Source organism: Nyctereutes procyonoides, unplaced genomic scaffold (genome assembly GCF_905146905.1).
Source record: "Nyctereutes procyonoides isolate TBG_1078 unplaced genomic scaffold, NYPRO_anot_genome, whole genome shotgun sequence".
In the NCBI taxonomy this organism is placed as follows: Eukaryota; Metazoa; Chordata; class Mammalia; order Carnivora; family Canidae; genus Nyctereutes; species Nyctereutes procyonoides.
The window spans coordinates 55,948,241-56,092,072 of record NW_026575052.1 but is presented as its reverse complement, the minus strand read 5'-3'; the positions used below and the strand labels follow the sequence as shown (position 1 = coordinate 56,092,072).

The 143,832-nt window shown below is 50.1% G+C and overlaps 1 protein-coding gene across 4 annotated transcripts; it reads right to left on the bottom strand.

Moving 5' to 3' along the window:
• Positions 1-55,019: 55,019 nt before the first annotated feature.
• On the bottom strand, positions 55,020-130,178 carry PFKFB3 (6-phosphofructo-2-kinase/fructose-2,6-biphosphatase 3). Of its 4 annotated transcripts, none has more exons than XM_055331481.1 (16): positions 81,906-82,375; positions 74,494-74,619; positions 73,823-73,919; positions 73,043-73,109; positions 72,402-72,476; positions 71,993-72,049; positions 69,496-69,620; positions 68,442-68,649; positions 68,065-68,211; positions 67,782-67,886; positions 66,164-66,293; positions 65,353-65,415; positions 65,153-65,217; positions 63,206-63,379; positions 61,782-61,804; positions 55,020-57,707 (listed from the first exon to the last, which is right to left on the bottom strand). In XM_055331481.1, the coding sequence occupies exons 1-16, from the start codon at positions 81,979-81,981 to the stop codon at positions 57,701-57,703; spliced, it is 1,545 nt and encodes a 514-aa protein (XP_055187456.1). In that variant the 5' UTR covers positions 81,982-82,375; the 3' UTR covers positions 55,020-57,700. The 4 variants fall into 4 exon arrangements, with proteins under 4 accessions (XP_055187456.1, XP_055187455.1, XP_055187458.1 ...); XM_055331483.1 differs by lacking the exons at positions 55,020-57,707; positions 81,906-82,375 and adding exons at positions 57,714-59,196; positions 130,068-130,178; XM_055331479.1 differs by lacking the exon at positions 55,020-57,707 and adding an exon at positions 57,714-59,196.
• Positions 130,179-143,832: the final 13,654 nt, after the last annotated feature.

The window sequence follows — 143,832 nt, the reverse complement described above, 5'->3', positions numbered from 1 at the left end:
AACCAATAGGATGCATTATATACCTGGGAGTTATATAATATAAATATAAAAAGATTTATTGTAAGGAAGTGGCTCATATAATTATGGAGGCTGGCAAGTCCAAAATCTGCAGGGTGGGCAAGCAGGCTGGAGGATCCAGGAGAGGCAATATTCCAGTTTAAGTCTGAAGGTTGTCTGCTGTGGAAACAAGAAGAGTTGATGGTACAGAGGTAGTCTGCTGGAGAATTCCCTCTGGCTTGGGAGAGATCAGGCCTTTTGTTCTATTCAAGATTTCAGCTGATTAGATAAGGCTGCCCACATTATGGACAGCAACCTGATTTCCAACCATTTAAATGTTAACCTCATCTATGAACACCTCACAGAGATACCCAGCATAATATGAGACCAAATATCTGGGCACCTGGGTACCTGGTCGAATTGACACATAAATTTAGCCATCACTCTGAAGAGCTGGGAAAGTTGCCCTGATTAGTGCTTTTATTGCCGTACAGCTTAGTTATCCCACCTCCTACTGGAAAAGCCTCATGGAAGAAACGTGTGTCCTCATCTTTAGCCAGTCCTGAGACTACACTGCTCTGAGGGCCAAGGACAGGGCTTTCCCCATACAATGTCCTGAAAAAATAATGATTCCACTGAACAGAGCCTCTGTGGTAGGACTGAAGGCGTTACCTCCTCCCTCTACTCACTCAATCTCTCAGCTCACCTTTCTGGAGAGTTTATATGCTTATTTCATTGTTTGGGGGAGTATAATATGTAGGCAAAAATGTTACATTTAAGAAAAGCAAACCTGACTTCAGCTACCTGTTGATCTGAGCCAACCCCCACCTCCCTCCCACCACATCACTGTCACTGGGCTGACCCACAAACCCATGGGGAAGCTGCATAAACCGTCCATTTGCAGCAGTCTAGAGGACTGAATACCCCCAAAGAGCCTCACAATGAAAATAGCCAAAAAGCTAGATTCAGCATTGAACAGATGTTTTCAAATGCACATCTGAGAGGTAAGGCAACATGGAAGCCCACTCATATGCTAAGTTTCTGCCTTGGCAGATGCACAGGCCTGAAAACAAGAGATAAAGCTCAGGGCATGATCAAGGTATGCTCTTGACATGGCCTCTCCCCACAACTCCACCCCAAACCCCGACACACACATACCCCCCTCAACCACCCACCAAGGACAGATTACCAGAATAAGAGGAAGGAGAAACTAACCTAATACATACAAAGAAAGGCAACAAAACTTGCTTATCTTGACCTTGGCACAGTGTGGAAAGTGAAAAAAAAAATCTGCCTTTAGAAGTTGTTACCAGAAACCTTAATTAACTGAATTTAAATAAAACTAAATTAAATTTTTTTAAGTTGTTACCAGAAACCAGATTTCAGTCATGTTTTGAGTCTGAACGCAAGTTTGCTGTGTGATCTGAAAAGGCTCATTTTGATATTTTTATTTAAAGTAGTCAAGGTTGATAGCACTCCCAGACAACCGGCAGAAGCAGAAATTCTCTAGAGAGATGCATTTCTACCAAGGCTTCAAAGAAATCCCACAGATAAAGCAACTGAGGAAGATTAGCAACTCTCAATAAGAGGATCTCTAAACACAAAAGAAAGCAAAGCACCATGTGTGAAAGTAAGCAACAACAAGCGGCTGAATCAGGCTTGCCAATATTTCCTACATATTGGGATTATCTGATACAGAATATTTTTTCGACTATGTTTGCTAACCTTAAAGAAATGGGTGGAAACTTGAAAGCAAAAGCAAGGCATGTGAGACAATAAGGAAGGACTGAGCATATTTGAAAAGATAAATATCATAAATGGAAGAATGCATAATTTCCACTAAATTTCTGGGGGATTAGGGAGCAGAGTAGATACAAACAGAATCTAATTGTGGTAGGGTATGAAGAGAATTCGTATCGTGGAACAGAGGCCTGAAGCAATGACGGGGGATACAGCACAGAGGCTGACTACGGTAATCCATTGACCCAAATGCATCACTACTCAAACTCAACACAGGTTGACTTTTATTTAGAACACTGATCAGAGCAAATGAGCTTTGTTCACAACTGCTCCACGAGGTAATTCAGGGACCCAGGATCCTTCCGCCTTGTGTCTCTACCATCCTCTGGACACTCTTTCTCATTTGAATGCAGCCAGCAGGTGAACCCTGAAGCATGGAGATGCACCCATGTCTTCAAAGTCTTGCCTAAAAATGAACAGCTTCTGTCACTGTTCCACTGGCTGTAACTCGCTATCATCACTTATTTCTCATTTTCTCGATTTTTGTCTTTAAATCAAGAGCAAATCAATGCTATTTTAGCATTTATTGAAGTCATGAGCTTTCTGTATTAGACCCGACTTTGCGATATTTACATTTATAAAACTTTTTATGTTAAGACACCAATGCTTTCTTTGACATCAAACCATCATTGTATGGTGTGATATTGCTATATTGTACCACTTACTCATATTTTTATTAGAATTTCTACTTCTCTATAAAGGAAATCAGTCTCTCTTATTTCCTTTCTTCTCCTCTTTCTAGTTCTTTGTATGAGATTTCTTCTACTTTTGTAAATGAATCAATGTGCTGCCTACACAATATATGGCAAATTTATTACTCTTGTAAGATTGTAGTGGTCCATAAATCCTAACGACATCAAGCAGGATTTTTTAAGAGTTAATGCGTAAATAGTTGTTGAAAAACAAAATATTTATGCTTTATAAGACTTTCCAGGGGATCCCTGGGTGGCGCAGCGGTTTGGCGCCTGCCTTTGGCCCAGAGCGCAATCCTGGAGACCCGGGATCGAATCCCACGTCGGGCTCCCGGTGCATGGAGCCTGCTTCTCCCTCTGCCTATGTCTCTACCTCTCTCTCTCTCTCTCTCTCTCTCTGTGTGTGTGTGTGACTATCATAAATAAATAAAAATTTTAAAAAAAGACTTTCCAGATGATTGATTTTATCAGCATGTTGGCACATGCCAGCCATTAGAGGACGGATACTAGTCCCTGCTCTGTTCCACTTTTACCTGGGGCATGTCACAATGCTATGTCACCTAGAGTTTCATTTTTATCCATAAAAAGGGTACTGAATAGATGTGATATCCAAAACTTCTTCCAACAACCCAAGTTTTTTCTGAATTCCACAGATGACTTCTTCAGTTCAGAAGTTAAGGAAGATCACTTTAAAACCAAGACTGTTTTTCTCTTTCTTTGCTTTGTCTTCCTACCTAAAAGGGAGGCAGGTGTGGAAAAAATCACAAATATGTTAGCTTTGTATAAGTAATAAAATCAGCACACTTCTCTGTCCCTGTCCCATGAGGAAGTGGAGAAAGCGAAGTGACACTCTGGTCACTGAACAGTCTCATGAGGAATCTGTCAGGTTGATCAGTCATTAATCATTTACCAGAACAAATAGCACAGCAGGTGGACCTCCACCCAGCTTTCTGCAGGGGGATATTGTGAGCTCTCATTTCCTGGAAATTAGTCATAACAGGGGTGATCTGCAGTGAGCCTCCCTTATCAGGATGGAGTAATGATGATTAATTAGAACCCCACCTCTGCAGTGGTTTGGCCCCATTAGGACAATGCCCACACAAGATCTTTGAGTTAAGCTGCTACTTAAGGCAGACTTCTTGCCCTACTAAGTCAAGCTGTTATTCGCAATTATATCAACTGGTGCTTTTCAAAAGGGGGGGGGGACTTTCTTTAATCTGTTTGTTATCACATTAAGTATCTGAAAATCCAAATTAGCACAGTTCTGTTTAAAAAAGAACTCTTCACTTTAAGAATGGCATGCTTCCCTAGTATATTTAGAACAAGTCAATTTCCAAAAAGAAAACCCTTTTGATCAACACTCAATATTTTTAAAGGATGTATCTCAAACAATCCAAGACTATACATTGACCGTTACCTGCAGGAAGAGTGAAGGGAAATAATCTTTATCAAGTTCCTTAAACATCCAGGAACTACAAGGTGACTTACATAGATTCTAGGAATAAATCTTAGTCCTGCATTCCAGATATGCATGAATCATCACATTACTTTATTTCCTTAAATCAAAATCATCTCCAACTCACTGAGATAGTACAAAGTCCAATTGTGGATGCTTCTTCCCATTCAACACCTTCTCCAAGGTTATAAAGAGGTACAAAGAGCAAAACATTCATCTTCTGTTCATACTCACATAGCCCTTTGGAATCTGGTAGCCTGTGGCTTCCATGCCAAACTTGGGCAAAGGAATCTGCAGCAAGATGGTAGCTTCAGTTGCTAGGGTTCGAATCCACGGTGCACCACATGGCCATTCCCTTCACTATTCTTCCCACCTTTTCAGGTGTTGCCAAAGAGAGAAGAGCAGGATCCCCCTATTCATGGGACCCACAGGTTCCTGACCCCTTCCTAATTTTGAATTTACCCTTCTCTTAAAGGCAATAGCTTGTCTTTACTACCTGTGGCATAATGACCTCAAGAAGTCAAGGCTTCCAGAACTCAAATCTGGAAAGAAATCAATCTCACTGTATACAACTCCTGACTTCCATTCTGCATCACAAGACTGGCTTTGCTGAAATCTGGGCTCCTGGGTGCAGTTAATAAGAAAATAGCATGGGGCGCCTGGGGCACTCACTTGGTTAAGCATCCAACTCTTGATTTCGGCTCAGATCATGATCTCAGTGTCACGAGATCGAGCCTACACTGGGCATGGAGCCTGCTTAAGATTCTCTGTCAGGCCAAGAGAAAACCTAATCTTTTCAGAAGTGAAGACTGACTTGACTCAGACTCTTGAGTTAACTTTACAGGATCTAAACCCCTTTGAGCATTCAGATACTGGACCAAATGGAGCCAGAGAATTGATGATGCTTATTTTGAGCTGGACTCAGTCACCTTAAGATGACTTGCCTCCGTTCCATGCTGTATTCCCCATTGTGCAAGCCCCTTCATGAATACATAAACACCCTTAATTTAAAATGTCTCAATTTTGTTGTTCAGAGAGATCTGCTTTGAGAAATATCCCTGCTGTTCTCTCTTACTTGTTGCATATAAAACTCTTCCTTTTCCTATTCTTTGGCTTGGTGTTGCCTTTTGGCTCAACACCCACCAACAAGGAAACCCAGTTTCAATTTTAAAAAGTGCTGTAATCAAAACATTTTCATGGTTAATGGGAAAGTAAAATGGTACAGCCACTGTGGAAAATAGTATAGACGGCCCCCAGATAATTAAAAATGGAACTACCTTTTGATCCAGTGGTCCCACCTCTAGGTATATATCCAAAAGAATTGGAAGCAGGATCTCGAAGAGATATTTGCACACCCATGTTCATTACAGCATTATTTCTAATAGCCAAGATATAGGAGCCCCCTAAGTGTCTATCAAATAATGAATGGATAAAGGAAACGTGGCATATGGTCTATCCACACAATGGAATATTATTCAGCTTTAAAAAAGAAGGAAATCCTGTCACATGCAACAATATGGACAAACCTTGAGGGCATTATGCTGAGTGAAATAAGCCAGTGACAAGAAAACAAATACTGCATGATCCCACGTATTGAGGTAGGTAGAATAGTCAAATTCACAGAGACAGAGAGGAGAATGGTGGTTTTCAGGGGCCGTGAGAAGTGGGAAGAGTGAGTTGTTGCTGTTTAGTGTATATAGAGTTTCAGTGTCAGAAGATGAAGAAGCCCTGGAGGTCTGTTATACTATAACATGCATTAGGTTACTATTACTCTACACTGAAAATTGTTAGGAGGGTAAATTTGTGTTACACGTTTTTTTAAAAAAAACACACACACACACACACATTTTCAGGCTTTAGCCTTGCTCAGGAATCAGCTTTCAAGAAAAGGGGTGCTGTCTCTGCAAAGCCTCATAGGAAGGGTAGAGATTAGGAGGAGAAACAAGGTTGGGGGAAGAGGTTCTAAGCCAAGGAAATATACAGAGCCCAAACGACGGGACAATTTCTTGGGAAGACAACTTTGAGCAATTCCTGCTTGAGGAGCACAAGTAATAAAATCAGAGAAAAGAGGAAAAGTACTATCCTTTATCTGCCCTAACAGAGGGAACAACAACCTGTGAATGATCAATGCCAGGGAGAGACTGAAGTTCATGTCCAACAGCCCTTGACCTGCTGCACGTGATTTAGCCACTTCATCTCCACAAAACTACATAAGCACCATGAGGTGGCCCCATGCCTTCCAGGGACTCTCTCTCTCTGTCCAGTCTTTGGAAACACCACCCCCTGGGGTCAGCCAATTCACGCCTGCCCATAAATCCTAGTCCGGGAGAAAGGAACAATGTAGACATACGAGTATAAATCCTGTCTGTCTCTGAATAAAGACAAAAAACAAGTATGGCTCATTATAGTGACAACACAGTCATCACTGCAAGCATGTATCATTCCTGAAAAATACAGGCAGAATGTATCCCTGTAGGTTAGCAACTGACGTCTCCCCTCATGGTGTGAGCTGACCTATCTCCCCTAGTGTGAAAGCTAGGCCATCATTTTCAGTCCTACAAAGAAAGCACTGGGAAAAACAGAATTTAAAAGTCATGTAGGTCAAGCAAGGAGTCAACAGCTATAGTTTGGGTTCTTTTGCTTTATCAGGGAAGGAAATGAAATCAGCAGAGGTCAGCACGGGTTTGGGGCTATATGGTAAATACAGAGATGAAAGAGACACATCCTCAAGAAGCTCAGAGTCAGGCAGAGAAAATAAGACATTTTACACATCAGAGAAGTGATTGGTACCACACAATAAGCTCTTTAAATGATCAACATTACTCACAGCCACCAAATGCTGGGCTCTTTTTTAAGACCAACAGATTTGGGAAGGCTGTAGGGAGTATCCACTTGGGGGTATATCCCAGAGATCCATCTGGAAGACCCTAAATCTTTTAAGACCGTTCACAACTCAAATACACCTGAGCAGCTGCCTGGGATTGAGAATGCCTCTGAGGATGAAGGACGCACTGAAAAATGAATAAATGGACTATGGCTTCACTGTTTTCCCACGTCCTTTCTCAATCCAGCTTCTATGGGCATCACCCAAGGACATTCTGTAATGGTTACCCTGGAAGGAGCAGCACCAATCTCATGGAGCTGAAATATAGCTGTGGGCTAGGCTTGATTTGCACCTACATGTCCCTGGGTTGGGTCACAGCATGTGCACCTTTTCTTTTGGCATTTACTCAGACTGATTTGCAAGGTAGGTAGACTGCTAGCCAAGAAGTCTCTTTTCCTCTTCTTATTGCTTTGATAAGTTCTACAACTAAACAGAACATAGTGACTTATGGAACCAGCCCAATTATTAAGAGCCACTTTAGTTTGAAAATGCAATTTATTTTTGTTCATCCACATTCTTAACAGATGAATAGAGTGATGCCCCTAGGAAGTTGTCACAGCAGAGGGAAGAAAGCCTGGTCTTTAGGGACACCTCTGACTCAGCTGTTAAACAAAAATACAGGGACAGGTATTAGAGCCAGAATATCTAGACAGGAAGAAGACCCACCTGTGATATAGTGAGAAGGAAAGGTTTGCCCACTCAAAGGTATTCTCCACTTTGCACAGCCTCTAATACCTCATCATCAAGGGAGCACTGACCCACATAACAAGCCTCTTGCTCAAATGCAAATGACCTCAGACAAGTCCCCACACTCAGAAACAGGTCTTCTTGTACTCCGTCCTCCATGCACCCCTCATGGTGGCATCTTGCCAGAGCTCCTGCAACAGAAAACATTCTTCTTCCTCCCAACGATATCCCTACACCCCACCCAACTGTGCTGCATCCATAAAATCTCTGCAAAGAATAGGATGGACACCTCACTGACAACTCTATTCCAGATTCTGACATTTCACCTTGTCACCTAGGCCCTACAACAGCCCTCCTCCTGTCCTTGACTTGCACAAAAGCAGTATTTTTATCTTTTACCTACTCTCTCCCTGGAGTTCAGACATCATCCCTGTGTCCTACCTTGAGAATAAGTGGTATATTCCATTTTCTCTCCGAAATCTGCACAAAATAATTTCTCCCATGAAAAGCTCTTCTTTCATGCATGTCAACCATTATAAATGCATACTTGGCAGTGGGACACTAGGCCATTATTCTAGCACTCAAACTAACTTTTACTGTCAGATTATGCTCTAGTGGAACACAAAAAGATGTCCTCAGATACCCCCTCCCTCCCACAAAAAAAAAATCTCAATTTGCCCAGGGAAGCCTGATCAGTGATAGATGAGTAATTCATCTCAAGATTGTATTGCCATTTTCCTTACACCTCTATCATGCACAGGTGAGGTCCAGTCCAATCATTCCTCTGCCTTAGGGTTCTATAAACTAGGTATGTGAGCCCCTTTTATGAATTGAGTAGCTTCCAGGGAGTCTCTGACATTAGTTGCAGACATCTATCTATAGCAGGTAATCTCAGGCCTCAAACTAAGATGTACTTTCTGAAAAGCGCTAACTTCTTGTTTCCAGTCCAACAGGTATAGAAGTTAGAAGTCATCACTACCATCCTCACAAACAAGAAAAAAAGTTGAGCAAACTAAATATCAACAAATCTTGTTAGAGCCATCAGAAAATTGAGGTCACAAGGCAAATGGCTGTCCCCAAAACTGGAGAGATAGACAGGCAAATACAAAAAAAAATCACAGCTCACCCAAAGTAGAAGACTGCAGCTGGAGCTGGAGTTCCAGTACTATGTAGAACATAGTAAGCTGTAATTGACTAACTGCTAGAGACTCAGTGTAGACAAGCTTGAGAATGAGAAATTCTAGTGGGACTCAGTCTTAGGACTTTCCTCACACTTGTATAAGTTTTACCTCCAGGGACCCTGCCAAGTTCTTACTGTGAAGATCTGAGAAAAATCTCCTCTTGCTTCCAACAGGAAGAATGGAAAGCTCTATTCTCATTAACAAGGCCTGCCCTCAAGAGGAATTATTTACCAGAGTCTCACCAACTGGGGCTTTACCAAAGCTAGGGTGGGAAGATGGGGGAGGAATATTCAACTGAGGCTCATGGAAAGAATGAGACCTCATCGAAGGACTACATAATCTTTACTACCCCTCACATCTCACCACCACATCAGTAGGGCTCCTGTATATAACAGCTGATTACAGCAGAAAAAAAAACACAATTTTTTTTTAAAAAAGAAAACCACCAACTGTATTTAAGAGGCCTTTAGGAAAATCTAAGACAGCAAAGAACAAGAACATTATGAAAACAAGAACATTAAAGGAAATTTTAGCATCTGAGACCACAGCTACAGTAAAGAGTAAACACAGACTAACTTCTAGCCAATTAGACCTAAAATTCATATCAAAGGCCTACCTACCTTATTTCCTTTCACCTGATATGTCATATCTGACTTCTAACTTCCAAAAATTACAAGGCAGCTAAAAGGCAAAAGGCATAATCTGAAGAGGCAAAGCAAACATCTGAACCAGACTCAGATATGGCAGAAATTGTGGGATTATGAGACTGAGATTTTAAAAGAACTAAGATTCATATTCTAAGGGCTTTAATGGAAAAAGGCAGACAACATGAAAGAACCCATGAATAATGTAAGCAGAGAGATGGAAACATCTACAAAAGACTCAAAAGGAAATGCTTGAAATTGAAACCACTTTAACAGAAATGAAGAATGCCTTTGATGAGTTCATCCATAGACTGGATATAGCCAAAGAATCAGTAAGTTTGAAGAGGTGTCAATAGTAACTTCAAAATGGAAAAGCAAAGAAAAAATAATGAAAAAGGTGGAGCAGAATATCCCAGAACTGTGAACAACTATAAGCAATGTAACATACACATAATGAGACTATCAGAAATAAAAAAAGAGTAAGGAGCAAAAAAAATTTGAGATAATAACAGGTGAGCATTTCCTGAAGAGAAACTCAGAGAACACCAACCAGAATAAATATTTTTAAAAATCTGTATCTAGGTATATCATATTGAAACTGCAGAAAGTCAAAGAAAAAGAAAAAAATCTTAAAAGAAGCCATGGGGGTAAAAAACACTTTACCTATAGATAAACTAGAATAAGAATTACATCAGACTTCTCTTCAGAAACCATGCCAGCAAGAAGAAAGTGAAATGAAATGTTTAAAGTGTTAGAAGAAAAATAATCAAAATAGAACTCTGTATCTAATAAAACTATTATTCAAAAGTGGAGAAGAAATGAAGATGTTTATAGAAAAACAAATAATGAGGAAATTTGTTACCAGTAGAACTGTCTTATAAGAAGTCATTTTTAAAATTCTTCAGAGAGAAGAAAAATGATATAGGTAAAAAAAAATCAAATGTACAAAAGAAAGGAAGAGCATTAGAGAAGTAATAAGTGAAGGTAAAATTTAATCTTCTTAGATGATCAAATAGATAACCGTTTGTTCAAAATAATAACAACAATAATTTGGTTATTATAGCTTACAGAAAAGTGAAATGAATGATGACAACATTATAAAGGACAGGAGAGAAGAATTGGGAGTACTGTGTTATAAGGTTATTTGCACTAACAGTGAAGCAGCACTGTTGTTTGAAATTGGACTTGAATTAGTTATAAATGTAGATTGCACTCTCTAGGACAACCACTGAGAGAAGTAAAAAAAAAAAGTATAATTGACATGCTAAGAGAAGAGAAAAAATAAAATCATACAAAGTGTTCAATTAAAACCAGAGAAGGCATTCAAAAAGATACATGCACACCTATGTTTATTGCAGCATTATTTACAATAACTAAGATACAGAAGCAATCCAAATGTCCATTGATAGATGAATGGATTTAAAAGATGTGAGATACAATAGCCAGACTGTGGAAGGAAACTTGATGTCTACTGACAGATGAATGGATAAAGAAGATGTGGTCTATGTATACAATGGAATATTCCTCAGCCATTAGAAACGACAAATACCCACCATTTGTTTCAACGTGGATGGAACTGGAGGGTATTATACTGAGTGAAGTAAGTCAATCAGAGAAAGACAAACATTATATGGTCTCATTCATTTGGGGAATATAAAAAATAGTGAAAGGGAAAAGGAGAGGAAATGAGTGGGAAATATCAGTGAGGGAGACAGAACATGAGAGACACCTAACTCTGGGAAACGAACAAGGGGTGGTGGAAAGGAAGGTGGGCAGGGGGATGGGGTGACTGAGTGATGGGCACTGAGGGGGGCACTTGATGGGATGAGCACTGGGTAATATGCTATATGTTGGCAAATTGAATTCCAATAAAAAAAAAGATGTGAGATATATATAATGGAATATTACTCAGCCATAAAAAGAATGAAATCTTGCCATCTGTGAGAACATAGATGGACCTAGAAGATATTATGCTAAGTTAAATGAGACAGAGAAAGACAAATATCAATATGATTTTACTCATACATATAATCTAAAAAACAAAATAAATGACCACAAACAAAACAAAACAGAAACTGACCATTAATACAGAGAACAAATTGGCAGTTGCCAAAGTGGACAGGGGAGGATGGTGAAAAAAAGGTGAAAAGGATTAAGAAGTACAAACTTCCAGTTATAAAATATATTAACTGGGGAATATAAAGTACAATATAGGGAATACAATCAATAATCTTGTAATAACATTGTATGGTGACTGATGGTAACTACACTTGTGGTGATAATTTCATACTGTATATAAATGTTGAATCAAAAAATAATAATAAAAAATAAAAAAAAATGTTGAATCACTATTTTGTACACCTTAACTAACATAATATTGTATCTTAACTATACTTCAAAAAATAAAATAAGACAAAAAAAGGGTAGACATGGGGAAAAAAGAAAGAACCAAGGGCAGGGACAGCCTGAGTGGCTCAGCAGTTTGGTGCCTGCTTTCAGCCTGGGGCATGATCCTGGAGACCTGGGATCATGTCCCACATCTGGCTCCCTGCATGGAGCCTGCTTCTCCCTCTGCCTGTGTCTCTGCCTCTCTCTCTGTGTCTCTCATTAATAAATAAATAAAATCTTAAAAAAAAGAACCAAGGGCAATGAGGCAATGAATAGAAAACAGTTACAAACATAGTAAATACTAAACCAATTGTAATAATAATCACAACAATCACTTTAAATGTGAATGGTCTAAATATACCAATTAAAAGACAGAGATTGTCAGAGTAAATTAAAAACACAAAACCCATTCAATTGCATGTTGTCTATAAGAAACCCATTTGAAATATAACAATACAGATAGATTAAAAGTAAATAGGTGGAGAAGAAATTAAAATTCTTGTATACTTCTGGTAGAAATGCAAACTAGAGGCACCTGGGTGGCTCAGTTGGTTGAATATCCAACTCTTGATTTCAGCTCAGGTTATGATGTCAGGGTCATGGGATTGAGCCCCATGTCAGGTTCCACACTCAGTAGGGAGTCTACTGGGTATTTTTCTCTCTCCTACTCCTTTTGCCTTCTCCTTTTGCCCCTCCCCACATTCTCACATTCTCTCTTTCTCTCTCTCTCTCTCTCTCTCTCTCACACACACACACACACACACACACACATAAATTAATATTAAAAGAAAAATAAATGCTAACTAATGCTGCTGCTGTAGGAAACAGTTTGATAGTTCCTAAAAACTTAAGCATAAAATTATCATATGATCCAGCAAGTCCACTTCAAGGTTTCTACCCCAAAGAATTGAAAGTAGAGACCCAAACAAATACATTTTCATAGCAGCATTATTCATAATAGCCAAAAAGTAGAAACAACCCAGATGTTTACTAATGGATAAATGAATGAACAGAATGTGGTATATACATATAATGAAATATTATTCAGCCTTAAAAATGGAATGAAGCTCTGATATGTTACAACATGGATAAAATTTGAAAATATTATAAATTTTAAAAGTCAGAAACAAAAGAACAAACATTGTACAATTCCACTTACACAAGGTACTCACAATAGACAAATTCATATAGGTGGGAAGTAGAATAGAGGCTACCAGCTGTGTGTGTAGGCAGGGGTAGTTATCCTTAAATGGTTAGAGTTTCTGTTTCCAAGTTCTGGAAATGAGTAGCCATGATAGTTGCACAATACTTAATGCCACTGATTTGTACACATAAAAATGGTTAAAATGGTAAATGTTACATTATGTGTTTTACCACAGTAAAAAAAAATTAAGAGAAGGAATAGAGAAAGATATATCATGCTATCATGATCAAAAGAAAACTGGAGTAGCTATATTAATTTCAGACTTGAGAACAAGAAAAATAACCAGGGATAAAGAGGAGAATTACATAATAATAAAAGGGTCAATTCTCCAAGGAGACATAACAGTTCTTAACATGTATGTGCCTAAAACAAAGTATCAAAATTCATGAATTAAAAACTAATGGAACTGCAAAGTGTAACAGAAAAATTCAATAAATACCCCTCTATCAGAAATGGTCAGATCCAACAGGCAGAAAATCAGTAAAGACACAGCTGAGCTGAACAGCACCATCATTCAACTGGATGTGACTGACATTTATAGACCACTTCATCCAACAACAGAGTATACATTCTTCTCAAGCTCACATGGAGCAATCACCAGGAGACCATATTCTGGGGCAAGAAAATGTATCATACAAAATATACTCTCAACCACAGCGGCATGAAACTGGAGATTAATGGTAGAAAGATGGCAGGACCAAAACAACAACAACAACAACAACAACACAAATTAATTAGAGATTAAACAGCACACTCCTAAATAACACGAGTCAAAGAAGATTAAAGAAAAATTTTTTAATGTTTTGAAGAAAATTAAAATACAACCCACCAAAATTGGTAGAAGCAATGCTTGAAGGGAAATTTTTAGCATGGAATGCATATATTAAATATATGTATATTCATAAATATATATAAATATATGTATAATCAATTATCTAAGCTTCTATGTTAGGCAACTAGAAAAGGTAGAGCAAATTAAATCCAAAGTAAGCAGAAGAAAAGAAATAAAAATTAGAGCAGAAATCGGTGAAATTGGAAACAGGAAAACAATAGATAACATCAATCAACCCAAAAGGTACTTCTTTGAAAAGATAAATAAAGTTAGTAAACCCCTAGTCATGCTAACCAAGGAAAAAATAAAGACACAAATTACTAATACATGAAATGAAAGGACATCATCACCAAAAATCCCACAGACATTAAAAAGGTAACAAGGGAATATTATGGATTACTATATAGCCACAAATTTGATAACTTAGATTAAATGAACTAATTCCAAATAAATAAATAAATAAATAAATAAATAAATAAATAAATAAATAAACTAATTCCTTAAAAGACACAGTCTACTAAAACTCACACAAGAAGAAATAGACAATCTGAATGTCTATTTAATCTTTAATCTATTAAAGAAGTTGACTCAATAATTAATAATCTTCCAAAATGGAAAGCACCAGGCTCAGATAGTTTCACTGGTAAATTTTACTAAACATTTAAGGAGCAAATCTCACTCATTATTTACCATCTGTTCTCGAAAATAGGAGAGGGAACACCTCCTAACTATTCTATGAGCATTCCCCTAACACCAAAACCAGACAAAGACACCCCAAGGAAACCACAAACCATTATCTCTCGTCAACATAGATGCAAAAAATCCTCAACAAAATATTAGCAAATTGGATCCAACCATGTACAAAAAGAATAATACTCCACAGACCAGTGGAATTGGTTCCAGTATGCAAAGCTGGCTCAACATTTCAAAATCAATGAACATATTCCATCTCATCAATAGGCTAAAGATATATTTTATTATATATTTATAGTTTTTTTATGACTAATTATATAAATATAATAAAGGGCTGTCACCACAAAGGAAAAAAAATAACCTGACTTCTATCTGGTAGAAGTAAGAAAGGCATCATAGAGGAAGTGACGCTAGAACTAAGTCTTGAGAGATGAGTAGAATTTCTCCAGGGAAGGGTGGTTTAGGGAGAAGAGGCACCTGAGTGAAGATACCATGGCAGGAAGGTAACTAGTCAGGTGTGGCTAATGTGTGATGTTGACAGTATAGAAAGCTCCGGAATCCTTTGTCTGTCATATCTGGCTATTTCACCCACCTGCAAATCCCAGATTCCTCCAAGAGGCATTTCTTAACAACCTTTCTTACACACACTGCATCCTGCCAGGGTCAAGCACAATGACAAAGTAATCTTTATAAACCCAACGTTGCCTCGCACACCTCCCTCACAGAAGGGCCTTGACATGTCAAAGCCAGTTGACTCTAGCTCCATTTATGTAATGGTAAATATCACTGGTCTTTATTTGTCAAATAGCTGGAAATTTTACTCACCTCCTCCTGCCCCTGCAGCTAGTTAATGGTTAGTTTCTAATTGCTGCCTCATGTTGTCTGGCGGGAGATTCTGTATGACTCAGGGTTTTATTGAGTATGACATTCCAGGAGGTCACTGGAGAGACACTCCTCCTGAACGTGACCCCAGGCACACAGGCTGTGAGCACAAGTGGACAAGAGGAGATACTCTCCCTTCTCTAAGTGTTCAGATAGCAGTGAAATTTCTGAAAAAGAAAAGACAAAAAAGAACCAAGACACTTGCTGCAGATAGTAAGAAGGAAAGGGAAAAATAAAATCTGTTCACCCACTTTTATAAGACCAGATGCCATTTTCCAAGGTTGATAGAAACCACTGAGCAGCTGCACAGAAAAGAACATTTCCATCCTTCCAAATGCCTAAAGATATGGCCATATGCATGTTAGATGTTTGACTATGAATGTTCATGGCACCATAATTTACAATGTTAAGCAAGAGCTGTCATTTCAAAAAAGGAGACACAAGGCATTTTAAATGTTCGTGTGCACATAAATGCAATTTAAATTTGCATAAATGTCACGAATATAATGGTGCATCTTCAATCAAATGATTAAGCATTTCTGAAGAAAAGCAGTTAAGAGTTACAGTGACTGCATCATGATGATCTTAGGTAGAACCATGATCTGCTTCGGGATAGTTAGTACCAACAACCAAAATTGATTATGCACTTACAAAAAAACCAGACTATGCTCAGAGCTTCATGGGTCTTCACAATAATGCCCCTACGACAGCTGGCCTGGAATCATCCCATTTTACAGATGAGGAACAGAGGTCTGCATTAGATCGGCCAGGCCCCAAATTCTAGCCTGGATCTAAATCTTTTATTTTAACCAGCCCCCTACTGTCTCCTTGAAATGGCTGCTTGGCATCTATCCTGTCACTAACCAAGCATTTATTGAGCATGTGAACAGTAACCTAAGAATAGGGAATAATGTGTATAAAATGCAATCTGCCCTCAGCAAACTGTTGATCTAGTAGGCACTTTTTTTTTTTACCTTTAAGATTACTATGCAGAAAGCAGCTTTATTCATAAGAGAGAAAAAAAAAACAGGAAAAACATTTCCTGGAGAAATGTTCAAATAAAACCATGGTACACCCATATCATGGACTATTATTTCAGCGATAAAAAGGAACGAATTACTCATACATGCAACATCTTGGATGGATCTCAAAGGAATTATGCCAAGTGAAAAAAAGTCAACCAAAAGGTTAAGCGCCGTATGATTCCATTGATGTAACATTCTTGAAATAACACAATTATAGAGATGGAAAACAGGTTACTAGTTGCCTGGGGTTAGGGATGGGAGATGGGTGTAGCTTGAGGAAGACTTATGTTGATGGAACCGGTTGACTTTGGCGAGTTAAAGGAATCTACACATGAGCTAATACTGCATAGTAGTCACACACACACACACAAACACACACACACACGAATGCATATAAAACACTGGGAATCTGGATAAACTCTGTGGACCGATGTCAACACCCTGGTGGTAATATTGTCCTATAGTCACGTGGCGTGTTACCATTGAGGGAAGCTAGGCGAAGAGCACGAGGACCTCCCAGTGCCTTTCGTTTTGCAACTCCCTTAAATCTACAAGGATTTCAAAATTTTTTTCAAAAAATTTAACTGCTATGCAAGTAATTCTCCTTTTTTAGACACTGTTGAACTCCACTGGGAGCTGTAACTCCTCTGCCATTGCCCCGAGGCCATTGCCCTGAGAAAGCAAAGATTTTGTTGGTCCTTGGCAGAAATTGAGGTTATTATAGTCAATAGTTTAGTAAATCAGCCATTAACACGCAACTAACCAGCATGTTAAAATGACAGTCTTGTATACAGAGATTTTTGTTTTTCCTTTTGTTTAATAGATCCACAAACACACATTTTGTACTTTTATACATTTTTAAAAATTTTTTTATTTATTCATGAGAGACACAGAGAGGCAGAGACACAGGCAGAGGGAGAAGCAGGCTCTCTGCGGGGAGGCCGATGTGGGACTCGATCTCAGGACCCCTGGATCATGCCCTGAGCCAAGGGCAGATGCTCAACCTCTGAGCCACGCAGGTGCCACTATACATTTTTTAAAGTATGATCTAAAACACGTTATGACCCATACATAAAAATAAATAAGTCTTTCTATTCCTATGTCATGCTTTTTAAAGAATTATCCTGCTTGTAATCTATACATAAAATATGCTGCCCATGAACTTGATTCATGGCCAAAAATCCCACAAAATTAAGGAAGCATTTGGCTATCTACTCTAAGTAACCAAAGTTTCCTCTTGGGTGGGCAGATGTGTTGGTCTTCTTTTCCATCAAAATCTTCTACTTCTCTAACGGGCTTTCTTCTTATGCCCCCTTTTGACGCCATTTTGTCAAATACAAGATGCCTGGAATTATAAGAAACATCCTGACTTCAGAGATATTCAAGCATGAAAGAAGCGTGTCTTAGAATCAGTAGAACACTGGGGTTCAGTTAGCTCAGTTGGTTAAGTGTCTGACTCTTGACCTCAGGGTCGTGAGATTGAGCCCCATGTTGGGCTCCATGTGGGGCATGGAGACTGCTGAAGGTTCTCTCTTTCCAAACTCTCCCTCTGTCCCTCTGTTCATGCTCATGCACACTCCCTCTCTCACTCTCAAATCTAGTCAATCAATCATAGAATCAGTGGGACACTATAATATTCCATCCAAATACCTCCAAAATTCCATCCAAATACATCCAAAGATAACCCCTGTGTTTATTTGAACCAGGATCCTCCCTGATGCCATAAAGAAAATGTTTCTACTTATGGTGATGCAATCCCTCCATTCAAACTACAATGTCCCAACAGAGGTTTCCTTTTTGTGTGATAAGAACCTATATGAGGAAGGGGAGAGTGTGTGGTTATTTGCAATAATGAGATGAGTTCATGTGAAACTTCCCAGAGAGACCAGAGCCTGGGATACGCCATGTGTATCGCTCAGTGGAGACCAGCTGACTGGAGGCCCATGATTCATCGACCACTAGCTCCATTACAAGAGCAAGGATGCAGTTTCTGGGATAGATAATCAGCTACTTCCTGCCTGTGTGGGACCCCAGGAAGGCTTAGCTGAGTCACACAGCAATGATTGGGGTGGCTCTGCTGAGTCACAGGCCAGCTATGCAGAGAAGTCTTCCCGAATAAGCACTGTGCTGCTTATGCTTGAGAAGGGGGTCACTTCCAGAAACCAAACAGGCCCTGCCACCATGACAACAGAAAGGAGGGTATGGCATGACCACAAGCTCCTGGCACCAAGTCACCAAGGCCCAGCTGGAGGGTTAGCGGGACCAGGCAAAAAAGCCACAGACTTTAGCCTCCAAGAGGAATTAATCCAGAGTCTCCTAATCACAGATCTCAAAAGGCCTTAGACATCATCCAGTCCAGGAATAGGTACACTTGGGTGAAAAAAATAGAAAAATATTTGCTCCGCTAACCAACAATGGAGATTTAGCATTTTTTAAAAAAAGATTTTATTTATTTATTTGAGAGAGAGAGAGCACAAGCAGGGGGAGGAGCAGAGGGAGAAGCAGGCTCCTTGCTGAGCAGGGACCCCAATGTGGGGCTCCATCCCAGGATCCTGAGATCATGAACTGAGCTGAAGACAGATGCCCAACTGACTGAGCCACCCGGGCTCCCAGATATTTAGTATTCTAACTATGAATGTAGTTCATCAGCCTCATCTGTGCCTGCAATCAATAAAAATCATAATATGTTAACGTCACATTATGGTTGTTGCAAATATCTTGAAATATCATTCGCCCTTCATCCCTCCTTAGAACTAATGGTTGTTTTAGACTTGCCACGATATCTTGCCATTTAATCCGTTATTAAAGTAGCACCTACGTTCCTCTTCACAAATGTTTGGGTTTTTCAAGAACTGTATTTCAACAGACATTCTTAGTCATTTGATGTAACGTTTTTCACATGGAGGCATATTCTGAGAAAGGGATCCAGGGTCAACCTTAGATCACCAAAGGGAAAGAGCATAAAAGCATCATACTAGTTGGCCAGGGTTGCCATACTAAAATACCACAGACGAGTGGCTTAAGCAACAGAAATTTGCCTCACATTTCTGGAGGTTAGAAGCCCAAGATCGAGGGGTCGGCAGGGTTGGTTGCTTCTGAGGCCTCTCTCCTTGGCTTGTAGACAATGGGCCTTCCTTGTGTCTGTTCACATTGTCCCTGTGGGTCCCTGTGTCCAAACTGTTTCTCAGGACCCCAGTCACGTTGAGTGAGAGCCCACCCTAATGACCTCATTTTAACCTCGTTAACTCTGCAAAGACCCTATCTCCAAGTAAGGTCACATTCTGGGGTACTGGAGGTGAGGACTCCAACATATGGTATTTTTTGGAGGGGGTGGGGGGTACAATTCAACTCACAACAGACACATACTGCCGTCCAATCTCCCTGCTTTATGGTGTGGAGCCTCAGCCCCAGAGCAGAGTAACTGACAAAATTACTAGTAGAACACAGGCTTCCCAACGCCTCGTTCAGGACTTAAAGGGCTTTGCAGACTGTAAAGGGCTGCACAGTCATAGGTAAATGGCAATCTACCCCCTGCAGACTCTCTCAGTTGCCCGAAAGTCCCAATCTGAATGCTAAACCTTTCACCTACCGGGCAGCCAGTTCTTTGGTCCCAGAAGAGGAGGAATGGGAATCACCTCTGATACAATTTCTTTATTTTCTGTTGGAAGCTGCTTGCTATCCCATCTTTACATTTTGCAACAGTTATGATCACCTGCATACAAGGTAGCGAGTGATGGGGCACGGGGAGTCCACTTGCGGTCCCCAAGAAAATGCCTGCAACCCTGACTGCACTTACTGCACCAAAGACGTTTGAACACTTCAGGAAAATGAGAATATTTTCTCACGCTTTATTTTCTCTCTGAGACTCTCCCTCTCTGATAAATCTTGACCTCAGGCCTATTAACCCACTGAAATCCTGTCTCTCCCGTCTGATTCTGTTCTCTGGAGAACTGAAATGGACGCTTTCCGCGGAGCTGTTGGCATGCACAAACCCAAGATGCAGAACAAGTCTGATGGAAAGCAGCCCAAGCGGAGAACTGCTGGGATCCAGATAGACTGATTTCAATATACTGACCAGGATCCATATACCTGATTGTCATTCAGGGTTTAGTTAAGAAACCAGCACCCCCATGTCTTCCTGGGGCAATCAGAATGGTCACCTCCTCTAGCTGGAAGGTGGAAGTCAAGGCAAGGAACAGGAGAGACTATTGCCTGCAAGTCCTAAAGCGACACCTGGGACACTTGTCATCTCTGAGCTGTGCCCTCCTCGGCCCTTCACCAAAGCATACAGACTGCTTACAGCCTGCACGTGGCGTGAACCCAGGGCGCTTTGCACTTCTTCCCACATACTAACTACACACACGACGGTGATTAAACACCTAATTGCTGCATCCCTGTCTTCCCCGCTAGATCCTAAGTAATACGAGGGCAGGGGCCACCGTGTCTCCTCCCCACCACCGTGCTCTCAGTGCTAAGCACAGATTCCCACACATGGCCCACACCCATCAATATTTGCTCAGCAAATAAACGAATGCCTCTCCCACTCGAACACCCACCTCCCTGAGAGCCTATGCCCTGTTGCAGCCCTCTCTGCCCTTCAAAGTGACCCAAGTTCATTTAAATTTAGCTTTAAAAATATGCTCTAAAAAAGGTGGAGCAAAAACCCCTGCTGCAACCTGCCTTACGGACCCGCCTCCCAACGAGGCCCTGCGGCTGTCGGGTAATAGTACCCCAGCTGCCTTTATACTTGCTATCAAGTGTCCTATGGACACTGTCTCATTTCTTCTCCACAATGGCTTCATTTTAGAGACTCACAGGCTCAGGGTTGGACCTCTTATGCAAGGTCACACAGCTAAGAGGGCATAGTGGGAAATATGTTTGGTCTGTGTACCCTATTCCTGGGGCAGCGCTCCTAAAACCCTTGGAATTTCCTGAGTAATAGGAGTATCTTTTGCTCACTTTTTGATCACACCTGAGTTTATACTAATGAGGTGACACAGGTGGGGCCCCCAGATAGCCTCAGGATGGGGCTTTCTGGGGTGGGGGAAACTTCAGCCCTACTCACGGACCCCTCAATAGGGCAGTGGGGACTGCAGATGGAGCCCCATAAAACCTTTTGAACCAAGAGATGCACTTCCTGGTTGGTGATCGTGGAGAGGTGCTGGGAGGGTGCTATGGCAGAGAGAGCACGCGAGCCCCCCCCAAAAAAAGACCTAGGCATGTCTTCCCCCTGGGGGGGGCCTGAGGGGGTGGTGCATCCCCCCCCACCCCTGGGGGGGGTGCATCCTTGGTGATAAACCAGTAACAGCTAATCAACTGTTTTCCCTGAGTTCTGTGAACCGTTTTAGCAGATCATCAGAGGCGCCTGACCTGCCTTGGGCCCAGAGCGTGACCCTGGGGGCCTGGGATCGAGTCCCTCGGGGGCCTGCTTCTCCCTCTGCCTGGGTCTCTGTCTCTGTGTGTCTCTTGTAAAGAAACTAAAGTCTTAGCAGATCCTCAAACCCACGTTGGAGGCAGTCCTCCGGGAGTGCAGGTGACCGCTGGTGCCCGCAACTGGTTCCACTGAGGCTGAGCCCTCCCCCCGTGGGCCAGGATGTGCCTGCCCCCCGACAGCCCGTCAAGGAGGGGGTGCGGGTCCTCGGGGAGAAGCCCCCGCGGGGAGTCAGGGCTGCTCTGCTCCATCGGGACGAACCAGGCCCGGACACTATGCGTGTAAACGCCTGGCTGTGGCTTTGCCACCTGCAAAGTCCTCCTGGCTTAGGTCTCTAAGCACCACGCCCGTGCTTCTTGGCCTGGGACTAGAGGCCTTCCCAGGCTGTCAGCCAGGAGACCACACTTCTTTGCCAGCTCTCAGCCCTGTCCTACCTGAGGAACCTCAGCACCAGGGCAGCAGCAATCACCACCAGTCCCTGCTGCCCCGGCTGATGAGCAAAGGGAAGAGGTCTTCCCACTTCCTGGAAACACCAACGCCCCTCCCCTGACCCTGTAGGTCCTCACTACTACAAAGCCTGCAGCTAAAAAAAAAGAGGCGGAGAACCTATAAGGGACAGAGATTTTTCACCCACACAGCCTCCTTGGATGTATCTTCGCAATTGCGTTGCACAAGTGTTTCCAGGAGAATCTGTTTAAATTCTAAACACATTTTCCCTTGGCACTTGAAGCCAGGTTCCAGACGAGGGAAGCAGCTGAATACTAATTACTTGTAGCCAAGGACATTTAAAGACCAATCTTTCACTTCTTTTCACAACTTGAATCATCTGTTCCTAATGCAATTTGCCCAACCCCCTTTTCAGAAAACAAGTTAATAAACCAGCAAAATACACAGTGAGGATGAATTAAATGAAATTAACAAGCTTGCTTTCCTTCCTTCATTTATTTGACAAATATTTACTGAATGCTTCCCATCCCCAGGCAGTGGGCTAAACTCTGGGGAGAGAGCGATGAGCAAACACTGGCAGGGTGCCTCCCCCCAGGTGCTGAAGTCTAGTAAGAGAGGAGGCATGAAGGAAATAATCACACCAACGAACATAAAACTGCAATTCTGGGGGCCCAACGGGAGAGAGGCTAGGCCTGCGATCTAATGAGTGCATTTCACAGGGACCTGAGCTAGTCTCCAGTCTGGGAAGACTGCCCTGAGGACAAGACCCTAGATGCATCAGGAGCTAAGTGGGCCAGGGGGCCAAGGGGACACTTTCTAGCCAGATGCACTTTCCAAGGGAAGGGAACATGGCCAGGTCAAGGGAGCTTCAGAAAGTCAGTAGGACTGGAGGAGTAAATGGTCTAAGATGAGGCCAGGGACCTGGGCAGGGGCCAGGCCACCAGGTACGGGGTGAGCTGTGCTGGGCGAGTTTGTCACTAAGCCCAAGAGCATGGGGAGACACTGAAGGTCTTTGATCACCCGCGTGCCACAATGAAACTGTTGCCTCCAAAACAGTGCTCTCATGGTAGCAGAATGAGTAATATGGGTCATGCTGTACTTTTCATCTGAAATAGGAAAGATTAAAAAAAATGAAATAGGAAAGAGTATGAATTATTATCTCTTCTAGAGATGACAGTAATGAAATGTTGAGAAGGAAAGTGACTTGTCCACTCGTAGCACACTAGAAGCTAAAATATGGAACTCTTGTCCCATGTTCCCAAGTCTCTAAACACCCAGTTTTTAAAAAGTAGATTGAAAAATCTGTCAGTTGGGACGCCTGGGTGGCTCAGTGGTTGAGCATCGGCATTCGGCTCAGGGTATGATCCTGGAACTCCAGGATTGAGTCCCACATCAGGCTCCCCACAGGGAGCCTTCCTCTCCCTTGGCCTGTGTCTCTGCCTCTCTGTGTCTCATGAATAAATAAAATATTTTTAAAAAAGAAAAGAAAATCTGTCAATTATATTAGATATGACCTCTCAACTTATGCATTTGACATGCTAACTTGTGACATCCTGTGGCTATAAAGGACTCAGCCAGAGGCCAGAAATATAAGCTGCCTGTCATCCACTCCCAGGAGTGGTTAAGTCTTACTCCCTCTTCTCTCCACACACTGGACCTATTTCTCCTCCCTTTCTCTGCTCTAAGTCACCCGAACTTCTTCACTGCTGTGTTACTCCCTAACACAAGTCTAAATCGTCCTAGACCACTGAGTGATAAACAGTGGGAAAAAAAGACCCAGGGGCCCCAATGAACTAGCACAGACTGGCAAATGTTTCATATGCCAAGGAGATAACATACAAAACTAAAACTTTTAGCAGAGGAATGGAAATTATTTCTTTGAAGAAGAGCCAATGGAAGCTCTAGAACTGAAAATACAATGCCCAAAATTAAGAAGATTCTATGGATAGGCTTAAGAGAAAGTTAGGAAATCAAAAAATACAGGGGGAAAAAAAGCAAAGCATAATAAGAAGGCACAGAGCAACAAGAACATGGAAAGCACAACAGAGTAGGTGACTCAGAGGATACACTGAGAATGTCTGGTATATGTACATACAAAATTCGAGGAGAGGCGAGAATGCGGGAAATGTGATATTTAAGAAATAATGGCTAAGAAATTTCCAAAAATGGTGAAGATCAAATTTCAAAGTCAGAAAACCCCGAGAATTCCAGCAGGATAAACAAACAACAACAAAAAAAGAAACCCTTCCCTAGGCACACCATAATGAAACAGATGAAAGTCAAAACAAAAGGAGTGTCTTGAATACAGCAAGAGGAAAAAAAAGGCATATTATCTTAAAAAGACCTAAAATAAAATGTCAACTGACTTCTCTCTGGGGAACAATAGAGTAGTATCTTTAAAGTGTTTAGAAACAGGGATGCCTGGGTGGCTCAACAGTTGAGCATCTGCCTTTGGCTCGGGGCATCATCCCAGGGTCCCAGGATTCCTGGGGTCCCAGGATCAAGTCCCACATCAGGCTCCCTGCAGGGAGCCTGCTTCTCCCTCTATGTCTCTGCCTCTCTCTCTCTCTCTCTCTCTCTCTGTCTCTCTCTCTCTGTCTCTCATGAATAAATAAATAAAAATAAATGAAATCTTTTTTTAAAAAGTGCTTAGAAACAGCACACATATACTAAGTCAGGAATAAAAAAGCAGCAGCACTCCAAGTCCCACACATATTAAAAATATACTATGAAGGTACTAGAAACAACCCTGTGAAAGGCTGGATGGATGGTCAAATTATCAGAGGAATAAAACTTACCCAAATTGACACAATAAAGTAGAAAATACAGTCATGTTACTATTAAAGTAATTGAATCCATAATTTAAACTCCCTCAAAAAGAAAATCCTGGTCAAGATGAATTCACTGATATTTCCAAGCACTTGGAAAAGAAATAACAACTTTTACACAAACTCCAAGGGGGGGGGGGGAAGGCAATCACAAACTTGTTTTTTTGACCATAATCTAAAACCTCTTAAGAATATTACAAGAATGGAAAATTTCAAAACATTCTTACTCATGAACACACAGAACCTTAAAGCCAATTGAACAGTATATATAAAGAAATTAACACATTATAGCCAAGGTAGGCTCCTTCCAGGAACGCTGGGTTTGTGTAACCTTCAAAAACCAGCGAGTCATAATCACATGACATCTCAACAGATGCAGAAAAGACATAAAATTCAACATACATTCATCATTATAAAAACAAGCCCATAGAAGACTAGGAATAGAAGCTAACTCTGTTTTTATATTTAAAAAGCATCTACTAGGGATCCCTGGGTGACGCAGTGGTTTGGCGCCTGCCTTTGGCCCGGGGCGCGATCCTGGAGACCCGGGATCAAATCCCACTTCGGGCTCCCAGTGCATGGAGCCTGCTTCTCCCTCTGCCTACGTCTCTGCCTCTCTCTCTCTCTGTGTGTGTGACTATCATAAATAAATAAAAAATTTAAAAAAAGCATCTACTAAAAACATTGTTGGTAACAAAATTACACACTTTCCTTCTGAGATCAGGAATGAGTGCCCACCATCACCACACTCCTATTCAATGCCCTGCCAGAGGGCCTAACAGCAGTAAATCAAGAAAAATGGAGAAAGGATAGAATTGGAAAGAAAGAAATAAAACTGTCATCATTCTCCCTGACTACATGATTGATTTGTGTAAAATGTCCCCAAAAAATTACAGCTGAACTATTAAGAGCTAGTCTGTGAACTTAACAAGGTCTGGAACTACAAGGATGCTTTTTTTTTTTTAAAGTTATTTCTATGTAACTGTAGTAAATAATTAGAAAATGAAAATTTTAATATACCTTTAACTTCTTTATGCTTGGGATCCCTGGGTGGCGCAGGGGTTTGGCGCCTGCCTTTGGCCCAGAGCGTGATCCTGGAGACCCGGGATCGAATCCCACGTTAGGCTTCCTGCATGGAGCCTGCCTCTCCCTCTCTCTCTCTCTCTCTCTCTCTCTCTCTCTCTCTCTGTGACTATCATGAATAAATAAATAAAATCTTTAAAAAAAAAACTTCTTTATGCTTGATCTTTGTGAATGTATTATCCAGTCCACACCCCCACCCCGAAAAAAGTTTTTGATTAAACAGTCTTTTGTTGTGGAAAAAGATAAATTTTAACAATAGCATCAAACACACTTACACACACATACACATCCTAATCTGTAGGAAAACAGCAGCCACTTGAGCTTAAAACTCTGCACACAACCTCCCCCAAACCGCCTAAGATCAAGGAGTAAAAATAAACCACACATGCCTTCAGCATTACCAGAATTGAGAGGAACTTCAAGTTATGCAGAGAAATATGCACCAAATGGCAACAGACTGGGTGACGGGCACTGAGGGGGGCACTTGATGGGATGAGCACTGGGTGTTATGCTATATGTTGGTAAATTGAACTCCAATAAAAAAATAAAACAAATAAAATAAATAATAAAACAAAATAAAAAGAAATAAAATAAAATAAAATAAAATAAAATAAAATAAAATAAAATAAAATAAAATAAAATAAAATAAAATGGCAACAGAGCGAGTTGTGGCTGGAGTTCTGCTCAGGCTTTAAGACTTTGGGAGTAAAGAGTGGGGAGGGGAGTCTTAAGAAGATGCCTGAAAAATAGGAATCCTACACACCGTGCAGTCACACAGGGCTCTGTGCTCAGAAGGATGCACTTGGCCTAAAGTTCTGTGGTCACTATCCTGAAATTCTTCACAGGTTTATCTTTGAAGGGACACCATCAGCGTGGAATTCAGGGAGGCTCGAAGTGAGTGCAAAGAAAGTGCGTAATGTCCACAACTGGGTAGGTGAGACGAGAGCCCCAGGAGACCACGCTTCCTTGAGTCAGAACTTGCTGTGACTGCGCACAGAAGGCGGCGTGTCCGTCGTAGGGCAGGCTCACGGCCAAGGAGTCCAGGGCCACCTTCCTCACCCCATCCACCAACCACATAGGCCGAAAACTATGACATACGGGGAAGGGGAGAGACAGATGACCAGGGTGCCTTTTCTTCCCAGTCCTTCCTCACTTATCAGTAACCCCAAGAAGGGTTACTAGAACGGTTGGTCGAATGTAAGCACATTCAGAAGTGAAGCAGAAAAAGTTAGTTTTGTACAACCATCCCGTTTTCTTCCTAAGAATAAAATACACACACGTACAAGCTAGGAAATAGTCACATCATGTGATTTGGGGGATTTCATTCAAGAGTTTCTTGATTTTTTTTTTAAGATTTTATTTATTTGACAGAGAGAGAAAGAGCACAAGCAGGAGAGGCAGAGGGAGAGGGAGAAGCGGGCTCCCCATTGAGCAGAGAGCCCCATGTGGGACTTGATCCCAGGACCCCAGGATCATGGCCTGAGCCAGAGGCAGATGCTGACCCTCACAGGCGCCTCTTCACTTAGGATTTAAATGCTCTTATATTTGCATTTAAAATGGCCATTGTAAAAAAATAAAAATTAAAAAATTAAAGATTAAAAAAATAAAAAGACCATTGTGCAATATAAAGATGAACAGTAGAATTCATGCAAATAATTCAAATTTAATTTTTATTTGGGACGAGATTAAATAGCAAATAAAAAACACCATGGCAAAATGAGGAGATGGCAAAATCAATTCCAGGAGGATGGAAAGTAAATACAAAAGACGAAATAATAAAACTTCCAGAAGATTTCTGTGCCAGGTATGAGGCTCTTGTCTCTCAGCTCTGGATCCACTCTGCTTTGTGATTCGGGGGCTGGGACCCTACATTTCTCCTCTGTTAGTTGGTTTCCTGTTAGATTCCCTGTCAGGTGCTGCATGGGGGAGACTGGGAGACGGGAGAAGCCTAGAAGAGCCTTGTTGTGCTGTTGTGCACGCGTCTCCCCAGCTGCAGCCTCCCAGGCCCCGAGCACCTGCTTCCAGGTCCGGCTCAGGGTATCCCCCCCAGCCCCACCCCCACCCCAGGACCTAGCAGCAGCTGGAGCGCACCTGCACCTGCCTCCCCAGCCGGGCTGCCAGGATCCCTTCTCTTGAGTTCAGGTTCTGGTAACACCACCTCTTCTCTTTGCTCCCCTCCTCTTAGGGGCACCCCTGTTTTCTGAAGCCGTTATCTCCGTGCTGCTGTGAGCTTCCTTGTATGTCTTCGGGCTCTGATATCCGTGCAACCATTTCTCCTTGTGAGATCCTCTCTGTTGTACGTGGTGTCCGTTTCCTGGCTCCGCCACCACTGATACAATAACATGCAAGAAGATTTCTTTTATGACCTCAGGGGAAGGAAAGGTTTCCTTTTTTTTTTTTTAAGATTTTATTTATTCATTCATGATAGTCACACAGACAGAGAGGCAGAGACACAGGCAGAGGGAGAAGCAGGCTCCATGCACCGGGAGCCCGATGTGGGATTCGATCCCGGGTCTCCAGGATCACGCCCCGGGCCAAAGGCAGGTGCCAAACCGCTGGGCCACCCAGGAATCCGGAAGGAAAGGTTTCTTAAGCAGGACACAAAGAGTGCTAACCGCAAAGGAAAATGCTATCGAAAAATAGCATTTAAAGGATTAAAAGGCAATTATACCTCAATAAAGCTGATCAAAGGGGTGAAGACTTCAAAATGTACTTCACAAATGTGAAGACAAATGTCCCAAAAATATACAAAAAGGCTTTCAACCTAATTTGTCATGAGTGGGATGCAGATTAAACCCAAGAGGAGATATTACTACAAACCATCCAAAAAAGCCAGAGTTGAAAAGACTGGATTCAGTGCCACAAACATACTGGTACACTTCGGGTGGGAGGGTAAATTAGTACCACCAGTTTGGAAAACCGTTTCGCATTACCTACCAAAATTCAACGCATGCCTATCACCAAGCAAGCTCACTCCTATTTGAAAACCCAAGTAAAATTCAGGCTCTTTTCACTGAAAGTCATGCACAGAAATGTTCATAGCAGCATTTTCGGTAATTGCCAAAAATTGGAAAACCACAAATGCCCAAAAAAATAGTAGACTGGAAAACAAATGGTGCTATATTCATATAAGAAAATACTATACAGGAAAGAGAACTAGATACAACTAATGCAACAACATGAACCTTAAAAATTTAATGTTGTGGGGGGAGAAAACAAAATCACTAAAGAAAACATACAACATTATTTATGTTTAACAAAACAAGCAGGACCAAACTATAGTGTTTAGCGACACATGCTTACACACTAAAACTTTTTTTTTTGAAAAAGTAGAGATCCTTATTATACACATATATATATCTATATATAAAATCTAAGGATGGTGGTGATGTCTAGAAGGTAAGGAGTGGGTGGCACTGAAGGAGGGGCACACAGAGGGCTTTTGGGTGCTGGCAATGTTCTATTTTGTTCTATTTTGTGTGTGTGTATATATATATATATACAACTTTTTTATATATATACAACTTTGCTTTTCAATAAATTATAGAGTCATACTTTATTTTGGGGTTGCATTTCTTTATATGTGTTGTATCTCACAATTAAGAGGATGAAAATGTAGATAATACACACATCTTAAGATCCCTGTAAGGATTTTTTTCTTTTTTTGGATCCCTGTAAGGATTAAATGAGATAAGGTGTACAGAGAACTTTTGCAAAATACCTGACAGGTAATGAGCATTCAGTACCTGGTAGTTGTTATCCGGTGTGGTAGTACTGAGAGACAGAAGGAGCTACGAACCCAAGGAGAAAACAAACCCCAATGAGAAGTAGTCAGAGGACCTGACATGGTTTCTAATATATGCTAAAGACTGTAGGTAAAAGCTGAAGGTGAGTTTTAAGTGTGTTTGCAGATAAATGCAAAAAGACCAGGAATGCTTAACGCATTCCCTGGCTCATGAGAGTCTCTCAAAAATTATTAGAAATATGGATGGATGGATGGATGGATGGATGGATGGATGGATGGATGGGGAAATGAGCAGGTGGGTGAATGGGTGCATAGATCAATGGAAAGACAGGTGGGTGGCTAGATGAAGAGTGAGTGGATTGGTGGGTGAGCAGATGGTTGGGTGGATGAGTGAATGGACTGGAGGATGGGTCGATAAATTGAAACAAAAGTTGGTCTGATGCAAATCTTGCAGCTCCAAAGTGAGGAGACGTTCTTCAAGCCCTTCTCTTTGCCCACAGCTTAACACCATACACAAAGCTTTTATTTCAGGCTTTGTGATTACAGGGATGTTGGTACCACTCTTGCAGACCTTTTCATGGTTCTTTTTGGTTGTTTACTGGCCAGAGGAAGGGATTATATCAACCCTAGAATACCTAGATCTAGAATACCTACCATCAAGGAGGAGGAGAGCTGATTTCACCTACAAATTAAGCGTCTGGCAGGGCTACCAATTCAGGCTGAAGGCAGAGTATTAGAATAGTTTTTATACTCAGACAGACCCCCCAGGGGGAGGGGAGGCTAAACCAATGAACATCCAAGGGATAGGGACTCAAGCATGAAGAGGAGGCACCAGGCTAAAAACATGTTTTCCTAAGACAGTCAAAAATGACAAACAGGCATCTGGAGTGGAGACCACTGAAGCCACAATTTCCAGTCCAGTCTTGTACGTAATTGTAGACTTCAAAGTTTTGTCCACCGCGGGGAAACAGCACCATATGCACCAAGCGATCACTATGGGACTCGGTCCGTAAGCCTGTCTGGTTCTCAGAACTGCACACAGAGATGCCCATGGGCCACAGAGGCACACGCTCTTGTCACATGACAGAGGTCTTGTACAATGCTTTATTTTTTTCCTATTATAAAGCATAACAACACGCTTGCTCAGAAATCTGAACATCTCCGCCTACCACCCCACCCCAGCCTTCCCCAGTCCCTCATGTGGTAGCACAATTAACATTTCTATCTGTTTCTTTCCAGACTCTTTTCTTTACATGCACACAGATGCACATTTCTTTTTATTAAAAAAAAGTTATCAAAATATCTCTGTATGGTATAAGAAGCAATCTCTTTGGTCTTTGTCCCCAGTCCCTGGAACAGAGCTCCTAAAATCCTTGGAATTTCCTGAGTGATTGGAGTGCCTTTTTATGCATAAGGGACCCATTTGGATCACACCTGAATTTATGTCAAGGAGGTGACACAAGTAGGGCCCCTAAATAGCTTCAGGATGGGGCTGCTCCCAGGCAATTACAGAATCAGAACTTCCAGCTCCTTCCACCAACCTTGGGAAAGAGGGGAGAGGGGGCTGGAGATTAAGCTCTATAAAAGCTCTTGCATGAGGTTTGATGAGCTTCCAGGTCAGTGAACACGTGGTGGTGCTGGCGGGGAGCTGCACCCAGAGAGGGAACTGGAGACTCTGTGCCCCTTCCTACATCCCTCGTCCTAGGCATCTCCTCCACTGGCCTTTTCCTGAGCTGTACCCTTTATAATAAAATGGTAACGATGGGTAAAAGTGTTTTCCTGAGCCCTGTGAGCCATCGTAACAAATTGTCAAACTTGAGGAGGGGGTCCTGAGAGCCCCAACAAGTAGCCAGTTGGCCAGAAGGACAGCTGACCCCCTGGGACTGCAGTGGGGGCTCCTGTGGGACTTAAGGAAACCGAAACTCACTCCAGAATGGAACTGAATCCCTGGAGACCCAGCTGGTTGGTGCCAGGAAACACCCTACGATATGTTACTTCTGAACCTGCTTTTTCGTTCAGAGTTTACCATAAAATATTTTTTTCAATGGAAGGACTTGGCACTTCCTTCTTTTCAATAGTTGGATAGTAAAGCCAACACTAACCAAACCCTCCCTCCAATCCCTTCACCATTTCAGTGTGTGTCCCTCTAGCCACAGGCACCTGCAACTCCTTTCTTGGAAAACTTTCTGCCCTGGAGCTTCTGGAGCCATTCTACCTGTTAACACGGAGAGCTAGGAGGGGCTGTGGGACTGTGGGACCCTAGTTCCTTGCATCCAGTTGGTTCAATCTGTGCTCCAGAGCTACCCCCCACCCACCCACCCCCACCCCAGGGATCAATTAGTAAGTGCTGGGATTTGTCTGAAGTCACTCCCTGACTTAATTTCTTTCCCTTTCCCACTCCTGCCTCCCTCCTCCTAGGGGCCTAGGAAGGCTTAATGTAATAAATCATTAACAAATCATATGCAGACGAGTCCTCACTGCAGGCTGTTTCTGGAAAGATGATGCACCATATTCCATGGTATACAATGTGCCCTCATCGGCCCAAGTGATCTGTTAACGGACTTTCAGGTTATTTCTGAATTTGCCTATCCCAGACTGTGCCACACACATTCGTGCACACTACTCCTACAGCAGAGGTCCCGCGGGGCACCCACCCCCCACCTGGCTATGCTTACCAGTTGCTCAGGTGGTCAAGTCAGTTGTCTGGCCTCCCAACGTCAGACTTTAAAAATAAGAAGGTAAACGCCCCTGCAAGCAGCCCACTACCTTTATTAGCAACCCTGATGATAAATGACTCAGTGTGCCTGTTTATTTTTCCTGGAGTTAAGTTAGGATCAAAGAGCTCAGCCCACACTGCTTCCCGAAACACCCTACTCTCAGATTCCTAAGTAATCAATGGTTATTATCACACACCCTCCCTGGAGGCTGGTGTAGACGTTTATTCAGATCAATGACTCAGAAAGAGTCCTTTGTCTGAGAAATTACGGGGTCTTACGTCTCTCTCCTGTGTAACCTTCAACCAACTCCTTGGATGGTCCCAAATAAAAAAGATGAGCTCCTGGTGCCGGAGAACTTCATTTACTGACACTACTGTGAAATTTTCTGGGAATTCCGGAAAGGAAAGGGCTCCAAGAGGGCTGGATATTTCTTTTTGAAACCATCGGCGAGGACGTATGGAAATCTGCTTGCAACTCTTGTTTAGGAAACCTTGAAAAATGAGCTCAACTGTCTTACTCTCCAGGGAATCCCCAGAATAGAGATTTCCTCCATATCCTTCTCTTTTGGCACAGAACCTCAGGCAGCAGTAATCTGGTTCCTTCCTTTTTCTCTCCTCGTGGGTGAAATGATCTACCAACATCTGAAAGGCCCCCCTTTCACCTCCGACTATGGATTTTCACTCACTGAATAAGTTCCGCATGAAGTTTCAGGATGACAAATCCTCATCACCTCGAACATGCCTGGTAGTGAGCCCCACCTCGTTCTTGCGGTTTCCCAGGGCGATCAAAGAAGTCGGTCCACTTACAACACAGCCATCGTGTGAAAAAAGAAGTGTGGTGGCTGCATCTCCCCAGTTCCATGGCAGCTTGGCCTCAGTGGGGAGTAGGAGAGAGCGCTGCACACATCTTCCCAACACCCAGCCCTGGGACCAGCTGGGTACAGACACAGCCATCTCCCCTGGGTGCTAGCATTCACATCCTAGCAAGGACACTATCTTTCTTGTTTTTTTGTTTTTGTTTTTTTCCATCAGGGATGACAACCTTAAAACAGGTTGACTCACCTGTACTTCTCAGTCTCCTACTGACCCACCCCTTCCTGTCCTGAAAAAAAAAAATATTCTTCAATTAGTCTCAGGCAATTCAATTCCTCTGGTTGGCTGGATGCTGGGCCAAACCATCCAAGAAGGGGAGAATGAAATGTTCAGAAAGTCATCTCATTCTGATGCTGAGCCAAAGACAAAGTAAATGCTGAGGGCGCAGGCCCTAGAATCTCAGTGTAGAAGGGAACCCGGTGATCAGACTGTGAGGGTGTGGGGTGTGGAATACAAGTTTTCAGAGCCTCAGTGGTTTACCCCAAAGCAGGCCATTAGCAGCAAGTCAGAGATTGCAGCCTGCTTTCCCAGCTCCTGGCCTGGGGCTCTTTCCACTAGAATACATTGCTAATGTCATTAGAAGCCCAAGGAACACAAGAGAGAATAGTCGGTAAATGTCAAGGCCCCTCTGATCACCTGCCAACATTCTCTTTTTATTATTATTACTATTATTGGTATTATTATTATTATTATTATTATTATTATAGAATGCCGTTGTCACTTTTATTTTCACACTTAGCTAAACTAATGGCCCTGAGGGGGAAGCAGCAGTGCTTCCTTTCCCTGACTGTAGGGTCAGGCCCGCCCAAGCCACCCCCTGGACCAAGAACCCAGAGCATTGCCAGTGGGCTGATGTTCAAAACGCAGGGCCTTCACCCCATGAAATCCACGCATCCAGACTGGGCAAAGCCTGCCCATCGAACAAACCCCACTGTTTGCCTGACCTGGCGGAGTTCTGCACGCTAACCGAACAACACAAAAAAATTACTCTTTATTGCTCTCAAGTTTTCATCTTCACAAGGGGAAGACGCCTGTTGAAAGCATCTTACCTGGACAAAACATATTTTGCATTTATGTATTAAAATTGATTGATTTTTTTAAAAAAGAGGTTGATTCAATTTTATTTCATTCACATCGGGGTTAGACATAAAAAGAGATGTAAATACTTCTCATGATGCTCTAAATGGGGCCCAAGAGAACTAATGGCACAAAAAAAAAAAAAAAAAAAAAAAAGGCCAGGCGAAGGGATGTCTAGGTGGCTCAGCTGTTGAGTATCTGCCTTGGGCCCAGGGCGTGATCCTGGAGTCCCAGGATCAAGTCACAGGTCGGGCTCCCCACATGAAGCCTGTTTCTCCTTTGGCCTGTGTTTCTACAACTTCTATTTTACACAACTTACCCTGACCTGAGAAAGTGCCAAATGGCCACAGAACCATGAATCCTTGTCTCTGAGGCTCATCTTGGTCTCAGGTTAATGTGGTTACTGTCAGCCAGGTATCAGCTGCTTTCAAGAGGACCAGAGAAGGGGATCCCCGGGTGGCGCAGCGGTTTAGCGCCTGCCTTTGGCCCAGGGCGTGATCCTGGAGACCCGGGATCGAATCCCACGTCGGGCTCCCGGTGCACGGAGCCTGCTTCTCCCTCTGCCTGTGTCTCTGCCTCTCTCTCTCTCTCTCTCTCTCTCTCTCTCTCTCTGACTATCATAAATAAATAAAAATTAAAAAAAAAAAGAGAGAACCAGAGAAGTGCAGGAGCAGTAAAAGACCAGTCTGGGCCCCAGGCTGCTGGGTTGAGAGCCAGCTCCACACCTGGATCCCCTGGATGCCCTGTCTACCTATGCCCACCAGCTTCGACTCCTAAATAGGAAGGAGCACACCATGGGCTGACTGGCTTGAGTGGATCATCAGAAGTGGATAAAGAGGAAAGTACATGAGTTAAAAGACTATTTCTGGTCCCAAGTGAAACATGCTGCTTTTTTCTAAAGGCTGCCTAGCGACGGTGCTCTTTCCCTTGTCTTGATGGAGCACCAGCTGCCCTCCCTGCAGCTACCCCACCACCAGGCTACAGCCATGCACTTTAGCTTTCTCTTCTCTATGCCAGCAACCCAGGGAGCAGATTGTGGGAACGAAGGACGGGGGTGTTCACCCCGAGGTAACAACACGTGTCACAGAACACACCCTGCCACTGGCTGTGGGGTGACGACACCCTGTCACCCTCACGTGGAGCAAATCTGTCTGCTTTAGACCACATCCTGCCACCCACAGACATCCACTTCAACACACCTGTTTGCAACTTTGCCAAGTAGCCCATTCACTTCAACCCATTTTCCCAATTTGTTTAATTCTATGAAACCACTTTAGATCTCTAGAAGGTATTTTATTTTGTCTTACAATAAGTAGCCAAGCTTCAAAAGAAGGTACATAGGAAGAAACTAAAGGTCAAGGCGTTTTAAGATTTTACTATTTTTAATTATATATGTAGTGGATATAATTGTTCTCCTTGGAAGCGATCCAAATATAGATGTTTACAGAATAAAACATAAAGGTCCTGCTTTATCATCTCCACCCATTTCACCTCCAAAACTAATTTATCTCCATTAACAGTTTGATACGCATCTTTCTATATGCATAAGATTTTTTTCTCTGTATTAGCACATAACATATATAAATAGCATATACAGGACATAAATGACTCCATAATGTCAATAATATGTATTAGAGATCTTTTCAAATCTGCACATGTATATTTATCTTATTATTGTTAATTATTGCTTTCCATTGTATGACTATATCATAGTTTTTTAGCCACTTCATATTGATAGCCATTTAGTTGTTGCTAACCCTGTTATAATCATATTTAAATGATTTTACGCATATGTGTGTGTATATATATATGTCATTCCTTAATGTAAGACTTTTCAATAATTTCCAAATTTATCCTTATTATATATGACTTTCTGTATAAATCTTTGTCTGCCTTTATATCTTGGGACAGATTTCTAGAAGCTGAATCACTGAATTGGAAGAGACAAACTTTTTAAAACAAAAGTCTTACATCCTTACTTACCTGGTTACCAATCAGAAAGCATACACCACTGTTAATCACAAACAACACCAAAAAAGTCACAAGGGACACTTTTATAGACAACGGTCTGGGTATCTGTTACCAATTATACCATGAGTTTTGGCATAAGTTTTCTGAACTACGTCATTCATTCTCAGATCAAACAAAGTTCAGTGTAGGAGTCCCAAGAGCCAAAAGTATATTCTACAAATACACCAGAATAACAGCTTAAGCCAAACAGTATTATTTCTATATTAGCCATTCGGCAGGGGCAGTAGCTTCCTGTGGCCAATTACACAAAGGATACAGATTAAAAAGTTCAGGCATTGGAGTCAGACACCAATTTAAATCTTTCCCTACCTACAACTGAAGCTTTTTCTCTCATAATACCTCTCTCATTCATCAACTTCCGTTCCATTCTTACAACATCCTCCCTCCTGCCCATATCCTGGCTCTCCTAAATTTAACTCATCCTGCCTTTGCCCCCAGATGAATCTTCCCATACAGCAATTTGCATGCTTCCCTTTCCAGGGCCTCCCAGTACCTAAAAGAATTCCACTTCCTACAAGAATGTAGAAAAGACCATCACACCCACCCACCACAACACCTGGAAACGGGGAAGCAGAAAAAGAAAACTAGATAAACCAACAAACATGTATTTGTTAAAAAGCTATTAGGAAGTATGGATTCAAGGCAGTCTGCAAATTAAATTGTAGAAGGAGCAAGGGTCTCCTCCCTGTGAATGTAGAAGGCACTTCATTCCAAAGGCAATGGGGGTTGGTGGATGGGTGGATGGATCTGCCGTAGACTGAGGGAAGACGATGAATAATCCCTACAACGATTCACTGAGATAAAATATTTAGTTTGGGGTTTCATCCAAGGTTTCCTCACATCAATTAGACTTACATAATCTGAGAGTTGGAAAAGATACCTTGGGTTATTGTAGTTCAGTGGTTCTCAACCTTGGCTGCACATTAGAATCACCTAGGAAACTTGAAAGAACAGCCATGGAGGGGGAGGAGGTGCAGGGGCAAGTGTGCATCCAGACCAATTAAAACAAAACCTCTGTGGGTAAGGACCAGACCTCAGCACTCAGTAAAGTTCACAAGGTGATTCTGGTGTGCGGCCAAAGTTAAGAGGCACTGGCTTAGTTCAACATGCTCATATGATCCCTTATGGCTTAGGTTAGATTTTTATGTGTTATGCTATTTTATCTCCTTCCCAATTTTGAGGGCTCAGGCAATATATAGGCCATCTTTATATCTTTCATAGCATTCAACATAGACTTTACCCAAAGCCAGTAGAAGAAGGAAATAATAAAAATAAGAGCAGAAATAAATGAAATAGAGACTTAAAAAATAATAGAACAGATCAATAAAACCAGGCACTGGTTCTTTGATAAACCTTCAACCAGACTCATTATAAAAAGAAGAGAGAAGACTCAAATAAATAAAACCAGAAATGAAGGAGAAATAAGTACCAACAGCACAGGAATACAAAGGATTATAAGAGAATATTATAGAAAATTATATGCCAACAAATTGGACAATCTAGAAGAAAAGGATAAATTCCTAGAAACATATAACCTTCTAAAAGTAAATCAGAAAGAAATTGAAAAATTTGAACAGACCTATTACTAGCAATGAATTTGGATCAGTAATCAAAAAAACTCTCAACAAACAAAAGTCTGGGACCAGACAGCTTCAGAAGTGAGTTCTATCAAACATTTAAAGAAGGGTTAACATGTATTTTTTTCAAACTATTCCAATATTAGAAGAGGAAGGAAAGCTTCCAAATTCATTCCAGAGGTGAGCATTATCCTGATATGAAAACCAGATAAAGACACTACAGAAAAAAATAAAACTACAGACCAATATCTCTGATGAACATAGATGCAAAAATCCTCAACAATATACTAGCAAAATGATTCTAGCAACACATTTAAAAAAAAATCATTCACCACATCAAGTGGGATTTATTCCAGGAATGCAAGGGTGGTTCACTACTCACAAATCAATCAACATGATGCATCACAAGAAAAGGGATTAAAAATATAGGATTATCTCAATATATGCAGAAAAAGCATTTGAGAAAGCACAACATTCATTCATGATAAAAACTCTCAACACAACAGGTCATATATATATATATATATATATATATATATATATATATAAGCACAGCTAACATGATACCTAATCATGAAAAATTGAGAGATTTTCCTCTAAAGTCAATAGCAAGAAAAAGATGTCTACTCTCACCACTTTTACTCAACATAGTACCAAAAGTCCTAGCCACAGCAATCAGACAAGAAAGATAAATAAATAGCATCCAAATTGGTAAGAAAGAAGCAAAACTGTCACTATTTGCAGATGACATGACATCATGTATAGAAAACCCTAAAGACTCCACCAAAAAACCACTAGAACTGATAAATTCAAGAAAGCCACAGGATACAAAATTTATATAGAGAGATATGTTGCATTTCTATACACTAATAATGAAGCAGCAGAAAGAGAAATTTAGAAAACAATCCCATTGATGATTGCACTAAAAAGAATACCTAGGAATAAACTTAAGCAAGGAGGTGAAAGATCTGTACTTTGAAAACTATAAAAGAGAGAAATTGAAGATGACATAAACAAATGGAAAGATAGTTCATGTGCATGGATTAGAAGAACAAATATTGTTCAGATGTCCATACTTACCCAGAGTAATCTACAGATTCAATGCCATCCCTATCAAAATACCAACAGCATTTTTCACAGAACTAGAATAATCCTGAAATGTATATGGAACCACAAAAAACCTTGAATAGCCAAAGCCATACTGAAAAAGAAGAGCAAAAGTAGAAGTATCATAATCCCAGATTTCAAGATATACTAGAAGACTGCAGCGATTGAAAGTGTATGGTACTAGCACAAAAATAGACACATAGATCAATGGAACAGAATAAAGAATCCAAAAATAAACCTATGATTATATGGCAAATTAATCTATGACAAAAGAGGCAAGAATATTTAATGGGAAAATGACAGTCTCTTCAACAAATGGTGGTGGGAAACTGGGACAGCTATATGTAAAAGATTGAACCTGGACCACTTTCTTACACCGTATACAGAAGCAAACTCAAGATGAATTAAAGACTTAAATGTGAGACCTGAAACCACAAAATTCCTAGAAGAAAACATAGACAGTAATTTCTTTGACATTGGCCATAGAAACATTTTTCTAGATGTATCTTCTCCGGCAAGGGAAACAAAAGCAAAATTAAACTATTGGGACTACATCAAGATAAAAAGCTTCTGCACAGTGAAGGAAACCATTAAAAAAAGACAAGCTACTGAATGGGAGATTATATTTGCAAATGATATATGGGATAAGGGGGTTAATATTCATTTTATAAAGAACTCATGCAACTCCACACCAAAAAAGCAAATAATCCAATAAAAAAAATACACAGACCTGAATAGACATTTTTCCAAAGAAGACATACACATGGCCAACAAACACATGAAAAGGTGCTCAACACCACTATCGGGCAAATGCAAATTAAAACCACAATAAGGTATCACTTTACACCTGTCAGAATGGCTAAAATCAAAAACACAAGAAATAACAAGTGTTGGCACTGTTGGTGGGAATGCAAATTGGTGCAGCCACTGTGGTTCCTAAAAAAATTAAAAATAATCATATGATCCAGTAATTCCACTATTGGCTATTTACCCAAAGAAAATGAAAACGCTAGTCAAAAAGATATATGCACCCCTATGTTTACTGCAGCATTATTTACAATAGCCAAGGTCTAGGAGCAGCCCAAGTGCCCATCAATAGATGAACGGATAAAGAAAACATGGTATATATACTCAATGGAGTAGTACTCAACCATAAGAAAGAATGACATTTGCCATTTGCAATAACATGGATGGAGCCAGAGAGTATAATGCTAAGTGAAGCAAGTAACTCAGAGAAAGACAAATACCATAGGATTTCACTTGTATGTGGAATTTGAGCAAGAAAAGAAATAAAGAAAAAGAGACAAACAAAAAAGACCGTTAAATACAGAGAACGAAGTAGTAGTTGCTGATGGGAGGTAGGTGGGGGGACGGGGTGAAATAGATAAAGGGGCTTGATGATGAACACTTGATGAGCACTGAGGAATGTATGGAATTGTTGAATCATTATATTGTATACCTGAAACTAATATAACACTGTGTGTTAAATACACTCAAAATTTTAAAAAATAAAAAAATTTTTAAAATTATTAAAGTGATAAATAAAGACAGTGCTTTACATATAGTAGGGATTCAATAAATGTTCTCAAGGTGACTGATTAAACACACTCCCATGAGAGTTAGTCTTTAGGAACTCAACATCAGGAACCAAATGCATGTTTTTAAATTTAAAAAACATTAAAATTATAATTTATTAAAATTATAAATGTAACACTTTAAGTAAGTAACAGAGAGAGAATGGTATTTCCAAGCCAGAAAAATTCAGACCTTATACTACCGGCTCAGGAAAGTGAAAGTGACTAGTGACTACATTTCCATGGAAATCACATGAACAGAAATGAAAGGAAAGGTCCATTTTCCCATCTCACAATCTTGTTCCCACAGGGTTTCTCCTCTTTCTGGAAACTCACTGACTTTTCTCTAATCAAGTCGGATCCAGCAAAAGAACAAAGGTGTTGGCTTTAAGGCCACCTGGTAACTGTGGTTACCTGCTTTGATTCCCCTTCTACCCATGACCATCTGTGTGATCTGGGGCAAATTATTCAAGTTCTCAAAATTATTTAACCTTTGAGCCAGACTTCTCTCATACATGTTGTTAAAAGATAAGCTGAGGCCTATTACAATTTTTGAGAGTTTGAGCAAAAACCCATTCATATAGGACAGTATCCAATCTAGAAGATAAAGAGGAATTCTGAGTTGCTGCACAAAATGAAAGACTTATAGGCAGAGGGGAGTGGGAACAAGGCTGTACTAAGCCAAAAAAAAAAAAAAAAAAAAAAGCATGTTGTTTATTGCAAGGTCACTTTCCTCAGGTGGCGGCAGGGGTCTATCACGCGCATGACCTAGCCAGTGCTGATCAGGAGATTCTTGACCCGCAAATTTAGGATTCCATTTCTGGGAGAGCCCAAGCTGTAATTAAGTTAAGTCTTGCTTTGGTGACATGGGGCTTAGCACAACTGACTCCCCTCGGAAGCTGTTATCTTGTTTTTAACAATATAAAATGGAAAAGGAACAGAGAAGTAGCTCATTAAGCTATGGAGAAGATTGGGTGCAATGTCCTAAAATTAAACATCTAGCCCAGAGTAGGCATCAGACAGTACTTCTGATTGTTCTTTGGGACCATTTTTCATATGTTCTCTGGTAAGAAAATCAAGTTCACGCTTCTAGTGATTCCCAGAACTGTCTGAGCACCCAAACTGACCGCTGAAGAGATAGAAGATATGCCTGCCCAAAGCAGAAAGGTTCAATTAGGAAAGGTCTGAAAGATAAAACATCACAGCAGTGGAATGAGAACAGAGCGCCAGACGGGCCAGGAAAAGAGAGATGGTTTTTTCTCCTAATGAAGGGAGAGAGCTGAACTCTTGAACCAACTAGATGTGTTTTCCTTTGTTTTGCCTTCCCCTGGACTAACCCAGAGCAGTGGGCGGATGGAGGTCATTGCCTATTTCCTCCCGGTTGTTTTCATAGACCTACATTTTGAGAGGGCTAATTGTTGGAGTCCTCTTCCTTCTTCCCCACAAAGAAAAGAGCTTTGTGCAGCAATTAAATCGGGGCTGTCTGAGATGCGAAGCCCCTCCACGTCAGAGGTTCGAGGTTTGGCCCCCAAAGTAAAAGAAATGCTGTGTCTTTTTTATTGAGCTGACGATGTTTTCTCCCCCAGAGACCAAACTAAACTTTTCCACCCAAAAAAAAAACCAAAAAAACAAAAAAAAAAACAAAAAACAAAAAACACCAATGGTCCCACTCTGACACATAGCAGGAGGTGAGGCCCTGCTGGCGGAGCAGGGCAGGAAGGCCACCATTTAGACATCTTGTTTCTACTTCCAGTGAACCAATGCAAGCAGATTGCCTCCGGTTTATCCATATAACAGCCTCGGGTCTCTCCCTTCCCTTGTTCTCTCAAATATCAGACTCCTAGGGAAGGGTAACCCCACCAGCCACTGGTTAGCCATGTTGGCTAGCTGTTGCCACCTCAAGAGGTCTTCTGGGCACCCGACTTTGCAAAACTGATGTATTCTTCTTCAGCATTCTAGAGCCCCTAAGAACTTCTTGTCATTCTTTTAAGTGATTGTCTGCTCTGAGATGAAATGGTTGTGTTCTGTGGTTTTAATCTTTTTTTAAAAGATTTTATTTATTTATTCATGAGAAGCACAGAGAGAGGCAGAGACACAGGCAGAGGGAGAAGCAGGCTCCACGCAGGGAGCCCAATGTGGGACTCGATCCCAGAACCCCGGGGTCACACCCTGAGCTGGAGACAAGATGCTCAGCCACTGAGCCCCCCAGGCTCCCTACACTTCTCTTTGATAAGAACTAATGCTTTTCTCCTGCAACTCCTATAAAAGTTCCTCCTGGCATGTAGCACAGTGTTGTGCATAATGGGAACTCCATGAATTTGGAATGAGTGAGTGAATGAACCCGATTTGAGGTCACTCTTGGCACTTGGGCACAGCGCCATCCTCAGGACATGGGGCCCCAGACGGCAGGGCGATACACCTTTGTCCTTACCTGCTCCACCCTAATCCTTTGTGAGCTGTGGATTTAAAAGACCCAGAATGACTTGTCCATGTACAATCTGCTGGCCCGCCATGTGCTACAGAGCCAGATTCTTGACTGGGCTAGGGTGTACTTTCAGGTCCAACCAGAGCACCTGCCGAGTGCATCTTTTCCCAGGTGCTGGGCCCACACTGTCAGGCGTGGTCTGAATTGGAATACAGTTCATGTCCTTCTGAGACAGAGTGAGCAAGCAGATTGCTCCAGGGACACCGTAGTGTCCCCAGGAATTCCCTTCCACTCGGACCAACTCCGCCTTCCTGTGGCCCGTGGTGGCCCAGCTCCCTCGGAGAGCTGGGTCAGGGGGTCCCTAAACCTGCTTCACTGAGTCGCCTGTGTCTAGTGCTTTGTTAGTCCAGGTAGGGGATCGGAGGCCCAGAAAGGCCCGCGCAGCTGAGCTGAGGTCGCCCTGTCCCCTGATGCGCAGAAGAAACAGAGCCAACCCTTCAACTCCCCAGCCCTGAGGTTATAAAATGAAGACTAATGGTTTATGTCGCACCTTCTTCCCCATTCTGCGTGGTCGAGATGCAAAGTGAATTAGAAAAAGAGAATAGGCCCCAGTAGGAAAACGTGCCTGCTTCTAGGGCTCCGGTGTGCAAAGGACATCGAAGACAGGGCCCAAAGGCCAGCCTGCTCAGAGGGGCCACGTCCTCACTGCCTGGCAGAAGGGAAGGAGGCTTTCCCCGAATCCGTCACCGGGGGTTACTTCTCCCTCCTTGTGACTCTCTACTTGTCGTTCCTCAGACACTGCATCCACTGATGCCTTCTGGAATTTAAGAACAACGGAAAGAAGTCTGGGACCAAGCTTCCCTCAAGTCTTGAACAAAAGATTCTAAGTGTGTTGTGCTGAGACCAGCAGGTGCTCCATTTCCAAACATGTGTGAAGGAATCTCTCTCTCCCTTCTCTTTCCCGTTCTCTGAAGCTCTTGCCTCCCTCTCCACACAGCTACCTTGGCTGTTCTGGAACTTCACGGACCTGAGCATCCCTAGCGAACCCATTAGATTGCTGCTAGCTCTGATACCTACCACACTTAGCCTTGCACGTCACAGGCGGTCCACAGGGGCTCGCCCCGGGGCTAACCCCCCCACCCCCGTCACATGGGAAGGCCTCACAGAACAGCTAAAACCGAATCCCTCCAGGCTGCACAGTCACCAAACATGCTGTTTTTTTTTTTTTTTAAGATTTTATTTACTTATTCATGAGAGACATAGAGAGGCAGAGACACAGGCAGAGGGAGAAGCAGGCTCCATGCGGGGAGCCCGACGTGGGACTCGATCCCAGGACTCCAGGGTCATGCCCTGGGCTGAAGGCAGTGCTAAACCGCTGAGCCACCCAGGGATTCCCCCAAACATACTATTTAAAAAAACATTTTTGGGAGCACCTGGGTGGCTCAGTGGTTGAGCATCTGCCTTCAGTTCAGGTCGTGACCCTGGGGTCCTGGGATCGAGTCCCACGTCAGGCTCCCCGCATGGAGCCTGCTTCTCCCTCTGCCTGTGTCTCTGCCTCTCTCTCTGTATGTCTCTGATGAATAAATATAATCTTTAAAAATAATTAAAAGATAAAAAACCGTTTTCAGTGCATTACCATGAGAATATTTTCAACCTACAGGCTTCATCTGAACAGCCAAGTGAAATCTTGCCATACTAGTTAAGCCATTTGAGGAAAATATGAGCCAGGATGGTGCTGACTTGTAGATCAGAGTGGAAACCCAGGGATCCACCTCCTGCCCAGTCAGGAATATTAGGTGCTTAATATTCTGGGTAGTGGAGGCCTGTCATTCATGGAAATTGAAGAACTACAAAGCTGGTAAGAAACATACAAACTCATCTATGGGGACACCTGGGTGGCTCCACGGTTGAGAGTCTGCCTTCGGCCTAGGACATGATCCTGGGGTCCTGGGATCGAGTCCCGCATCGGGCTCCCTGCATGGAGCCTGCTTCTCCCTCTGCCTGTGTCTCTGCCTCTCTGTGTCTCTCATGCATAAATAAATAAAATCTTAAAAAAAAAACCTCATCTATGAAGGAAGATCTGTGATTCCATAGTGATATAAACACACAGTTGAATTAAAAACAAAAATGGGGAAAAGGCAAAATTTTCCTCAGGAAAGAATTACTCATAATAAGTGTAAAAGGAGTAAGGGAAATTAAGAAATTGCCATTAGACCATCATAGTATTTGCTGCAAGGAAAATAGGCTCATGGGCACTAAAATCAGAGGCTGAAACTTTAAGAACCAAAATCTTTGTATGTCCTCAAAGTATCTCTCCCAATATACATATTAATTACTTCAGTGGTTTTAACATATGTCCACAAATTATTTGATACTCCTCCCTGCTGGAAGTGGAGCTAATGGTCTTCCTCGCATGAGAACTGTGACTCATTGCCAAATAACTAAACACTGAGAGGGAAAAATACTAACTCGACAGTGGCAAAAACCGGTAGATGCCACCTTCCAAGTCATGGGTTAACATTACCAGTAGTAAGTCCTATCGTTGTCACATCTTCCCCCATACAGGGTGTGATGAGAGAGTCACCTCACCTCTGCACGCCTCTTCCCCAAAATGCATAACCTTAAACCAATCACCAGAAAACACCAGATAAGCCCCAAATAAGGAACATTCTACACGACACCTGACAAGCACTCTTCAAAGGCATCAAGGCCATGAGAGAAGAGGAGAGACAGATTGTCACAGATGGGTTGAGGTTTAGGAGACAGCAGAGCAAAATGCAATGCGCCATCCTGACCCGGCATGCTGGAACCAAAAATTAAAAAAAGGACATTATTGGAAAAACTGGGGAAAATTCAAACAAAGTCTGTAGTTTTAATAGTATTGTATTAATGTTAATTCTTAGTTTTGATGACTGTGCCGTATGTTTGTAAGATGTTAACATTCGGGAAGACAGATGAAGGGCATATGGGGACTCTCTGTACTATCTTTGCAACTCTTCTGTAAATCTAAACATATTTAAAATTTAAAAGTCTTTTAGGGGCGCTTGGGTGGTTCAGCCAGTGAAGCATCGGACTCAATTTCGGCTCAGGTCATGATCTCAGGGTCATGAGCTCCAGCCCTGCATTGGACTCCATGGTCAGTGGGGAGTCTGCTTAACATTCTCTCCCTCCACTCTTTCTTCTCTCTAATAAATAAATCTTTTGACAAAGTTTTAAAAAGATTGGTGTCTAAGCTCTTCATTGTATATATAAATCTAGGGGTCCTAAGCTTAAAAATGTCCAGCATCCTAGAAGCAGGCACATGGTAAGTGTTTGATGAATTTTTAATTATGTGGATTTTATTCTAATAGCTAGTGAGTAAACAGCCTCCAGAACCCAGGTGTCCTGGGCAAGTCCAAACAAATGATGACTCTGTAAAGTAAGGATAGTCATGTTTTTTAAGTTTTGTTTTTAAAAGATAAAACAAAGTAAAAATCAGAAGTAGCTTCATTGCTTCCACAAGCCATCAAGTTCTGATTTTCTCTACATATGCTTCATGATAAAGAAAGGCAGGCATATCTAAAATCTAGTCTGTCGGGCCATGGGCACAGAATTTTAATTTTTGTTAATAGGAGGTAGACATTACTGCACAGAAGATAAAATATAGGGAGGATTAGCAGTAATCAGAATAAATATTTTATCATGATTTGATATCACAGGTTTTAGTCTCACCTTAAATGGCAAAGACTCTTCAAGAATTCATGAAATCCTTTAAGAAGAAATTATTTCACACATTTTATATATCTACGTGTTTATGTTATCACCCTTTCTGTTTTGTGAGAAACACTGGGCAGAGCTTTGTCTTTTCTAGTCCTTGTTGGTCTAGCGATTTAAAAGCCAACTCTGTAGACATCTTCGGAGTTTAGTTTTGTAACAAAAACCGTTTGAATAATTAGACCTTTATTTTCCTGAAGATAAAGTGAACCTGTAATCTTTTATCCTATTTGGCTCAATAAAACTGTTCAGAAGATCAAAAGTGGTAAAGACAATGTAGAAAGTTAACTTTTGCGGGGATCCCTGGGTGACTCAGCAGTTTAGGGCCTGCCTTCAGCTCAGGGCATGATCCTGGAGTCCCACGTCGGGCTCCCCGCATGGAGCCTGCTTCTCCCTCTGCCTGTGTCTCTGCCTCTCTGTCTCTGTCCTCGTCTCTCTCTCATGAATAAATAAAATCTTTTTTTAAAAAGTTAACTTTTAAAATATTGATGTTGGACATTATTTTACTGAACATTTCAGGGAGTAACTGCTTCTGACTTCAACTTGAGAAAACACTTTTTTGTTTGCAAGACTATTATAAGAATATTGCAAAATTGCAGGAACAAGAAGAGAACCACAGCAAACTATATGCTTTTACCAGATGTACTTACTGTCAACACTGTACTCCATTTGCTTTACTATTCATTCTGTGCATGTGTGTGTGTGTGTGAATTCAGCTCAATCATTTTAGAGTAAGTTGTAGGTATGGAGACATCACGGTCCTGGAGCTTCTGTAGCATAACAGATGACAAGAGAGGTTTTTATCTGTGGGGATTTTTCCAATGTTTTCTGAAAATACTTTCAGTTCTAGAAAACATTTCCATCACATTTTAAAGAATATGTATGGCTAACCTATATTGTTGCTCCAACTATTTAAAGGTACTTTTTTTTCCAGCTCAAGAATATTGAGAATATTGTTCGTGTTTTTATGTTTTTAATTTTTAGCATTCGATATTTCTTTCTGATATTCTCTGCTTTGCTTTCAAGGGGAACTCTCTCACAAGAAGGCTATATCCTCTGATACTAGCAGAGAAATAGAAGAGGGCAAGACACTGAAACAATATTATCATCTCTATCACTTCATTCTACTATATATTATTTGGAATAATATATCAAAATGACTCTCCCTGTAAAAAAAAAATGCATATGGCACAAAAAGCCTTAAACTCGTGTGTATTCTTTTGCCGATCCGATCTGAGAATGCACCTCTTGTCTATCTCAAATCTCACTTAGCTGCATGGCCCCCAGGACATAAGAAAATTCTAGGGGACAAAACAAAGAATAAGACTCCCTTAATTATTCAATGAAGGTAGCATAAACCGGGGATTTCAAGATCTGAGCTGGCTGGAAAATATTGCTATTTCCCCTACTTCTTAGAAGGCCTTCCCTAAATCCCCAGGGGGAACCCTGTATCAGTTTAAAGGCCACTTTGCTAAACAAATCATGGTTGTCTGAGAAAAGAAGGGATTCAACTGGGGGAAGACCAACTGGTCCCAGATTCTGCAAAAGCAGTCAGGGACACAGCCCATCCCCACCTGACTCCTGGGATCAGAGGGAAGTGCAGAGTTGCATGGGTTCCATTTTGTTCATTGGTTAGTGGCTATAGAGCATCTAACAAATACTGTATGATCAGAATGGTGGCTGAGAATATGATGTGTGATCAATCAAGTGAAAAACAATTTGGTTGACAAAGACAAAAAGGTAGGAAGTAACCTGAAACAGAAGGATGAGAGAGCCCACAAGGTGGTCCTTTCCTCACTCATTCACCATCATCTTATTCATTCTGTGGTTGGTTACTGAGTACTTAACACACACACACAGAGTCCACTCATTCTGCTCCTCTGGAGAATAACCCTGACACCTCCACATTCCGTACTCTCAGAGCACCCCACACTCAGCTTCATGTTGTCATATGGCTACATAATAGTCTGTTTATAATCTGTACACTTTATGTATATGTATTTATATATATATTTGAAAGGGGGGGGGAAGCTAACAAATCCCAAGATCTGCAGGACCAGTCAGCAAGCTAGAGACCCAAAAGAGCTGATGGAGGTCAGCCTTTCGTTCTATTCAGGCCTTCAGCAGAGTTGGTGAGGCCCATCCATATGAGGGAGGGCAATCTGCTTTATGCCATTTACCCATTTAGATGTTAATCTCATCCAAAAACACTCTTGCAAAACAACAACAAACAACGCCCTTGCAGATATAATATTTGTTTAATATCTGGGCATCCTATGGCCCAGTCGATACATAAAATTAACCATCACAAAGGTGAAGGGAAGACAGACCCAAAGACTGACATCTCAAATTGAATGGGACTTGGTGGAATTGGAGGGAAATATTTGTGATCCCTCCAGGGAGAGGAGAAAGTGGAGAGGTTTAAGAATGGAGGGCATGGCTCAGGATGGTGACAGTTGGGATGGCAATGTCTGGAGGTCATGAGGGAGGGATTAAGAGGTAAGCAGAAGGGTCCTTGGCTTGGGGAATTTGTCACCATGCTAACATCCTATCCTTTTCTTGTGGGAAATAAATGGGTGGCCAGTGAAAGGATTTATGCATAGGAATTGTCAGATTTCCACTCGACAATAAGGGGAGGGGGGCGTTTAAATTGTAAAAACAATACCTAGAGTCTCTAAAAAATGCAGTGAGCTACCACTATGGAAAACAACTGACAGTATTTGTTGGAAATTTCAAGTTTTGAAATAAAAATTAGAAATGTAGAAAACATATCTGTCATTACAAGACTGATAGTTTTTCAATGCTTCGAGAATTTTCTGACGAGATTAAAAGGATATTAATCTTAGTATATATGCTGCTGAAGCGAGCTTTAGAAGGATATCCATCAAAGTGATTTTTTAATATTACGTTTTGAAATGTGTCAGCATTTAGAAGATCTCTGTAACTCGGTGAACCAATGTTTTCCAAATGACCTATGTTGGATATTATATAATTATGCATGGCTGAAAAAAATCAATTCAAAGAGCAAGATCAACCAAATGAATTTTAATGTAACAAAGTATGAAAAATTCACTGATACCGTTGCAGATCCAACACCCCAACAAAATTTTAAAACACTATAATGTGTCCACTTTGGGTGTAGGATCAAAGAATACTCATGATTATCTGAAAAGGATATTAATATACTCTGCCCATGTTCATCTACATAACTGTATGAAGCCAGATTTTCATTATATACTTACTCCAACCCAAGCAATAAATATATCACAACAGATGGAATACCAAAATCAGATATGAGAATTAGCCCTGAAAGAGATTTATAAAAAAATACAAATGCCATTCTTCTCACTGCATATTTTCTATTTTGAAAATCAGTTGCTTCACATATGTCATTTATCACCTATAAGGAGTTTGTTATTTTAAAATAAATTATTAAGTACACGTCTTTTTAAAAAAATGTCACGGTTTTCATTTCAAATACACTACATATGGGTAGAAGAAATCCATATCAACAAGGGCTCTTTGGAATCTTTAGTAATTTTAAGAGTGTAAAAAAATCTTGAGACCAGAAAGTCGGGGAACTGCTGCACTAATTTATAGTGCTTCACTTGTTCTCAATTTAGAACATTCCAGTAGTAGCGGAATCCCAGCTTTAATAGAGAGCCAGGTTAGGAAAGAAATCCATGGGCGTTCACCGTGTCTGGAGTTAATCATTAAAGGAGGCTTCCCTCTGCTGGGTGCCCAGGAGATGTTTCCACCCTTGGGCAATGCACTCTAGTAACTGCTTTTGGGGTGGGTGAGGGATTGCCTTTTGTTTGCAAAGCAGAGAAACATGAACTGTGAAGGTGGGTAAACTTCTCAGGCTGTTTTAGAAAGAGTGATGGAATATAAAAAATAGTGAAAGGGGAAAGGAGAGAAAATGAGTGGGAAATATCAGAGAGGGAGACAGAACATGAGAGACTCCTAACTCTGGGAAAGGAACAAGGGGTGGTGGAAAGGAAGGTGGGCAGGGGGATGGGGTGACCGGGTGACGGGCACTGAGGGGGGCACTTGATGGGATGATCACTGGGTGTTATGCTATATGTTGGCAAATTGAACTCCAATAAAAAATAAAAATAAATTAAAAATATATTTAAAAAATAATAAAGAGTGATTATGGAAGTTGAGGATCTGTAAATCTATTCCCCTAAAACTATCTACATGTGTGTGATACGAAAAGTCTTTTCGTGTACGAAAGTCTTCATGTACACTCAGGAATAGGATAGCCCCAAAGACGCTGGTCTATAGGCCCTATTTGGAAGAGGTGAGTGGAGGAAAACACAGAACCTTAGACACTGGATATCTGGTCTTCAAGGCTCTCCAAGCCTCCTGAATCACAGGCCTTTAAAGAAAATCTGCTCTTCATTTGGATGCAGACAGACCTCTCCACAGCCCCAGGACACAAAAGCCAGCTTGCTAATTAACACGCAACTCGGCCCCAGTCTTGTGGTTGGTGACTCATCCAGCAGGGCCTTGCTCAGCCGTGTGGTTCTTAGGCTGCGTGATTTGGCAGTCTAACCAGCCTGGGGCTTACCCCTAGTAGTGGCTAGGCAAAAATCAAGCAGGATCCTTCAGCTCTCCTGGCCTCAGCCGCACCTCTATAAGGTGGGAATAACAATATCTACTTTGCATTTGAAGCACCTGGTGCGCATCATTAGATTAATAGCTATCACTTGGGTGCTTACTCCGTCAAGGTCTCACTTATAAAAGTCCCTCACAAAGTCTGAAAAGCAATTATGGTATTTCTCCACTTCTAAGGATAAATTTTGTCTACATTTAACACACCCAAAAGTTCAACTTTTTTCTTGCATTGGATGTGCAGATGGTTCATTCTGCTTTGTGTGAAAATCAAATCAATAGTGAATCTTATTTAAAAATAAAAAAAAATAAAAATTGATAGTGAATCTTATTTAAAAATTAAAAAAAAGATAGTGAATCTTATTTTTAAAAAATGTGGTATGAAGTTCTCCACTTTATGATTGAGAAACAAGTTAAAAAACATGAACTTGTCAAAGGCCACACATCTAGAACGTGGTGGGAAAAGAGATGGACCTGGGACTATCCATCTCCAAAGCCTGGGGTTGCCTGGTCAGTTCATCGCCCCAGTCCCTGAATTCTATCACACAGCCAGGACTTGGAGATGAACTGAGTCCCACCCACCTTGAGTGTCCCCTCTGTCCTTTACTCACCAAATGCAGTTGCCAAAATATCCAGGTGAGGCATCTTTTGTTCAGTGATCCAACATGTCAAAGTAGAGTTACTCTGATGCCTGCAGCCTGGAAAGAGCTTACCTGTACCCCCACCTGACCCCAGCATCAAGGATTCACTGACAACGCAATGTCATGAAGCCTGTTGCACAAGGGGACGCTTCTCCACTGAACCCACCCACCTCCCCACCACCATTAGGTTTCTTTCCTACAGTCTTTTACTTACAACGGTGGCTAATGACTTTGAAGTTAGAAGTATTTACATTGTGGAATCTCAGTGTTTCCTCTGTGGCTTCTTTTACAGCTTTTAAGCTTGATTTTTGTCCACCCAGTATTTACTTCTCCTTTTTAATAGTTTGATACTTTTTAACACCTCGCTCAAATGGATGGTGCAATACTATGGTCTAATTTGCTGCTGCTTCTCAAATACTGGACTATTTTTCTCAGTTCAGTTTATTAAATAATCCCAAATTAAAATATTCCCAACAATGCTGGTGAGAAAAATGTTAAAGGAGCTGAGGGCAAAGTGTGACGAGAGTCAGACTGGCTGGTTGCTCCCACCAGCAGGTCTGGACTACACGGGGGGAGCATTCAGCATCAGGAATGCAGGTCCTGCCCAGCTCCCCAGAAGAGTGATGCCACCAGCTCTGTTTACTCAGAGGTAAACCTCCCTGAGCACCCACTTGCCCACTCCCCACCCCTCCTGGGCCTCCCACCCTTTATGGCACAGTGCTATCTGCTACTTCTTGAAAGTGCCAATAAAATTCTTGGGAGGAACTCCTGCCAAGATAGATTTTGGATATTACCTGGGGATTTCCGAAATCTGAGCCATGGCTCCCATCTTCTGCTGATGACTTCTCTAAAGATCCTGACCATCTGACCACCAGCTGAGCACCACAGGGAGCATGATGGGAGGGAACGCCCATACCTCCCAGCCCGACAGGCAAGCAGCTTAAAGCCGCTCTGCTTCCACTGCTAACTCACTTTACTGTGGAAAGACCAAGGAGACATGGAGGGGACATTTTTTAACGGTTAAAGCCACCAACTCTAGGGTCCCAGATACCTGGATTTGAATCACTAAAATTTACCTGCCAACGGAAGGGCTAAGTTACCTTCATTAAGTCTCAGATTCTTCATCCATAAAATAGATGTGACAGTAACAGGTTTACCTAAGGGTCCCCGAAGATGGTTAACTAAGTCCTCCGCAATGTAGTGGTTAGTCCTTAGCATACCTTTATCTGCTCCAGGGGAATTCCTACTCTGGTTTTCAAGGTACAAAGAGGCAGAGCATGGCTTGTAGGACCTCAGTAATGAATCAATTTCCTTCTGGCATTCGCCTTCCCGCAGCTTTCTGCCTCTCTTCCCCCACTCACCCACCTGGTCACCCTTTCCTCAATATTTATTCAGTCATTATAGCTCTGGCCCAAGGTGACACACAGATGTATTCAGGAGATTGCCCAAAAGGTCATGAAACTTGCAGATTCCCATCACCTGGTAGGCCTAGGACTTTAAAGTATGCAAACAGGGGCACCTGGGTGGTTCAGCATCTGCCTTTGGCTCAGGTTGTGATCCCAGAGTCCTGGGATTGAATCCCACATCGGGCTCCCCACAGAGCCGGATTAATTCTCCTTCTGCCTGAGTCTCTCATGAATAAATGGGATCTTAAAAAAAAAAGTATGCATACAACCTCTTTTAGGACCACCTTCTAATTTCTTTGGTAGATAACCTAAGACATCAGCCCCAATCTAGGGGCAAAGACCCACATCTGTGAAGGCCACATCGCGAAGCCCTGCACCCAACACATAACGAGCACTCAAACATGGGCTCAGAACTTGAGAGGCTGGCCTGAAGCGTGGGTCAGGCCCGGCCTGCAGCGGCTGCCTGCACTCCCTGTTGCCAGCCAAGGCCCTTTATCAAAGCTCTTGGCCCCACCACGCTGGTTACAGATAACCTTGGAATAGAGGTGCCCAACTGCTGACTCCTGTTCTCTTCACAGCTAGGGTTGAGAAAGCGAAAGGGAGGCGGAAAGTATTATTTGGGAGCAAGGTCTATTTCTGGAGAACAGGGGGCGCCCACGGGAGAAAAGTCAGACCCAATGAGAGCACTGTCGGTCATCAATACTCTGTGTAAAGGAGATACTCAGGGCTGCCTTCCGGCCACTCACGTGTTCTCATCCAGCCCTCGACCCTGCCTGTATGAGAAAGTCCTCATCCGTAGAGACAAAAGTGCTAAAGTAAAATAACTTGCTCAGGAATAGTAGTAGAGTGACCCTAGAAGTTCGACTGAGTTTTTTCCCCAGTAGAAACTGAAAGGGCCACAAGAGGGTGGGGGGACGGCAGGGAAAGTGAAAGGAACCCAGAACCTAAAACCAAATGCCTTCCTCTAATTCTGCCTGGGGCCATCATGAGCTGCAATGCTTGCATGAGCATGCTTCTGTTGAATGGGCTGAAGAGCAAGGGTGTGGGAGGAAGGGAACACAAAACGTGGGGCCTCTGTATGTGGTGATGGGACACCCCATCAGTATGGATCTGTCAAAACCCATAGAACCCAAAGGGCACCCTACTGTAAACTGGGTGTTCTAGTCCACCAGGACCTATCAGGACCTGCATGTCCTGGTTAAAGGACGATGATGGATGGTAGGTCAGTCAAGAGCCCAGTGGTAGAAACTTGGTGCACTGACCACAAGTGTCACCACCACCACACCCCCCACACCCCCAGAGAAAGATCAGAGGTACACTTCATCCGCTTATTTCAACCAGGTATTTTATTGTTTCGGCAATTGCAAAATATACAAATTTCTGAAAAGCATCCCCTGTTTGAAAGCTGGCACAGCCTCATCCCAGGTCATTAATTCAGACAACATACAGAACACAGAGAAGTCTTAAGTCACACGTAAAAGGCCCCCAAACCAACCAACGAACAACTAAACCCAATCTATACAGCTTTCTATTTTCAGGCTCCCTTATACATATTAAATAAATAAATAGCACATCTGCTATCAAAATAATAAAAAAATAAATTTCAAGTATTACAAACGAAAACATCATTGGTGTGGTTGTGTCTCTTCTCCCCGCAAGTGATGAGCTTCGCCCGTGGTCTCAGGACAGAATTACGGGCAGGGGTAAACCCACCCAAAAACAAACTTATGCTAAGTTAACAAAATTGGTCCCGGATATTTTTCAGGGGGTGGAGTGGGGGGCAGGGTGAGAGGCAAGAGTCCAGAGCAGCAGGTGCCCCGTGACTGCAGCTCAAACACTCCCTCCGTCCAGCGCCTCAAGTCCGATCACGGCTTTCATCTGGACAGCATTCTGTTCTCTCAGAGGTCTCTCTCCTCGTCCGTGTTTGTTCTCTCGCCCCACCTGGGCCTTTACAGCCGGCTGTTCAGGATGTTTGCTTCCGTAGGGACCGACCTCAGCAGTCAGGCAGGGGGGATGCACCTGCACAGGGCCCCACCTGGATAGCTGGGAAGGGTCAAGACTCCGAGTCGGCTCCGGCAGCCAGCGTGAAAAGGAGAAGGCCATTCTCAAGAGCAGAGCCGCAGGCCCTTCTGTCAAAAACTACGACCAACCTACAAGCACGTGCTGGTGCACACACACACTTGCCGTCTGACGGGACTCAGGATGGTAGGAAAGGGAAATCAACCCATCTTCGGTTGCACAGGAACTGGGATACACGGACATCCTCTTGGGCAAAGTGCCCCACGGGGGAAGAATGGGGGGAGGATCTGAATGGCTCGGTGTGAACCCCACGGATGGGACTCTATGGTATCTGAAGCACACCCCAGGTTCCCACCGAACCCCAAGCAGGGAAACGCGCATCGTCCGGTTCCCACTCTGGATGTCCAAGCCCCAGCGACCCCGCTCCCAGCACCTGCCTTGAGACCTAGGAGGGGCGAGGCTGTCAGGCTCGAAAGCAGAGGGCGAGCAAGGGAAGTGACCTTTGGCACCAGCTTTTAGAGATCCTTCAAAGGGTCATTTGGACAAATTCTACCAGAGTCTCCAAATCCTTTCTTCTGGGCCTCAAGACACCTCCTCGTCCCCAGTCCACGGAGGCAGCAAGGAGAAACCAGCAGGCAGACACTACAGGTCTTCAGAACCGTATGTCCCACAAGCCCTGCTTTGAACCACCCCCCCAAAGATGCCACAGGAGCCACAAAGGCAAGCGAGGACATTCTCTTCTTCGGAATTCTGAGCAACCCGGCAGCGTGCCAGGTGTACAGCAGATGCTCCACAAAAATACGCAGGATTGAGCTCAGTCCCACCAGGAGACCACAGCCAGCCTCCTGGAAGTGGCCACAGCTGAGGCCTGGGCTGGGCCACTGTCCCCTCCCGGGAAACACAGGGAGGCGACAAACATCCCGGAAGGAAGGAGGCCGGACCCCTGATCACCTCTGCTCCACATGCTGGGTCAGCCTTGCAATGATCTGAACAGTGTGCTCCCGGGCTGGTGGACTGGGGTCCCCCAGAGCTCCCCATCGCGTGGGCAGCATGCCCCACTCCCCACGGAGCTCTGGCCTCCCGGGGCACCAAACCCAGACATCACCCAAGGTCCTCCAGAGAAGGTGCATCTCTCTGGCCTCGTGCTCCGCCACTTAGAAAGTGCAAAAGCAAGCAGCCCCCGGGGAGCCGCCTCACAGGTGCCTCGGTTCTTGCAGGATGGCAGCCCCAGGGCTATGCCGGAAAGATTATTTCCTCTTGTCTAAACGGCCAGACTGTCCGTCAGCATCTCCAGGGGCAGAACAGAGGCGGGGCGTGGGGACCCGCGGCAGGGGGCTGCTGATGGCACAAGCGCATCTGGATCACCGCCCCCCTCTCCACCTGCGGCCCCCGCCCCGCACCCGTCCGCACCCTTCCTTCGCAGGGCAGCGTTCCGGGCCCCGAGGCACAGAAGAGCCCTGTGAAAGTGTTCACCATCCCATCATCTTCAGCACCTGGGATCTAGGCTGCCTTGAATTTTAGGATTGTGGGGCCAGCGTCACCTCCCCAAGCTGGGGACATACCAGGTCAGGATCATAGAAACTACAACAAAACGAAACAGCATGGAGGCCAACGTCCCCTCCTGGGGAGGGGCTCGTCCCACTTCTTCCATGGCTCATTGTCCTTCCCAAGCCCCGTGGAGGGTCCGCGAGGCCAAGGAGAGCGCGGGGCGGGGGTGGCCACAGCACGGATTCCACGCATGTGAGCACACGAGGAGAGGCCTCCTGGGGTCTGGGCCGCCCCGCCGCTGGCGGGTGGGGGGCACGGTTCTCTGCGGCCGGCGGGCCCTGCTTCCACACCACCCACCCCGGGCTGGAAGCAGTCCTTGGGATCGCTGGCCTCGGGTAGATGGAAAAGCACTAACTAAGCGGTAGGAATGGAACTGGCATGGAAACCGACGGGGTTGCCTCAGTGGGTCCTGGCGTCGATGCCGCTCTGGGTGCCTTTCAGGTTCTGTTTCCAGGAGAAGAGAGGGGCAAGGAAGGGGAATTATTATTTACTGTCCACTAAGCTCCTAAACCCAAAGACTAAATGAAGCCATGCAGTCAAGACCACCCCCCTCCCTCAGACAAAGGACACGGCCCCAGAAGAGCGCCAGGGCCTAACGGGTGGAAGGAAGGGCAGGTGGGCTGCAGGAGCGTGGTGGAAGCTAGGCCCGGGTCACCGGGAGAGGACCCTCGGGGCAGAGGCCTGGCATCTGCCTCTAGGAGGCAGGGGGCAGCAGGCAGCTATCGTGGGTCGGGGCTCTGGGGACTGTTTGGAGCCCTGGGACTGCCCCCGCCTGCACCTGGGGGGCTCCTGCCGCCTGCAGAGATATGGGGAGGGGTGGGGGATGGCGCCTTCCTCCACAGAAGTGTAAGGACTCTCCTCCCAACGTGGCTCAAGTAGACCACACACTCCGGCCCCTGGAATCTTGGTTCCAGAACATGGGCTGGGCAGCTAGGACATGGGTGCCACGGGCTGGCGGGTGGTGACGGGGACAACCCCGGCGAGGAAGCCAGGCAGGGACGGGCAAGTGTTACTAAAGCTCTTCCTGTTCTAACAAAAAGCAACCGTAGCTGGAAGTCCTACCCCCTGTGAAGCCGACCAGTCTCAAAACCCCCTTAAAAAAAAAAAAGTGTTCCCATCAGCTGGGGACAGATGGCAGCTGCCACTGCCCAGCGGCGGGCTCTCTGTCCAACCTCAATCCACCCCACAAAGAAAGGAAACCCAATCTGGGAAGGTGCTCTTTCCCATCCCGAGTGTCTCCAGCAAGTCGGTGCGAAGGGGGCAGGGTTAAGGGGAGGGCGGAAGCCGGGACACAGACACGCAGGGGTCCAGGGATGGCGCCGGCCGGCTCCCCTGCCGTGCAGGACCGGGGACATCTGCAGAGAAGAGCCTCGTGGGAAGCACCGGGCTACGCAAGCCCGTGCTCAGCCCCACCCAGCCCGGGCCGCCCCCCGCCACGAGGACACCGCGCGGCGTCTGTGGCCGGGGGGGCCTCCCCGGGGGGCACCTGGCAGCCTGCACCCCGCCACTCGTGGGGGCTCCCGCCGCACCTGCCGGCCCGAGCCCGCCCGCACACCTCTCACGCCCAGGGCTTGGAGCGCCCGCGGATGATGACAGATGCAACAATGACACTGGGGACTGCAGGCACAGGCCACGTCACATCACTCACTCATGGTGCCCTGGCTCAGGCCATGTGGAGGGAAACGAGGAAACGAGAGAGAGAGGACCTCCAGACAATGGTGCGGCTCTTGGAAGACAAGTGTTCTCCGGCACGGGGTGTATGAGTCACAGACTTGACAATGGCCAGTCTTCACACAGACCGAGATGCCCTGGCAGGCTGAGATGCCATGACTCGGGGAGATGTGGGGGGGACGGGGAGGGGCATGCACCGAGCCATTTACCTTTCCAAGGTTAGTAGGGAGAAAACTTTGAGAAAATGTGACAAACAGTTCGTCTTTCAAGCATAGTGGGGGGGAAGGGAAGAGCATGTCAGAAAAGAACAGAAAACAGCTTTAGTAGGAGCTTCTTTCTCGTGTGCGTTTGAAACTTCAAAATCGAGGCCGCCCGACGGCCAGCCGGCCCCGGAGCACGGGCGCCACCCCAGGGGAGGGCTGCAGGGCGCTGCGCCCAGCCCGGGTGTGCTCAGGCCACACCCCAGAGAGCCCCAGGGGTCCCCCCGGCCCCCAGTCCTGGCGCTCTTGCTGCTCCTGAGAAGACACCCCGCCGGGCCCGTGCAGAGGAACTGGGAGGGGGGGGGTCAAAGTGCAGCAGGAGCCAAACCCCAGCGCCCCGGGCACTGCAGCAAAGCAGGGGGCGCAGACTCTCCTACACTAACGGCTCCTGCCCGCCCCGCACTCTCTGTGCCGGGTATCCTAAGCGCTGCACCTGCAGCGTCACCACCAAAACACCTCGTTACGTTACTGTCTCCATCTTGCAGATGAGAAAACAGAAGAGCTTGGAATGGCAGGACCTCGCCCAGAATTCCAAAGACGGACGGTCGGGTAGGAAAACCAAGATCCAAACCCGGCTCGGTTTGAATGGAGGCGTAAAACCAGGGGTCTGCGGTCTCAGACACAGGCTCACCCTCCCAGGCTGGGCTGGACGCCGGGACCCCGGAGTGGAATGCAGGGTGTGATGGGTCCAGAGGGTACATTTTTTGCTGACCTGGAGGGATTCTAGCCAAAGGCATTAGAAGCCATGGAGAAGGGGCAAGTTCAACCTTAGAAGGTCGGGGGTGGGACACCTGGGTGGCTCAGCCGTTGGGCATCTACCTTCAGCTCAGGGCCTGATCCTGGCAGGATCGAGTCCCACATCAGGACCCCTGCAGGGAGCCTGCTTCTCCCTCCACCTGTGTCTCTGCCTCTTTCTGTGTGTCTCTCATGAATCAATAAATAAAATCTTAAAAAAAAAAAAAAAGAAGGTGGGCGAGATGCCCAAGGGGGACCCTCCTCCCAGCAGGAAGATCTCTTTCCTGGCAACACCAGGCCATGAGACTCAAAAAGAAGAGGATATGCACAGATGCAAAAGTAGAAGGCTCCAAATCCAAAGGCTGATTTTCACGGCAGGGGAATCTCCTGCTCTAGAAGCACTCGGTGTGCAACGCCTGGGTTCCAGGAGGAACCAGACATAGGACAGTCCATCTTTAAAGACTGAATTTAACGGACAGGCCCCCGGTAAGCAAACACAGCCTAGGCGCAGAGGACAGCTGCAAGGGAGAAGCTGCAAGAGCTGAAAGGAGCACCCAACGGCTCTGGCCAGTGCCCCACGGGCCGCAGACATCAGGTGCCCGGGGCCAGGGGTAGGTGAGAGCACCCGGACTGTGCCCAGACTATGCCAGCAGAGGGAAAGTGGTCGGCCTTCAGGAGAAGGAGACCCAGGTGTGCTACTGACTAGCTGGACGGCCACAGGCAAATGCCTGACTCTGGGTCATCTGGTAAAAAGGACCAGAACTGCCCCCCATGGACCTCCTAGGGTATTTTAAGGCCCAAAGACACGGGCTATATGCAAACAAGCCGCATCGCAAAATAGATTCCGCTGCTGGTGGGGGCCCCTGATCCAAGCACGATGAAACAACCGTTTTCCAAGAACAAGCCACACTTTTAAGCCCCCAGGCTGAGCTCACTGAGTCACCCGATTGGCAAAAGGGAGGATAGGCAGGTAATGCCCTGAGGGGCCGGGGCAGGTGGGTATCATGGTGGCTGTTAATGGAACTCCAGGATGGAAGGCCTCAGGGCTCCTTCCTTGGTGGGGGCCACAGGAGCCCTAGAGACACTGAATTATCTAGCAGCTGCTCCAGCTGACGGTTAGCCAGAGACGCCCTGCAGAACGCCAGCAAAGGACATGGGAAACCAACAGGTCTGATTCGAATGCTGCACCCAATCCTGAACGTGACCATCACGGCTAAGCAGGTGCTGGTACAGGACAACCAGATCCACAGCCACGGTCCCCAAAGAGACCTCCCCAGAGTGCCAGGGTCCCAGAGCCCCGAGGGGAGCGGGTCTCCACTGGGACAGAAGGGAGAGGCTGCAGGGCTGCAGCCCCAACACCCACCCCCCCACCCCCACCCCCCAGAGCCTGTCCTCCTGTCTTGCAAACTAGGCCCTGGGTTACTTTTCCTTTCAACATGAAAAGCCTCTCCCTGCGGAGGCAGAGACCCTCAAAGACGATGCATCCGATGCATCGGGCATAAGGCGTCGACTGGCACCAAATTCTGACTCCGAGGGAAAAAGCAGACTCAGGTCTAGCCATGCCCTACAGCAAGTCCTAACAGTCACCAGGACCCCAAGGTGTGGGCAAGGAAGGAGCCAGCTGTGGCCAGTGGCGGCAGCAGGACGCACTGAGGGCAGCTGGGCCACATAGCTTCTTGGCTCCTTTTCTAAATATTCATGAGTCCCCTTCCCCCTCCCGCATGGTCATCTCCCTCTGTCAGATTTGACAGAAACTGTCCTCATCCCCCACATTTTATCAGGCAGGAGGCCACACTGGCAAGCAAGGAGAAACAGGTGCGAGTAGCAAAATTATTCAGAGAAAAATACTTACAAACAGGCTTTCCCTAGCAAAGGCTGCAGAGAGAAAAAGTGGAGAGAGAGAAGTGAGTAGAGGGACAGGGTACAGGCCCCGCGTCACTTGAAACCAGGACATCCTCTGCTGGGATGAGGCCCCATGGACCCTCCCCGCCCAGCACCACCCAATGGCTTCCAGACTTCCTGAGGATTCGGGTGGACCACCCCCAAGGGCTGTCCTGTCAGAGTCGGGGGAGCCCCAGCCGCGCGTCCTCCGTGACCTTGCAGACGCAGCCCCGGCCCAGGCCAGTCCGGCCTCGGAGTGTCTGCGACAGCAGCCTCTCAACTTCCAACTGTGCCCGCACAGCAAACGCCAAATGTCACCCACAAACCACTTCAGTCCTCGGTTTTCACGCAAAGACACGATAAGATCCCACAGCTGGCGCCCGTGGCGGACATCGATGTGTCAGGGGCTCAGCACAAACCGCCCCACGTGACCTGCCTTTTGCAGGAGGTACCATCTCTCCCTGCCCCCAACCCACAGATGGGAAAACTGAGGCCTGAAGAGGTTCGGTGGCCTGTCTGAGGCTGCCCGGCACTGTCCCCCACGACCCAAGTCCAGACAGCAACGGATTTAAACACGCCTCCAAACGCGGGTTTGCGGGCCCCAGCACTGAGCTCCTACAACCAATCTGAGATTCAGCCTCTGACATTATCTGCAAAGGGCCCGGACACGGTGGGTGGAGGTGAGGGGAGATCTGGAGGTGGCCCCCAAATCTGTGCCCGGGAAACTCCCAGGTCTCACGTAGTGGCAAAGATTCCTAGTGGCCACTGAGAAAGACGACTGCTGCTCTTCTGAAAATAAATCCTAGCGCCCAACAGCCAGCATCTTGCAGCTTTTCATCTTCACAGCAAACGGCACAAGGGAAAGCTAGCTGGGGTTTTTGCCTTTTGGGGTCTTTACTACGTGGCGTGAGGTGGCACCCGTGTCACGTGAGAAGGCGGCTCTACCCCGGCTCTGGAGGAGAACACGCTTTTCCCTACGACAGGGAATGTGCACGGGGGCATGTGAGGCAGATACTCGGCCATCGGCCTGGGACAGAATAGGCGTCCTCAGGCCACGTGTGGCCGGTGACCCAGCTGAATGAAGGGAGGTTTGTCGACTAGGGCTTGTTCTTCGATTTCGTGTGACAACAGAGCATTCGGGAATGAGAGTGGGGCGCAGACGCTCGGGAATTTCTTCTGCTCTGCCCAGTTCTGCCCCGTGGAGACCGGCTCCTCAGACCGGCTGGCAAGGAAGGACCCCAGGGTGCACGACCTCGGGGACACACCCCCACGCTCCCCCCCTCCGCCCCCCGCCACCGCCCACACACGCAGGCCTGGGTTTGCGGCCCCTGCGGACCCCCGGGCGCTCTCCTCCCGACCCACAGTGACTGTGAGAGAGGAAAGGGGTCAACGCACTTGTCCGGGCAGCTGCGTGGGCACCTCCGGGGGCAGGCAGTTGGGCAGGGCAGCGGAGGTGGAAGCCACATGCTCCTCAAAGCTGTTGATGCGAGGCTTTTTGGTGGGCTCGGGGCTGGCTAGTGGGGTGACACTATTGCGTCTCATGAGCGGGTTAGGTGCCTTCTTTGCATCCTAAGCGAGACAAAGACAAAAGAGAGAAGGCGACAGTTACGAGGAGTGGGGCGGTAAATAAGCCAAAAACAAAAACACCAAAAAAAAAAAAAAAAAAAAAACCTCAACACCAAACAAAACACGTTTCTCTGCTTCTGGATTTTACAGACTCAAGACTGAGCGCGGTGACTGGCCCCAGGACCTCGAGGCTGCCATTTGGTCCTGATTCCCCGGTCGGCACGAACGAGGGATGATGTGCTGAACCCCTTTTCGGGAACATTCCAAGACACCCACTCGGACAAACGCGACGCTCGCAAAGCAGGGGAGGGCCAAGCAGCAGGACCAGCTGTGCAGACAGCTGTCCCATGACGGCAGCTAACAAGGTCGAGGTCGGAGGAAGGGACCTGGCTGCCAGCCTCCAAGAGCGTCGAGAACTGGGAAGGGGGACCTGAGCAGAGGGGACAGCGGGAGGGGGTGGGGGCGGTGCTGGGCTCTCCTCGCCCTTCGCGAGCCGAGCCGGCAAGTGCACAGTGGCTCCTGCTCCCCATCACGACACCTGACACCCCGGCTTAGGGCCAGAAACGGGAGCTTCAACCCCTGCCAAGGAGACCAAAGAGGCAGAAAACCTGAGGTTTGCAGAACGGCAAGCCAGGGCCGAACGAGAGCCTTCCCAGCAAGTGACAACGCAACTGGAACCCGGGGAATCCGGGCCCGTCCCCAGGCCTGTGTCCCTACAGCCTGCAGCCCCGCGGCCTGCGTGGAGGCCTGACTGTCTCCCTTGAGACGCTGCCCCAGCTCTGCACAGTGTCCAGGGGCCATCGGAGCCCAGCGGAGGCCCGGACCCGCGGACAGAGTCAGGCAGGGCGTCTGGCCCTCAGCCCCACCCACGGCCGGGAGCGGGGCCGACACAGGGCCGAGGCTGGCCGTCCTCCTTTCCCTACGGCCAATCAGCCAGCCAACCGCTGGTGGAAGCTGGGATCTTCAAACCAGAATCTTGTGGCCAAGCTTGGGAATGGGGAGGCAGGTGTCCTGCTCAGACGGGACGGTCGCCGTGGTGTGAGAGCAAGGGTCAGCGGGCGACGCACTGCGGTCTGACAGCTGGTATACAGCAAGCCCGCCGTTCCCTCCCAACTACGCCCGGGCAGCACGCTGCTCAGCCTCTGGGGGCTCCGGCCAGGCTGCCCCCCAAGTGCAAGGCCTCCCCAGGGGAAATCGGATATGACCAGGCCTAGGGTCTCCTGACGGAGCCTTCCACATCCAGCCTCCCTCGAGTCCCTACTTCCCGAACCACAGCATCTGGCCAGCCCCGGCTCCTTTCCAAGGTTTTCGTCTTCCTGCTAATTCTGCGCCTCCACCCATCCCGTTTGCACCAGTAACTCTGGAACCTGAAGAAAGGAGACTTAGCTGCCCCAGAGGAACAGACAGCAGCTGTGCTACAGTCAAGCTTGCGGGAGCGGAATGCGTCTTCTGCTCTGATACCCACTTGAGTCGAAATGGGGGAGGAAAATAGGGAAAATAAAAAAAAGAAGATGCAAGGAAGCCACAAAGAAAGACACGGCAGGAATGCACGGACGGAAAGGCAGGTGGGCAGGGGAGGGTCGAGACCGGCCAACTCCACACACACTTCTCCAGCGAGAACCCGCTGGAAGACACGGGCACGCGGTTACAGGCAACGCAACGTGGGGACCTCCCAAGGGCTCGCAGCCACCGGCCCTGTCACTCCACAGAGTCCCTCTGGGAACGGAGGACAAGGTGGGGATGCTGGAGGGCCGGGGGCACCGGGCTCGCACTCACCTCTGACCTCTCCCGGTGCGTGCTCACGGACTCCACATTCAGGTAGATGGACTCTACGCGGCAGCCTGGGGGAGGGTGGGGACAGAGGTTGGCTTCGGGCTCCAGGGGACAGGCCGCTTCCAGCCCCAGAGACGCCAGGAGCCACTGTCCCGGGGGGTGGGGAGGGTGCAGGGTGTGAGGGGCTGAGCCGAGGTACTCACCGTAAGCGACAGGGGTCAGCTTGAGGACCGTGTGAAGGGGGCATTTCAGATAAGGCATCTCCTCTGAAAAGAAGAGAAAGGGCCTCACGGTGAGACAGGAGCCTCGAGGATGAACACCTGCAGGTCCCCAGGGACAGCTCCTTCCGTGGTGGTGGTGGTGGTGGTGGTGGCGGCACCCTCGGGGTCCAGGCTGAGCAGGAGCATCTCTGCCTCCCCCAACCCCACACACAGGCCTCTCCTGCTCAAGGCAGGTGGCCCTAGAAGCAACACCCAGCCAAACGAACAGAATTAAAACCAACCCCAAAAACACCCTCACACATTAGAATTTACAAAAAAAAGAGAAAAAAAGTTGGGGGGGGTCATTCCTCAATTCCCCAAACAGTTTAGGTATGAGCCCTGGGTAGACACAGGTTTAAATTTCAAGTCTCGTGAGAGTTTTCTGAGTGCTTTATTCTTTAGAGGTGGGCTGAAGGGAAGAGCAGCCCCCAGGCCCCCCGACCCAGGGCCCCTGAGCCCGAGATGTGAACAGCTGAGGACTCTCGGGGCCATTGCACGAAGCCGGCAGGTCCACTGAACATCAGCCTGAGCATCACAGGGTGCTCTGCAGACCGTCCCGAGGGCGGCCAGGAAGCCCTGGGCCGGGAAGGCCTCTCTGCAAGCTGCCGGCCTGGCCTGCGTGCTCTGGTGGGCAAGGCCTGGTCTGCAGCAACCCCAAATTCAAAGACCAGTTCCCTCCTCCGTTTTGGGGAGCCCAACTGGCTCCTAATCCCCTACCCAACCACCAAGAGGAAGCTTCAGTAGCCAGCAGCACCTGCACTCTTGTCCAGGAAGTAGGCCAAGAGGCAACGCAGGACAGCCTGATGGCAGATGACCAGCACATTCTCCTGGCGCTCCAGCTCCATGATCACCGGCTCCAGGCGCTGGACAAGGTCCTGGTAGGACTGCAAGACAGGGACGGGGATGCTGGGTTTGGGCAGAGGCACAGGCAGGCAGGGTAGGGGCTCTGCTAGCCCAGCACACCGCTCCTGTGGTTAGAAACCAGGGCACAGGGGTGCCTGGGTGGCTCAGTGGTCGAGCACCTGCCTTGGGCTCAGGTCATGACCCCAGGGTCCTGGGATCGAGTCTCACATCGGGCTCCCCACAGGGAGCCTCCTTCTCCCTCTGCCTGTGTCTCTGCCTCTTTCTCTGTCTCGCTCATGAATAAAATCTTAAAAAAAAAAAAAAGAAAAACAAGAGGATGTGGGATCATTCATCAACAGCCAGTGGCATTTCAAAAAAAAGAAAAACAAGAGGATGTGGGATCATTCATCAACAGCCAGTGGCATTTCAGGGGTGCAGCCCTCATGGGCACTGGGGGACCCTCCTCAACCAGCTTCCTAGGCAAGAGGGACTGGCCCCATGCTGGTGAGGACGTGGAGAAGCAATCCTCCAAGAGGAGCACAGAGCATCCTCTCTCCCACTACCGCATCCTGATCCTCCGCACGGGGGAGGGAGGGGACGACGACCCGACACAGGCTTACAACGTGGACCTTGAACGTGTTAACTCAGTGAAAGAGGCCAGACACAGAAGACCACATGCTGTACGACCCCATGCCCATGAAACGTCCAGAATCGGCCACTCCACGGAGACACAAACAGTCCGTGGTCACCAGGACCCGGGGCTAGGCAGTCACAGGCTGGGGTTTCTTTTGGAATGATAGAATGTTCTAGAATTAGCAGCGATGGTTACACAGTATCCCGAGTATACTAAACACTGCCGAACCATATACTTCAAGATGGCAAGTTTCATATTATGTGCATTTCCTCTTAATAAAATAAAGAAATTGAGAAAGAAAGGGGCAGGCCCGTGGCTCTTAAGACCACCAAGGCTCCCACGCACGCCACTCCCTCTGGGGTCCTCCCTCTTTCTCTTACTAATCAGGCTCCAGGAACGAGGGCCAGAGCCTCAGAGGAGGTCAGCGCCCTGAGCGCGAGTGAGACAGAGATGGAGACAGCCTGCAGACAGTGGCGAGGAGCCAGCAGATGTCACCTGGTGGCCTGCATGGACCCCCCAGAGTGCCACCCACACTCCAGCGCTCACTTGGCCAGATGGGGCTACGCGTGCCCTCAGTTCGATTCGTGCCCACGGCCTGCGGACCAATGTCACATCTGCCGTCTGGTCTGCAGCCGAGGGAATGACCGCCCATGACTTCAGTACGGACTCCTCAGAGGAACACGCCTCCCGCTGTTGCTCACGGGAAAATACAACTGTGCTTCTCTGGGGCCCTTTACAAGGTTCAGTCCGGGAAGCCTCGAGTCGGGGGTGAGTGTGCCCGGAACAAGCGTCCAAAGGCGCTGGGGGAGGCGGGATGCAAGAGTCCCTCCTGCCCACCCCGCCTCCCCGGGTTCATGCCCGGCCTGGACACACGCGGCCACACCTGCGCACGTACCTCCCCAGTGGGGTAGCGGTAGTAGTACTTGTCCTGCTCCCGCAGCGCGTACTCCTCGGGGTAGGTGGCCCTGATCTCCTCGTAGGTCATCTCCTCGCAGACGCCCTGGTGGGAACACGGGCATCACCGCCAGCCAGCCCACACGGCAGGGGCTCTCACTTCGGGCAGATGGGGAGGGGAGAAGCCTCCGAGCCCTCTGGCTCCAGCCTCCCACCTCCCACAGCCAAGGCCGGCGGGGGGGGGGGGGGCCTCCCCACCCCCAACCACCCCGCGCCGCACTCACAGCATCAATCTCGTTGAGTGCCTTCCACTGTTCGTAGGGGAGACGAAGGGCCTCTGCCGTCTGGATGGTGCTTTTCAGCTGGCTGGTCCACACCTTGAGGTCCTTCAGGTTCTGCTCCTCCACGAATTTGCTCAGGGCGTTCGCAAACTGGGAGGGCACGGGACAAAAGGGACACGCAGGCTGGGCTCAGGCTCCTGCGCCCACCCTGCGCCCCCCGGAGAAGCGGTGCAGGCCTGTCCCACGCCACATCAGGGACGTTACTCTGCCATCGTCAGAAGAGTGAGGAGCAGCCCCTGCAGGGACATGCTCCCCCAAAGCCGTGGAGACCCCCCCTCCAACCCCACACACATGCAGGGACTCCCTGCGCTCCCCCCTACCTTCCTGCCTCTGCTGGACAGACCCGAGTCCCCTCCGATCTTCCCCTGGAGGTTGTGCTCGCTTTCCCCGTGCCGACACAGGTAGATGGTCCGGGGCTGCACGTGGATGTTCATCAGGTAGTACACGATGCGGCTCTGAATGTGGTCCTGAACTCTGTTCACTAGGAACCGCCGGCCCACGTCGATCACCTTGATCAAGGAGAGGTCCCTGCACGAGAGGGCGGCCAGCTGAGCGGCAGCCCCCGGGCCCACACCCCCCGGGGGCCCCCAGGCCGAGCGCACACACTCAGCCCCACTAGAACCACCACGTCGGACGTCTAGCCGAGAGCCTTGTGAGGGCACAGACTGTGTGTGTTTGCTCAGACACTGAGAAGAAGGGTGCAGGGCGTGCTGGAAAGGCCGCTGCCTCCCAGACGGGGAGAAGAGCAAAGCAAGGGGACAGAACAGGACAGAAAAGACACAGGGACACCTGGGTGGCATCTACCTTTGGCCCAGGCCGTGATCCCAGGGTCCCGGGATCGAGTCCCACACATCGGGCTCCCCGCAGGGAGCTGCTTCTCCCTCTGCCTGTGTCTCTGCCTCTGGCTCTCTCATGAATAAATAAAATCTTTTTTTTTTTAAGATTTTATTTATTTATTCATGAGAGACAGAGAGAGAGAGACAAGAGGCAGAGACACAGGTAGAGGGAGAAGCAGGCTCCCTGCGGGGAGCCCAACGTGGGACTCAATCCCAGGATCACGGCCTGGGCCGAAGGCAGGCGCTAAAACACTGAGTCATCCAGAGATCCCCAATAAATAAAATCTTTAAAAAATTTAAAAAAAAAAAAAAAACAGAAAGGAAGCAACAGGAGCAAGACAGCGCTCAGCACGTACTTTCCACACCTCAACTCAGCACCTGAGACATTTACACTGAACACATTCGATCAAGGACTTCTTTAAAAGACAGTTTAAAAGGTAGTTTTTGAGAGTATTCAGGAGCAAGTGCTTTCACAGGGACAGCAAGAAAACACTAATGCAGGGGATTGGGCAATGGTCCCCTCTTAGGAATGAATTACCTGTCACATTTGTCGGGGTCGAGGGGCTGGTAGCTGGCTTCATAGCAACTGATTCTCTTCATGAAGTCGTCCATAGCTTCTGCTGAATTGCAATCTTTGTAATCCGGGCTGGAGATTTTGACTTCCTGCAACACCACAAAAAGGCAGCTGATGAATCACGCTGTGCAAGGCTTTCTGCTTAGACGAAGCGGGATTTGGGGCTTGCAAACAGGGAAAGCACAGACCAGCTCAGAATAATGATGATCCTACCCGGCATTTAAGAGGAAAAAAAGGGGAAAAAAAAAAAAAACCACCGGGGATTGAGTCATAGTCTGATGATTACATGGGGAAAGCACCCAAGGGACACAGAGGATCCCTGCCTGGAGGGATGGAAACAGGAAACCCACAGGATTCTAACGAACACATCTGAATGGGCCACGTTTGGGGATCAACCCAGTGGCCAGGATGCCACCGGACCGCCAACCCTCATCCCAGCTCTGGATAGGCACCCATGATGTTCCGCGCGCGGACAGTAGGTGGCCCGCTCGCAAAGGCACACTCGGGGGTGCCAGTGGTGCCCTGCCCTGCGCGCCAGGCGGGACTCTTCCTCCCACCTGCCCTAGACGGGCAGCGCATGCTTGCAACCCAGCCCCAGTCAGAGCTTCTCCCCCTGGACCACACGCCTCGGGCCTTCCTCAGGTTTGCTCTCACGCAAAAGAGGTCAAGGAGGAAGGACCCCCAGACCCGCCGTCTCCTGTAAGTGAGCGACACGTCTGAGAAATAGGGCAGGTTTTAGGGACACTCAGGATTTGTTCCTGCGTGTGCTCTCTCCAACAACAAGCTGTGAGACAGGCGGACACTCTCCAAAACCCCAAGTCCGCGGGGAGTTAGGGGTCCACGACACAGGGCCTCCGCCTGGGAAGACACGGACCTTCTGCCATCTGGGGAGGTGACCACTGCGCGGAGATGGGAGCGCGCTGAATGCCACGGTGCAGAACGCTCGCACGGGTCAGATGGCAAATCTGGTCTCGTGTGTATTTATCGGGCCGCGATGAAAAGCGATCTAAGTGGCCAAATCCCTCTCTCCCTGGCACGGCCACCACAAAGAGCGCAGCGGGAAGGCCTAAGCTCCAAAGCTGCTCCAGGGCTTAAGCAGAGCCCTGGATTTCTGAACACAGAGGGGTCAGGGCAAACGACCAGATGTGTTAACAGAGCACGAGATAAGTGGGGAGCTCCCAGCCAAGCACGTGGGGCCCGCTCGCTGTGGAACACCAACTGTGCAGCTGCACCCTGCTTCGCCACCAAGGGGAACGAGGACCAAACCCAAGAGACACAGCAAAACCCTCTGTTCTGATGACCGCCACATCTGTGCTACGTCCCCGTACTTTGAGCCTCTTCCTTTGGACGTGCTGAAAACTAACCGGGCCTGATTTTCCACTAGTTGAATAGCCCTTCCTGACATACAAACTCATTTCTTAGAAACGCTCGTGAATATTCCCGCTGCCTTCCAAGCCAATGGATCTTCAGCAACTCCCTAAGGATGCACGCGTGGGGGATCCCTGGGTGGCTCAGCAGTTTAGCCCCTGCCTTCGGCCCAGGGTGTGATCCTGGAGACCCGGGACTGAGTCCCACATCGGGCTCCCTGCATGGAGCCTGCTTCTCCCTCTGCCTGTGTCTCTGCCCCTCTCTCTGTGTCTCTCGTCAATAAATAAAATCTTTAAAAAAAAAATAAAGATGCACGTGTGTATACAGCAAACCGGAGCGCTCCCTGTACAAGCCTCAGACCCGCTTGTCATTAGAGACATGTCTTACTCTCATGTATTTACACAGAAAATTATCTACTTGGGAAGGTGACCTGTGGTAAGGTCTTCATGGTAATGGTTTCCACTTACAATATATCACTCTCAAGTGGCAAAATTTAAGAATCATTCAAATTAAGCTGCCAGTTACCCTCAATTTATCTGGGCAAACTCCCCCTTGGCACCGGGAGAGATGAAGGTTACATTACAGATGCAAAAGCAGGAAGATCGTTTTCCTACCTCCAGTCTTCCCACACATGGGGGTTCTGGTTGAGTTGGCTGCGTCCTATGGCGTTTTATTGATACACGATCATTCTTACTAAGACCTTAACAGCTAAAGAGTCCACCCCACTGCCTCTTTTCCCATCTGGAGGGGGTGAGCTGCCCTTTGTCCCAAGCAGCCCCGTCCCCAGCCGGCTGCCAAGCTACCGACAGAAACTGTTTCCAGTCTCCTGCTTTATCTCTCACATCCTGCAAAGATTGGTTTCTGCCAACGGTCTCAAGGACCCCAGATAAAAAGCCAGCCCAGGTCACAGAACATGCTTCTAAATTAAATACTGCTCTGCACCTCCCTCCACCCTGGATTCCCATTTCTCCGACAAAACCAACAAGTAGGTCAGCCAGCTCGCTCTCAGCACCCAGTTATTGCTCTGGGCCTGACCTGGTTTCCCCACTTTTCTCTCACTGCCACCCTAGAGTGGGGTTCTGCGTGGTCTTACCATGATGTTCGAGGCCACAACCATAGGGTCATCGCACACAGACTCAATGAAAAACACCTGGAAGTAAAAGTAAGGCAAAAACGTTAGGACACAACAAATGTGGTTAACACAAAGGGCTGACTTGGGTGTCACTGTGATGTCATCACCACACTGGAGGAGACAGGACCTCTTTAAAAATACCCAAACACATAAAACCAACCACTTGCTCAATCCTACCTCCTAGTCATGGTAACCCCTGAGAGTCCCCACCAGGGAGACTCAATCTGTAAGGCAGCAAAGCAGGGGCAGCAGGAGGTAAAGATGCAGGCAAGGAGCAGCGGTGCCCCAGACACGGCAATCAGCCAGTTCCCGAGGGGTTTGTTTTCCTCACTCCTCCATGCTCCAGAGCAAGACAAGAAGTTTGGCTCACCTTGAAATCATTTTCTTTGGCAAAATGAAGGATCATGTGTCTCCTCTCTCTGGTAGTATTGGTGGCATCGAAAACCTGATAGCAATAGCAAGAAAGATGGCAGTGAGGAGAGCCCAAGTTTGAGATATATAGTATTTACCAAACCACAAGTAGGTCAGGCCTGTCACCTCCAGGTGTAAGCCAAATGAGGTTCCAGGAGAGATGGTGCCCTGCCCCCGGGCCTCCTGCTGCCTCCAGCACTCTGGGACAGATAGGGAGCTGGGGGACGGTACTTTAAACCAAATGAACAATAGCAACGCACAGGAGAGGGTGCAAGGGAAGGGACCCTGGCTACCATGGTGCAGCTACCCCAGGCCCAGCCTGCCTTGGAGGGTGGTGTCCAACGGCATACAGATGAGGGGTGATCAGAGCATACCAACCAGCTGTGCCCTGGGTCTGCACCCAGTTAACCCCCTTCCTGGGTCCCTGTGCTGCACTAGCCACTTGCTTCCCTCAACTCTCAGGCCAGATGCACTTGTCCCAGTAGAGGTGTCCCTGCAATGTCTCTTGGCACTGCTCTGGCCACTGTTCTACATTTTGCTCCCTCCAGGGCACCACCCCACTACGGCACTGGAGACAGGGCTGGCAATTCCCAGACTTACTGCAATTTGGCCCCCTTCCTTCGTCAGGTAACTTTTGACGTCTCTCAAGGCAGCTAGAGCACACTGCCTGGAACACACAGAAAGAGAATGCAGGCATCAGAGCAGCGCAGCCCATGGGGGAAGCCCACGCAACCCCCCATTCATCCTAACGAACAGACTGACCGGCAATTCCACCCCTAAACCACCAGGCTGGCCAGGGCGGCCAGGCCCAGCCCCCACACACCCAGAGGCTCTAGGGGAGGCTTGCACAGGTGGCCACGGTCACCCTCGGGAGATGGTGCTCACGCCTGGCTGCACACGGAAATCTCTCCGGGAGCTTTTATACATCGGCCGCCCAGGTCCTGCCCCTAGATTCTCACTGCACTATCTAGGGGAGGGCTGGCATCAGGAGCTTCCCAAGCTCCCGGGTGCGTCTAGAATGCTGTCAGAGGTTGAGCGCCACGGGACCTGGGTTTCACGACCACCCCGGGCTTAAAAGAAAAATGCTCATCAAATGTAAACAGATGATTTTACACACACATACACACACACACACACACACACACATTTTGTTCATCCTCGACGAGGCATCACTGCTGATCTGTATCAACCCTCAGCTGAACTGGGCCATGGGTTGCAGATGAAGCAGCGAGCCCCAGCGAGGCCGACACGCGCCCTAGCACACTCGGAGGCCCGTCTGGGGAGCCACACCGCAGGCAGCTTCCTCTTTCTCCTAGAGAACCCGGCTTCAGGAAGCAGAGCAAACCCACGTCCAGGCTTCCGCAGCAGCTCGGGCCTTACTTGCGGACTTTCATGGCTTCCTCATTGTCGGGGCGGAAGAAGCTGTAGGAGCTGTACTGCTTCACGGCCTCCCGGCGGTACTCCCCAACGTTGAACACTGCGGGGGCAAAGGCAAGGACCCTTACTGACCCCCTCTCTACCAAAGGAAGCCACGCCAATGCACCGACGCCAACCCGAGTAAGGTTCTGCTAAGACGCGGAGACCAGGGAGTGGACCTCCCCCCACGGGGCTGGGAGGCCAGAGGCAGCCCCACTTCCCCAGCCCAGTGCCACTCACGGTGGCCTGCTCTTCCAGAGCCCGTCTTCCACCGCCCCGCCTGCAGTCCAGCTGCACAAGACCGTGCAAAGAGGCCACAGCACACAACTACGTGCTGGTGGGACTTAAGGGACACGGATCCCCCCAGACCATGTGGCCAGAGAAGGCGTCTTGAAGGAGGTGCGGGGCAGTAGGAAATGAGCAGCAGGTGGGAAAACATCCCGGCACAAAGGAAGGGTATGTCCATAGGGTGGTGAGTGACACGGCCAGAGGGACCCCCCACAACCACAGGGGGCAGGCCAGCCCCAGTGGGGGCTGTTAAAAGGCAGGTCCCAGCAGCCATTTAACCGGTTGCAGGGGTTGGCGAGCAAGACCACCGCTCCAGGTGACCAGCCTGGCCGTGGCACTGGCCTCACCTTTCGTGGGGACGCCAATCCAGTTGAGGTAGCGAGTCAGCTTCTTCGAGATGTACGTCTTACCCCGGGCTGGGAGGCCCACCATGACGATCACGGTGGGGGAGTTGGTCAGCTTCGGCCCACAGGCTAGGGGGAGAACAAAGAAGGGTGTGAGCGAGGAAGCAGGCGCCGTGACGAACTAAATCTATGCCCCACGATGAACTCTCAGGAATTCTGCAGCAATTCCTATTTCATTCCCACTTCAAAGCCCAGGGTCCAGCGGGGCTGAGACACCCCCACACACACCCCACCCAAGTTACGCATCTCCATCTTGTTTTCAGGTCATGAGTGGCAGGGGCTGTCCCAACCCCAAATACCGACCCGATACCTGAGGGCCCTAAACCCAGCCAGGAACCCCATTACTAACCCCAGAGCAGAAAGCACTCTTGGGGAGAATGAGGAAGGGACTCCCCAACACCAGTGGGGGTGCGTTAGTGGTAGGAAAGGTGTTTCAATAAGACAAAACAACAGGGAGAGAGGTTTTCACTGGTTTTAAGAAAGGAGCCCAAAGAACCCTGTTCTGGACACTCAATGGGCAACGTTTTCTTGGCTGGTGTCTTGCCCTTGAGATGCTAAGGTGACTCCAGCATCCTGGGGACAAGTGTGCCAGGGGCCCGTTGGGGGCAGGAAACCAGCTGCCTGCCCACTCCCAGCCCAGCCACACTGCCTGGTGCTCGCTGGCCGCCTGGTCGGTTACGTGGCATTGCTTCCTGGCACCGGCCACGTGGCTGCAGGCAGAGCTACTGTCACCACGCCACAGGTCTAGGCAGACGTCAGATTTAGACGTCAGATTCTGTCTCCTTCTAGGCGAGTGAGTGCCAGATGGGGAAGGAAGAAGAGCCAGCAGGCCACTGACAGGCACCGGCTTGAAGGAGGACACCACCCCCAAGTGGGACGCCCCAACATGCTGAGCCTGTGACCATGTGACCACGTGTCCAAACACCCACCATATTATTCTAGGATCTGCCCCCTGCACCTGTGGGCTGGGGGCAAGGAGGAAGCAAATCGCACAGAGGGGGCTGTTTCTTCTTTCACATTTGAGACCATGAGTGACCTTCTCCACGCAGAGTCAGGAGGAGGACAGGCCATCAGAAGGCCAGGAGACATTTGGGAACCACAAAACCCCTTGGCTGGGAACAAACGAGTTCGTAGCAAAGAGGCATTTCCCTGCCCGGCCTAGTTACCCAAGTTGAGCAAAGAAGCGCCAGTGGGCTTTCTTGAATCCCAAGGGGTGAGAAGAGAAAAGTGCTGGCCTTCCGGAAAACCAGTGGGGCCCTAAGACCCACTCTGCATTGTGGCAGCTGCAGGTGACTCATGAGAAGACTCTTCTCACTTATGCCTGGAACCATTTACTCTGCAAGCCCTTCTCAAGCCACTGGCTTTCCTCTGCTCTTGCGTGATGTCCCCACCATGCCACTGCTCCACGAGCATCCTAATATGCAGGCACCAACCGACTGACTCCTCCCGCAGCTGTGCCCATGTATGCAATGCTTATGTGGACTCATGCCAAGTAAGTGGAGACAGAGGCTGACCGATTTATCAAATAGGGGATCAAGGAATCCTATGCACAAATCTCTGGCAGGAGATGCTTTGGAAGGAAAAAAAAAAGCCATATGGACACAGCAGAGTAAATATCTTAAGCCAAAAATTCAAGCTGAATCTCAAACCCCAATAAATCATCTCTGATTTGGCAAAGCAGAAGCGATTTTCCCTATTCCTTTGGCTTCTTGCACAAGATTCAGTGGAACCCTCGGCAGAGGTCGCAGCCGTCCCTCCACGCTGGCGCTCCTGGGACTCCGAGCAGGGAAACCTTCTGACTAAGCTCAGAGTCTGACTCTCCCTCATCGTTCCCGGCTCCTTTTGTAAACTCCCAGGTGATCTCAAGAGCCTTCACGCTATAATCATCTGCCCAGGCTGCAGCCCCCCACTCCTCCCCCTCGATTTCTTCTTCTCTGCAGATCCTTCTTAGCCCATGGAAGATGAGCACCTCTGTCCCCCTGTCACACCAGGCTCGCTGGGGCTCTGCTTTCTCCTCCTCTCCCCCAACAGCAAGGGACTGGGGGAGAGCAGGTAGGAATTTAACACAAAAGTCTCCAAAAAGTTCGTGTATGTTTCCCTTCATCTGATACAAACATTTAATATTTTAACTTCTTTTTGACCCTCCCCCCCCCAAGTTTTTATACTCAGATATATTTAGATGTCAGTGTAAAGCATGTTTCAGGGGATGCGCATATGTTCACGATGTTAAAAAGCCAAAGAAGCAATTGTTGAAAGGAGCTGGGTTAACAGACTATTAACACCTTGACTGTGGTTTGCAGCAGGGAGGGGGACGGAGCTCGGGCTAAAAGCCACATCCAGGGTTAAGGCTGTCACTAGAGCAAGAGCTGAGTTCTGGGCACTCCCCCTCAACTCCCATCATTCCATTCATTCATTCATTGGCCCATGGGACACACGTGCTGGGTGCCCTGGGAGCACAGCCCCTGTGCTCATAGCATCTGGTCTGGGGTGGGGAAGTGACAAAGTATGAGCAAACAAATGCACAAAGTCATTTCGGAGCGTGGTGAACGCTGCGAGGGCGCAGAACAGGTGTGTGCGTGGAGCGCTGGGGCGGGGCGGGTGTGGCCATGGGGGGGTTGGTAAATTGGGGCACCAGGGCCAGTGTCCCTGAAGAGCACCTGAGCCCAGCCCTCGCCGCCCACGGCCAGCCACACCAGTCCATCAGCCCGAGATGCCCCCTGCCCACTGGGTGCCAGCCCCTGGTGTCAGTGGACACAGGTAACCAGGAAGCCAGCTGCCCAGGCCAGTGCCCAGGCCAGCTGCCCAGGCCAGTGAGCAGCAGCCCCTGGGGTGACCTGAGTGGCCGGTCCTAAAAACAGTCAGCGAGACGGGCCAGGGTAACGCCCCTCGCCCTGCACACAGGCTCATTCTAGGGTTCCAGGGCCAGCCCTACTCCCCAGATTAAATGACTCACTTCTCTGATAACGTGTAACCATGGACACCAGCAGGCGCCCAGCAGCTGTCCTCACCCACCACGCCGACACCCACAACCCACGCTCAGAAAAGAAACGAAACCATCGGAAGACACTTTGCTGTCGCTCCCCTATCTCCTGCGAGAAGCTTCCTTCTACCCAAAGGCACTTGGAAATGCCAGCTTCCAGAGATGCCAAGTCACTGGCGTGCCTTTCTGCAAGCAGGTAATCATGCTTCCCGTGCTGAGTTCCGGGGAAACAAATGGAAGGGGTGTTTCAGACAGACGGACAAGCTGCACACGCGGACGGGGTCAAAGCCCGGAACGTCCTGATGGGGGACTCCCCTGCCGCGGGTCTACAGGACAGTTTGCAAGAGCAAACCAAATGCTGCAGACAGAGACCCTCTGGGACGCGGCCACCTCTGCAGGGCTCCCTGGGAAGGGCTCACGTACCTGACCCCAGGGTGACAGAAGGCAGGCCCAGAACGCTCTCCTGTCCCACTGCTGGATACCAAATCACTCAATGCTTTGCATGCAACGCTTCAACCCACGCATGTCCAATAAATGGCCCTCCTCCCCTGACATGGTCTCTGCAGGCCATAGTGAGGAACCGGGCATTTTAGTGACTCATCTGACAACCCCGGGAGGCGAGCCGTAGTGCGGTGGCTGAGGGAACAGAGCTTGCAGTCGAATAAACAGCGTTGGACGCACAGCCCCACCACTTCCTCGGACCTGGGCCAAGTTACTTGAGCTCTCAGCATCTTGGTTTCCTTGCCCGGGAAATGGGAGGGACGCTTCATAAAGGCTCTTGGGAGGATCAACTGCAATGCAATAGGCATAAAACATGCTCCCTGCAGCATCCTCATCAGCATGAGCCGTTATGGTTTGCATCATTCTAGACGTGACGAAGAGCCGCAGGTGAAAACGGGTCCCCCTACACCCGTGACGAGGGACAGAACTGGGGCTCGCCTAGATCTTTCTCACCTGGAAGTCTTCAGGTGCGCTCTCCTAAACTAAACTGGCTGTTCTCAACCGGTGGCTGAACCGAAAACAGCCCCACTGTAATACTTCCCACTTGGCTTGGGCTACCCCTAACAATTTTTTTCTCCCCAAAATCTCCCCCTAAAGCACTCTAAAGTGCAGCCAGGGTGGAGAATCACTGCTAGATAAGGTTGGGAATTCTCCGGAACACCCTCCTTTCCCTTCTGTCTTCAACTTGGAATGTCACCCACAGGCTGAAGCCCCTACCGAGATGAAAGTCCATCAACAGTACGTACCCTATGAGGTAGACGAGAAACTCAGGTTTTGCGTGGATAACTACCTCGCCCAAAAAAGTAGAGACTCTCACACAGAGGTTCTTAACTATCAGCGCTGGTAAACTAAGCGCACAGCTGGCCTTTCCCACTAATTTACTTCCTTGTCGACGGCTTCCTTGTCAGTAAGTCCTGTCACAGTTTGCAATCGAAGGAAACTGCAGGTTTTGTAAGAAACGTTTACTACAACGTGGGTGCGGCAACAGGGCACCCGACTGATGTGCTTTAGACACAGACATCATCGTCAAACTAACCCACCTGGAGCGCTCGGTCGTTGTTTTACTGTTCTTTGTACACAAACACTAATGGTCACCATGTCATCTTTTAATTAATAAAGCTCAGAGGAATCTGCTGCAGACCTTCAATTAGGACACCAATTAGAAAGGCGGTTAACAGGTTTTAGAAGGAAGAAAATCCACCCAAGTTTCCAAGTACCATTAAAGAAGGGGAGGAAGGTGATGGGGTTGGGAAGGGAACCAGGAAAGGCGCTTCAAGGAGAAATACCCTCTTCTCCCCATTCTGTCGAGAGACAAATGTGACTATGTGACCCGAGAAAGACCCCACTACTTGAAATAAGGTCATGTAATAAATACCCAGGCTGCAGATATTTTTATAAGGAAGAATGTGTCTGAGACTACACCCCAGAACCACACACAAGGATTCCAGGAGTGGGCGGGGACAGGAGACTTAATCTATCAGCTTTAGCACACACACCCCCACCCCCATGCACACACCAAGCTCTAATGGTTCTCACAGGGATTTTAGGCAAATCTCTCATCTGCGTGTGAGACGTGCAGACTGATAACGTCTAATGGATGGGTCTCTGAAGCCCGGAGGAAGGAAGCATAGCTGCACGCTTGTGTCTCTCCGATTCACACGACTGAGCGAATGCCAGCCAATCTCGTGTGCTCCACAACAAACCTCACGTCTCCACCGTGAACCTCAGGGCCCTTCTAAATGGGTGCACAAGTGTGTACACACACCCCTACAAAAACACAGGTTTTACCTATAGAGCGAGAACCAACCTACATTTGTATGGCCAATTATAGCTTACAAAGTGCTCCATAAATACTGGTTTTATTCAAAAGCAAGAGGGTGGGGCCATTTCTGTGTCTTGTCGTGGCCGCATCTCCCACACGACTCAGGGTACTGCCCACCGCCCCCCCCCCCAAACAGGGGAATACTGTGGTCAGCCCCAGTTCAGAAAGCTACTTAAGAGTGTGTCTGAAAGGGCTGGGAGCAAGAAACAGACCTGCAGAGCCCCTGCCCGTGGCTGCCTTGCAAGGAAACCAGTTCTTAAGGCTTCTGTGGCCCCAAGAACCTGAGGTCCAGCAAGAGGAGACAAGCTCGTGGAGGAGAGGCCCCCACTGTCAGGAGCACCTTGCCAGGTCCCCATCACCAGGATGACCTAGAAGCACCCCAGAGCCAGCTCTCCCCACCTCCTGTCTGGGACAGGGACAGAGGGGGGAGGGTTGGTGATTCAGACCTGGGCAAAGCCTGAGGTGGCAAGATGTCACCATAGCCTCAGCAGCCATCTCCTGAGAAACGTGGCAGCAGAGGAGGCCAGCAGGTGGCCTGGCGCTCAGGAGCCACCCCTGCCTGGAAGCCACCCTGAGGATCTGTACCCAGGATCCCATGTGTAGTCTCAGGTAATCTGACCCCGCCTGAAGTCCAATACCCAGCACTCCACTGGCCCCATCCGGCCCCCTAGGCTCCTGGATGGGTTACCTGGACAGCAGGTGTTGCCTTCAAACCACTGGGACCACTCTTTTACTAGGGGCCTCTCTCCGCGGCTGGGGAAGAGCCCAAGTTAAAGGTAAACCTTTCCAAAGCATTCATGGCTGATGACAGGGCAGGAAGGTGAACTGCCAGCAAAATCCAAGCACAGTGGAGTGCGTGTGTGGGGGGGTGTGGTGTGCTCATGCACGCAAGTGAGAAATGCTGCCAACTGTGTGGTCACTGATGTGCGGACCCTCTCCAAACCCAGGAGCACAGGCCTGGTTCCCGGCCGCTCTCTTGTCACCCGCAGCATAGAAACTGAGGGTGGAGGCCAGGAGAAAGGGGCACGGGAAGGAGAAAGAAAATGCACCAAGGGAGAAGAAGGGAGCAAGGCGACAGGGAGGCGAAGAGGGAGCCGACAGCAATATAAAGAGGAGGGCTGGGCAGCCGGGGGGCTCAGCGGTGCAGCGCCTGCCTTGGGCCCAGGGCGTGACCCTGGAGACCGGGATCGAGTCCCACACTGTGCTCCCTGCACGGAGCCTGCTTCTCCCTCGGCTTGTGTCTCTGCCTCTCTCTGTGTCTCATGATAAATAAATAAAATCTTTAAAAAATAATAATAAAGACGAGTGGAGATTTCAAACCCCCAGAATGAAGAGAGAAACTGGAGATGGAAATCCAGAGAAGGGACAGATGCATGGGCAGCGGGAGGGAGAGGCGGCGGAAACCGAGGCGGGGGGCCGGGAGGGAGAGGCTGGGCCGGGGGCACCCGCCGCGGCTCCCGGGGGACTGGGCGCTCCGGGGCCCCGCGTCCCCGCAGCAGAGGCTCCCGCCCGCGGGGCCCCCGCGCTCCGACTGTCCCGGCGTCTGTGCGCTCCCAGCGCCGGCCGAGCCGAGCCGAGCCCAGCCGAGCCCAGCCCAGCCGCGCCGAGCCCAGCCGAGTCGAGCCGAGCCGAGCCAGCCGAGCTGAGTCGAGCCGAGCCGAGCCGAGCCGAGCCGAGCCCAGCCCAGCCCAGCCAGCCGAGCCCAGCCGAGCTCCGCCGAGCGCAGCCGAGCCCCGCCGAGCCGAGTCGAGCCGAGCGCAGCCGAGCCGAGCCGAACCCCGCCGCGCCCCGCGGGCCGGGCCACAGCGCCCCCGACGCCGGCCGCAGGAGGCGCAGCGCCCGCCCCAGCCCCGCCGGCCGCCCGCGGGGAGGAGCGGGGAGGAGCGGCGAGCGCCCGGCCCGGCCCGCGGGGACCGCCGAGGAGGGCGGCGCCCGAGCCCGGAGCCCGCAGCCCCGCGCCCCGCCGGCGCCGGCGCCCGCCACACAATGGCCCGGCCGTGCACGCGGCGCGCCGCCCCCCGGCAGCCCGGCCCCGCGCGGACCCGCACTCACATCTGGGCAGCGAGGGGCGGTGGTCGACGGGGATCCAGATCTTCTGCACCCGGCTCTGCGTCAGCTCCAAGGGCATCTTCACAGCCTGCACTCGGCGGCCCTGCGCCCCCCCGCGAAGAAGTCCGGCGTGGGGAGGAGCGCGGCCTGCCGACCCCCGAAACAAAGGGGAAGGGGGTGGGGGTGCGCGGGAGCTCTCCCGTGCGCCGCTTTTTGGAAACGTGCTTTGTGCTAAGTGACGAACGCTCGCCCGGGGCGTGAGGCTCCACGCGCGCCGCGCCGGGGCGGGGGCCGGGGCCGGGGCTGCGGCTGGGGCTGCGGCTGGGGCTGGGGCTGGGGCTGCACCCGCGGCCGCCGCGGGGCCGGGCGCGTCTACGCGGGAGCCCGGGATGCTCGGAGCGCGCTGACAGCCGCGGTCGCCGGGTGCCCGCTCCGCTCCGGCGCCCCGCGCGCCCGCTCGCCGCCTCTCCAGCTCTGCTAGGACGCCGCGCGCTGCGCCCGGGCTTTTTAAGAGTCGGGGCCGGCAGCTCCGCACGTCAGCCCCGGGGCGGGGCCGCATTCCTCGGGTTCCAGCCCTCTTTCACGTGGGGGGTGGGCAGGCCCGCCGGCGGCCTGCGGGCGCCCCCTGCAGGTGGGCTCCTGCGGTCCCGGGGCGGACGCCCTACACTCGGCTCGGGCGAGGAGCCCCGCTCTGAGCCTGCCCCTCCTGCGTCCCCTAAAGATGCCTGGCGCGGCTGCCCAGGACCATCCCCGCAGCAGCGCTGGCAGGGACGCAGCGGCGCCGTCCATGTGGTGCCCGGATGGGCCCTGGCGGCCCCATCGCCTGGGATGCTGGTTAAAATGCATCCCGCTGACCGGGCCTCTCTGGGACGGGGACCCCAATACTCGACATTCTTAACGCGCGACCCAGGTCAGGCGCGGTGAAGTTGAAGACTCGGGCCCAGGGCTACAGATGGCAGAGGGGTTGGGGGGTCTCTGCTACCTTAGGGAGAGCCCGAGGAGGATGCCCAGAGCGCCTGTGTGGCACAGGTCTCCGGGTCACCCCGCTTGACAAAGCTGCTCCTTGATAATCATGCGTGTTGAGTCTCACCCGCCACGACCCCTGCACCCCCCCACCCGGGGAAGGGGCTTCCCTGGTCCTTCATCCTCACCCCGCCCGCCTTCCTAAATCCCTTAGAAACCTTGACTTGTGCTGAGCACCGTTCCCCCCACACGCAGCCCCGAGACCTGGAACCAGCCCCCCTCCCCCGCCCCGGGGGGGCTCGCTGCTGAGAGGCCCAAGGGGCTGGGCACCAGACCCAGACTGGAAAGCTGGAGAGGGGGGGTGCAGAATGCAACGGGCCAGGCACCTTGGTCTTCGCTGTCACCTTTTACAATATTCACTGTACTGTCAACTCCGAGCAGAAGAGTGAGTAAAACTAGAGCCTGCAATGCGTCCCCTTGACTACAAAACCCCGGAATAACTATTGGGAGGTGGCCCCTGGATTATGCAAACCCTAAAATTCAGGACGTTCACCCTGCACAGCTCGCACCTCCTCCTCGCCGTGTTTTGGGTTTGTGTGTCTCCGGCCTCCACGGCCCTTGGGGTTTTGCATCCGCTCGTGCGTGACACGGGACAGCCGCGTGGTCATGCCGGTGACACCCCCCCCCGCCCCCGGGAAGATGCGGGTGCTTAGAGCGGGGACTGCTGCCCGCACACTGGCCCTTAGGCAAGGGGACAGCACCGAGGGGCTGCGCTGCCCTGCAGAGGTGCACGGGGCTGCCTCCGCGACTCCAGTGCGCCTGGAAGGAAGAAGGCGGCGCTCCTGGAATCCACTCTGCAGCAGAACAGCGCGCAGAGCCTGCCACACGTCGCTCACGTCCCGCATGGCTCGGCTGGACCGCGCCCGCTCCCTGGCGGCGGGCGCAGCTGCTCCGCCCCGCCCCTCCCGGGCCTCCCGATCCCGGGCCTCCCTCCCTTCCCTGCACCCCAGCCCGACCCTCACTCCGGGCGCCCCCGCCCCCCCCCAGGGCCTTACCCCTTCCCCGCACCCCAGCCGGCCCAGGGGCCCCGGGCGCCACCCCCGCCCCGCCCCGGGCATCCCGACTGCGCCCCCCCCCCCCCGCCGCGGCCCTCCCCGGAGTCCCTGCTCTCTCTCTCTGACAGCTTTGCTGACTGTCTGGTTTCGGCGCTCGGGCAGCTGTTCAGAAACCCGAGTGCATTGCAATGGACTTGTTTTTCTGCAGTGGGAGCAAATGCCAGAGATGACACCCTATAACGCCCCAGGGAGAGTCCCACTCCACTCCTGAAACAAGAGTGGGCTGATCCAAAGAGAAAAACAGCAGCAAGCGGGCCCTGGAGCCCCCGGGAGAGCTGCTGGCTGGGGTTTGGCTGGGGTCAGGGAAGGGCCCCCCCCCCCCCCCCCGCCGTGCATGTGAGGCCGGCTGCACCCCTACACGCTTGCACGCTTGCCTCTCCGAGAAGAATCAGTGTGCCTGCTCGCGTGCCTACTACCTTGCCATCGGCATTTTTGGACAGACAGGCAGGGCGCAAGGACGAGGTGGCATTCTTCCAACCTCTAAGCTTGCAAACAGCTGTGGGGGCCAGCTCGGGGGCAGTGGGGTCCTCGCTAGCGCTGGCCAATCTTTAATGTCCTGACCTAGATAATGTGTCTGGCAGGGGCCGCTTCTGAGGGCAGGAGGCACCTGAGGTTCCCCAGCAAGCACGGGCACTCGCCACCAGACCCCTCGCCCTACCTGTGTGTCCATAAATGCCTCGGGCTCGTGTGTGTCCCGGGCCACGGAGCAAAAACTAAATTCTTCCCCCATCATCTCCTGCACCTGACAGGGGGACAGGCAAACGGAAGTTCACTTAATCCCCCCAGCTTCTGATATCGGAGTACAAACAATGTGGGAACTGGTGGGGTTCAGGGAGGAATCCACACATGACCACAAGGCAAGGGGACAGCTAGAACCCATGTGGCAATTGCAACCCTCAAGTACATTAGGGTAGCGTCCTTAGGAGGGTAAGATTGCCTCACTGCAAAACAGTTTAAAAACAACCTCACTGTAACCGAATTCCAAGAATGTGCGAGTTCAGACTTTACGGATTTAGACATCGTCTTACCCCCCCAACCCCACTCTGCTAATGGCTCCATCTCCGGCAAACTCCCCTGTCTCCAAGCTGGCAAGAAGGCACAGTCCTTTGGAAAAGGCTGCAGGGGATACACAAATCTGTCCGACGGTGATGTTTTACAGACAGGACGGCTCCGCGCACCAGGGGAGATTCCATGATCCTTGGTGCACCTAAGGCTACCAGACTCCTCCAGACTAGTCAGCCCTTTGTTTTAATTGAGTAAGAGGAAGTTTAGAGAGAGAGGTTAAGGAACTAGGGCAAAGGTCAGGACCGCCAGTTATTAACTCTTTTCCCCGACTTGACACAGGCATCCGATAGTTCCCAAGGGGCCATGTGATGGGCACGGCAACCTCAGGGTGCTGAGTAGAGTCTGTGGTTTGGGCCTTCTCGCCCAGAACAGCTGAGCTGTTGGACAGAAAAGGGCACAGAAAGACCTTCTTGCACAGTCATGCCTGGTGGAGGTGCTTATAGAGAATTCTTGAATAAGGTAGAGACTCAGAGAAAGGTGGTGGAAGAGTGGCACCCTCTTCCCCCTGTTGGCCAGTGTCATCGAACCCTTACCCCTGCTCCCCGGCGGGGCTACACAGCAGCAAAAAAGCAAACCCCACTTCCAAGATCTCGTGCCAGCGAGCCAGACTGAAACCCTGAAACCATGAGATACCCACCTCCTCCCCAGCAGGAGAATGACAGAACAAGCTGTGGCAGGCTGGGAGCCATCAGAAGTTGTTAATTAGACACAAAAGTGTCATCATTTGCTTCCTTAACAATCCCGAGTCTGAGAGAGCGAGGCAAGACACCAAATAAAAGACTGAAATAAACCCTTACCTCACCATCCATCCAAAAACAAGAGAGAGGGTGAGTTTTGTTTTGTTTTGTTTTGTTTTTTGTATGTTCCTCACTCATGCATGAATGGTTTCGCAGACACAGGTGCCCACCCAAGGCCACATCGGTGGGTTGAAAACCCAACTCAAAACCTGCACATGGAGCTTGGTGGCAGCTCCATTCATCATCGCCAAAGAATGCAAGCAGCCAAGATGTGCTTCGGGAGGTGAGTGGATAAATAAAGTGGGGTCTGTCCAGACAGTGGGATAGCATTCGGCACTGAAAGGAAATGAGCCATCAAGCCAAGAAAAGACATGGAGATGATAATGTGCATATTATTACTGTCTGACTGCAAGTCTACGACATGCTGGAAAAGGCACAACCACAGAGACAGTAAAATGATCAGGGATGCCTGGGTGGCTCAGCGGTTGGGTATCTGCCTTTGGCTCAGGGCGTGATCCTGGAGACCCGGGATCAAGTCCCGCATTGGGCTCCCTGCATGGAGCCCGCTTCTCCCTCTATGTCTCTGCCTCCCTCTCTCTGTCTCTCTCATGAATAAATAAAAATCTTTAAAAAAAAGTGATTGATGGTTTGCCGAGGGTTGTGGGAGGGGATGGTTAATGGGACAAACACGGGGTTATGTAGGGCAGTGCAACCGCCATGTCAGAGGCTGTAATGGAGGGTGCACGTCATTACACGTGTGTCCAAACTCCTAGCATGCACGACACCAAGAGTGAGCCCCGGGGTCAACTATGGATGGACTCTGGGTGATGATGCTGTGTCAGCGGGGGTTCATCCTCAGCCACAATGCCCCACTCTGGTGGGAAATGCTGCTAATGCGGGGTGCCAGGCCTGTGCGGGGCGGGGATATACGGCAGCTCCACATATATCTCACTTTTGCTGCGGACCTAAAACTGCTCCAAAAATAAAGTCTATTTGAAAAATTGCTATGTTTCTGCTGGTGGCATAAGCTTGTCTCCGATCAAGTGGACTCACACGTCTCATTATGAGGCTGTGATAACAGCCCAACGTGGCAAAAAGCACACCGTGCAGTCCCACCGAACCCAACAGCAAGTTTCCATCTCCCTCCACCCGGGCTCTGTTTCTCCACTTTCTCCAGGCCTTTCCTAAAGAATAGGGTGCCCCTGAGCTTGGGACCAGGCTCTTAAAACTGCCCGACCTTGTTTCTTATCCAGCACCAAGCCTGGCTACTGCTTTCAGAGTATCTTTCACTCCTGTCAACCTCCTCACCCAATACCAAGACATAAATCATTTGCGTTTTAAAAACATTATTTTACAACTTCAGAATATTGGTGCTTTTTAAAAACCAGATATCCCACAGTCTAGGTAACAGTATCATAGCAATGTAACATTCATTTCCCGGTTTTGATATTTTACTGTCATGTAAGATGTTGCCAACAGAGGAAGCTGGGTGAAGGGTTCACGGGACTCTATGAACTATTTTGTAACTTCTGGTATTTCAAAATAAAAAGCTTTAAGAAACAAAAAAATCTAAAATAGGTGAGAGTACAGGACCCCTGAGCCAATGTCTATTTGGACTACTAGCAGCAGAGCTACTAGCACCAACATGAACTGGTGCAGATTGTGCAGATCCAGGCATTGAGGGAGAAGGGAATTGCCAGAAAGGTAGTCAACAACTCTGCAGTGATTTGCATATGCTCCTAACATCTCTGCTTCTTGCAAATGACACACATATACAAACAGAATTTGCATGAATCCTGTACCTATGGAAAAGCAGAATCAAGCTCAAGCTGTGTTTTAATTTAGGGGGAAATGATTCTATTTCTGGGCGTTGTATAGACTTTTGGGAGAATACCAATGGGTCTGTAGTTTGTCCCCAGTGTGCATGCTGAAAATTTGAAAAAGACAGTCATGCAGAGTTCAGCTGACTCCAGAGTTCAGTGGCTCCAAGAGGTCCACGCTGATCCCCTGTCTTTCCTGGAGTGGAAAGGCGTACAAGGATGGGTAACTACTTGAGAAGCTCACTGCCCAATCTTCTGGTGTCTATTCATTAAACGCTCACATTTATTAGACATTCACAGCAGTGACTGTGTGTCAAATGCTGCAAAGAACAAGCCACACCAGGATCTCAATGATCTGGGGTCCAGCCAGGGAAGACAAGTGGGGGGGCAAATAGCTATCATCATGGTGTTCTGTGCCCAGCCTCATGCTGAGTATCACAAAGAGAAAGCTCCCACGCCCAAGGTCTTGTAACTGAAGACTGGAGTGGGGAATGTACTTGTATGGGAATCAAAGCAGGAAACAGAGAGGCGGTAGGTAAAGGGAGGCTATGGGTAGATCCGTTTGGGACAGTAAGAAACATTTGCACCTCAAGGGGGGAAGCCAGCTGACAATTTCATGTCCTAGTCATCTCATGCTTCTTCGGTGTTTGTCTAAGAAGACACATCGAACAAAGTCAACACCTCTCATTTCTTGCCATATGCAACAAGTACCCGCTGAGAGCCACTGTACCAGGGAGGATGAAGACAAGCAGGATGTGGTCCTTGCCAGAACTGCAAATTCACTTTTGAATTTCATAGTGTCTCCCTAGTGCACATGCGCGCGCACACACACGCTCACTCACTCATTCCTCCCTTTGTTCCTTACAGTTAACAAAACTGAGGTTCAAAACTATTAAATTACTTGTCTGTGGTCACATAGCTAATGAGCCAAGGAATAAAAAAAAAACATGATCTTCAACGAGCCTGGTAGTCTTTCAAGTCTCTCCCATTTCAATCCCCTTCCAAGTGGGACATGCAATTTCCTTCCCGGTAACAATGCCAACGACAAAATCTTGAATCCAAGTGGCTTTGACGACGGACTCAAAATTACTTAGAATTTGGCTATGATTCTGAAATAAGATGAAGAATCATCTTCAGAAACTACTGGGAAGATTAAGACCTAAAAAGTCTCACATGATCCTACAGTGGAAGGTGCTACTTAACCTATGAAAACAAAGCCAGCCCCGCGGAGATGCCCACATCTCCGTAACCCAGCAGGCACGCCTGGAGAGCCTTCCACCTAACGGTGTAGGAAAGCCTCATGGTCGCCAGTATGGTAAATTTAGAAAGAAACAATGGTTTTGTGGAATGAAAATGCATCAAATTCAAAAAGAAAAAAAAAGGTGGAGGAGGCCTTGGTATTTTGTGTACTTCCCAAAACAAAAGTTTTAGGACGTCCTGATTTATTAGCAAAGGGAAAGAAGAAAAGAAGAAATATTTCCCCATCTCCAACCTCATTCAAATGATTAGATAAATCTCAAATTTCTATTGTTAATAATTCATTTTTACAGAATGGTCGCCTCACCCCAGTTGTCAAGAGCCTGACATCTCCATGAGCTCTAAGGCAGCGCCATCCCATAGAAGCTACAATCTTAAGATTTTCTAGTCGTAAAAAGAAACAGGAGAAACTAGCATCACTCATATATTTTAGTTAACGTCATAAATCCAAAATATCATTTCCACATGTTACGGTATGACACACTGAGGTACTTTACACCTCCGATCTCCCTTCCAGACATCTGGAGGGAGAGCCATCCAAGGAGAGGGAACAGGAACAAAGGCTCTGGCCTGGGATCTTGATTTGGGGATGGAGCCAGGGTGGGTGGGACAGGCAGGGCTTCGGAGGGAGGGGGAAAGAGGTGCTACATGGAGTAGCACCTTGTAGATCCATCAGGAAGGCTGGGTCCTTTTCTGACAAAGATAGGAAGCCACCAGAGGGTGATAAGAAGGCTGAGCAATACACAGATGACCCACTAGGGCAGGGAGGCCGTGTTCAGGAACACATTCACGTTCACTGGTGTAGCCGTCCCGGGTGCCTAGAACACAGACACAGCCATGGGTTGACCGAATGAGAACATGTTTAAAGAGTGGCCTCTGGTAGCCGTCCCGGGTGCCTAGAACACAGACACACCCATGGGTTGACCGAATGAGAACATGTTTAAAGAGTGGCCTCTGGTTGCTGAGTTAAGAACAGGTTCTAACATGCAGGCAATGATCCCAGGATCCTGAAGTAATCATAAGGTCCAGAATCTCTGGTCTGGATTTATAAGGAAGAGGGGGTGAATGACCAGGCCCCTGCATGGAGACTTCCAGGCCCCTGCATGGAGACAAGTCTCAAACAACTTGGCTCTCGAGTTCTCTTGCACGCCTCCCCCTTACCCCATAGTGTTTATCCTTGCAAAACTGAAAGAGGAGGGCAAACCAGAAATCTTTATTCTAGAAAATTCCTCTCGAAGGCTTGAAAACAAGAGGAAGGGATGGGGCAGCAAAAGAGCTGGATGTGGGAACCCGTAACTGAGCTCTATGAAGCAGCAAGGGGCCCTCCTATGATGAAAAAGGTCATCATCTGCAGTGAGAAAAAAATTCATGGATAATTCACTGCAAACCCGATGTCTTGGGCGGCCTTGGCTCTTCGACAACAGCCAATAACCCACTTTCTCCTTTCTCTGTTCTACCCTGCACAGCAGCCTTCTAATTACTACTCACCTTCTCTCGCAGAGAGAACTACCACTTACCTCCCCTCGCAGAGAGAACTACCACTTACCTCCTCTCGCAGAACTACCATTTATCTTCTCTCACACAGAACCCACGGGTGAGCTGCCGTGAATGTTCTGTTCCAACCAGCAGCTGGAAATGTGTCAAGTGGGCATTCTATACTTACATGCCATTCTCTTACCAGTTTGGCTTGTGACTCAGTCTCCCAAAGCTTGACTATCTCCGGATGCACTGCTAAAACCCAGTTCTAAACAGAAACACCTGAGGACCAGACACTGGACCAGACACTCGGCCAGTGGACCACAGCCACCTGAGCCACATTGGTCCCTCCACCGACCCGGTGATTTCTGACACCTCCATCTTGCTTCTTTTCATTGTAAGCCTGGAGATATGCCCTAGAACACTCGTGGCTATGTTTCTTGCCAGAGTAGCTTCCCAATGACAATATTTTATTGACACAGATAAAAAACACAGATTGAAGAAAACATCCAGAAGTGTAGTTAAGACCCAGAAAAGCTGGTGTAACAATCTCTGGGTAGACTCATTATGGGGTAGAGAGAAACCACGGCTACCCCAACCCCAGATGTCTCCTATCTAAGGGTCTCCAATGATCCTTATGACACTTTCTCCCAAATCACAGGTGAAAAGGTAACGGGAGAAAACTCACCTTTCTAAGAAAAAGACCATGGGACTTTCAGAAGGTGCAAGATTTTCAGAGTGCGTGCCTGGATAAACTGTATACAGGTCTGTTCAAGGAGGGTAAGTCAGACAACTCCTGGCGTTATCATTATTATTGTTCTTGAGAGTTCAGACTGTTTCTTCATCAGTAAGAAAACGATTACTCAGCCATCAGTCACCCATCAATTTGGATCAGGGATGCCAAGAGCAGTGCGCAACCAGCTGGACAGCAATTAAGCCAGTGAAAGAGGCTAACCCCTTCGCCCGTCCCATGGCAAGCTCACAACAACACAGCTTGTTGCCAGACACCTGTGTGCCAGGCTCAGGGGGACAGCAGTGCCAGCACTAACCCTGATAGGGAAGGCTGGACGTTGCATGTGCACCCGGCCACTTAACCACCAGTGTCTGGGACAGTGTACACGTGCTACCTGGCCCTCTCTCCCATCCGCCCCCCAGGGCCAGTAACCTCTTTGTGTAAAGAGACAGTGGGCGTAGCAACATTATTCACAATAGCCCAAGGCCCCCATGTCCATCAACATATGAATGGATAAACAAAATGTGGTCCAGCCACACAATGGAATATTCTTCGGCCACGGAAAGGAAGAAAGTACTGAAGCATGCTGCAACACGAATGAACCCTGAACTGTCACCTTGATGGACCAGAATTGTCCTCTCCCAAAACCCTTATGTGGAACCCTAACCCCTAGCACCTCAGCATGTCACTGCGTTTGGACACAGAGTCCTGAAACACGTAATTACGCTAAATGAGGTTAGGACGGGCCCCAATCCAACCTGACGAATTTCTCTGCGAGAACATTTGACCCACAAAGAGACTCCCGGGCACATGTGCACACAGAGGAAAGACCCTATGGGGACACGGCAAGGCGGCGGTCGTCTGCAAGCCAAGGAGAGAGGCCTCAGGGAAAACCAGAGCTCATCTTGGACTTCCGGCTTCGAGAACTATGAGAAAATAAATTTCAGCAGGCTAGAGTGTTTTGTTATGGCAGCCAGAGCAAACTAATACAATCACCCTCAGTGAAAGAAACCAGACACAGAAAGCCACATATCATATGATACCACTGATGTAAAATCTCCAGAATTGGTAAATCTAGAGGGACAGAAGGCAGATTTGTGATGACTAGGGCCTGGGGGAAAAGGAGAAGGCCTACTTCGTGGGGACGGGGCTTCCTTTTGGAGTGATGACAACATTCTGAAGCCTGACAGAGGTGATGGTCGTACAACACCGTGAACGTGCTAAGTGCTACTCAACTGTGCACTTTAAAATGGTTGGTTTTAAAAAATGAAAATAAAAATAAAAACAAAAAAAATAAAAAAACAAAATGGTTGGTTTTACAAGACAAAATCAGAGAGGGAGACACACCGTAAGAGACTCTTAATCATAGGAAACACACTGAGGGTCGGTGGAGGGGAGGGGGTTAGGGGGATGGGGTATCCGGGGGATGGGCACAAAGGAGCGCATATGATGTGCAGGACACCGGGTGTTCTACACAACTGATGAATCACCAAACTCAACCTCTGAAACCAAGAATACAATATGTCAATTAATTGAATTAAATAAAATGAAATTAAAAATGAAACAGTTTTATATTATGTGATCTCAATTCAATTTAAAAAGGCAAAAAATAAAATAAAAAAAAACAATGACCGTAGATCAGAAAGCTATCTGAAACATGAAGATGTGAAGCCTGTTGGAGTTACAACAGGGCAGTTAACTAGATCCAGGAGAGGGGGGTGGTAGGAAGAGCAGGGAAAAGCAAATCCAAGAGACTTGAGATGGTGGGAAAAGCCACAGTGGGCCCAGAGCTCCCCACGGGAGGCCCAGGGCACCAGCAGCATGGGTGGTGGCGGGCAGAGGAGCGGAGTCTGAGGACTTGGAACGAATCCCCCCCCATCAAGCGGGTCTCCCGTGCATGGCTACAGTGGCTTGGTGCGCTGCAGAGCAGGGACGATGGCCACCGCTGACAGACGGTTATGCCCAGTGCAGAGCACAGGACCTGGCACATGGTACACTCAATACCTGGGGCCCACAAGCTCTGTGTGAACGGAGCCCTCAGCTTTCCACGGAATCTGCCTCTCTCCCAACCCTACACCAGGTTGCGGCACCTACATTAGAGGATGGAGAGTTTCCTGGTTCCTCCTCCTTTCTCATTCCTGCCAAGGATCACGTATTGGGGAGGTTTCGTTACTTCCTGTTACTCAGGGCTCTGGAAGGAAGGGAGGAAAGAAGGAGAAAGAGAGAGGAGGGAGGGGCGGAGGGTGGGTGAAAATTAGTGAAGGGAAACCCTTGACATGGAGTCAGGAAGGCCAGAAGGGGGAGCTCTTGGGCACGTGCCCCCTGGGGCAGCTGACTCCACATCCCCGGCAGGAGGAGGCTGACTTGACTATCCCAAGGGGACCAAGGAAGATTTTCTCCTGGTCCAGCAACAGCCCAGCCAATGAGAAGCCCCTGCACCTCGAACTCCCAGGCTCCTCCCATGGATTGGACTTTTGTCAATACTACTCCTTCCTTCCAAGTCCCCTCTCTTCTCCATAAAAGAATGTTCCTCTTCTTTGTTCTCTGGCCTGTGATTTACCAGAGTGGGCATGTCCCAAATTGCAATTCCTCTGCTATTCCCAAATAAACTCATTTTGCTGGTCAACTAACTGGTTTGTTTGTTTTTTTTAAGACTTCATGTCTTTATTTATTTGAGAGAATGTGCAAGCGCATAAGCAAGGGGAGGGGCAGAGAGAGAGAGGGAGTCTCAAGCAGACTCCACACTGAGTGCAGAGCATGGAGGCCCACACGGGGCTCAATCTCACCACCCTGAGATCATGGGCCGAGCTGAAAATAAGAGTCCATCTGCTTCACCAACTGAGCCACCCAGGCACCCCTGGTTATTTTTATTTTTTAAGGTTGGAAGTACAAGTAAGTGCATGAGAAGAGACAGTCTTGTATTTGGCCCATATGGTCATGGAGGCCAAGAAGTCCAATGATACGCCATCTGCAAGTTGGAGAACCAGGAAAGCCAGTGTCCTTCAATCCAGAGTCTGAAGGCCTAAGAACTAGGAGCGCCTCTGTCCAAAGACAGGAGAAGGTGGATGTCCTCACATGGAATGTCACCCTTCCTCCACCTTTCCGTCCCATTCAGGACCTCAGCGGATAGGATGATGCCCACCGCGGTGGGGAGAGCCATCTGCTTTACTCCATCCCTCAAATCAAACGTGATCTCTTCCAGAAACATCCTCATGGCCACGCCCAGAAATTGTGTCTCACCAGCTATCTGGGCATCCCTTGGTCCACACGTAGAAGATGTGTTCCATTGCAGTCCCATCTTCCTTTGCAGCAGAGCCCCGGTTTGTAGCTGCCGGCTAAGCACTATTTTTGAGACTTTTAGACACGGCTGAAAGGCTATGGTGGGCTCCCCTCACCCTCCCCTGGGCATCTTCTGTGGCTGCAACAGCGTCTACATGAGGAACAGCAAGTGCGAGGTGTTCCCAGCAGTGAACCGGCTCATCCTGCTCCAGCCAAACCTCGGGTGTCCCTCAGGCCACTTCCTCCCTGAATTTCTAGAAACCCCCCTCAGACAGCCCTCCTGCGCAGCCTCAGCTCAAGCTCGTGGCTTCAGGCTGCTTGTTCCATTTTTAGACAGTGCTACTGGCCAGACAGCCTTTCTCACACTGAGCCAAACACCTCTTCCCATAACTTTCCCCCGTCGGGTTGGTTGTCACTCTGCTGCTGGGGACACAAGCTTGTGCTCCATCCTGGCAAGAGAGGCTTGCCCTCTAACATTTCTGAGCAGCTATCATGTTCCCACGAAAACACACAACCTTCAGGCCAAGAAGCTCACTCCTGGGCCTGAAAACAGCGTCAATATGGTCTTCAGCACACGGCAAAGCCAACTAAAGGCGTGAATTTGTCTCGTGATGTTAAAAGCACCAGGTTCAAGGGAGAAGTTGTGGAGTGATGCCATTCGATCTACGATAAAGACCGAAATGAGTGGCACTCAAACCTACTGTGATGAAAAGCAATTCTAGGGAACCTATGGAGGATCTCAGTAGGTTTGATTCTCACCTACTGAGAACCAGAGGTCTGCTCTCCTGCCAGAGGGCGTGGGGGGAGAGGGCCTTGGGCTGGGAGCCAGGATCCTGGGCCCTGCTGCTGGCCCCTGCTACGCCAGGCCGCAGGGCTTCTGCACCTCGGTTCCCTCATCCGCTGATCTGTGTGGATGGTAGGTGGTCTCTCGGCATCCCTTCCACCTCCCCAACGATCCTAATCGTTCTCGGTGAAATATAAATAGAGACTTGATCATAATCACGGGGCTATAAGCTCTGTGTCACCAGAGCCTACCAAAGTGTTGGGCACGTGGGAGGTGTTCATATACATCTGTTTGATGCAAAGAGCGGCTCTAGCACAATGACCCAGGGTGGCTCCCATCGCGGACTGGAAACAGCCTCCACAGCTGCTCCAGGGACCACAGGGCCTACAGGTGTACATGCACTGCGGCTACCAGCCGTTCATCTGCAGAGTGAGGGCAACACCAGCCCTGTCCACCCTGAGAGGGCCTCGGGAGGATCAAACCAGACCTGCACGAAAGCGCTCCTGGCAAGACCACGAGGTACTCCGCAAATATGCGAAGATTAGAATTTCTGAATTGCCCTGGCCCACCCGTGGTGGATGATGAAGACGTCTGGGTGCCCTGCTCTGTGATCTGGCCTCCATCCCCCCCGGTTTCCTTAGCACCCAACGCCGGCCCCCCAGCACACACACAATGCGGGGAAGAGCCCAGGTTACAAGGGCTGAGGTCCCTGCCCCCCGCCTCTGGTGAGAACAGAAACTGGCCAGCAAACCACCTGCTGCTGAGTATGAAAAGCACACCACAGGGACGCACCGAGGGGAGCCCAATGTGAAGAAAGTTGGGAATGGGTGCTATGTTGCAAGGCCTGCTTGCGTGTTGCGGTGCACGCAACTCTGGGATTGCCACATCAGAACTGGCATCCTGGCCCTTCTCTGTTCTCCTTACACTTCTTCCTTCTCCCAGGGGAAAGCATTCTAAAAATAGAGCTAAATCAAGACCAAAAAAAAAAAAATTTTTTTTAAGTAGGTTCCGCACCCAACATGTAGCCCAACTCAAGGCTTTATCCAGCTGTAATTTACTTTCTATGTGAGATAGTCATATAATTTTCTCTTTTTAATTTAGAGAACCAATTGAACCAGAATGTATTTTCAAAAAATTTTTAAATTAAACTCAATTTAATTAACATATACTGTATTGTTAGTTTCAGAGGTAGAATTCAGTTAATTCGTCAGTTGCAAAGAACACCCAGCGCTCACCCCATCCCATGCCCTCCTCCATGCCTGTCACCCAGTGACCCCACCTTCCATCCAGCAACTGTTTCCTAGAGTTAAGAGTCTCTTATGGTTTGTCTCCTTCTCTGATTTTGTCTTATTTTTTCTCTCCCTTCCCCTATGTTCATCTGTTTTGTTTCTTAAATTCCACATGAGTGAAATCACGCGGTATTTGTCTTTATTTCACCGAGCATAACACCCTCTAGTTCCATCCACATCATTGCAAATGGCAAGATCTCATTCTTTTCAATGGCTGATTACTATCCCGTTGCGTACACCACATCTCTAACCATTCATCTGTCAATGGACATCTGGGCTCTTTCCATAGTTTGGCTATGGCAGGCACTGCTGCTATAAACATTGGGGTGCAGGTCCCCTTTGGATCACTATGTTTGTGTCCTGTGGATAAATCCCTAGTAGTACAATTGCTGGGTCATAGGGTAGCTCCACATTTAACTTTTTGAGGAACCTCCAGACTGTTTTCCAGAGTGGCCGCACCAGCTTGCATTCCAACAGCGCAAGAGGGTTCCCCTTTCTCTGCTTCCTCGCCAACATCTGTTGTTTCCTCACGTGTTAATTTTAGCCATCCTGGCTGGTGTGAGGTGGCATCTCATTGTGGTTTTGATTTGTATTTCCCTGATGCCGAGTGAGCATTTTTTCCATGTGTCTGTTGGCTATTTGTATGTTTTCTTTGGAGAAATGTCTATTCATGTCTTCTGCCCATTTCTTGACTGGATTTTTTTTTGGGGGGGGGTGCTGACTTTGATAGGTTTTGGATACTAGCCCTTTATCTGAGAATATCTTCTCCCATTCTGTAGGTTGTCTTTTAGTTTTGTTGACTGTTTCCTTAGCTGTGCAAAAGCTTTTCATCTGGATGAAGTCCAAGTAGTTCATTTTTGCCTTTGTTTCCCTTGACTTTGGAGACCTGTCTAGTAAGACGTTGCTGCGGCTGAGGTCACAGGGGTTACTGCCTGTGTTCTCCTCTAGGATTTTGATGGATTCCTGTCTTACATTTAGGTCTGTCATCCATTTTGAGTTTATTTCTGTGTATGGTGTAAGAAAGGATAACCATTCTTTTTGGTAAAAAATAAGTGACATCCCTCTGGTTTAAGCTACTGTTGGTCAGGTATTCTGTTAGTTGCAGCCAAAAGCGTTCCTAACTGGTTAACATATCATAACTCTCATCAAAATCTCACTAGTACGAACTTTATAATTAAAATGTTAATAATTGAGAGTAGTTTTACTTAAAATCATTTCTCTCTCATAAACCACCAAAAACTTTTGATTTCGGTCAGTTTGCAACCCTGAAAGCAAGGTAAGCCACCAACAGCCTCACTGGAGCCACCCCAGAAAATTCAGCCAAGGTTCCTGCTCTTGCAGGAGAGTCAGAGACTACATCGCTGTGAAAGGGGTTCCAGAGGCTTTTCTAATGGGGGGGAGGGGACTTTTGATGTAGTACAACCAGGTGAGGTCTGAACCGGAGTGGCTCGGCTGGGCCTTCAGATGGAGTACTGGTCCAGCCACCCTGGATGGAAGACAAACGAGACCAGAAGGGACAACTTGGAGGCCCTGGTCTTCTTCCAATGCCCTCCTCCCCCCATCAATGGACAGTTTTTATGGTCTGTGATCTCCATCCTTATTAAACTTGCTTTGGGAAAAGAATCTGCATGCCATTGCAGTTAGAGTGTCTATGACTGCTAAATGGCTTCCAGCAAACCCTGTCCCATGGTGTTTGACTTCTAACTTTTCTCCAGGACTTAAGCAGAGTGAGAAAGCTGAAGGAACAGCATGTCAGGCACCAACCAAAGCCCTGCATTAGACAATGGGCACCTGCCCCTGGCTGGGCTTGGGAATGGCATCTTATGGCTTATGTCTACTTCAAGGGACTGGTCTCTTCTAGAAGGATCCATGAGCTCCTTCACAGGCTGCCTTCTGAAGGGGTTCCCCTTTCACTTTGGTCTTTAGGAAACTGGGTGGAGCCACTCAGCATACTGGCCCAGGATGCTCCAGATCGCCGCCCTAAGAGCTGGAAAGACACCCCAAAGAAGGCAGAGGCATGAGGCTGGACTAGCAGAGATGTGTCGGGAAAGCAGCACTTGCTCCAAACGAGAGTGAACCCCTAAGGGGATAGAGGGGCACAGTTCTGTCTACAAGGGCGTCTCTTGATGTGGGTAAATCAAGTAGAAAGCACCATCGTAGATGAAGAGGAGCCCATCCAATGACACACTGCTGCTGAGTCGTCAGAAACTCATTACCAGGAAACAAGAAACAGAAAGATAAAAGGCAGAGCACACAGATGGCACAGGACACGATGGGGTCACTGTCAACGTGACCAAATCCTTTGAAAACTGTGATGAGCCATGTATAAGGTGTACTAACAGCAGATACAGTGGCAAGGAAATTCTATATGAAAGTAATGCTAGTGGAATCTCAATTTTCTAAAATGCACTGGGTGTCACTACACATTCAAAAATAATACATCTAGGTGGATGAATTACAGGCGATTGTCATTCTTGTTTTGTGTGTCTTCCGTGTATTTTATATGACTACATAATATGCTACTATCACGGCAACCACTTTATAACCCTAATAGCAATCATTATTAAAACAGCTACCATTTACTGAGCACCGATCCTGGGCCAGACTCTGTGCTCAAATTTTGCAAATATTTTCCCAACCATTCATTGGTAAGTGTGTGTCAGTATTTTTCAGATAAAGAAATGCAGGCTGAGAGAGACAGAAGCCTTACAACGGGCCATGTAACACGGATTCCAATACAGATGAGCTCTATGCTCTACTGACTTCCAGAAATGAAACCTATTTTTTATTTTTTATTTTTTTTAGTAATGCATATAGAAATCTGGTGAAAGGGAGCAAGGAAAGAGGAAGCGCAGCAGGTCTGGGCTGGAGAAGGTCTGCCAGGAGGCCCCAGGCAGGAGGGGCCGCCGAGAGTCCCCATGTCATTCCAGAGGACGCGGCTGCCTGGAAGGACACCCCCTCAATGAACCAAATAGCAGTTAACAAGCGGAAATGAAGGTGTCTTCTTCTGATCCTCTTTTTTTTTTTTTTTTTTTTTTTTTGGTGAAGGGACAGTTGTGTAAGAGAACTCAGGAGCCCTACATTGGAAGGTGGGGTAAAGGCACTGAGAGGAGGAACTTCTGGGTCAGCCAAGGACAGCCAGGGTCAGCCAGGAACAGAGCAAGGCTGTGCCTAGCCACAGGTAATTTTGACACAGCTGCAAAGTGTTTTAAATGGGTTGACATGTAATACTAAAAGGAGCATTCTGAGCACCCAGGGGGCTCAGCAGTTGAGCCTTCAGCTCAGGTCGTGATCCCGGGGTCCCAGAATCAAGTCCTGCACTGGGCTCCCTGCATGGAGCCTGCTTCTCCCTCTGCCTGTGTCTCTCTCTGTGTGTCTCATGAATAAATAAATAAAATCTTAAAACAAAATAAATAAAATAAAATAAAATAAATAAAATAAAATAAAATAAAATAAAATAAAATAAAAAAATAAAATAAAATAAAATAGGCTTTCTTCCACAAAGTCCCATCACTGAGAGACCCCTGTGTGTGGTCTCTGAGATGCTCAGGGCCTCATCAGAAGAACACAGAGACCAGCTCAGCCCTTTCCATATGAAACAGAAAACTGAACCGCTCAGTCCCACCTCACCTCGTGACCTCTGGGACCTTGAAGACACCCCACAATTTAGATGGCTCTGCCTAAAATGACGAGCCTCACAAGCAGGAGACAGTAATCAGTTATTCGTGGTTCAAAATCCGATATCACAGGTTTACTAGGCAGGAAAGGGGGACCAGAGGCTCCCTACAGCATGCACCCCCGGAAAGGGAGCCAAGGTCAGGACACGTTGTTCCCAAAAGCTCTGGCCCCCTTGGAAAGTGGATGAGCTTAGCTACCTGCACAAACAGCCCATCCTGGGATGCCTTCTAAATGGATTACGCACTAAACCAGCCACTGTTTCCATAATCCTCCCAAAGCAAGAGGGGGTCACATGAGAATGTACAGAAGGAGCTGGAAGGTCCTGTGCGCAGAGAGGAGATGTAACCCAACTTCACCAGGAAGCCCTCCGGGGCCCAGTTTGCTGGCCTAAGCATTGCTTCCCCTGGAGTCTGCATGGAAAGCCAGAACTCGGCCTCCCAGCTACTTAAATCAGGTTTCCAATGTCTGAATTGCCAGGCTGATACTCTGGATAATCGAGGGGACAGGGGAGAGCAAACCCGAAAACTGATGGGCCTGCACCACCCAGGTCCCTTGGTTTTCAACACCTGTGATGTGTAAGCATCACCCGGAGAACCTTTTAACAATACCCAGTGTGTAAAGCCCAAGCTAGACCAGTTGGATCACAACTGCAGGATGGGGGGCCCCTGGTAGCTCAGGGGTTAAGCCTCTGCCTTCGGCTCAGGGTGTGACCCCGGGGGCCTGGGATCGAGTCCCACATCGAGCTCCCTGCAGGGATGGAGCCTGCTTCTCCCTCCACCTGTCTCTGCCTCTCTGTCTCTCATGAATAAATAAATAAAATCTTAAAAATTAAAAAAAAAAAAGGAAGGCTGGGTGGGGTTCAGGCTGTGCAATTTCTTAAAAGCTCTCCAGCGAGTCCAGTGGCGAGCCCATGAAGACTCCGGGTTTTGCCTGCGCCAGGCCGGTGCTGCGGGACCGGGAAGGAGTACATGGCACCTGAATGCAACTATTTTTTACCCTGTTGAGGAAACAGGCAGTAGATGCATGGGAAGCAAGGAGCAAACAAAATCACAGTGGAGCGTGGAGGTATTTTAGGGAGATTTCTGAGCAAAAAAATCAAGAGTCTAGAACAAGTGAGCCCTTTGGAATCGGCATTCCTGCTGTGTCTGCAACTTTTTTTTTTTCCTAAGTGGCTTATGACCAGCCATTCAGCAGCCTTGAAAACCCTTTTGTTTGTTTCGCTTATGAGGATGAGGAACTGGGCTGGCCTTGTCCGAGAAGCTGGATAAGTGACCTTAGGATCCCGAACTCCTAGGTAGTTTCCAGAGACAAAGCCCTCCTGCTTGCTATCTCAGGATTAAAACAAGTCCCCCACCCCCCCCCAGAGGCCGCCCATCCCACGCAGGCCCTGGCCCGGCAGATAGGCACTGAAGTCCCCGCAGAGGGCGGCAGGTGTGGCCCATGGGGACGTGTCCGAGGTGCCCCGGGCTCTGCGTGGCCGCCTCTGCAGCCTGAGGTCAACCGGTGGGTTCACGGGGACAGGCGGCCGCAGCGCAGGGGGCTCCACTCCCTCCTCTGCTGGCCCCCGCCTTGGCTCTCACTCCCTCCCAGCCTGTTGTGGCGGGAGCCCCGCCGAGGGCCAAGGCCTGGGGGACCAACGGGGTGCTTGTGCACCACCAGTGCTAGCCCCCCACGGAGCTCGCCGCCCCGCTAGGCCCACTGCGCTTTAGAGCCAGATACTGACTGCTGCGGACAGAGGCCGTGCAGACCCTGGGGAAGGGCCGGGCCTGCGTCTCCCAGGAAGTGGCATTAGGAGTCCCCCCCGCCCCCAGGGGCGCACTGCACTCCCATCCAGCTGCTTTTCCTTCCCACTCTCATCTCATCCAGTCGCCCTCTCACCATCCCCACCCGTCCCTGCATCAAAAACTTCCATTAGTTCCATTATTGAATTCTATTATGTGTAGGGGGGGAAATCTGATAAGAGCAATTCATACTAAGATGTGAACGGCTGCCGCTCAGTCACCAGATAGCCTCTGAACTTCTCCACCCACCAGGAGGAAAATCAAATGAGTCAGCCAACCCCATCAGAGTTTATAGTCCAGCCAGGCAATCTGTCACGCAGGAAGTTGTCACGAAGTGCTGTAGTAGCTCCACGCAGGCTGAGGGCTTTAGAAGCCTGGAGCCGCCTCCCAGTGTGGGAAATGCAGCCCTGCAGCTCTCCACGCCCCCCGGGGCTGAGTCAGGGTGCTTCCTGCCTGCCTCCTGGACCCTCAGTCAGACAGCGGCCACGGCTCCTCGGCTGCTGTCACGCCCAATCGCATCCCAACCCACGGGATCTGCTTCATATTTAGATTTCAGGCAACGCTTTGTGCAGAGATGGTTCTGGGCTGTGACGGATTTGCAAACTGTGGTCCGGTCCAAGCCATTGATTTTGCAGAAGCGGATCCAGGCAGGGGTGATTTGCTTGAGGTCCCCACAAGTCAGGTGGACGGGGCGGGGGTCCTCAGGGACCCAGGTTCCCTGTCCCCCCAGTCATGTCTCAAATATGAAACATGCACGGATCCATAAACGCTCCGAACAAACACACCTGAGTAACCATCGCTCAGCTCAAGAGCTAGGTCACGTGCCAGCACCTCAGAAGCCCCCCGGTGTCCCCTGCCAGTCCACACCCGCCCCCCCCCCCCGGTAACCAGTATCCTGACTCAGGGAATCGTTGGTACGGTCTGGACTTTGTGTATCAGTGGATTCGCACAGTATGTATCCTACGGGTCTGGCTTCAGTCACTCAACATTTGTCCATAAGCCTCTCTCGAGTGGCCTCCACAGTGGACGTTCCTTCGCTGTCACGGTTCTACAGATCCCGCTGCACAAATACACCGCAATTTATTTACCCATGTTGATGGTACATCGAATGGCATAACTTTGAGGCTGTCACAGGTAATGCTGCCGCGGACACTCTCGCACACGTCAAGGCAGGTCTGTAGGGTCTATGCCCCTCCGTGGACTTGCTAGATCACATGTGTGTGTCCGCTCGGCCAAATGGTTTTCCGAAGTGATTACACCAATTTTCACTCCACGTGACAGTTCCCATCACTCCGTTCTGGTACAGAGTAGTACAAAATACGTATACAGGAGTACCTCACGGTAGCTTCCCTTTCTATTTCCTAGATGATTTTTTTTAAAGATTTTATTTACTTATTCATGAGAGATGCAGAGAGAGAGGCAGAGGGAGAAGCAGGCTCCCTGCGGGGAGCCTGATGCAGGACTCGATCTCGGGACCCTGTGATCACGCCCTGAGCCGAAGGCAGGCGCTTAACCTCTGAGCCCCCCAGGCGCCCCCTATTTCTTAGATGATTAAGGCACTGGAGTGGATTTTCATTATACTTATCGGCCTCCTGGAGATCTCCTTGTGTGAATACTATTAAACGCACACCTGTTTCCGTGCCAGTTTGCTTGGTTTGTGTTTTTCCTTTCTTCATGGTTGACCTCAGTGGATCCACAGGTGCAGGAACAAAACCCCTTCCCGAGCAAGGGCTCGGGAGCCAGACCACCCGGGGGATGCTCCAGCCCTCGCAGGGCCTGCCTGTGCCTCTGGGTGGCTCAGGTCCCGTCCAGCCCCCGCTGTAAGATCAGACGGGGGTATCGGGACCTCCTCCAGGCTGCGTGAGTGAGCGCATGTGTGCAAACACCTAGAACGATCTAGGCACATCCCACGTGCTCCATACGCTGGGCTTTGTGCAGAGGGCTTGAAACCGCCAAGACTGAGGCGGGCACGGAGCAAGACCAAGATGAGGCTGCACAGTTCGCTGGTAGCGGGCACCACCTGCACCGCAGCAGGCAACCCCCCCTGCTACCGAGAGCTTTCCCTCGTGCGTGGAACCCAAACTGGGGGTGAATCTGGCATGTGGGGGAGACGCTGCGGCGCACAGATCTCAGCTGAACAGAAACTAAACAGAAGGGGACACACAAGGGCCCCGCGTCCCGGCATCACCCGCATGGGCTGCATTACAGGGACACCGAGTCCGTGCAGCGAGGAGCCCCCCGGCCCCCCGAGCGAGCACCAAGCACAGCTGGGCCCCCCACTTCCTCTCCCCCCAGGAGACGCTCACGGCCCACAGGGCCAGGAAATGAAGGGGAAGGGCCTCCCCACCCCCGGCTCAGCCTGGCCCTCAGCTGGAGCCCCGGCACAGGGCCAGCCGGCCGGCTCCAGAGACAGAGCTCCACCCGCCGACCCGGCCTGAGGCCTCGGCTTCGGCCAGGTGGCACGGGAGGAGGCCGGGGAAGGGTCTGCCGCCGTGTGTGTGAACACAGCGAGCATGGCCTCCCCGACCAGGTCTGGCACGAAACCCGACTGGGTCACAGGGGCCCATTCCCTTATCCGACACACTAGGAAACGGAGGCTCCCAGAGGCCCGCAGAGCGCCCGGCCTCTGGAGGGGGCCCCCGGAAAGCCCTGGCCTCTCCTCAAACCCCGGCCGCTCCGAGTCCTACCTTCTGTGCGGCTCGGTGATCGGCCTTCTTCCCCCGAGACCTGGACGCCTCACCCAGAGCGCAGGGCACCAGTTGCCATCGCGTCCCCGGCCGCCCCCAGCACAGGCCAGGTGCGCACCTCCGGGGCCTCCCCCGGCTCCACTCTTCCCCTGCTCACAGCCTGCGTGTCCTGATTCCTCCGGGGCCCCGCCAGGGGCTCCCGACCCGGGTTCTCCGTCACCCCTCTGCTCATCCGAACCGTCTGCCCCCCACGTCCCCTCCTCCCATGCACGTCTGCCTCTCCACCGCTCCCCCAGGGTCCTTCTCCTGGCTCGTCACCATGCATCCCGCGTGTCCACTAGCATCCCCCACTTGCTGTGACCACACGCTTCTGGGCCCCAGGCTACCTGAGACTGGCGACCGGCCCACACCTGTGCGTACAGGTGGGTGTGTGCCGTGCGGCCCGAAGTGCACGAGCCGACGGGCAGAGACGGGGTGCCAGGGGCCACCGCGGAGACCTGAATGACTGCCGTGGGCGAGGCCCGAGGATTATAATCGGAGCCTCCACGAGGCTTAACGGGGTGAAGACACCGGGTTAGAGTGACTCCCCACAGGGAGGGATGGGCCAGCCGTGCCCCAGCGCCACAGGCCACGGCGGAAGAGCTGGTTCTGTTCCTTCCTCTGCGCCAACTGTCTGGCCTTGGGCAAGCCTGCACGCTGCTCCAGGCCCCAGGGCCTCGGGGGGCATTTGCCTCCTGCTTCCCTGTCCAGCGGGGTAACCCCGAAGAATCCACCTGTGCCTTAGGAAAACCACACCCACACATGCAGCGCATTACCCACCAGGTGGCTTGCCCCGCAGACCCTAGGTCTTCTGCTCCAGTCTAAGGCATGGGCGTCCCGCCTCTGGTGGCTCCCCCCAACCAGGAAGGAGCCTGCGCCTGCTGACCTGGTCTAATTAGGGATCTGAGAGCTCAGGGGTGGCACTGCAAGAGCCCGGGGCCCGGCCAGGGCGCACCAACAGGGCTCATGGCTATTTACCCAGAGACCGTGGCTATTTACCCGGAGACCGTGGCTATTTGTCCATCTGGACGGGACGGACACAGAGATGGACATCCTTTCCCATGCCCAGGGCCAATCCCCTTTGCCACAGGTCGTGTCACGTCGTCCTGGCCATTGCACTGCAGACTTGAGGGAAGGAGGTAGAAATGCTGCCTTTGAAGGGATTTTTCTTCTGCTGCCTTGGCACTGCTCACCGCAGCCCAGGAAGCTGTGAGATCCACACTGGGTCTGGTGTGCGCTACGGAAGGAAACCCCTTTTGCAAATCAATCAGCTCTGGAGGATTATAAGGCATCCTCATGAGGCCAGTGAGCTTTTCTCAGGCCAGAAAGGGATTCGAGGGGAAACGCTGGAGGCCTTCCACGGCAGGATGTGGGTGCGAGGGCGGAGAGAGTGGTTTCTTTTTTTTTTTTTTTTATGATAGTCACACAGAGAGAGAGAGAGAGGCAGAGACACAGGCAGAGGGAGAAGCAGGCTCCATGCACCGGGAGCCCGATGTGGGATTCGATCCCGGATCTCCAGGATCGCGCCCTGGGCCAAAGGCAGGCGCCAAACCACTGCGCCACCCAGGGATCCCTGAGAGAGTGGTTTCTACACTGGCTGCACCGGCTGGCCATTTCCTTCTCAAACTAGCACTCCAAACCTGAGCTCCACGAGCCCCACGTCCAGGAGGCCACCGATCCTGGGGCCGCTGCTGAGGAAATCTTCTCTAGAGCAAGCCAGCCCAACCCACATCCGGACTCTGGCTCTGAACAGGCTGGACAAACAATCCTTCCTGCCCTGCATCTCTGCTCCCGAGAGGAATGAGGGACGAGGAGCTTCTGGTTCTTGCACTGATGACGGTTTATAATTACACTAAGTGTAAACGGTCTAAACCCTAATCAAAAGACACAATCACACTGGATAAAATGAGAAAGCAAGCCCGATGCTAAGAGATCCCACTGGAAATAGAAAGACGTGGACACTTCAAAGTAAAAATACACCAGGCAAACAGTGATGGGCAGAAAAGGGAGTAGCTATATCAAGAGCAAAGTAAATTTCAAAACCAAGACTACCTGTGGGGTTCAAGAGGGATATTTTGTAACGATTAAACCAGTCGATCTGGCAAGAAGACTCAGCAATTAACAAGCATGTCATTAGGATTATCTTTATTAAGTTTCAAACGTATTAATTACCATCATGTCTATTTGGGTCGTATTGAGGAACCCTTCCTGATGTCAGCATCCTGATTTCCCTGCCGGGAGCATCCTTCCCCTCTGTCCTCTTGTGGGATTATTCACCCTTCAGAGACACTCGTGCCAGGTAACTGTGCCGCGCCCTCTGTGGGCAATGGGACCCTGACCCCATCAGGACACTCAACAGCCAGGTAAATGCATCTTTGCTTCTCTGCATCCTGAAGGCCACGGACTATTTCTGTCCATCTCTGAATCCGGAAGACCTAGTACCAGACACATCATCTTGCTTGATGGATGGATGAATGAAGGAGAAGGCCTCAGAAACTCAAGCCTCCCAGGACAGCGGCAGGTTTTGCTCAAGCAGAAAGCACACTGAGCCCACGGCCAGAGGAACGTGCCCTGCTCCACGGCGTACGTACGAGCCCTATGATCTTAGATCTGTGACTTAACTATTCAGGGCCTCAGCTTCCGTATCTGTAGGTGATGAAAGAGAGGAGTGGCCTCATGGAACTGTCGGTTGAAATGTGCTCGGCAAATGTTAGCTAACAATAGAAAGGCCAAGGAAGGCCCCCAAGCCGGCCGGGTACAGAACAGCAGGCGGGGACGGCCGCCGCCGCGTAATGAGTGCACCTGTCTACCCCCCAGCCATCGGCTTTTCCCCACCTGCACCCAGCACCTTCCCACTCCGAGATGTGGGCCACAGACACCATCTGGACCGAGAAGCAAATTAGCGTCACGTGACATAGGACAGTGATGCATCCCTAATGGGATGGGAACAGATGCCGGCAAGTTGATCCACACGCGGGACTTCCTGGCGGTGTCAAGAGCAAGGGCGAGCGGGGCATTCCAGGAAAGGGAAAGCCAGAGCATCTGTTCCTGACCGCCTGGCGGCTTCGGGTTTCCCTCTCGTCCGAGACCCCAGGTGCCACCAGCAGCACGCAGAGGAGAACACCATCTCCCTCCACCTGAGTGTCAGTTCCACCTGCAGAACCTGGGGCTTCGGCCCAGGCCCACCGACCACTAATCCGCACTGCGACAACGCCGCCGAGGACTCTTCTGTATTCAAGTCTGAGAAGCAGGGCCTGTTTCCCTGCTCTGTCATCACTTCTGGGAGGAGGAGCAGCCTCCCAACGTTGGCCACAAACTATCACCTCCCAAAAAGGCATTTTTTTTTAAATTGTAAATTATACACATGTGCTCTTATACCGTATCAAACTTCAGCAAAAACTAGAAATTCAAAAGGATGCGCTGAAATAAACAGAAAGGGAAGCTGTAATATTTTCTTCCTGCACCCAAAGTAATCTTTTTTTGGGGGGGGCGGTGGGGAGGCCACGGGAGGACATGAGGTGTGCCCTGCCTGTCCCGACGCCTGGATTAATGGAAACCCTATTGGTCCTCTCCTCTTCTCGGAAACCCACCCAGCTCCCCGCCCAGACCACCACCTCCTTACACTCCGTCCACCCCATGCACATGCCCACCCAACCCCAATTTTGCTCCTCATCTTCCCTTTCCCAGCATCAATAGCCCTAGGAATTGCGGTGGCTGAAAGTTTCTAGTCCCATTTAAATGTACATCTGCCTTTCTTTCATTGGAGGAGTAAGAAGGAAAATATAAACAAGGGGTGGAGGCGAGTGGGAGGGCAAGAGTCTGGCAGGTGGATTTCTTTTTTTCTTTTTTTTTTTTTACGGTAAGGCACTCAGTATTCTTCCTCATTCCTAGGTCAACAAACAATGTGACAAGTCACTCAAGATAAGGTGATAGTCAAGAGCAACAGGGTTTTTTTAATTGCTTCTCAGCCTGCCACCGCCTCCTGTCTTGGGATAAGCATCTATTTTTGGAGCTCTGGTAGCCTGTAAACATGATTCTCCTGCTTGAAAGCAAAACCATGGTCTCCTCGTTGGAGAACCAGAGGGTGGGCCTCCCAGGGCACATTCCCCCAACCCCACCACTTCAAAACAACCACAAACAGAAGTCCAGGAAAGTCATCACATTAAAAAAAAAAAATTTCCAAAACGTTGCTAATTGAAGGTTCCTTCAAGTAGAGAATAGGGCAAGTCTTTCCAGAGAACACGCCACACACATACATACCACCAATCAATATTACCACCTTCTCAGGATCTAGACCCAGAATCTCCAAGAAGCTGGGAAAGGTTTGGGAAAATGCACATCCATGAAAGAACCACAAAAACACTAATCTGGGAGTCAAGCAGGGGCCAGTCCTCCCTTGAATCCCTCTGAGCCTTGTGGCCAATTCCATACGCAAGAGCTCAGGGACTGGGATATTACCCCACAGCATAACATTTAGATGATACTGAATTTTTCACAAGTATTTTTAAAGACTCTGCACACCTGTGAGCTTTGGTCTAGACCCCAGCAAACAATCCCCTTCCTCCCGTCCCTGAGCCACACCTCCCAGCCCACCATCAGCAAGTCAGCAAGGGCAAGGCCAGCCCCAGGGCAGCCTAGGGAGCAGAAACAAAGGCCCAAGAGCAACGTCAAAGCCTCCGGTCTGTTCGGCACCTGTTGATGCCCCCTGCCTCCAGCCCCTTATCATCAGCCCACCTTGGAGCCACTTCATTCCTCCTTTCACTAAAATTAAGTTCCAGGTCTGCTGGTCCCCGCCAGAGACCCCATCTCAATTCCACAGGTAGGAGAAGGAGAAAGAATGGGAAGCCTTGTTTCCCAGCCGCATGAGCCACCCAATCTGTTACTTCATAGCAAGAGTACAGGACAGGCGACCCTGTTAGAGAACTCAGGAGATAGGAAGGAGAGGCGTTTGGCTAAGGACCCATCTGGGAGAGGTTGTCTCAGGCAGATCAACCATCAGCAAGTTTGCTGGATGCGAGTCAGGGCCCTGCAGACCGCCTGGCCTTCCACGGGGCAGGCCTGGAGGATAGGTTAGCGCTTGGGACAGGGGCAGCTGTGCTAACCACCCATCCTTGAGGCTCCCAGCCCATTTCAGCTCACACGGAAGCCGTGGTGACAGCTCTGTGGGTGCTGTCACTGCCGGGCAGAGGGCTCCTTCAAGTCAGGAGTCAAAGCCACCGCCTATGAGGCCCAAGCAGGTGGCAGGCGTGTTTGGAGAGCTTGGAGCCTACTCCTCACGACCACCCAATGCCACTGAAGGTGAGGAGGCTGAGGCACAGAGACGTAAAGACACTTCTCCAAGGTCACACAGCTTCTGCGAGGTGGACCTGGTGTTGGAGCCCAGGAGGTATGACCTCGGAGCCCAGGCGCAGCTTCCCACCCCTCTCACTCTGGCTCCCTGCTGCAGCAAGAGTCAGAGGGGTTCCATCTCTGCCTCATCCATGAATACAAAGACGGCCAGGTGGGTGACCAGGGAGCTCGAGACTAGTCTTCCCACACACCACCCTCCACTTCTCCAGCTGCCTGACCTGAGCAGACCTGTCAGAGGAGGATGCTGGGGTGGAGACAGCATAGGGCCAGGGGCGGAATAACATGTCCAAACTTTTGCTCCAACCCTCTCCCTAAGCTGTTTATGCTGTAAAGCCCATCATGAGGATACCCTCCCTTGAGTTCAAGATCTTTGACATCAGTTAAAATGCAAACTGAGCATTATCGCTTTAAGAATCCTCCTGAATGGGGCAGCCTAGGTGGCTCAGCGGTTTAGCGCCACCTTTGGCCTGGGGCCTGATCCAGGGTCCAGAATAGAGTCCCATGTTGGGCTCCCTGCATGGAGCCTGCTTCTTCCTCTGCCTGTGTCTCTGCTCCCCACCCCCTATCTCTCATAAATCAAAAAAAAAAAAAAAAAAAGAATCCTCCTGAATGGAAGGATCTACGGGAGGAGAACGCAGGAGAGTACTTGCAGGTGGACACATTTCACCTCCTCTACAAGCACTGCTTAGATCTTAATCCGAGATCTAAGCACTGCTTAGCTGGGCTGGACAGGCTACCTGGAAGATCTCCAAAGCCTTGATACCCCAGAGGAGACATGTAACACCCAGGAGGTTAAGAAGGAAGAACCACAGACTCACTGAAAGGAAGGTAAGCAGGTCCTCAGCGACAGCTCCTAGATCTCTGAAAATACGTCTAGGGTAGAGAGGGGCCCAACTCTGGATGCTGCCTCTGGGGGAGGAGGACTAGGTTTGGCATTTCCTGGCTGGATTTTGATTAAGAAATCGTAACCAGGTCTGCTGGAGAGCCGAGAAAAACCAGGTATTGCTTCTTTACACCGTCCCATATGCCCACCTTCCTCCCAGGGATGCCATCGTGGGTTTGTTTTTTGACAATTTAATACATGAAGTGGAGGCAAAAGTAGATTCATAAAGGAGCTCCTATCTTTTCATAGTGTGTGAAGCTATTAATTCATAAAATGAATCCAAACCTTCAGGGAGCTGTGCACCTCCCCTACAGGCACCTCCCCTTTGTGCACCTCCCCTACAGGCTTGAGGTACGCTGTATCAGACACCGAGGGCCGCGGAGCGAGTGGGAGCAGCCCAGGTGCTTCCCACCTGACCTTTCCCGACACCGGGATCTGGTGCTGCCTGACACCCAAGTTCCCAGGCCTCCACTCCTCAGCTCTTACTGCATGGCTCCCATTCTTAGTCTGGTCCAGACAGAGAGCTGGGCAACAGGAAGGAGGGTCAGATTTGGAAAAAAGGAAGGGCCAAGAGGCAGTAAATTATGCTGGATGACAGTTGCATACGGGGACTGCATTTGTTAAACTCAACGTCAAGATTACTGCTTTAACAGGGTGAAGAGCACTCACAGGCATGGTCAGAGCTGTGCCCTGCTGGAAAAACGTGACTTGCTGGTGAGACAGGTGGCCTCCTCCCTCTCAGGTAGCCCTGGCCTCCTCCTCTGGCCCAGGATGACCTCCCTCTTCATCCCAGGTAGAGAAGCAGTGACAGGGCTGAACACGTCTGAATGACCTCTAGCCCAGCCGGTTCCATCCATGCAGAAGCCCTTTGGCACGGCTCCCAAAGCAACCCGGTCCATGAAACAAATGCATCATGAAAGCCAAAGGCTTTGGAGTCTGGCAGATCAAAAGTCGAAACCGAGCTCCCCCCATTTTCCTGATACAGATGCAGAGGTTTCCTGGAGGGAACTCCACAAACTCCATTCCTCTCCCTTCTCTAACTGACCTGGAATTCACCTTCCCCTGAACAGCTCTGTCCCGTCCTCTGGGGCAGCATGGGGACCAGTCAGAACTGATCACATGAGTCTTTAAATACTTGCAGACAGGCTCACAGGGCCCCGGGGCCTGGGTTCTTCGAGCTCTCCCAGGACCGCGTTTCCTGCCCTCCACCAGCTGAGTCCCTCTCTGCAAGCCGAAAGGGTCAGATGCAACCAAGGTCCCAATTCCTTCCAGGCCAGGGGATGGGGGATGGGAGGGGAGCAGTGTCCTCAGCTCATGGGGAGTCGGGGCCCCAAAGCAGGGGCTGGGACGACCTGTGCCCAGGTCGTGGCTGGGGCTTCGGGGACCGCGCGGCCCGCAGCACCTGTGCCTGCTGTTTACGGTGGGACAGAACATCGCGTCCACGCCGAGCAGGGACAAGCAGCGCCGGGCACTTCCAGTTACTCCGCAAAGGGACAAAGGCACCTGTTGATGCCCCCCCGCACGCTCCCGCGCGTCCTCTCTCCGGACGCTGCCCCGCGTGTCCTTCCCGCGCCCCCGCCCCGCCCGGGCCCGCCAGCCACCTGCCGACCTACTTCCTCTGGCGCCCTGACAGCGCGCGTCCGCTCCCAGGCCTAATCGGGGAGAAAGCGCGGCCGGGAACGCGAAAGCAGGCCACGGGGCGGGGGCGCTCCAGCCGCCTCCAGCCCCGCAGCTGCGCCGGTGCACGCCGCGCCCACGTGCCGGGCCGGGAGGCAGGCGGGCCGGGGCGGCGCCACGTGAACGCGGCGTGCCGCGCGGGGGGGCGGGGCGGGGCGCGCGGGGGGGGCAGGGCGGGGCGTGCCGCGCGGGGGGGCGGGGCGGGGCGTGCCGCGCGGGGCGGTGGGGCGGGGCGTGCCGCGGGGTGGGCGGGGCGTGCCGCGCGGGGGGGCGGGGCGGGGCGCGCGGGGGGGCGGGGCGGGGCGTGCCGCGCGGGGCGGTGGGGCGGGCGTGCCGCGGGGTGGGCGGGGCTGCCGTGCGGGGGGGCGGGGCGGGCACGCGCTGGACGGTGGGAGTGTGAACTGGTGCAGCCGCTCTGGAAAACTGCGTGGAGTTTCCTCAAAGAGTTAAAAATAGACCTGCCCTACGACCCAGCAATTGCACTGCTGGGGATTTACCCCAAAGATTCAGATGCAATGAAACGCCGGGACACCTGCACCCCGATGTTTCTAGCAGCCATGTCCGCGATAGCCAAACTGCGGAAGGAGCCTCGGTGTCCATCGAAAGATGAATGGATAAAGAAGATGTGGTTTATGTATACAATGGAATATTACTCAGCCATTAGAAACAACAAATACCCACCATTTGCTTCAACGTGGATGGAACTGGAGGGTATTATGCTGAGTGAAGTAAGTCAATCGGAGAAGGACAAACAGTGTATGTTCTCACTCATTTGGGGAATATGAATAATAGTGAAGGGGAATATAAGGGAAGGGAGAAGAAGTGTGTGGGAAATATCAGAAAGGGAGACAGAACATAAAGACTCCTAACTCTGGGAAACGAACTAGGGGTGGTGGAAGGGGAGGAGGGCGGGGGATGAGGGTGAATGGGTGACGGGCACTGAGGGGGACACTTGATGGGATGAGCACTGGGTGTTATTCTGTATGTTGGCAAATTGAACACCAATAAAAAATAAATTTATTATTTAAAAAAAAATCCGCGCGCCCGCGTGCGCGCCGGCCTCGCCCTCCGCCCCGCCCACCCCGCAGGCCCCGCCCCCAGCCCCGCGGCCCCGCCCACCCGGCCGGCTTAGGCTCCAGGCCCCGCCCCCATGTCCCGCCGGCCCCGCCCACCCCGCCCCTCCTGCGCCCTGCGTCCCCAGCCGACCTCTCCCCTACCGGCCGGCCCCGCTGACCTCGTCGTCCCCGAGCATTAGTGGGAGCGAGGGAGCGGCGCCCCTGGGCCTGAGAGGTGGCACCGGCCCCACCCGCACGGCCGGGGGGTGGGTGGGCACCGTCCGGGAAGCCGGGGTGCAGGGGCAGGGGGTGCGGGCGCTCCTCCTCGACCGCCCCCAGCCCTACCCTCCACCTGCCGCCCGCCTTGTCTGTCTGTCCTTGGTCACCTCTGCCCCCGCGGTGCCTGGCTCCTAGGAGGCATGTGGACGGGCAGCAAATGCAACACCCCTCAAACATGCCTCTTGGGCATAAGGATTATCTGGTGCAGACGCAGGAGCTCTGCAGGAGCTCTGCACACAGGGTCCAGGATACCCCTTTGCAGGGGGACTTTACACCGAAGGGGGGAGAACTGAGCCCACCCGTCACTGCACCTGACACCTGCGGGGCAGGGCTGACTTTGTTTGCCACAGCCTCCTCTTCTGACCCTCCTGGGCATAGTCTTATCCGTGAGCCTCTACTACCCGGCAATTTGAGTCTTTGTGGGGCTGCTGAACGTATGCACATACATCATTATAAAATTGGCTTTTTCTCTGTTTATCTATTTTTTATGGAGGCAGGGAGAGTCTCAGCCAAGAATCTAAAAGGGCAAAGGGAAAATTGTTTCTCCTTCCCTACAATAGTAGGACCAGGGTGTTGACATCCAACCTACAGATAGGTTCCTTTTGCCTTAAAATACCCCTATGTATTACTTTAAAAGGAATATCCTTTTCATGGTGAAATGACAGGAAAATAAGGAAGAAACATTCCCAGTTGTGTTTCCTTCCAGGCTCTCCTATCTGTGCAGACTGGTTTTTTTGGAGCCTCAGGAGATCTGGCATCAGCCTTCACCTTTGCATTAAATTGATGATCTACTCAATGTCATCACTTATGAGGAAAATAGACATCAATCATGAAGATTTTTTCATAATTAGTAAGGCCAGGAGTAAAGGAGGATCAAGATTTTTTTTTTAATTCCAAATGAAAAATATAATCTATGGAAGGGGAAAAGGAGAGGGAGAACTTTCTGGAACTGGACTGGATTAAGAGCAATATGAACTTACAATCTTAAAAAACTTGTTTCCCAGCTCTGTCCATTGGAAAGGCCCTAGAAACAATGCTACCCCAGGAACAAGGAGCACACGGGAGTGCAGACCCTGGTTTCCAACTATCATCGTTCAGATGAGTGTCACCAGGGCTCCCTGGGGAAGTTTCTGAGCCTGGAACAGCTGGTTGTGCCAGAATATAAGATAGAGCTCACAAACTAAGGGGGATGTGTTAAAAGGATATGGCTTGAAAAGGCTTTTATCCAAATTTGGAACAATTTGAACATCAAGATGAATAATGTCAGGAATGGATTATAATACATACAATAATTTTTAAAATCCCTGAATCTATATTGATACTATTACTACTGTTAAAAATAATGAAATGGAATCTATTTCAAAGGGGAGGGTGGGCAGGAAAGCCCTTCTTTACAAAAGACGGCCACTAATAAATGTTGAAAGGATGACTGAAATGGGGGCGCCTGGGGGGTCTCAGTCAGTGAAGCGTCTGCCTTCAGGTCAGGTCATGACCCAAGGGTCCTGGGTCGGGCTCCCTACTCAGCAGGGAATCTGCTTCTCCCTCTGCCTCTGCCCCTGCTCATGTTCTCGTTCTCTCTCAAATAAATACAATCTTAAAAAAAGAAAAAAAAAAAGGAGACCATCAGCCAATTCCAAAGTGAGGGGCTCCCTGCAAAAGCAGCAGCCAGGATCTTCACAAATACCAGTATCACTGAAATAACACTAAATAAGGCTGCAGAACTCTTCTAGAGAAAAAGAAACTTCTAGATAAATGTGTGACACTTGATTGGACCCTAGATGCAAAAAGAAAAATAAATCTATAAAAGACACGACTGAGACGATTCAAATATGGTCTGGCAACTAGGAAGCGGACTTGTGTCCTTGCTAAGTTTCCAGCTAGGATGATAACTGTACCGTGGTAATTGAAGAGAATGCTCTTGTTCTTGGGAAGAACATGCTGGTGCATGTTAGGGATGAAGTGTCATGATGTCTGCAACCGGTTCCCAGATGGTTCAACATCAACAACGTCAATTGAGAAACGAAGACGGTAAAATGCAGCAGCAGGTGAATCTAAGTGATGGAGGTTGTACACTATCCCATTCCTGCAACTTTTCTGAAGGCCTGACATTCGTTAAGGTAGAAAGAAACAGAAATGGAAACTTCCCCAGGCAAGAGTCCCTCCTTGCCCTCGCACACTTTTACTAACACACAGAAACTTCACTTCTGAGTCATCGAGCAAACACAAGTCAAAGCTGGTATGTCCGTGTAGATATGAAATCACATAGGAAATTAAAGGGACAAGTCGGTGACAAGTGAGAACTACGCCCAGGTAGTTCAGTGCCCCAAAGTATTTCCCACCTGCTTATGAGCCATGTCTCCAGAGCAGGGCAGCTCTTCCCTCCCTCCCTCCCCCTCCCTCCAGGGCCAGCATACAAACACACAGCAAGCCTGAGAGTCACAGGGCTCTTGGAAAGGCAGGGAGGGGCCACTTTCTGTTTCAAATCAAAGAACACGATGGACATTGGTCATTAGGAGGCTCTGTAAGGGGGTGGGTGGGGGTGGACGCCTGGGTGGCTCAGTTGGTGAAGCATCTGCTTTTAGCTCAGGTCATGATCCCAGGGTCCTGGGATCGAGCCCCATATCAGGCCCCTGCTCAGTGGGGAGTCTGCTTCTCTCTTTCCCTCTCCCTCTATGCTCTCTCTCACTCTCACTCTCTCAAATACATAAAACTCTTGAGAAAAAAAAAAAGGCTCAATGGGTCAGAGAGATCTCCTGAAATCGAGGGCTCCCTTTGGCCAGTTTTGCTGTGATGCGTGTCTGGCTGTTGCTTAAGTATCCCTGGGTCTCCTTTTGTTAGGGAGGCCACCAAGCCTGTCTTGTCCACTCATTCGACAGATGTGTGCAGTGGGTCCCACACCTTCTAGAGGAGAGCTGCTTACTGCTGAACTTTGGTACCTTGCACACCCTCTCAGAGCTTCTGTTTCATTCCTAATGTCCACCCGACACCCTAGGTGATCGTGACGGAGGATAATTCCAAGTAGAATAACTTAGGACACAACCCAAGCAACGCAGAGAAAGCAACATGGAAGCAAAAGTGGTCTCCCTCTAAAAAATAAGTGCGTGACTTGTCAGAGGGGGGAGGGACCAGGAAGGGTGCACGGGAGAATAAAACAAAATGCAACACCCCAACATAAGTCACCCAAATGATTTCACAGGTTCAGCTACACCTAGAGACCCAAAGGCTAGGAGTTCCATGAGCCCGACGGGGAAAGCTGCACACCTTCTATTCCTCCCTTAGCAGATCCCTAAACACACCTTTCCTACGACCATTGTAAGGAAGTACTAGAAGATTCCGATGCACTCTGAAATTTTAATCAAGAATGGAGAATGAGGGCAGCCTGGGTGGCTCAGCGTTTAGCGCCTGCCCTCAGCCCAGGGCATGATCCTGGAGTCCCAGGATAGAGTCCCACATCGGGCTCCCTGCATGGAGCCTGCTTCTCCTTCTGCCTATGCCCCCCTCTCTCTCTCTCTCTCTCTCTCTCTCTCTCTCTCTCTGTGTGTGTGTGTGTGTGTGTGTGTCTAGCATGAATAAATAAATAAAATCTTAAACAAACAAACAAACAAAAAAAGAATGGAGAATGAAGGGTGCCTGGGTGGCTCGGTCAGTGAAGCATCTGCCTTTGGCTCAGGTCAGGACCCCGGGATCCTGGGATCCAGCTCCTGCTGGATCCATCAAGCTCCCTGCTCAGAGGGGAGTCTGCTTCTCCCTCCGCCTACGGGGAGAACTTCCCCATAAATGAATCGCCTGAACGTAAAGCTGTCAGTCATCCAGCAGGCATGAGGCTGGACAGCAGGAGCACTGCCCAGGGAGTTTACGGTCAAGCTGGGGGGACCAAGTGATCACAGATCAGAGTGCAAGAACCATGATCACGTCCAGCTATAAGACGTCGAGGCCGACTGTGGTTTGAGTGGAGCCTTGAAGGTAGAGGCACAGACACAGGAAAGCAGGTCGCTGATGAGAAAGTGCACAGCTGAGAGGGTGAGGGGCGTGCACAGCAAAGAGCATGAGCCAGTCTGTTACCGTGCAGAACTGGGCAGTGTCTGCAGGGGCGAAGACACCAGCAGGAAGGGGTGACGGGGAAAAATCATGAGAAGGTAAACTTTTCCCAAGGAAGATAGAACCTTTCTCCAGATCAGATAGACGATGCTGTCTCTAGGTCCCAGAGGGGAAAACCATCCAAGCAAGGCTGACGTCAGAGCTAAGCCAGCACTGCACTCCGACCCAGCAGGTCCACAGAAGTGTGTACTCTTGCCAACCAGAAGACAGGTACCAATAGAATGTTCACGGTGGCTCTGAACATCATAACCCAACCCAGAAACAACCCAAAGGCCCATCGACCCCAGAAGGGCCGGGATGAGTACTGAAAGATATGAAAGTGTTGAATCACCTATCGTGCACCTGAAAATAATATAACACTACTTGTTAGTCGTATTGGGATTAAAATTTTTAGAATAAAAAATTTTTTTTGAAAATCAAAGGGACAAACTGTCATCTATTTACACAACAGAATACTATACAGCAATGAAGATGAACTAAGGATTTCCATACACAACAACATGGAAAAATCCAGGTGGGATGTTGATGGAAAGAAGCCACATTCAAAAGCTATAATGTACAAGGCACCTGGTGGCTCAGTTGGTTGAGCATCTGCCTTCGGCTCAGCTCACTATCTCAGGGTCCTGAGAGCGAGCCTAGCATCAGGCTCTGCACTTGCTGGGCAGTCTCCCTCTGCCCCTCCCCTACTCTCGCTCAAGTTCCATCTAAAATAAATGAAACATTTTTAAAAAAGATACACGTCGTATAATTCCATCTATGTGAATTTCAAGAACAAGCAAAATTTATTTATAATGAGAGAAGCCAGCCTAGTGGTTTCTGCTGAGAAGCAAGGGCATGAAGGAACTGTCGGGGGGTACTGCACATGTCCTATCACTTGATCAGGTTTTGGGTTAACAGATATACACATATGTGTGAAACCCAATTGGAATGTGTTTTTTGTGTTTTTGAATTTTATTTATTTATTCATGAGAGACACACACACAGAGGCAGAGACACAGGCAGAGGGAGAAGCAGGCTCCATGCAGGGAGCCTGAGGTGGGACTCGATCCCAGGACCCTGGGGTCACGCCCTGAGCCAAAGGCCGATGCTCCACCACAGAGCCACCCAGGCGTCCCGCATCTCTCATTTCTGTTTTAACTTCTCGTTTTGACATCATTTCAACTTTACAGAAAAATTCCAAGTAGGTCAAGGAATTTCCATGTATCCCTCACCCTGACTCACCAATTAACGTTAACAGGTGGCCACATCTGCTTTATCGTTCTCTCTGTACATTATCACAGTTTTAAATACGTATTTTTATATACAAAATAGTACACAAGTAAAGTTTTTAAAAATGTATACATATCATTTTTTGCTGAACCACGAAGATAAAATCTGCTCCCCTCCCTCTTAATACTTAAGTGTCTATTACGTAAAAGCCAAGATGCTTTCCTCCATCCATAATTACGATACGGCCATCAAAAGCAGGAAATTAACTTGAATGCAGTACAGACTCCAAATGCATTTGGCCAATTGCCACGCTAATGCCCAGGCTCCAGTCCAGCATTTACACTCAATGTCTGTCTGTCTCTCTCTCTCCAATCTGGGTCCTTACCTCTAAGGATCTAATACTGAAAAGTACCTACCACTTGACATGGGCTCTCTAAATAATTTCATTTCCTTGTTAAAACTCAAATATAGGGGCGCCTGGGTGGCTCATCTGGGGAAGTGTCTGCCTCAGGCTCAGGTCCTGATCCCGGGGTCCTGGGATCAAGTCCTGCATCCAGCTCCCTGCTCAGCAGGGACTCTGCTTCTCCCTCTCCCTCTGCCTGCCCCTCCCCGCCCCAGATAAATAAATAAAATCTTTTTTAAAAAACGTAAATTGATAATAACAGGAACGAGCAATTAAAATTCGAAACCACAGAGTCATGCTCTATTTTGAGGAGGTACCACATTCAGTCCCGGGTGGACCATACCCTTCCCGCTGCGGCTCTGCTGCGTTCAGAAGACCATCACCACCGCAGGCAGAAAGGGCACTGGAATTGCCTTGCAACCATTTGACGGACCCTGGAAACACGGCTTTGGGAACGGCTGATCTCGCTAACAAGTAGGAGGAACCATTCCTCTTCACTCCTTCTTGGTCCCTGGGCCCCCGGTGCAGACACGTGGCTTCCTCATAACCCTTGGTTCTCTCGAACACTCATCACTGATCCCCGAATGGTCCTCTTTCATGGTTCGTTGAAGTGCTGCAATGGACGAGCAGAGATCCCCCAGCCACCGACTTCCACATCTCAGCTCCCCCTCCCTGCTCCTGCCTCCCTCCAAACAGAAGTCACCATGACCCTGAATTTTACAAAAGACATACCGTTTGGTTGCATACGTCATGCTCAAAAGCATATTGTTTTAATTTTACTTAAAAAGAAGTATTTGGGGACACGTGGGTGGCTCGGTGGTTGAGCATCTGCCTTTGGCTCACGGCATGATCCTGGAGTCCCGGGATCGAGTCCCGCGTCAGGCTCCCTGCAGGAAACCTGTTTCTCCCTCTGCCTGTATCTCTGCCTCTCTCTCTCAGTATTTCTCATGAATAAATAAATAAAATCTTTTTTTAAAAAAAGTATTTTACTGCACCTAATGCTTTGCGATTTGTTTTAAGCAGTCGTGACATCGAATGCAGCTGTCCCTCAGAGTGGGGCCGTCCAGACAGCCGCACGACTAACATCCCGCGCGGGTCGGGGGCAAGGGCGCATCTACGCTTCCCCCGGAGCATGTGCAGCTGCTCGTTTGGAGCCCAGACTGAACGTCATCTGCGCAGAAGCTTCCCTCGGTGACCAGCCCGGGAAGGACACGGGGAGGCCAGCTTCACAAGACGACTCCAGACTGCTTGCTGGGCAAGTCTACACCGTGCCCACCCCCGCGGCACATCACAGTGCTTTGGACCCACATTCTCCCCGACGCCCGACATGGGCAGGCTTCTCCCTTATGCCACCTGCGTCGGGGTAAAACTGCATCGCCCATCGGGGTCTCTATTTGCACTTCCCTGCTCCCTGAGGAGGTCCAACGTCTTTATCTCCTTCTCTTACGTTACATACTACCTGATTTTTTTTTTTTAAAAAAAGGTGTTACCAGTCATTCGGCTCTTTTTAACAGAAGCCGGAGAAAGGAACAGAACCACAAAGAAAAAAAAGGACTGTCTCACTGCTTGGGACGGGTGGCTCTTCTGCAGCGTGGATTATGACTGTATGGTCACACCATCTATCACTAATTGGTATGCATTCCATAATGAATTTTTTAAAGATTTTATTTATTTATTCATGGGAGACACAGAGAGAGAGGCAGAGACGCAGGCAGAGGGAGAAGCAGGCTCTCTGCGAGGAGCCCAAGGCGGACCTCAATCTCGGGATCCTGGGGTCACGCCCTAAGCTGAAGGCAGACGCTCAACTGCTGAGCCCCCCAGCCGCCCCCCATAATGAATTTTTTTTGACGTTTTATAAGGTAAAGAAATTTCCTACAGAGCAGCAGTGACGACACAACCTTTTGCTTCATTCGAATGACTTCAAAGTAAAAGCTTTTATATACTCCAGGATTTGCACAAAACATAATTTTGGCTCAGAGTCGATTCTACGTTTTTTGTCCTCCATTCACGTTCAGCCAACACGACTCATGGCAAAGCGGATGGATGCCAACTGCCTCGCTTTTCTATTATAAAAGTGTGACGTTCGAGCTTTAGATTTTTCACACAGGGACCAGCCAGTGCGCTGACTCAGATCCCTGTGCCGTTGCGCCGAGGCAGCAAGTTGATGATAAAATCCCCGTTTTGATTCTTACACGTCTGGGGGCAGAGCAGCTCGGATACAGATCTTCACACAGTTTCAAGTCCAGAGCCCAGGGCCACCAAATTTGCTTGGATTCTTTCCTTTTGTTATTCAAGCATTAATGAGCTTTTAAAACCTATTTCTCTAAATGAGGCCAGCAGGCCTGTGGCGCAGGGTTGGCTGGAGGTAAGTGGGGTGATCTGCCGTCCTGGGACTGGGGAGGGGGGGCTGCTGGGTCTCATGATTCTCCACACTCTACAGGGGAAATCCAGGCCAAGCCAGGCCGAGTCGGTGACCCTGCCCGGAGGCTAACTTGGCCAGCCGGTGGCCGGGCTGGGTTTGTGCAGGAACTCTTTCTGGAGTAGAGTTTTCCCTTCTCCTACAATTGAGCCCTTCACAGCATAAGGAGATCGAAGCATGGACAGAAAGTCACTGGCAGGGGCCCCTGGGGGCTCAGTGGTTGAGCGTCTGCCTTCGGCTCAGGGCGTGACCCCGGGCTCCTGGGATGGAGTCCTGCACCCGGCTCCCCACCGGGAGCCTGCTTCTTCCTCCGCCTGTGTCTCTGCCCCTCTCTGGGTCTCTCATGAATAAATAAATAAAATCTTAAAAAAAAAAAAAAGAAGGAAAGGAAAGGAAAGGAAAGGAAAGGAAAGGAAAGGAAAGGAAAGGAAAGGAAAGGAAAGAAGGAAGGAAGGAAGGAAGGAAGGAAGGAAGGAAGGAAGGAAGAAAGAAAGAAAGAAAGAAAGAAAGAAAGAAAGAAAGAAGAAGAAAAGAAAGAAGGAAGGAAAGAAGGAAGGAAGGAAGGAAGGAAGGAAGGAAGGAAGGAAGAAAGAAAGAAAGAAAGAAAGAAAGAAAGAAAGAAAGAAAGAAAGAAAGAAAGAAAGAAAGAAAGAGTAAGTAAGTAAGTCATTGGCAGTTGGGGAACCACTGACACGGAAGCACCGGCAACAGGAAAAGCCCACCACGTGCTTGTCCACTGGATCGGACGACATCCACGTGCAGCGTCCGTCCTTGAGACCCAGCCAAGCATTATGAATCCCTTATGTGGGGCAAGAATAATCAGCTCTGACTCTGAAAGCCAGTTTTCTCTTAAAAGAAGCGTCTGTCCGGCAATTGGCCCGGAGCATAATAGATCTTTCTGGAAGGCTCCATGCTGAGCCCCAAGCCTCTGGAACCATGAATACCAAGTCTGTAGGCTACTGGACACAGCCCACTGAGCTCCAGCCGTCAGGATAACCACCAGGGCTCTGGGCCTCCCCGGGCGCCTCCGGAGAAGGCAGCTCCAGGAGCCCCCCGCGGCACCCCTCCCTCTTCCCCAGCGTCCAATCCTCACACCGCGTGCGGCCTGTGTCTACTACACACACTCAGCATCCAGCCCCGTATGACCCCCGCCCTCCCCGACCTCAGCTGACCTCGCCGCTCACAGACAGACTCCCACCTGGTCTCCTCGATCCACCCTCACCACCCTACAGTCTATTCCCAGGAAGGCAGCTACATACTGCATAGACAGCCTGTAATGCAGAGCTCATTCACACAACGGCTCCCCCTACACCCTCCAAGGGCTTCCCTATCCCACCCCACGTAAGAGGCTGAGGCCTCAGGGAAGCCTTGGTCTTCAGGAGCCGCCTGCTACCTTTCTGAATGGGGTCCTACACTGACGCAGCTCCAGCCTCACCGGCCTCCATGTGTCCCCCCCCAACATTCAGCCCACTATGGCCACAGGACCTTTGCACCTATACGTCCCCTCGCTAGAGCACTCTCCTAACAAACTGCATGGTCCACTCCTCACTCCCTGCAGTCTCTACCCAAATGTCACCCTCCAGTGACCATCCTATTTAAAACAGCCACTCACCCTCATCCCCAACTTCCTTCCTCCTCCTCTTTCTTGCTTCATTTTTCCCCACAGCACTTCGTCCCACTGGGCACACTCACGTCTCTGTTTACTGTCTGCCTACCCCAGTTAGAATGTAAGTCCCACGGAGGCAGGCAGTTCTGCCCATAGTGGTCACTGTTGTACTCTCGGCTCTTCACCCACGCCTAACCCACTAGGCGCCGAATAGACGTTTGCCCAATGACTGAAGGGTGTGTGCCAGCGAATGAAGTAACACCACCGGCTAGGAGAGGCAGCCAGCTGCAATCCAGTTGTTTCTTGCCTTTTATACTAAGTGTCCTCAGCTACCAGTCTATAACCCCCACTCCCTTTTCTTCCCAAATGGTTATTTCGTGAATGTCCCCAGAGAAACGTGGCCTCTGCACATGGCTGATGGGGGGGGGCTCCCCTTTTATCCAGATTCACTGCTTCCCCCCAAGGCTGCCTGGTTCGGGAAGCCCCCACACCAAGTGGTTGGACGCCTCCGCAGCAGTACCTGCCAGAGGCCTTGAGCAGGAGCACGCCGATCTTGCTGCAGACCCTACATCACGCTCAGAGCCCTAGCTGCAAGGGAGTCTGGGAAATGCAGTTTCCAGCTTCCCAGCAGCTTCCCAGCCTCCCCAGCACAAGCTGTCATGCTAGAGCAGTATTTTCAAGACCGTGGATTTATTCACCACTAGCGGCCTTGAAATCAATTTATTGGAAGCCGACCAGAGTCCTTTTTAATGAAGTGGAACAGACGACAAAGTACCACGGTGTACCCTACATTCTGGGATGAGTGCTGTTTCATGAAAATTTCTGTCCAAGCGTCAACCCAAACTATTACATCAGAAATTCTGGCGCATCAGCCTTTTTTTCAAAAAGCTCCCCAGTTCATCCAAATGTGTGGCCAGGAATAAGAGCCATGGGGGTCTGGTTTCTCCCTTAGAGAAACGATGCTTCTGTACCCATAACTGTCCCCCAGGATCCCACTCAGCCGGCCCGTCCTGCGGCCACGCTTCCTCGGGGTATGTCCCTGAGCCTCTGCTCACCCCCACTGACTGATGAAACTTTGCTCTTCCTGAGGCTGGGCCCGGTCCCCAAGCCTCGCGAGGGACTTCCGCAGCCTCGGGGCAGGGGGAAGAGGAGGTGCTTCCTGAATCCAATCCATTGCTGGGGTTCAGTATGTCAGGCACACAGTAAAAATACCAAAGCGATTCAGCCCTAAGGAAGGACACAGTTGTTCCCTCAAAAAGCATCCGCACAGCTCAGCACCGTGCACACCCAGGGAGCACACTTTTGGAAGGCTGCCTCATTTCATCTGGCCCAGGACACGGAGGACGAGCTGACCATCAACCCAGCGTCGGGCACGGCCACTCCACCCGACGCCCCAAGCAGGAGGGCCGGCTAGCAGTGACTGCTTTAGACTCGGGGAAGATTAGCAAAAAATTCTTCACCCCGGAACTTCCTGAAGGGACTGCAGGCCAATGACTCTGAGGGCCTGACGTCACAGACAGAGACCCCCCGACTGACCTCACCAGACCACAGGACTACGTCCACTCAAGAACTGGACACCGACACCAACTTCCTTCTGGCACAGATGTCAGTCCTGACTCGGAAACCACAGGTTGCAGGGCCGTGACCCCATCATTCACCACCTGCCTGAAACTTAGCCTCCCTCATGGAGACACTGGGAGAGGCCAGGCCAGGGTGCCCGGCGCGTTCTTTGGAGACAAAAGCACAGAGGGGATCCCACCCGCCCCCTGCAGCCAGTACAGCCAAGAAGCTGGGACCACTCTGTGTATGCGTGACAAATGGCCAGAGGGCACTGAGTTGGACTGGGAGGGAAACTCAGCTCACATCCTCCTTTTCCAGATGGGTAAACTGAGGCCGAGTGCTCCTCAGCCACTATGTGACACAGGTGGGCCTGTCACTACCTGGTCCCTGAGCTCTTAGGCCAAGATTTTTCCCCAACCCCATGGTGCTGTCATACACATCATCCCTGGGTCTCTGTCCTCGGGGAGCACGCCGCGGGCGTGTCAGGGACAGAGCTGTGACGCAGCCAGGCCAGGGAGCCTTCCTTCATCGGTAAGCCGCCGGGCCCCAGGGGACATGGACAGAACACAGGGTGGCCCCCGCACAGTGAGGACCCGGGCAGGGAAGGCCGCCAGCCGCCCGGCCCCATGAGGGCGTCTGTGCACGGCTGCCACCAGCCACCACCGGCCACCACCAGCCACCGGGGAAGCGGAGACGAAGGAAGGAGAGCTCCTGGGTGTGAGGTCAAAACGCTGACTTCAGTTTGCAAAATCGCAAGAATTGCGATTGGTTTCCTGCTGCCAGGGCCGCGCTGCCCCAATTCCCAAGGGGCTGCCCCGCGTGCTTCCCTCGGTGCCACCGCGAGCGTCCCCGGACACTGCCCAGCAGCCGCGGCCTGTGGCCTGGTGGCGCAGCAACCCCCACGGAGTGCTGGGGTGAGCGCCAAGGTCTCTGCTCACGGGTCAGCTCCTGGGAAGGCCACAGCGGCTGCCATGGGCCTCCTGGTGGCGACCAGCTCCCACTTCATCCCCACCAGTCCCTGCAGGGCCGTGGAGGCGCAGCACACAGTGTGCAGCCCTGGTGCGCACACAGCTCCACGCGGGAACCCAGCCCAGCTGCATGATCCCCGCGGCCGCAGGTCTTCATTGTCATGATGGAAACGATGCCACGCACGTCACACGGTAGCTGTGAGGACAAGTGAACCCATGGAAGGCTCTCCGGGTGGGGGCGTGCACAGAACGCTAGCTCGGTTTCCCTACGGGCCTCCAAGCCTCCCCCCCATTCCCCATCCCCTCCCAGGGATGCTGCACCCCCGATTCCCCGCGCCCTCTGAAGGGGGGACTGCACCCACAATTCCCCATCTCCTCCGAGGGGGGCTGCACCTCCGATTCCCCAACCCCTCCGAGGGGGGCTGCACCCCAATTCCCCACCCCCTCCGAGGGGGTGCTGTGCAGAATCCTTGGGACCCTGCTCCCTGAAGACCATTTTGCAGGCTTGTCAATCAGAAAGGGCCCTGGGGAACGCAGCAGAGACCCTGGCCTTGGAGCAGAGCACAGGTAGCAGGGAAGTGGCCACCTCCACCTGTGGAGCCCCCCAGAGGAAGAGCCCCCATCCCACCCCCCGCCTGGCTCCCCAGCTCCCCCAGACAGGTGTGGCCCCCCTCCTGGCGTCTGGCCCCAGCTTTCCTGACCACCTCCTCCCCTCCTGTGCTCAGGGCAGCCCGGGCCTCCTGCCCCATCCCAATCTCAAGGCCCGATTCTCCAGACACAGCCCTGGTCCCCATCCGTGGCCACCTCACCCTGGAACCAAGAGGAGACCGAACATCTGCCTTTCACCCCGCCCCGTGGGGAAGGTCACCATCACCCGTGGGGAAGGTCACCATCACCCGTGGGGAAGGTCATCCGGCTAGGATTCTGCGGGAGCTGGGGTGGGGGTGGGGGGCGCCTGGACCAAGCTGCAGACGCAGGCCGCGGAGCCTAAGCCCAGGGAGGGAACTGCCACGCGTGTTCAGCTAGCACCTTGCCTGTGCCCGGCGCAGAGCAAGCCCTCAATCTAGAGGATGAATGACCGAATGAACAAATGAATGAACGAATGAATGATGTAGTGTGCAATTCTTGAACTCTGCATTCGGGAGACATCAGCCATGTTGCTCAGTCCCGATACCTGAGATCCCGGGCTGGACCCGCTTTCTCACCAGATCCACCCTCCAGCAAAGGGGAGTCTGCCCAGCGCTGCGTCCTAGGAGGTGGACCTGCAAAGACACCCGTGGGCCCCCTGGCCCTCTGGCTGCGGTGCCCTGAGGTCAGAGGGCAGGAGGGGCAGAGGTTGGAGGATCCTTCCAGTGTGCTCGCTTTCTGGGGGCTCTCCAGTCCTCGAGGTGTGGGGCTCCAATCAGGCCACTGGCTCCTCCGCCCTGAGGCCTGAGGTGGTAACGCCAGGGAGCCCTGCGCTCTCTTCTGCGGTCTTCCTACGCTCTACCCATGGGGTCTGGTGAGAAACAGGTCAGCAGCCCAGGATCCCAGGTGCTGATCCTGTGCCCTGAGTGTGGGAGGAACGGCTGATGTGCCCCAAATGCAGAGTCCAGGCTCCACACATTAGCTGTCAGGACGCAGAGACAGGGCCGGGGAAGGTGCCGTTCTGGAGGTTGGCCGGAAGGAAGTCCTTCCCCATCTGGCTTGGGGTCATCTTGGGAGGGGGGCCAGGAAAGTCCTTTCTTCTTTCTTAAATTGCTTTTTTGGATAGTTAATACATCCAGGCGGCTCAAAAATACCGAAAGACATAAAAGAGTACTTGCCCTGAAGTCTCCACCATCTGGGCAGTTCCAGGGTTGGGGTGCTGAGCGCCCTCCCGGGCTGACCTCCAGCCCTGCAGCAGCTGCACCCCATGTCCCACCACGACCCTGAACAAACCTGGTCTCCGGGACATTTCCACCAAGTAGGAGATCACACCTGGACAAGGCGGGGAAGCCCTGCCTGGGAGGCGAGGCCTCCAGAGTCCCTGCCCCCCGCTGGCCACCAAGGCTCCCAGAAAACCCAGCTGAGGGCTGTTCCTCACATCCTGGACCTTCAGGAACCGCATCCACAGAACGGGGGAAGCGCATCTTCCCTCTCCAGCAGTGTTCTCTTCAGATTGAAAAACCCAACACAGCTTAGCACTGAGCAGCAGCGGCCAGTGTGCGGTCCTGCGCCATCGCCATCTGTCGGCGCCGCTGCCAAGTGCAACCTCACAGAGAAACTCCCTTAGCAGCCCCGGTGCTTTATCCGGGCGGCGCCGAAGCCCCTCTGCCCTCGCCCGCCCCCCTTCCCCGCGCCCCTGCAGCAAGTGTGGCGCCCAGCCCACAGGCATCTCTGCCTTCTGGAAGCCTGCCAGCAGAGCCGGGGACCAGCAGGCAGAGAGGGGGTGAAGGCGGCCATCCACGGGTGCTCCCGCTGCGGCTCTGAGGGAACCTCCAGACAAGGGCGGCAGGCTGTCATCGCATCGCAGAGACAACGAGGACAGTCAGCACGGGAAGCAGGTGTCATCAGCACCCGCAGAACCTCAGTCACCTCACTTCTCACCATCCCCCCCAGGAACAAGGAGTGCGAAGCACCCCCCTTCGGTGCCAGGAGCCCCCGCGGCATCTCAGGCTCTGGGCCAGGCGCACAGGCCACAGAGGCCTCGCGGCCACCCCAGCAGGAACCTGTTTCACCGCTGAGGGAAGAGAGGGCGTGCAGGGGACCCAGGGAACAGGGTGCCGGCCACACGGCTGGGTCCAGGCACCGGCAGGGAGCACATGCTTCCTCCCACTCACTTCTCACGGGGCCTGGCGCCCAGGCGGGGTGCAGAGGCCTGGGGTTCCCAGTGACAGGGGCTCACCCCAGCCAAGCCCCTCCCAACACGGCAGAAAAGGGAAGGAGTCCCATGGCTCTGATGGCAAAGTAAAAGTGAGTCTCCCAGGCGGATCGGCGGGGACTTGGGGGCATCAGGGCCTCCCTCATCCTGCCCGGAAGAGGAGGCCAAATGCAACGGGGACCCCCTTCCGGGACAGGGGGCCGTGGAGCATCTGGGGGCCACCGCTCCTGCAGAAGGGGCGCGGGTCGGGCCTGCAGGTGGGCCAGGTGGGGCGCCCCAGGCAGGGCCCCGGGTGGGGGGTGGGCAGGTGCTGCCGGCCAGGCCTACCTCGCGTCCCTCGGCCTGGGTGCTTTCTGAGCACTGGCCCCCCGGCCCCCACGCAGTCATCCCCACTCAGGTCCATTTCACTAGGGATCGGAGGACTTCCGAGAGTCCGAGGGCAGAGGCGGGCGGCGGCAGGACTCGCACACAGAGCCGCCTTCCGCACGGCGCGCCCCGGCCCGACCCTCCCCGGGACCCAGGGCCGCCACCGAGGGCCCCTCCGGCGGCGCCAACCTGCCCCACCGGCGCCCCCGGACTTGGACGCAGCTGGTCCAAGGGGGGACTGGTTCTGAGTCGGGGTGCGCACCAGCGCGGGCACGTGCGGCGGGCGGGGGGCCAGGAGGAGGGTGCGGGGGTGGGCGGGGGGGTCCGGGGAGGGCCGAGGAGGGGGGCGCGGGGGGTCCGGGAGGGCCGAGGAGGGGGCGCGGGGGTCGGGGAGGAGGCGGGGGCGGGGGGCGGGGGCGGGGGGGTCCGGGGAGGGCAGGCAGGAGGCGCGGGGGGTCCGGGGAGGGCCAGGCAGGAGGCGCGGGGGGTCCGGGGAGGCCGGGCGGGGTGCGCTGGGGGTCCGGGGAGGCCGGGCGGGGTGCGCGGGGGTCCGGGGAGGGCAGGCAGGAGGCGCGGGGGGTCCGGGGAGGGCCAGGCAGGAGGCGCGGGGGGTCCGGGGAGGCCGGGCGGGGTGCGCTGGGGGGTCCGGGGAGGCCGGGCGGGGTGCGCGGGGGGCGGCGCGCACGGAGGCGGGGTCCTGCGGGCGGCGGGCTGCGGGGCGGGGGCTCCGCGCGGGGGGCGCGCCTACCTTTCCTGAAGGGCATCGCGGAGGGGGCGCCCGGCGGGGCCGGCCCGGGACACCGAGGCCGGGCGACGTCCGAGTGGCAGCCCCGCGGCTCGGGGGCGCCTGCGGGCCCCGGGCGAGGGCGGGCGAGGGCGGGGGGCGGGGGGAGGAGGGACGTATTTGGGCCGAGCGGGCGCGTCACGGCCGCAGGGAGGATCCGCGGCGGGCTCGGGGCGGGCTCCGGGGCGGGCCCCGCGGAAGCCGCTTAACCCCCGCGCTGCCGGCGCAGGGGGCCGCGCGTCCGCTCGTCCCGGGAAGGGCTTGGGCAACTTCAGCCCGTGTCCGCGGGCACACAGGGCGGGCACAGGGACGCCTCCAGCTTGAACTGCAATTAAAGGACGGATGGAGGGACCCCCCCGCCCCCCCCCCGCAAAAGCGCAAAGTGCATCCCCCAGGCAGCCTCCCGAGCATCCTCCTGCAAAAGCCTTCCCACCCGGGGCTCCTGCGCTCCAGCAGCCCCCACCTCTGACATTCAATCCCCGCCCTGTGGTCCCCGGGTCCTGGGGAACCCAGACCAGCACTTCGCACGCAGGGCAGTAAGTATGTCAAAAATAACTTAAAAATCACCGCGACGCGCAGAGGCAGGAGGGAGACCTCCCCGCACTTGGCTCGCACCTGTGAAGGCCAGCACCTGGAAGTGCTTTGTTTGATGGGATCAAATATCTCATCAGGCCGGTCACCCTTCCTTCAGGTGAGAGCTATTTCTTGTGAAAAGTGCTACTTTAGGCTGCAGTTTGAAGAAAGGATGTTAGGAACCATCTCCTGACCTAATATTTGAGACATGCATGCTGATAGCAATTTCTCCCACTTTCTTTCTTTTTTTTTCTTTAAGATTTCATTTATTTATTCATGAAAGACACAGAGCGAAAGAGAGGCAGAGACAGGCAGAGGGAGAAGCAGGCTCCATGCAGGGAGGCAGGACTCGATCCCAGGACTCCAGGATCATACCTTGGGCTGAAGGCAGGCACCACAGGGCTGAGCCACCCAGGGATCCCCTCCCACTTTCTATGAAAAGAAAAAAAAAAAAAACATACGGGTGAACCGAAAAGTCAGTTGTTTGTTTTTGATCATTTCTTGGTCACAGTTTCTTAGCCTATTCTCCCTTGTGGGTAGAGCAGCCCAAACTCCTGCCCTGCATTCAAAGGCTCAGAGCCCATGTCTCAGGGAAGAAAGTCATTGCTCGTTCAGACAGGGTGTTGCCAGTGGGCCTGGGAGATGGCCATGGTGGAACCTTCTGGAAAGCCACTGTCGCATGGGCCTGGCTGGAGATTGGGACCATGAGCTCTCAGGCCTCGGCTCCTGTGCCACAGGCCTCCTGAGAGTGGGTGTGAGTCTGTGTAAGAGGAACAGGATGTGAGGGATGGGGCGGTGTTTTGAGAGATTATCACCTCCCTCTACCCTTTCCCCTGCCACATCTGTACCCTCCGGTGGACTTGCACTTTACTCCATGGACTCACACACCAAGGAAAGCAAATTTTATCTAAGGCCCAATAAAGTGTGCAAGACCGCACATCTCAGAACTGTCCAGCCACACGTCACAGTGAAGCCAGAGGACGTGCACTTTGGAGTGGGTGGGCCCACCTTCCTTGTACCTGGCACCTTCACTGCCTCATGAGACCTCATGTGGCTGTGATGCAATAAGAAATCTGCATTTGGTCCCTGTCCACAGTTCCTGGCACATGGGAACCTTGGAATCTCCACAGGGAGGAGGGAATGTTTGCATGCTTGTGGAAGGACTGATGGTGACCAGGGCACCCAGGCAGCTTCAGGATAGGGGCTGGTGGCCAGAAAGACCACCTCATGCTTAGGGGGTTGGGACTTTTAGCACCACCCCTCCACCTCCAGGGAGGAGAGAGGGCCTGGGAAACGAGTGGGGTCTGGGCCACGCAGGTGGCTCAGTGGTTGAGCATCTGCCTTCGGCTCAGGGCATGACCCCAGGGTCCCGGGATCGGGTCCCTCATCAGGCTCCCCGCAGGGAACCTTCTTTTCCCTCTGCTTATGTCTCTTCCTCTCTGTTTCTCATGAATAAATAAATAAAATCTTTAAAAAAAGAAAAAATGAGGAGGATCATGAGTGGTCAGTCACGCCAACATAATGAAACCTCATTAACCCCCCTAAAAGATGGGGTTCAGAGAGCTTCCAGGTTGGTGAGCACGGGGAGGCACTGGGAGGGTGGCGAGCTCAGGGCACGGGCAGTCGGTGCACCTATACCCTCTTGCCTCGTCCTACCCATCTCTTCCACTTGGCAGATCCTGAGTCGTATCCTTTATAATAAACTGATAATAACAAATAAAGCACTTTTCTGAGTTCTGTGAGCAGCTCTAGCAGATTATCAACCCTGAAAGAGGGAAATTTCTGGAGCCCCCTGACTTTGAAGCCCAATTGGACAGAAGAGTTGGTGCCCAGCAGCTGCACTGGCATCTGAAGTGGGGGGTGGTCTTGGGGCGCTGAGCCCCCTACCTCCCCTGTGGGGTCTGTGCTAACTCCAGGGAGTTATGTCAGAACTGAACAGGATTGCAGGACCCCTGGAGAACGGGCTTGCCGGCAGGGACACCCCACACACTGCGTCTCAGGAGCGTCCGGAGGTAAACCGGTCCAGGCTCACGGAGCCTGATGGCCCCGCGTTGGCCGCAGTCCTCTAGAGGAACAAGAGCATGGGTGGGACTCTGGGCTGCCTTGCACCTGTCACTGTGGAGCAGCAGCCCTCCCCGACGTCAGCTGTTGTTAATAACCCTGGGGACATTCTTTCGCTCCCAATCAGAATCAGCCGTGACGGTGGCATTTCAGAACTCGAAGAGTGTGTCTGCTTGTCTTCCGCACGAGGGAGGGAACAGCCAAGACTGAGTCTGCACAAGAGATAAGCGAGTGGCGGGAAAAACTGGATCTGCTCGTGGCAGCCAGGACCAGGTGCGGGGTGGGCAGCTGGGCCGGGTGGGGGGCCTGGCGTCCCGGGCTCACGTGGAAGCAAGACGTGAAGCAATTTTAGATTGAGAATATATTCCCAGGCGCCGTGAACAATATAGTGTGAATCATAGAGTGAAGTCATCGTGTCATTACTCGCCGAACCCCCAACTGTGTCCGCTCACATTTCTGCTCTCAGGCTAATGGACATAACCCTGCTCTTCTGAGGAGCATTTAACAGAGAAGGGGCGCCTGGAAATCTAGTGGCTGGAACCCTGGGGGAACCGAGGAGTGTTGCCGGGCCAGCTTCAACTCTTCCTGTGGGTCCCAGTGCCGGTCACTTTATTTTTTTTTTTTTAAATCTTCCTAAATGTTCTCTCTTTTTTTTTTTTTTTATTTATGATAGTCACAGAGAGAGAGAGAGAGAGGCAGAAACATAGGCAGAGGGAGAAGCAGGCTCCATGCACCGGGAGCCCGACGTGGGATTCGATCCCGGGTCTCTAGGATCGCGCCCTGGGCCAAAGGCAGGCACCAAACCGCTGCGCCACCCAGGGATCCCCTGCTGGTCACTTTAGAACGGTGGCCGTCAGGGGCATGGTGGGGTCGCTGAGGTCCAGAGAACAGAGGCGCTGTGGGCAGGGAAGCAGGCTGGAGGCTGGGTGGGTAACGGGGTGGCTGGGCCTCCGCAGCAGTTTCTGATTTAGTAGGGCCAGGGGTGAGGGTGCAGGAGTCTGCGCCGCTAGCAAGCTTCTCAGGTGATGGGGATGTTGCTAGTTCTCCTCGACAGAGACCCAGGGAGGAGCGTGGAACCGGGCTGTGAAGGGGGAGGGCCCTGGCGGGACTGGATCAAAATTGGGGGCTCCTTTCACCCAGGGCACCAGCCAGCCTCCCCCTCGGGCATCCGTGCGTGCTGCTGGGTGGTCCACCCTGTGCAGGCTCTTGGGGCAGGAAGCGCCAGGCCCCTAGCCTCAGGTTTTCTTACTGCAGGAGGTGAAGGGCCCCCTTCCCAGACCTCTTTCATGCTGTCCCCACAGGGAGGGTAACATGCCAGTAGAAGAGATCTAGGGCTTTCTACCCTGGCAGTTCCTCCCTGGCACGGGCCTTTCCCTAGCAGGAATTTGCATCTCCAAGCCTTCCCTCTTTAGCAGAAGGTAAGGTTTTGTCTCCAACGAAGGAATTAGTGCCCTAGGAGGAGGGAACCTTTTGATGGGGTCAGGGAGCAGCGGTAACGAGCCTTTGAAGGAGGAAGGAAGGAAAGGGAGTGCCTGGGGACTGGGAGCAGCAGGGCCCTGCCCCACCTCCACCGGAATCCCCCTGTGTAGAGTCCAGCGGGGGGGTGTCCCCACTGCAGGGCACCCCCCTGCCCCATGCCCCTCAGCCTGTTTCCCTTAGTGGGGAGCTCCCGCTGCCTTCAGCTTTCCAGGACCTGGGGTCCTGCTGAGAGCCAGCCCTAGGATGGGTCCAACAGAGCAGGGATGGAGGGAAGAGACTGGTGGGAACCCTGCCGCGGCTTCCTATGCTCTGTGACATACCCTCCTCCAGCCTCAGTGTTTTGTCTGTAAAATGGGCGTAATGTGTTCTTCATAGATTGCTGTAAGGATTCGATGAAATCATATTTTCCTGGAGCACAAGTGCTCAATGAAAGATAGCTGGCTTTAATGTTGTTGTTGTTGTTAGAGTTGGAACAGGGTCCCTGGGGTCCCAGAAGAGCAGAGAAGCCATTCGGAGCATTTGGGAGGTGCAGGCTGGGAGCATGTGGGCCGGCCCAGGAATGTCGGAGCTGAGCATCTGTGGGGTCGAGTGAGACAAGGGAAATGCAGCTGCCTGGGGATGAGCTCCTTAACTGTCCATTACCAAATTGTGAGTGTGTGTGTGTGTGTATGTGTGCGTGCACACGCATGTCTACATAGGTAACTATGAAAGAATCAATGATCCACATAGATTTTCTCATCCATGAGAAAACTGTAAACAGTAATACCAGTCTCCGACCAAAGGAACCAAGAGACCTGGGAGGATCAGAACAGCGAGACACAAGACGAGCCGGGAAGGTTTTGTGGTACCCCCCAAAATAAGTAATCATTCTGCCGAGGTGCCAACAAATGATGAGGACGTGTCCAGAAGACACAGAGGCCAACCTGAGCCAGAAGATAACGCATGGTAGTAATGGACTGTGACCCAGAAAATAAAGTGAGAACCCAGGAGTCCATAGAGTCCATACTGACATAAATTTTTTAAAAAAAATTGAATAAATACATAAGGGAGGAGGGAAAGCTCTTCCTCACAAATTCTAGAATTTATGGACATGGTCAGAATCCTAGCTAATAGACGCAGAAGGAATCACGGAGCCAGAAAAGTCGTCGTTTGGTGAGAAGCACAGGCATAAATGTTTCACAGCAAGCCTGTCAGTGGGTGAGGGGATCAGCCAGCAAAAGCGCAGCGAGAAAGATCAACGGTCCCCAAGTATCTCCCCCAAGGTACTTGCGAATTACGAAGGGGAGGGGGGGGGGGACTTCGCGGTAGAGACGCCTGGAAGCTTCCTCGACCACATCCTCGAAGCTAATGTCACCTGTAAGGGCCCAAACCGGCATCAGGTGCCGCTTGACATGACGTGCTGAGGACACGGCACAGTATTGTGATGTACTCTCGCCCCAAACGCAATAACCCGAACTTGCCCGTGAGGAGATGTGACACCCCTTAGACGATGCGACAAAAATAACTTGCAGATGGTTCTTCAAAAATGTCAAAACCGTGAAAGACAAAGGCACACGGAGGAAGCGTTCTTGCTGAAAGGCAGCTGCAGAACATGAGGCCCAAATGGGGATGCAGGCCCCGGGGTGGCCTCCTGTGCCACACGAGGGACATGAGTAGGGCAGCTGGTAACCCGGGAAGCGTATTGGGGCCACCCCAGATGCGGTAACCGTGCCCTGCTTATGTAACACCGGGGAACGTGGGTGAGGACTGGGGTGGGGATGGTGAGAATTCTGTCCTCTTAGCAGTATCTTTTGTAACCTTGAAATTTCAAAATAAAAAGTTAAAAAAAAAAAAGCAAAAGCAAAACCAATATCTCTAGCAATCGCGGAGGCCACAGATAGAACTCACCAAAGGAGGGCAGCCTGGGTGGCTCAGTGGTTTAGCACCGCCTTCAGCCCCAGGTGTGATCCTGGAGACCGGGGATCGAATCCCACATGGGGCTCCCTGCGTGGGAGTCTGCTTCTCCCTCTGCCTGTGTTTCTGTGTCTCTCATGAATAAATAAATACAATCTAAAAAAAAAAAACTCACCAAAGGAGAGAACTGGAAAATTAACCGGCTGTGCCCTGGGCCCCTGGGGACCCTTAGTGATGGGAACCCCCAGATTTCCAGGCAGTATAGCCAGCCTGTCACCACACATTTGGTGACTTCAAACACCACCTGTCCTGTAGGTGGGGAGACACGCAGGCATCTGGGGGCTCTGTCCAGAGTCCCCGGAGGCTGCCATCGAGGTGAGCATGACCTGCAGACCATCTGCAGGAAACCCAGCTTCCGAGCTCACGCCCAGCAGCAGAGTTCAGCTCAGGGGGCTGCGGGAATGAACGTCCCTGCGTCCTGCTGGCTATCAGCTGGGGCCACCCTTATTCCCAGGGCGGCGTGCTTGCCACAAGCCCCCCCCCATCTTCAGGTCAGCTGGGCAGGCTGATGGCTTCTCCCACTTTGAGCCCTGACCTCTTCTTCAGGGACCCCAGAGCTCCCTGCCCTAAAGGACTCAGGCCCGGTGCACGTAACCTCCCTACCCTCAGCCCAGCCGATTTGGGATCTGAATTTTACCCACCAGTTCTCTTCCTGGAAGTGCTTAGATTAGCTCTGGAGTAACGGGAAGCTTTGTAGATGCCAGGGCCGGGAATCCTGGGGTCCACGTGGGATTCCTGCCGGCCAGAGAGTAAGTCCTCAAATGGGATAAATGAGTACAAACTGGCACCAGGTTTATGGATGATGGGGGGCGGGCAGGGCACGGTGCCCAGCAAATCAGTCCGGCCTGGCTCCCAGAGGGTGTCCTCCTTCCCCATGACCCTCCCGTTTGAACCGGTCCCCAGGCCGGCCCTGACTGCGTTGGGATGTAATTTATTCTCTTCCTCTTTCCAGTTGGAGTTTCAGAAATCAGGGCCTGGTCTCTAGGGGACAGATCCTGTTCTGATTCTGGAGGCCGGGGATGGGAGGACGTGCCACTGTGTTCATACCCTGCCGTCGGCTCCAGGCTGCGTGCTGGTGGCGCCCTCAGGCTGCCCAGCTCCTGCCGGGTCGGGTTGGGGACAGCTGCCCTGTGCTCGGGAAGGAAAGAGCCGCAGAAACAAGGCTCCACACTAGGGGGTGGACCCCTTGGGGCTGTGCACGGGGCTGAACCCGGTCCTCGAGGCACCCTGAGCCCAGGGCTGGAGTTGAATTGAGGATGAAGCCCCGGAAAAGACCAGAGCCCTAAAGGACTCCAGGATGGAACCAAGCTGCTCCACCCAGTGTGTGACCAGGCTATGGTTGCTTCTTCATAGCATGTGGACCGATACTGGGTCCCAGCAGAGGCGAGGGGCCACCCCGTTTCTCTGCGGACAAAGCTCACCTCCGCTGAGGAGGCGGCTGCCTAGTGCCCAGCTAGAAAGGATGGAGCACAGGCCTCCCGATCACCAGCACCCTTGCTGGGGTGCTGCGTCCTCTGGGGTCCCCATCCTGCAGCCAGGATGTTGCAGTCCTCAGGGGGCTAGGGAACCATCCATCCTTAGCGGACCTTGTCTTAATGATCTATTTAGGGCTGAGAAGCCAGGCTGCCTCCTTCCCAGAAATCAGGCTCCAGGGCTCTGGCCAAGGGCTTCCCGCCCCCACTGTGGTCCTTCTGCAGGGGGACGAGCAGTCGCCGTGATTAAAATTAGTCACATAATCACTTCCAGAGAAGCAGGGCAAGTCTTGCAATGGGCTCTCACTGACCCCGAGATAGGGACGACTGAGAGGAGCGGTGGGGTGGATGGTGGGCCAGCCAGGCTGCGGGAGTGTGGAAGATTCAGGGGCAGCGTCACGGCTGGCTCTCCTTCTGCCCGCGGGGGCCATTTCTTCCCTCCTTTGCCCTCTGTCTCCCCATCTGTAAGATGCAGGGAATATTAGTTGTTGCCCAAAGGTGAGGACCGCACGACTGCTGGGAAGAGAGCACAGACTTTCCAATGTGAGAGGAGCGTCTATTTTTACTGTACACGAGGGTGGCTTTTATACACATGAAAGACTGCTTGGAGTTATTCCTAAAACTAGAGGATGGTTTTTCTATTTTTAATATTCAGTTTATCCAAATCCGAAAGTTGGGGTTTTCCTTCAGCTTTTAGGCTTAACTTAAACCTATGCTATTCTACTTAAAACCTTAGCACATAAACTGTAGTAAAATATAACAGTCACTGTTAAGGGGAACCTTTGTGACTGGCCCCGTGTAGAAATACGGTTATTTAAACTGCCTTCTTGAGGACCCTGGGTGGTTCAGTGGGTTAAGCGTCCGCCTTCAGGTCGGGTCAGGTCATGATCCTGGCATCCTGGGATCGAGCCCCACACTGGGCTCGCTTCTCTCTCTCCCTCTCTCTAAAATAAATAAATAAAATCTTAAAAAAAAAGACCTTCTCAACTTAAAACTGCATTTATGAAATGCTTTATGCAAGCCTTCCCAAATAACCAACTAAATATGGTGAATCTTAAGTCCTGTTAGATGTCCCCATACTGCTTATATTCTTAACAAAATGACACTGTACCTTTTAGCTCAAATCACAAGTCTACATCAATTACTCAAATATATATATTAACGTGGGACCGAGGTCAGTCCACTGGATACTCACATTCACCACATTCTCTTAAAACTACAAGTTCTTAAAATGCCGAGTAGATACTAGTCACCTGAACTTAACCCCAAATATCGAAAGTATGAATTTACTGTGCTTCATGTTCCTCTGCTTAAATAGAAGCTTTTCCACAGTTAAAAGAAAGGGACTCTATAAAGGAACAATCATGTCATTATCAGCAAGTCCAGGTCCTGTCGCAAGACACTGAGGTTATTTATCGACCAAAAAGATCCCAATGAAGACAGTATAAGATATAAAACAGGGTAAGGGTTTTCCAGACATTCTGAATTGAGGGTTATTTTTTCAAGAAAATGTTTAAGCCTCAAAAGAAAGCAAGATTCTAAATCTGCTGCTGAGGAGTTTCTAGAAGGGGCCGGAGAAGAGCTTTCGAGGCCCTCGCTGCTGCAAGCCGGCTTCGAGAGTTAGCCGGGGACTGAATTCCTAAATGGTGCCGTATCCCTGTGGAGTGTCCCCAGGCCCAGGGCTGCCGCACGGAAGGACAGCTGTTGACTAGAGGGAGGGCCGGCTCTGGGCGGTTAGAGAAAGGGCAAGAGTTGAAACCACAGTCCCACGGGGCAAGGGCGCTTCGCTAGTAGCCATGGAGGTCACCCAGGCTCTTGGTGCCAAGGGACAGTGACCAAACCCGAGGGAGCTTAGGCCAAAGGACAGTTATGTGGAAGGAAGCTGACGTGACTCAGCTCGAGAGCCAGAGCATCCAAGCCGTGGGGAGGGGTGACTGCCTGCAGGGCCTCTGGGACCAGCCTCACAGCCTCCTGGCACCCGTCATCTGGCTTGCTGCTGGCCGGGGGCCCCCTCACCACCAACCACGGAGCCGTCTTGGGGAGGCGGGAGGAAGGGGTCAGGAGAGTGGCTCGCCCTGTGCTGTCCAAGACGCAGCAACGGTTTCAGCAGAAGGCGAAGGCGGGGAACCGGGTGGGGGGGGCAGGTGCCAGCACCCACTGGGCCGCCGCACTTATCTCCAGTCTCCACTGCCAAGTGACCCAGAGAGGCTCTGGGCCCTGACGGGACAGCTACAGCGGCTCTATCGGGAGCAAGGAAGGGGTGACAAGGGCGGGCATTGGGGGCACAGGAACTCCCCACGGGAAGCAGCGCTGGAGAGAGGACGCTGGCCTTCTGACCAGGGGAACGTCCTCACTCACGGGAAGCAAGAAGGGGGAAAGGCTGGTGTACGAGTCACTGGGGGACCTCACCCCCCCCCACAGAGAGAGCTAGCAGACCCACGGGGGCGCCTCAGGCCGGCCCCCAGGCCCCCAAGTCCAACCTTTGGTACTTAAGACCCTCCCCCAAAAGCAGAGCAAGGCTGTAACCCTGTTGACCCATGTTTTCCTTCAGGACCTGAGCCCCTGAGCCTGCCCTGTCATAGTTCCTCCACATTTAGGGGACAAAGGCTGCATGTTTGCAAGATTGTGCTCCTAGAAGCACTGACCAAGAACATTCACCTGTGTCTCTTCAGCTCCAAGAGCCTGAGCCACTACAGATGAGCAACGAGTATTTGTTAAATGAGTGAGTCAACCGATCACAAGGCGACCTTTGCGGAATTCGTGCTGGTATTTCCGTGTGGCCTGGAATGCAGATACATCTTGGTCCTCCTCGCATCCCTGGTCTCGCACAGGGCCTGGCACATAAAAAGTGCTCAGTAAACATTTGTTACAATGACAGTTAAATAAGCAATACCAAAAAAATATAAAATAAATAAATAAATAAATAAATAAATAAATAAATAAGCAATACCTCCTAAGCTCTGTGTTCAATTTAAAAAAAAAAATAGTCCTGAGAGGGGACGCCTGGGTGGCTCAGTGGTTGAGCATCTGCCTTCAGCTCAGGGAGTGATCCCAGGGTCCCGGGATCAAGTCCAGCATCAGGCTCCCCACAGAGGGAGCCTGCTTCTCCCTCTGCCTGTGTCTCTGCCTCTTTCTGTGTCATGAATAAATAAAGAAATCTTTAAAGAAAAAAATAGTCCTGGGAGCCACTCATTTTCAGTTACCAAAATCTCTATTGGTTGGGAATGCTTGTGCCCATTAGGAGCAGAAATTTGGGCTTCTTTTTCTGGCATGAGAAACCCAGAGGGGAGCAGTCCAGGGCTGGTGCAATGGATCTCTGGTGTGCTGTTCTGTCTACACAGCAAGTTGGCTTTTGTCCACTGTCTGACCATGCTGCATCTCCAGAAGTAAGGATGAGTGGGGGGAGAGGCAGCACAATTACATCTCTTCCTTTTACCAGTAAAGCAAAAGCTTTACCTCAGAGACCCCAGATATTTCTTTTTAAGATTTTTATTTACTTATTTTAGACAGAAAGCAAGCACGAGCAGGGGGGAGGGGCAGAGGGAGAGGGAGAAGCAGACTCCCCGCTGAGCAGGGAGCCCCACGCGGGGCTCGAACCCAGGACCCTGGGATCGTGACCTGAGCCAAAGGCAGATGCTGCACCGACTGAGCCCCCCAGGCGCCCCAGTCTCTCTATCTTGTATCTGTGTTTTCATCATGATTTTGAGACATCTGATATACTATTTGTCATAGTGCCTAATGGAATGGTAAGCATTTAAGAAATACTTCATCAGTGGGTAACTGGTATAGAAATAACATCATTTCCCTGAATATGTTGTTCACCCTGCTCCAGTCAGTGAATGAATTATATAGTTTAGCTTAAATAATTACTCTATGCAGATAAGCAGGGAGATGGCATCTCGTAATATTGAAAAAAACCAAGTTAGAGCCCTATTCCCTCCTCGTCTAATATTTCCAATCCGACTTGCAACATAAAGCAGTTGGACATCTTGCTCCAGCGCCCCCTTCCCCTTTGTGCCCTTGGAAGAGGAAACGTCTCAGCACAAATGAGCTCGCCCGGACCATCAGAGAGTGCGGTGGATCTCATGCACCGCCCAGGTGGCAGTGTCTTCAGTCTCTGGAAGCAACAGCTGGTCCTGCCGCAAGGACGTGTTGGAGAAAGGTTTATTTGTGGCAGAAAGCACGCATCTGTCTAATGGCCTGGAGGACAAGCATGGCCTTCATTCCTGCAGAATTGCTGTTAGAAAAATAATACAGTCGCGAGATGTCACAAAGTGTGGAAATTGCACCCTCACCATCGAGCTTGCATCAGCCACTGTCCAGTAGGGAGCCTACCGAAAGTCTCGGGAAAGGGCTCGTTTTCATTTCCTCAAGAAACAGGAAGCATTCTGCAGCTAGCGGTGTCGGGCGACGGCCTGCTTCGCGCCGTGGCCCTCAGGGTGCCCTCGCTCCAAGATAAGGGGCACAAAAGTCAGGGAGGTGGGCAGGGTGGGCCCTCCCCGCACACCTGCCACCCCAGCTCTCCACGGGAGCCTGGACGACCATGCCCTCCCCACCGGCACATCTCCTCCACGAGGCTCACTGAAATCCTTTACGTGCGGGACACTGACAACTGCCGGGGCTGCTAAGGCCCAGGGGAAGACACAAACGTGAGGACAAACTGGAGGAGGACACGATCTTCGCCAATGGGGGGCTCACCTCGGCCCGAACACTCAGAACAGGCGGGCACAGAAGCCAAGTGACTCAGACTCCACGAGTCGATGCCAAGAGGCTGAGTCAGCCGACCAGGGGAGGTGTGCGGTAGTGGGAGGTGAGAAAACCGGCCTCCTCCATCCTTGTCCCAGCCTCCTGGAGACTGCCTACGGGGCCAAAGGGCTTTATATTTAGCAGATATGGCATCTCTGTCCCTCACTCCCCAAAAAGGTCTTCCCCCTTGGTTCTGAGAACGTCCAGACTGGTTGGGTTGAGGCTGAACCCCGATGCTGTACCTTTGGGAGCTCGGTGGACCTGCACGGACGGGCATGACGGAGACCGTGTTTGGAGGAAGAGCAGCGCGGAGCAGACTCGGTGGCCTGGATGCAGGAGGGTGAGGGGGACTCATCTCCCCAGACCGGGGAACTCTTGGGCAGGATATGGGAGGCTGGCACTGTTTTATGGTCATGCTTGCACAACGGTACACCTTGAGCATCGCGACATCCCCGGAGTTTCTAGAGTAATGCAGTGGCTCTGGATTTCAAGGAAAAAAAAGTCAGTTGAGGAGTTCCTTAGCCAGCTCTGAGTCCTACAGACATAGATCAGGATTTTGTTTTGTTTGCTTTTTTTAAAGATTGTATTTATTTATTCATGAAAGAGACAGAGAGAGGCAGAGACACAGGCAGAAGGAGAAGCAGGCTCCATGCAGGGAGCCCGACGTGGGATTCGATCCCGGAACCCCAGGATCACACCCTGGGCTGAAGGCAGATGCTAAACCGCTGAGCCCCCCAGGGATCCCGTGTTTGTTTGTTTTTAAGATGTTATTTATTTATTCATGAGAGACACAGAGACATAGGCAGAGGGAGAAGCAGGCTCCGTGCAGGGGGCCCGATGCAGGACTCGATCCCAGGACCCCGGGGTCATGCCCCGAGTCAAAGGCAGACACTCGACCGCTGAGCCACCCAGGTATCCAAAAAGCATTCTCTTATTGAAGCCACATACTCTCAGAATATGAGCTTATCTGGAAACAGTGTCTTTGCAGATGTAATCAGTCACGATGAGATCATACTGGAGTAGGGTGAGCCCTAAAGCCAACGGGACTGGTGGCCTTGGAAGAGAAGAGAATGGAGACAGAGCGCCACGTGATGACAACCGGAATCAAGTCCCTAAGTCAGAGAATGCCAAAGGTGGCCAGCAGTTGCCAGAAGCCAGGGAGAGGCGAGGAAGGACACTCCCGAGAGCGCGCCACCCTACTGGCACCTTGATTTCAGAACTGTAACTTCCAGAACTGTGGAAGCAAAAATATTCAGTCTGAAGCCACAGGGTTGCAGTGATTTGCTCTGGGCTGCCCAGGAAACCGATAGAGCTACCGTTACGTTTTGTCGTCTCTGTTATAATAGGAGGCCTAACCACGCAGAATGCAGCTTTTCCATGTGGCTCCAGGGTCACTGTCCACTGAGGAACTGATGATTCCCACTGATTTATGGGAGATAACGGCA

Coding starts and splice junctions, on each gene's coding strand:
- PFKFB3 (XM_055331479.1), bottom strand. CDS start 81,981: ATGCCCTTGGAGCTGACGCAGAGCCGGGTGCAGAAGATCTGGATCCCC. Junction 66,294..67,781: donor ACCGCTACCCCACTGGGGAG/GTACGTGCGCAG, acceptor CCTGTCTTGCAG/TCCTACCAGGACCTTGTCCA. Junction 65,218..65,352: donor GCTGACCCCTGTCGCTTACG/GTGAGTACCTCG, acceptor ACCCTCCCCCAG/GCTGCCGCGTAGAGTCCATC.